This window comes from Spea bombifrons, chromosome 9 (assembly GCF_027358695.1).
Source record: "Spea bombifrons isolate aSpeBom1 chromosome 9, aSpeBom1.2.pri, whole genome shotgun sequence".
In the NCBI taxonomy this organism is placed as follows: Eukaryota; Metazoa; Chordata; class Amphibia; order Anura; family Pelobatidae; genus Spea; species Spea bombifrons.
The window spans coordinates 41,497,021-41,641,199 of record NC_071095.1 but is presented as its reverse complement, the minus strand read 5'-3'; the positions used below and the strand labels follow the sequence as shown (position 1 = coordinate 41,641,199).

The 144,179-nt window shown below is 41.1% G+C and overlaps 5 protein-coding genes and 1 pseudogene across 5 annotated transcripts; 4 read left to right on the top strand and 2 right to left on the bottom strand.

The window, feature by feature from the left end:
• The first annotated feature begins 5,489 nt into the window (after nucleotides 1-5,489).
• Nucleotides 5,490-14,583, top strand: LOC128504432 (prostaglandin D2 receptor-like). The gene is made up of 2 exons (XM_053474459.1): nucleotides 5,490-6,290; nucleotides 14,350-14,583. Exons 1-2 carry the CDS (start codon nucleotides 5,490-5,492, stop codon nucleotides 14,581-14,583), a joined length of 1,035 nt encoding a protein of 344 aa, XP_053330434.1.
• A 15,545-nt stretch (nucleotides 14,584-30,128) lies between these two features.
• Nucleotides 30,129-35,459, top strand: LOC128504431 (prostaglandin D2 receptor-like; annotated as a pseudogene).
• An 11,721-nt stretch (nucleotides 35,460-47,180) lies between these two features.
• PTGER2 (prostaglandin E receptor 2) lies at nucleotides 47,181-58,186 on the top strand. The gene is made up of 2 exons (XM_053474308.1): nucleotides 47,181-48,070; nucleotides 57,848-58,186. Exons 1-2 carry the CDS (start codon nucleotides 47,258-47,260, stop codon nucleotides 58,163-58,165), a joined length of 1,131 nt encoding a protein of 376 aa, XP_053330283.1. The 5' UTR covers nucleotides 47,181-47,257; the 3' UTR covers nucleotides 58,166-58,186.
• A 27,595-nt stretch (nucleotides 58,187-85,781) lies between these two features.
• TXNDC16 (thioredoxin domain containing 16) lies at nucleotides 85,782-113,925 on the bottom strand. The gene is made up of 20 exons (XM_053474307.1): nucleotides 113,718-113,925; nucleotides 113,029-113,226; nucleotides 112,076-112,158; nucleotides 111,345-111,406; nucleotides 110,796-110,870; nucleotides 107,638-107,759; nucleotides 104,958-105,048; nucleotides 103,222-103,378; nucleotides 102,801-102,967; nucleotides 101,949-102,009; nucleotides 101,128-101,245; nucleotides 99,864-100,010; nucleotides 99,006-99,065; nucleotides 97,274-97,442; nucleotides 95,723-95,859; nucleotides 94,488-94,572; nucleotides 92,140-92,278; nucleotides 90,140-90,300; nucleotides 88,671-88,861; nucleotides 85,782-86,097 (listed from the first exon to the last, which is right to left on the bottom strand). Exons 2-20 carry the CDS (start codon nucleotides 113,171-113,173, stop codon nucleotides 85,847-85,849), a joined length of 2,421 nt encoding a protein of 806 aa, XP_053330282.1. The 5' UTR covers nucleotides 113,174-113,226; nucleotides 113,718-113,925; the 3' UTR covers nucleotides 85,782-85,846.
• A 333-nt stretch (nucleotides 113,926-114,258) lies between these two features.
• Nucleotides 114,259-119,733, top strand: GPR137C (G protein-coupled receptor 137C). Its single transcript, XM_053475003.1, has 7 exons — nucleotides 114,259-114,813; nucleotides 116,658-116,701; nucleotides 116,911-117,133; nucleotides 117,591-117,740; nucleotides 118,162-118,287; nucleotides 118,361-118,485; nucleotides 119,385-119,733. Exons 1-7 carry the CDS (start codon nucleotides 114,496-114,498, stop codon nucleotides 119,524-119,526), a joined length of 1,128 nt encoding a protein of 375 aa, XP_053330978.1. The 5' UTR covers nucleotides 114,259-114,495; the 3' UTR covers nucleotides 119,527-119,733.
• A 6,022-nt stretch (nucleotides 119,734-125,755) lies between these two features.
• On the bottom strand, nucleotides 125,756-137,413 carry ERO1A (endoplasmic reticulum oxidoreductase 1 alpha). The gene is made up of 16 exons (XM_053475561.1): nucleotides 137,272-137,413; nucleotides 136,688-136,807; nucleotides 134,579-134,662; nucleotides 134,264-134,302; nucleotides 132,960-133,045; nucleotides 132,804-132,877; nucleotides 132,599-132,719; nucleotides 132,244-132,290; nucleotides 129,772-129,783; nucleotides 129,358-129,384; nucleotides 128,598-128,690; nucleotides 127,704-127,950; nucleotides 127,388-127,457; nucleotides 126,857-126,943; nucleotides 126,630-126,763; nucleotides 125,756-126,314 (listed from the first exon to the last, which is right to left on the bottom strand). Exons 1-16 carry the CDS (start codon nucleotides 137,368-137,370, stop codon nucleotides 126,257-126,259), a joined length of 1,398 nt encoding a protein of 465 aa, XP_053331536.1. The 5' UTR covers nucleotides 137,371-137,413; the 3' UTR covers nucleotides 125,756-126,256.
• Nucleotides 137,414-144,179: the final 6,766 nt, after the last annotated feature.

Here is a 144,179-nt window from a genome sequence, read left to right as displayed (position 1 = left end):
GGACGTATGCATAGTGCTACTACTCCATCTTGTGGTTATTTTGAGTCTGTGACAACCAAGAGAACAAGGGGGAGAGAGAGAGAGAGAGAGAGAGAAATAAAGTTCATAGTCTCTTGGATTACAAATGGCAACCTTAGCCCATCCTTTATGGATTTGTTTGGGGATATAAAGGCCTGAAGTGTTTGTTAGTCCTACTGATTTCACATTCTCTGGGGCCGTGATCGATTACAAGTGCCCTAGAAATCCCCCCTGCCTCACGTTAGTGTATTTTAATGGTCTAGGGGCTGTGGTAAGCAATATATGCTAGGACAATCAGTTTGTGTCCATTCTTTGGAAAATTATTAGTACTAAATAAATATGTTTGGCTCATGCTATACTGAATCAGTAAGTCCTCTCCAGCTGTCACATTTGAAGTTTGAATTTCACCATCTATAGCAGTCATATATACCATCAATAAATTGGTATACTTCACCAGGGCTATCATCGGTCTCAAGGCATGGGAGCAACATTTGATCATGCCCAGTCCCCACCCAGATCCCAAACACTCTTGTCTAACTTATTCCTACTTCATTCTCCTTTACAAGTTAGCTGGGGCTATCCTCATCTGCTTCTGATTGCCACATCCTCCAGAGAAAAACTATGCTATGGGCATCAAGATTGACTTGGAATAAAATCCAGCATTGAAAATAATTGAACATCAGCTCCAAATGTCACAGCCGTACCTTAGAACTCTCAGCATTTGACCCTACGTATTAGGGGTCCCAGAAGGAAGACTTGAATCTAGGTCACTAAGGATCAGAATTAGACCCATTTGGTTAATACATTTGGAGAGTCACTCCCAGATATACTCATAACGTCGTTGTGTGGCACTTATTTGTGGGAACCTAGCCCCATAGCCCTCACAATTACTCAAGTAGGTGAACCGCTATGAAGAGCTTTGAAAGTAAGAGTCAGGATTTTTAAATGAATCCTGACGCGCAGAGGCATCCAGCGAAGAGACTGACAGAGGGGAGAGACGTTAGTAAAGCAATTGGTGAGAAAGACAAGTCTCGCAGCAGCGCTCATGGATTGTGAAGGGGTGAGACAGGTAAGAGGGAGACTGGTTAAAACAGAGTTACAATAGTCAAGGAGGGACAAGAGCCTTAGTGTCATCTTGTGTTAGGAAGGGATGAATGTGGGCATTGTTATAAGATGAGACAGACTGAATATGGGGGATATGAGAAGTCTGGGTAAAGGGGGACACCAAATAAGCAAGTGTGAGGGGACAGGGTGATGATTGCACTATTGAAGAAAGCTGCTTAGTGAATGTTAGCATTGGAGGGAAGATGAAGTGTTTTGGAAAGAATGAGTTTTAGGAAACGTGAGACATCCAGACAGAGGCGAGGCAGTTAGTTACACGAAGACAGAGGGAGAGAAAGCAGGAGATAAAAGGTAGATCTGGATGTCATCAACATACAGCTGGTATTGAAAGCCAAAGGTTGAGATGAGTTTGCCAAGTGAGGTAATGTAAAGTGAGAACAGATGGATTCCTAGAACTGAGCCTTGGGGTACCCCAACTGAGAGGGGAAGTGTTTCAAGAGAGGGAGACACTGAAGGTACAATCATAAAGGTAGGATATGAACCAGAAGAAAGTAGTGTAAAAATGAAAACCAACAGCAAAGTAGGTAAATGGCAAGCTGACGGTGACTTGACCGGGTCTAGGCTTCACTGGTCACCTAATTACACAAATTTAAAAAACAAAAAAAAACCACGATTATCCATACATCCAGGAGCAGGCTTTAGGTCATTACACTTGTAGGTTATGTTACTCAGACACACAGAACAAGTTCTACAACTAATCACCTGTTTAAATAATAATTAGAGGAAGACAAAGAGTTCATAGAAATCCTATAACATTCATTCTATGTAACTATGCTCCATATTACCGTGGGGAGGAAATGAAAGTATACATAGATATCTTGAGATGTTTATTAATCTCGACCTTATGCAGGTGACCCTGGGCCTGCTGCAGTATATAACACTGAGTATACCAAATACCTTACTCGGTTACATACATAGCTATGAATAGGTTATAAAGTTGTTTAAGTGTCTTGGTAAAGCCCCATCCTTAATTAAACTGCTTAAAAAAGTCCCTCTTTTGCCGTTTGACACTTTGAGAGATAGACAGGGAAACCATGCTAGGCCATCAGGGATGCCATTCCTAACTTCCTACCCCTGACAGGATGTGTAAAACTATGATGGAGATGCTATGGATGTCCCTTTCTAAGGCCTTTGCTGCTTCAATATGCTCCTGTTTGCCTGAATGGGCCAAAAACAAACTGAAAAATGTGTCTGAATCGTTTTTGGCCCATTTACACATTCATTTTTGGACGCACGCATCTACACACTTACACGCTCTCTCACACTCTCTCAGATTCTCACTCTCTCATTTCCGTCTCTAATTTCTTCATCCGCATCTCCGCGGACATAACCTTCTCACAAACGTCAGCCAAAATCGATGTTATCTTAGGGCAGAATTGCAGCGCTTCTGGTGACGTCCTGTTGCTCAATCCTCCAATCATGGGGAAAGGATTTCACCAGAAGTTCAGCCATTTTCACCAAAGTTCACTCTGTCACTTTGGTGGAAGTTTGTTGGGAGGTCATGCCTGCGGGGATGCGGACTAAGAAAGAAGGGAGAAGAAAGAAGAGATATAAGAGAAGAAAAAGAAGATGAAGGGCAAGAAGATGCGAGATGGGGAAGTGGTCGGCATTGAAGGTAGGGAGACATTCAGAGAGTGAAAGAGCCCGCAGAGTTTGGATGTTTTTTGCTTTGTTTTCATCCGTTTCGTGGGGGTTTCATTTTCAGTGATTCGTATGAACTGACAAAATCGTCAAAGTATGTATCTAGTATGTATCTTTTCTTTTTTGTTGAGGGCTGCGTGAGAAGACATATATTTGTATTCTGTTGGCGGCCCATATGATCACAAACAAAACATCAGAAGGAAATAATGTTACCAGGTAGCTCAAGGTGCTGGGTGGATTGTAAATACACACCTTGCAAATAAATACTTCAGTTTATGACTGGTAACTCCTTAGAAAAAAACAACCTTCCAGGAAAAAATAGAACATTATACACGTATTAAGGAATCAAAATACAACTTTCATTAGAAATCAGGAATGGGGGAAATGTGTGTTTCAGATGTCTTCAACTTGAGTTCCATTTTATGAGAATAGAAATTATATCAGAAATAATATATTTCTAATGCTGTGTTTACTTTTATTTAAAGTGTTAAATTCAGAAGAAAAGCCCCCTATTTTAAAGTCTTTTATCTGTTATTTTCTGTACCCTTCGTGACAATGGCTGTTTTCTGTGCTGCTCGTGTTTAGCTGCTTTCTTCTCTCTGATTTAGTGATTTGATTACCTCCTAAGCCGCCATAATTGTATATAGTCTTTCAGTATGGTTAATACAGTTTAACTGGGCCCCTGCATTTTTTTTCGGTGTTGCTACAGGAACACCAGCTGAGTGAAGAAAGCAATCGTTGATTGCCATGACATGCCAGGCACATCAATTGTCGTCAGTGTAAATCAGCAGATAAAATAATCAGGGTTGGCCCAAGACATTGTGCTGCCTGGGTCCAAAGATTAAATGCTGCACCCCAAACCACACCAACCAAAACCACTTCCACATGCATTATGCTGAATGCTTAATAAATTCACTTTCTCCTGCTCTATCACACTCTCACTCACTCTCTCTCACGCTCTCTACCAATGTCTTCCTACCCTCTCCGCTGACCGCTTCCGTGTCCCTGTTTCGATTGCCGTAGCTCCCCTTCTTCTCTTGCCTCTTCTTGTTCTTTTGCCGTCTGTCTTATTCTGGCTTCTCTATGAACGTGGCCTCCTGGTACACAGTCTCCAGCGGTTGGCGGAACGGAGGAGAAGCTTTCCCTGTGGCTGCGCCATTTTGCGGATGTGCACAGAGATGCTAGAATAATGCTTATAGGTTTGCGAAGAAAAAGAGGTACAGAAAAGCTTCTCCTTCTCCACATTTGTATCCCAAAAGAACATCCCTTGGGGTGGCAAATTGCCACACCTGTCAAAGTGCCCACCAGTACTCCTGTAAGGGCCGGCTCTATAAATAAGTATAATACAAATTAATTGAATTTCTGTATTATCAATTGAAACTTTATGACAACTTGTGTAAGCTCAAAAAACATGAATTAATGGAGCGATCTAATTTTAAGCACCCATGCGTTCTAGCTTTGACAAATTCAGAAGTTAGTCAATAGACCCCTTTGTCTCCTACAGACAAGAAGGCACCATCAATAAAGATTTCAAAAGCTTAAGGCTCAACACTTACTATTTATTAGATATTCTGTTGAAAGTTGTCTAAATGTCAGCTATTCACAACAAAATGTAAAATAGAGCCAGGAGCAAAGAATGAAAAAATAGCATTTAGATGCAAGGGAGAAAAAAAAAGGTTATTGAAATATTAAGTTATTCCAAATTACAGTTTAGAAATAGAATTTAGGAATTCGAAGTGTCTGGGACACCTGGTTGAACTGGTGGGAACATATTGCCTTTATGGGAATAGGGGTGCACTTCATTGAGGTGTGATAGAAATTGGTTTTATGACACCTGTTATATGCTATACTGTTTATTACTGCATCTTATCGTTGTGTATTGTAATCAACGGCACATGGATGTATATGTATGGACATCTTGAACACTTTGGTAATCTCCTTCTTTATTTGTCGTACCAAATCTGCTAAAATAAAGACTTTTTTAAAAAAATGTTTATCACAACTTTTGATTTATAGTTTATACTGTGGACTACATTATCCAGAAAACGGTATACAGAGTGTTTTTAGTGCAAAATGCCATATATCTTCACACCATTTATCATGCATATGTGTTATTTTGTGAACTTCAATAAAATGAAATGTTAATAATGTGCTTGCCCTTCAAAGGGTTTAAAATCTACACATCTAGGACCAAAATGTATTGAAACCCTTCATTGTTCCTTAAGGTTACAGAACCAGCCTTATCAAATAATATACCACTTGATGGTTTTTTATTCCATATATATATATGTCACACAGACCACACAGAACAATGTTGCATTGTATATAGCACTCTGATCTCATTACACCCAAGAACATAAGACATTATGTCAGCATAAGACATCCTAAATGTAGCAGCTCAGTTTTTATAAAAGATGTGCCAAACTTGTCTGGTTAGATTTACAATGCTTCCTTTTTTGTAACGTACAAGTCCAGTTACTTGGCATTAATCCACGGTAATAACAGAGTAGGATACGCCTTATTAAAGCTTGTTTATTTTACGTATCAAATGCTGTTCTGCACCTTTACGAACCTGAGATCCGTGGGAGCTGAACTATTGTGACATAAAGACTCGGAGCAATGGAGTTCTTATGCTGCAGACATTTATTTTAACTCTTCCTCTTTGAAGAGGTTGTGGAGCCCCTTCTACCTTTCATTTCAGATTTCACATGGAGATTTATCCATGCACTAGAAGCAGTTTCATCCAAAGTAGCCACTCAGTGGTTCCTAGCAGTTTATTATTCAGTGCTGGTCTACTGGGTAATTTAATTGCTCTTCTCATCTTATGGCAACACAAGTTCCATGTCAAGAAAAAAAAGATTTCAGTTTTCTATATTCTTGTCACTGGGCTAACTATCACCAATCTGATGGGGAAGTGTCTGGTTAGTCCCATGGTATTGGCTGCTTATTCCAAAAATCAGACATTGGTGCAGATGGCTGATGACCAGTCTCTCTGCCATCTCTTTGGCTTCTTCATGACTTTTTTTGGTTTGGCTCCAATGCTTATTCTATTGGCCATGGCTCTCGACTGTTGGCTTGCTCTTGGATACCCGTTTTTCTACCGGGTGCACATCACCAAAAAAGTTGGTTTGTTGGTGCCAGTTGGAGTCTACATCTTTAGCACTGGTTTCTGTGCCATGCCCTTTTTGGGATTTGGTCAGTATGAACAATATTGTCCTGGAACATGGTGTTTTATACAAATGACCTCTGAGGATTCAAATGCCAGTGCCTTTGCTTATTCTATGTTGTATGGCACTGTCACAGGATTCCTTGTTCTAGCCATTATATCTTGCAATATTGCAGTCATGAAGCACCTTTACCGAATGTACCAAAGCCAACATCAAAAGGGCATTACATTTAGCAAAGTAACTATCAAGCAAGAGAAGCAAGCAGGGATGGAGGAACTGGACCACCTGATTCTCCTGGCAGTCATGACAATTTTATTTGCTATCTGTTCTTTACCCCTAACGGTAAGTATGTCTATGTCCTGAAAAAAATATCACACTATTACAATTGTTTTTGTTTTAACTGTAATAATGCATTTTTGTAAAAGGCATTATACACATACCATTTGTATGAACAGAAATACACTATTTACCAAGAACATATATGAGGAACTTCTGAGAACATATCTAATTGAAAATGGTCCTAAAAAATGGCAAATTGGTAAATATCTTTTCCAAACCACCATCTTCACAATAGAGTTTAAATGTGTTTTTTATTATTCTATGTTTTCACAATAATATAGGCACTGTCCCACCTATACAAAAATTAGTTGCATGTAAAGCAAACAAATATTTGAATACCTGTAATGATTCCGTTTAAGTTTTAAACACATGAGATACTTTTAAGAACTATGCTTCTGTGTCAAATGATCCAACATCCATGGCCAGCATGGCAAAATTCAACTTGGGAATTTAGTCATGGGATAGACAAAGTTATCATGAATCCAAGACAAGACAAAGATTAATACTTGACTTTTACATCAGGAAATACCAGCAGAACCAATGATTCCTATCTGCCGTTATATTTCTATATCGTTTCTATAGTTTCTACTTGCGTTGTGTTTGGCCACGGTACATTCATTCAAGTAAACGTTTATAGCCACTTAAGATGATTATTCCTACAGAAACATTAGAGATGCATCAGAAATTTATGGAAAATAAATTTAAAAAAAAAAAACAAGCAGATTTACTTTAATCATTTATGAATTTTTTTTACTGAAAATATCACCGATGAACGCAAACAATATTAAGTAATTTTTGTTTCAATAAGATGTGTGCCAATTTTCATATGAATGAAAAAACAAAGCCTTATTAATAACTGATTGGCTAGAACATTTTGCCTTTGCACGATCATAAAACAAATTATGAATTCGTTGTTTTAGCTTCTTTTTCTTCCCCAAAGTTATAGTTACTTATAGTTTGTCAGTCACCAACCAAACCTCCTTGCAAATTTGCAGGTTAGTGAATATACTCCAGAGAACCATGAACGGAGCTGAGAAAAAGGGTCTTTGACATCAGACAGCGAGATAATCAAAGATATTTCTTGCCTTCTGGTCACTCTGTGCTGGGGATGCAGGACTATAAACATGGTGGCTGCCATGCCCAGTGCAACCTCCTCCAGCTCCACCACTGAATTTACCCCAACTCATTTACCCCACACAGGAGATCAGGGATAATTAGTATTCCAGAGGCAACACAAAAGTTCAGTCAGGTTTCAATGTGCATAGTAGAGCACTTCAACAGCCACACACACCATGAAACGCTTGGCAGAAGTATAAGATGTTGACTAGTCTTTACATGCTATTTATTATCGTTTCTCTATTTCTTTACACACCTTGGTTATATATTAAATGTTATGATCTGGTTCATTAGGAGTCATGCATGTTTGGGCATAATGTGTATTATTCCAAGCTAAACTTTTGCCAGTCCTTTTCATAGGCAACTCTAAGACTAGAATTGTGTATTCAGATATGTACGAATTGTAAATTTACAGCATTTTGGTAAAATCGCATTTCGTACACAGCCCCAAAAATGAGGCCACACCCCTCAAGAATCGATCAAAAACTAAGCAAAAAGCTCAGAATTTTCATCCGAAATTCGTAGGTCCACATTCACTCCCACTCTTTCATTCTCGTTCAAGCGGCGCTTGCGGTGATGTCCTCTCCCAATCCTTCAATTGGGGAAAGGATGTTACTACCAGCGCAGCCATATTGCCCTCGCTTCACGTGAGGGTAAAATGACAGCGCTTGCGGGGACATCCTCCCCTCAGATTGGAGGGTCGGGGAGATGACATCACTGCAAGCACTGCCATATTGCCCTCAGTTCACAAATAATGCTGGCTCTGGAACACAGATCTCAGCTTCCATGACTAACACTAAGTATTCCCCAAACAATTACACTGATTGACACGTTTAGGGAGTTTTAATTGTAAGGACATCCATATGATAGGTAAGTGGCCCCCTTAAATGTTGGTGGTATACACCTTGCAAATGCATGGGACGATTCTGCATAATCCCCCAAATTTACTTTTCCCCTGCTCCCCCCGCTAGTGGCCATAACTGATGTAGTATCCCTAACAGCAGATTGAGTGTTACTGAGAGAGTCTAATGATATTAATTTCAATGGGAGCACTCAAGGAGGTGTCTGCTACAGCTCTGAAGCTGCAACTTTGACTGAAAGGTAAGTACCGTATTTGCTCGATTATAAGACTAGGTTTTTTTCAGAGCAAACGCTCTGAAAAATACCCCTCGTCTTGTAATCGGGGTCGTCTTCTAATCAGACCTCAAATGAGGTCTGACTATTAGACTAAGATCCAGATCGCTGCAGGGGACCTGGATCCTCCTGTATGGTAACCTCAGCTGCTGCCGGCGTCTATCACCAAGCGCCAGCGAAAGTGCCGTCAGCAGCCGAGGTTGCATATGTGCGTACCTTCCTGCTCCCGGGATAGCCCGCCCACTGCGGGGAAGCAGAGCCGGTTGGGGAGATTGCTCCAGAAGCAGGACTAGGACCCCGGCGGCACTGTGAAGTCCCAAAGCGGATCCGGTAGACCTCTTCAATTTTCTGGAGGAGGCGGGGCCTAGCGGGGTCACACAGCGTCATGCCGTAATCCTGTGGGAGCTGCAGCAAGCGCCTGCTGAGGCATTGCGGTGACGCCGGTGAGTGAAGTGCCTGAGTGGGTATATTAGTGTCTGGGTAGGTAAGTGTCTGGGTGGGTAGGTAAGTGTCTGGGTGGGAAGTGTCTCAGTGGGTAAGTAGGTGTCTGGGTGGGTATATTAGTGTCTGGGTATGTAAGTGTCCCCCTATATACTACTCTGTCCCATGATATGCCTTTTAACCCCCTATATGCCAGAGTGGCATATAGGGGGTTAAAAGGCATAACATGGGGCAGAGTGGCATATAGGAGGGTATAAGGCATGCCTGGGGGCAGATGAGCATAACTGGCGGCAGGTTGGTAAATAAAAGGAAATTAAAAACAAAAAAAATAGTTTACATGAATTATTATTTACTAGTAAAACTTTTTTCCTATAGGGTCATCTTATAATCAGGCTTTTTCTTTTTTTCCCCCTACATTAATATTCAGATTTTGGGGGGTCGTCTTATAATCGAGCAAATACGGTAATTACGTTTTTTTTCTTTTCATTTAATTTAATACAGTTTTAAGTCCAGTACATAGAACGTTCTTTAATATACACTCTTGCCCTGCAATAAATGCAGTTACCTCTAATAAATGTAGTTATTGTTTTTATGATGTCAGTGCCCCTTTAAATTTAAACAAGAACAGTATTAATGCATGAGATTTAATATATTAACATTCAAAGTAATAGATAGAACATATTGTAACATTTTTGTCAAGGATACAGTTACATCTCACAATTACCAGTTGTTGGGCAACGTAAAAGACAATTTATGCAATTTATGCAAATCTTGGAGGAAAAATGTATCCTCTCTGTCATGCCAAGGAAACAAAATAACTTGGGGATTTTTTAAATCCCTTTCCAGTTTCCACATTGCATAAACCTAACCATGGTAGCAGATCTTGAAAACACTGTTTGGGAATGTACTATGTGATCCGACTTTGGCAAGTGGATACAAACCACAAGGACTGCAATTCCGAATTGTATTTGCTACTAAAAGGAAAAACACTGACAGTAGTATAGTCTTTGTATTCATATGGATAAACGTAATGTGGTTGAAAAAGAAGTCTTGAAATTCAAACCTATGGAACCCAAATGGTTAATACACGGACAGACTAACAAAAACAGTTGCCTCATACAGACCTCCCCAATGATCTTAAAAAACACCCGTCACATATCACATAATCCTAATCTTAATTCTTGCACCTGCATTTAATATATATATATATATATATATATATATATATATACACACACGGGCTCTGCTGCCTTGTTGCTGCATCTCATGATTTAAATTGCTGGCTCAAATTCATATATTTGTATTAATAGCTTTACGGAGCACAAAAGAGACCTAGTTTACTAAAACAATGTAGAATCATGTTACACCTTTCTGTCTGGGCTGTCAGATGGATCAAGGGAAACATTGGGAAAGTAACACGGACTGCTCTGGCCATATCTTTGGTGGATGTTGGAAATGGAGAATAACACTATGGTTATAAATAATGTAATTACTGTCACATCTTAGCGTGTAATGCACACAATTTACGCCTCTTCAGATTTTGAAAAGGCGAAGGGTGTAATATATCTAATTAAAAATTGTGCAGCATTAACCCCACGAATCCCAGCTGCAATAGGCACCCACCTGAGTGTGGGGACCAACCCTGACCTCCCCTTGCTGCACAATCACTCCATGAGAATGATTGCTTCACTTCCGCAAACGTGGACGATGTGATTGTGGTATTAACGGGGTTACTGCTTTTGTCTTCAGTCCCCACGGGCTTGCGTTGACCACGTCACAATCAATCTTGTGCTCCTATGCAGCACCTGATTACTATTTTTACATTTTTGTCAATTAAGTGATCAGATCACTAATTAGTGGTAATTTAAGTCACTGATTATTGATCAGAATCACCAATGTCAGTGGCCTTAACTTGTCACTTACACTTGATGTGATAGTGATTACATATATATTTTTTTAACCAAATAAATTGCAATCTGATCGATGATTAATGACTCATTAAAAGCCAGTGACCTAATCTGGTGGAGGCGCACAAGTACTTCATTTCTCCTTCAAAAAGTGTAATTTGTTAACATAACACATGTGAAGGATGGCTTTCAGTGCAGGAGTACATTGCGGTCTTATCTTGGATGTGACTTTAATATAACATAATCCACCCTGTCTAATATATTCAATCACTTTCTCGTTTCATTTTCTTTGGAAAGGTTTGGCAATCTATTTTACTGGAAATGTTCACCTCCTTATCTAAATAAATAAATATGGGATGAACCATGAACCTCACTATGAATAGAATAGAAGAGAAAGGGCTAGTGAACCTTATATAAAGTGTTATGATGCCAAAATCAACAGCTCGTGTTAACTGTACAGCATAATTGTGTTTCTTATTAAGTCATTTAACAGAATTGCCTGTGAGGCACAAACTTTTTGGTGAGTTTCTTTTACTGGTAATCTTTCTTTTTTTCTCCTATTTAATAATAGCCTGCTGTTTGTGAAAGTTACCAGAGAGTCATCTTTGCTTTGGAACGAACCCCTCTCCGTTTACCGTTATTTGAAACACGTTAACAATAAATGAAATCCTTGGCACTCATATCGGATGAAATTCCGTGTAAATTTAGGCTATCATGATCAGTATTTCTCTTAACAAAAGGGACAATTGCAATAAGGAAAAGCACAGTCCCCCAGACTTCAGATGTGATAGACATTATGCTGTCTATTAGGCAAACACAGCCTGAACAACACAGTGGATGCTTATGATAAGGGGTTTATCCACTAAACAGAAAGTTGTCAGGAGAATTTGCAGGAGAGTTGTGTTTTAGATCCTTGCCGTCACTATATATATATAATCAAGGTCCGAACCCACTGAGCTTCTGCTACAGGAGAACCTTGACTGTCCCTGTATAAAATATAGTGAGAAGTCTTCACCCTTATTCCTTATCTAGTGCCATCGCCGCCCTTCTTGCCAATGTGGCCCCTTTATAATGAACTGCAAATGAGAGAATTCAAACCCTCATGACAACTCTCTCTTTAGTGAATACACCCCAAAGTGTGGTCATTGGGGAACATTGGGAACCCCTGTTATCTTTATAGATGTACACACCTTACTCTGAGAGGCTCTAAGACATAACCTTATGGAGACATAGATCTATGTATTGTACACTTATCTTGACTGAAAGAAATGTTGGTTCTTCTCCATTCAGTCCATTGGTTATGCTACTGAACATGATATTTATGCCGTGCCTTGTGCAAATGGTACATTACGCCTACAACACTATATATGTTATACATTTTAAATGTCACTTCTGTGCCAACTAAAAACTTCAAATAAAAACAAGAAAACAATTTAACCTGAGTGCATGTTTAGCAGCGGCTTTCTACACCTTTTATTAGCTATGTAATCATAGGATATGTCTGTGATGAAGGTATCATATTTATTAAGTATGATGTTTAAACAGCTGCCTAAGACTAGTCCACAACCAGCTCACCTGGGTCATCTAAGAACACAGTGTAACAAGGGCGTATTGTCTTGATTGAGATTGAAGATACCATATCAAAGTAAATATTATAAACATATAACCTATAATTAAGAATATATTATAAAATGTCAGTTTATTACTGGGAAGCGTAACATGTCAAGGATCTAACTGGTTTGCTTGGGGTTGAAAAGCCCAATGACCAATATAGATGAGACACTCCTGTCTGCCAGCAGGCATCACTATATTAAAGAGTGCCTCCTCCTATAACCATCCATATATGTAGACATATGGGGCATAATATCTTCAATTTAAACACATTTGTATTGCTCTGGAGCTCCGTGATATACTCTTACACTCCTCACATTATGAACACAGAAAGTGGAACACCAGAACAGTTAAGTGGGTCAAAAGCTTTTGACCATGAACATGTACTGACCTGCCAAATGCTAGGTTAGCCAGTTGTCATACATAATCACTGGGATATTAAAACAATGAGCATGTAAAGAGGGTAGGTAAGCAGGGTTAGAGCTCAAATCTAACCATGGAACTCATCAGTTCTTATTTGGCATTTTAAATCAAATGTATGACACGCAATCTGAGGCCTTCCATTCAAAAGTGACCCAATAACGAGTTTTTGTAGTTCATAATACAAACTTTTCTATGGACCCATTTAATAGCTATATTGTAATCACATTATAATGTTAGCATTGGGCCGATGCAAACCGAAGTGGAAATATCTATATTTTAAGATAAATTGTCATGTTTCCTTGGCCCCCAATGGGGTCAGCTATAGAGATTTCCTTATAACTGATGGACCCCACTTCCTATACAATGAGCAGCTCAATAACACCGTTCTGCATGGAAGTACCGTAGTGTAAATCTTTGTCCATTCCTAAAATAGTTGCTGTTTGTCTCATTAGAATAAATGACATGCATACACACAAAAACATCAAAACAATTACTCCAATGGCCAACTTGCAATCATATGGACTACCCTAAAATTTGCATGGACCGATAAGGCACGATTGAATATGTATTATTATCATTACATTGTATAGAGATAGACAAGAGATTGCAGCAATACATTCCATATATCGCTTAACACTTTTAGCAGTAAGAATTTTTTTATTTTTTTTTTAAAGAAAATACTTCCTAAATCATTTTAAAAACATCTGTGAACACAATGAGTAAAAATTTTGGAAACACGTTTGATTATTATGAATAAGCAGATAAGTACGGAGAATAATAATTTGCCTAACATGCTTCTGATGAGATTACCTTGGGGTTATTTGATCATTTCCTAGGAAACCTTTTATGCGGAGTTGTACACAAAATACATGCCATTCGTTGGAAATGATTTGTTACCAAAATAAACTTTCATTGCAGTTTTTGTGAAAAGAATCAACTTTTTAACTGAACTTGGAGTGCTCTCCATGTAATCATCATTTGTGTTATGTCTGATGACCTTTTTATGAATACATTTGTTTCCCTTAAAAACATTTCCCTTCGGAACCATTAGGGTCTATTCATTAAATGAAGTCAAACACATCTTCCAGCTCCCATGAATTTTTCGTTAGATTGGAAATGTTCACCCCTTCTTCAGGCAGCAGGGGTGACCCTCTTGGGCACTCCACTATCCATTATGAAGGGTCAACTGCAATATTCCTCTTAGAACTCCTACTTTACTGAGTAAACCGTATAGTTCTACGTTACAACTTGCTAAATTAGTCTAATAAAATAGACAACAGGACTAAAGGAATATTTGATGGAGATTTTGTATATTTTTGACCTCATGCATTAACTGTATGTAAAGTTTTCTCATCAAAGTTGTTTTCTCCCTATTAAATAATGCCCTTTAATATATTTGCTATACTGATTTTGTTCTGACATTCCCTCAGGTCAGAGTATACATCGGAGCATTTACAGATGAAAAAAACGAGTATGCTGACCTTATTGTACTGAGGTTTTTATCAATGAATTCCATTGTGGATCCGTGGATTTTCATCATTTGCAGGACATCCAAATTTCACACTCATATACATCGTCTCTGTAGAAGAATTCACTTCAAGGACAATATTCAGATGCAGCTTCTTCACAACAGTAATCCAGTAAGACTGGAGCAACAAAAATAATCATAATAAAAACACATTTCATCCAGATTTTTGGAGCAGCAGCGCATCAGTGACCAAGAACAGGCTGGGGGTTTAAATTGGCCCCAGCTTTTTAAGGCCAGTAACCAATAAATTACACGCATACAGCCACCTCTGTGAAATTGTATATTACATCACTATAAAGATTCACCTGAACCATATATTTAACTAAAATAAATTAATCTGCATTTTTAAATCTATAGCGGAATGCCACAATGCTTTCAAAAACATATTTGATTTTTGTTCAGATAAGTACATAAAATAACACTTAACGTAATGTACACATAACGTATGAAACATTATAATATAGTTTCGTTGTAAACTCACAAAACTAGGACTACTTAGCAATATAAGCTCATGAATGCTCAGTTCTGACAGAATATCATCTGGTCATAAATTCAAGAATTAAAGTCTGAACCATCCTGAGAACACAGCTGATACTATAATAAAACATGTAACCAGTCAAACATTGTTGACAGAATGGCTTACTGAGAATTTTGGCAATTATGTATTTGTCATAGAATTCTGTTGCTTTACTTAGCATTCATTCTTACACATTTTGAGTCATATTGTGCCAAACCAGCAATCGGCAAAAACAAAATTTTTACTTCTAAGACGTCCGGAAGATACACAAGATGCCAGTAATGTTACATTTTCTGTGTTGGTTGAAAATGAATGCTGAAACATTTTAGAGACAAGAACATTTCTGATTAAGTTTCTACTTCAACAAAGAAAGGAGATACCGGTATTTTAAGTCAGTGAAGTCAACGTATGTATAATAAGATGACGGCAGGTAAACGGGACACATTTTAGCAGAGGCATGATACTTTTCTAAGCTAAGTGGAACGTATGACTGGACTAACATTTATGGATGTTGTGTTGTATTAATAAAGTCATTAGTCACTTTGGATGGACAATGTGTTAACGTATGGAATTTCAGGGCACAATCGTCCCCTAGGCCCGGCAGTATTACTTAACGAGAGTCTGGCCCACTCTGGGAAGATGTTCAGTAAGGTTCAGGAAGCACAACTGCATGCCAAAGCAAACTGAAGACAATCACAAGTATCCTGGTAATGCGGGATTTTTTTTAATGTGTGTTTCATTTTGATATTTTAGTTGGGGGGTTGCAGGGGAGTGGCATTTTTTATGTACTTACACCAAGGAGTGGTGCATTTACCTTGAGTGCATCCAGTGCAGTGTCTCTAGCTGCCCCCTCCACAGGCGACATGCTAAATGAAGTCTTAACCCACCTTGTAGCATCTTAAATGATTAATAAATGAATGCAGTCTATGGAGGCAGTGGTGAGCCTGCAGAGCATAGATGGGCCCATTGAGCAGCAAGACATCAGAAAGCTTGATCGCCCAAGAGTTGGATCTGCTCCCTGGTTTTGGAGCAGGGGGGCTACATCACTGCCCCTAGGACAAAAGGGATCTATTCTGTAAATGAGTCAAAGTAATACACAAATGCCTTATTTGTGTGTATTTTCAGACTCATCAACCATGCAACTTCAACTAGGATACTTTTTGTTAACGATTAATAGAGGATCATTGGATACATATCTTTGAGAGGGTTCTGTAAGCAATATGTTAAATAATACAGTATTAGACACCAGTCTAACAGAACTTACAATTTCTGGGCAAATTCCCCCATTATTCAGACAAATTTAGAAATTGCCAATTAAACTTGTGACAGAATGACCTGTCATACAAGGCCCCAAGGTAGCCAGAGATGGCTCCAGTCTGGCTGCCAAACAAAGATTGCACTGGCAGGAACTCCATTCTTTAAATAATCCGATCAATAGGATTGTTGGCAGGGGGAGATTCAGTAGCTAAAGGGGATTAAAGGTTGGGTTGTCTACATGTACCTGTTTATCAATGTTAATTTATGTAAATTAAGTTCTGTGGCTATATCAGTCTATGTTTTACAATAATAAACTGTTCATTCCTGCTGTACTCAATTCAAGGTAGTTGTGTCTACTTATTGGGTACACATAGCAGGGTCCCAAGGTGCGCATGCTGGCCGGTGCTGGAAGTGATTCCGGGGACAACAGGAGGATACATGTGGGTGATCTCTGGGAGTTACTACAGCTCTCTTGGGGAACCCGTTACAAAACTTATCAATACAAACATTCATATAAGTGTATATGTCAAAGTGATGTCAGGGTTGAGCCTAGGGTTAGTGACGCCTGGTAGAAAAGTGGAGAGAGGAAGTGTGCGTAGGTGTAATTGTATGGTGTTAGAGTGAGTGTGTTAGTGTATGCTGTTAGTGAGTGAGTCTGCATATTATTATGTGTGTGTGTGTCAGTTGGGGTGGGGTGAAGAAAAAGAGCCACCCCACTTCACATCATTGCCTTTTGCCATATTGTGCTGGCCTAATTGCTAGCAGATGCATGCATCAACAATATTTTATTTACATTGCTCGACTGCGTCTCCATGTCTTTGTATAAAAGCTTAAAAGCTTTCTCTATGTGTATTTACACCCACAACACACCACTTTCAATACATTTCCCCAATTTGAATGCATTTGCAAGTACTCTTACTTCCATAATGAACAGATTTCACGTCGCACACCCACATAATTGTACTGAAATACAGCATAATACAGCTCTATAATTCTTAATTCCCCTTAGAAAACAGCGGACTGGGAGGTAATCCATAAACGTTTAGAATCTGTTACCTCAAGCAGGACATCTTGGCAGAAGATAAAAACCTCTGGATCTAGATAACAGGGACCAAGGTTCACTTGAGTTTCAGGGTTTTGAACAATCTCGAAATTAATTATACATCAGATCCAAGATGACAGCTGCTTTATCACTTCTACAATCTGTAGTTTGTTACTTCATGTGTCTGTGATTATTCTTTGGAATAAGACTCCATGTGTAAATAAAGTTCACTAGCTACAGCCAATTCCTTTTTCTATGGTGGTTAAAGTACATCCTAGACAACAACAAATAGTATTTTTCCTTATTAGGACACTTCGGGTGTGATGTATGTTATACACAGCTACTACGTAACATGTCATATACAGAGGGTTTTCCTGCCGCATTGGTTTTAAATTGAGCATGTATTCTACAAGTGCTCGCCACAGCTGAGTGTCCCTTCAGTTACACACACTCACACACACCCTCCCTCTCATACCTTTACCTTTCCTTAAAGCTTCTTACACACTATGCACTTTTACCACAAGGTCATGTAATGTTGCACTAAATTACCCGACACGGCCGGCCCATTTCGAAGATTTATGGACTAGCCCAGATATAATTGCCCCCCTGGGCCAGGCTGCCCCTGTTCCATTGTACCCGAGATTTTACTCTGGCAATATATAGGATGATGACAACCCTTAAACCCAAGACAGGTCAGCTGATCTAGCTTTCCTGGCACCATGCTAACATAGCAGGTATCAGATGACTGTTGGACAGTAGACGTGTAGGACCTGTATGTACCGATACATTCTATTTTTAGGTTATGCTGAGATAAGTAAGTGTCTGACATTCTGCCTTCATATTCACTTTAATGTATATAATAACTGAGTGGAACCTTCTATATATCTTTTTTTTTCATCAAAATGTATAGAGATTTAGCTGAACCCTCCCTACACATTTGGTGCTTTTCCTTATCCCCCAGTTCCTTCGCAGAAAGCATCTCCTACTTGAAGTCCACTGCCAGTCAGCCCCAGAGCTGGCTTGTATGAGCGTTCCAGGCAGTCTAATGAGACGAGGCATGGGATGGTCATTTGGCACACAGGGCAAATGGCTATTGGGCTGCTGGCCAACAGCGCCAAACACTCACCCGATCTGCTGCTGTAGTGCGCGGCAGTGGATATCCTGTGATCGGCTGACGTTACGCCATCAGGAAGCCCCATCATTGCCAATCCGACCCTGAATGAGACCCATTGGTTTTGTGGGAATTTTGGTGCTAATTATTAACAGCAGGGCTATTCAGGGCATTAGAATGACCATTTTACAATTAAAAATAGAATAGTATAGCAGATAGCATGTCTGTTGAGCTTATTCGTGGTTTGTATCTTTTAACTACAGACTCAGGGATTGTGTGCATAATCATAGGTGTTGTCATCATCATATATATTGCTAGAGTAAAATCTAGGGTACAATGGAACAGAGGTATAAGATTGAAAATACGCGCTCCCACGGCACCAATTAGGGTATTTTTTGATGAAACGCCAAATTGCCTTTGCCCCCAAATAGTTGAGAAAGCAGCTTGTTCTTTAGAAATGAAAAGCTGCCTTCTCATGATGATCAAGCAGTGATCCGGGTTGCTAACAGTCACTCTCCCACAGCGAGCAACACGATTTTCAGCCAAAACTGACAGCGGAAGCAACATTGTGATAAGACTGTTCTCAAAATTCCAGGGGGGAAATGAAAAATTAATCCATGCTTCTATCAGAGAAGCCAAAGTTACTTTTCTGTTTAACGACTCTTTAAGCAACTCAATAATATACCACCAGTTATTAAATAACTTATAATAATTTTCACATGAACTATCACAAACATAGGTTGTCCACTGTGATTACGTGTACATTAACTCATACCGGACAAGGCTAAGCTCTGTGTTAAAGAAAATCTAAATTTCCCGCTTGTGTTGATTTTGTGGCAGCTGTATTTTATTATTTGTATCTGATAGCAACATCCTGCCCTGTGAAAAAAAAACATTTGACATTTTTCTTATTTAACATCTCTAATGAAACGTGGAATGTATCTTGAATCTTGGGTATTTCCTCCAAGCCTGTTTATTTCAACAGAAAGTATCTGAGAAAATACATGGCATAGCTTTATATATATATAGATATATCTATCTATCTATATATATATATATAGATATATATATATATAGATATATATATATATATATACACACATACATACACACATACACACTATATGGACAAAAGTATTTGGACACTTGACCAAGAGGGACCTTTATGACATTACATTCTAAATACATAGACATTAATAAGTAGTTGGTCCCCCTGTCACAGCTATAATAGCTTCCATTCTTCCAGGAAGACTTTCCACAACATTTTTAAGTGTTTCTGTGAGAATTTTTGCCAGTTCATCCAGGAGAGCATTTGTGAGGTCATGCACTGCTGTTGGATGAGAAGGCCTGGTTCCAAATCTCTGTTCCAATTCATCTTAAGTGGACATGCAAAGACATTTTGGACAATGCCATGCTTCCACTTTGTGGGAGTAGTTTGGGGAAGACCTTTTTCTATTCCAGCATGAGTGTACCCAAAGCAACCTTGCACAAAGCAAGGTCCATAAAGACATGGTTGGGTGAGTTTGGTGTAGAAGAGCTTGGCTAGTTGGCAAAAGCATTTCTTATGTATTACTAACAACCTAAACAGTACAGAAGAAGAAGAAGGCTATGTTTTTGCAATCCTATGATTTGGAGATTGGGGGGTATATGCTATTGCTGAAAAGGACTGCTTGGGCAAGGATGACTTCATTGTAGTGAAGGTCACATATAGTCAGTGACCTTGAGATCTCAATGGTAGGGGGGATTGACAGTTTCCTTCCAGAATACAGGTTGTGGGTGACAAGAGAATAGGAGAATAGGTGGGTTTTTAGTGATCATTTAAACTTTGAATAAGTAGGGGGGAGTCTGAATGGAGGAGGTAGGGGATAGGTACAGCATAAGTCAAATTTCAGATTTATGAGTGGGAAGATGTAATAACAGCTAAGGGGAGAAGTAATAAATGGGGAGAAAGAGGGTGGTTAGGAGTGTATTCAAATATAATGGCAGATACAATGGGGGTGAAGTACTGTTAAAAGCGCTTTGAGTAAGCATCAGAGTTTCTGGAGGGTATAGGGGGTAGGTGGAACGACTGGCACAGTAGTGGGGATTCCTCATTAAAAAGTATTTTAAAAGAGTAGGAACAACATCAAACAGTGAGTTTAAACCTCTTTAACAGCATTGCTACAAATGAGAACTCTGTCACTGTAACACAGCATTTACATTAACATTCAGGAAACTAATACATGTAAAATCAGATTAGGATGTTAAGAAAGATACTTTGTAACAGATATACTGCAAACACATTCCAAATGGAGAATGATTTCTTGAATAAGTATACTAAATAATAATAATTCATAAATAGGCAATTTCTGAGAGGGCTGTGTAGGGCGACATTGTGCTTGGTTTTATATTTCTAAATGTATGTTAGTGCAGTTTCATCACTTTTTTACAGTACTAATGATCTTACGGTAATATCATTGGATGTTTTCAGACTCTCAAATATAAAAATGTACCCCTCCTGCACAGTATTTATGAATACAAACATCTCCATAACTTATGACGCATGAAATAGAAAAGCATACATTAATATACTGTAGGGGACAGCTCACGCATGGGGCGGCAATGACAGTTTCACACAGGTTTCCAACGTAAAAGCGCGTTTATTTAGATGTTGTAGTCACAGAGCACCTTGTAAACAAAACAAACTATAAGCCTGTCCGGCTCTAACTAAACAGCAGGATACCTCTCTAGCAGCCTAAGGTCTGTCACAAAGCAAAGTAACCAGTTTTGTATGGGGTAAAGCTTCATACCTGGTGGGCTGCAGCGCTGGCTGTAGCTGCTCCTTCATTCAGGTTCTCCCTCTCTCTGCAAACCTAACAGCCCTCTCTTTTAAGGCTTCCTCCCCAGTAACGAGCTTAGGAAGCCTCACCTGAGAGCACCTAGGTTTGCTACCATGCCTGGCTGAGGTAACCAGGTGAGATATATATCCCATCAACCACTCTCCCATACACTTTACCACATATCCCCCCCGTCGACTCCAGACCAGAGGTCTGGACAGCGTCAGCAACCATACAGTACACCCTGGACAACGCATCCGCATTCCCATGCAACTTCCCTGGTCTATGCTCCACTGTAAATCTAAAATTTTGCAAGGAGAGAAACCATCTGGTCACTCTTGCATTTCTCTCCTTATTCTGTTTCATCCATGCCAAAGGAGCATGGTCAGTCACCAACACGAATTCCCGGCCCAGCAGGTAATATCTCAGGGACTCCAACGCCCACTTGATGGCGAGACACTCCCTTTCCACTATGGCATAATTTGCCTCTGCTGGGGTCAGTTTCCTACTCAGGTACAGCACTGGGTGTTCTTCCCCATTAACCACTTGCGACAAAACTGCTCCCAAACCTGTAGCAGACGCGTCTGTCTGAACCAGAAATGGTTTCCTAAAATCTGGGGAAACGAGCACTGGCTGGTCACATAGGGCAGACTTCAGACTCTGAAAAGCCTTCTCTGCCTCGGGGTTCCACTTTACCATCACTGACTTATCACCCTTCGTTAAGTCTGTCAATGGTGTTGCCATTGAGGCAAAGTTGGGCACGAACCGACGGTAGTACCCGGTTATGCCAAGGAAAGCCCTCACTTGTTTCTTTGTTACTGGCCTAGGCCAGTTCTGTATCGCCTCAATCTTATTGATCTGGGGTTTAACCAGCCCCCTACCAATGATATAACCCAGGTATCTTGCTTCCTCCAGACCCACTGCACATTTTTCAGGGTTTATGGTTAGGCCTGCATCACTAATGGAGTCTAACACGCCCTGTACCTTACAGAGGTGACTTTTCCAGTCAGACGAAAAAATTACCACATCGTCCAGGTAAGCAGCAGCATAATCACGATGCGGTCTCAAAATCAGATCCATCAGCCTCTGGAAGGTAGCAGGGGCCCCATGTAACCCAAATGGCATTACAACATACTGGAACAGGCCCTCTGGAGTGGAAAAGGCAGTCTTCTCTTTAGCCTCCTCAGTCAACGGTATCTGCCAATAGCCCTTTGTAAGGTCAAGTGTTGTGATGTACCTTGCCTTCCCAAGCCTCTCAACCAGTTCATCCACTCGGGGCATGGGGTACGCATCAAACTTTGAGACCTCATTTAATCTCCTGAAGTCATTACAGAACCTCCACGTCCCATTGGGCTTTGGGATTAGCACAATGGGGCTTGACCATTCACTAGTGGATTCCTCAATCACACCTAATTCAAGCATGCGCCTGACCTCAGAGGATACTGCCTCCCTACGTGCTTCTGGTATCCTGTATGGCTTCAGGTTCACTTTACTGTGAGGCTCAGTTTTAATATGGTGTTTTATGAGGTGGGTACGCCCAGGTAGGTCCGAAAACTTGCGTCTGTTTTCCTGCAGGAACTCCCTCACCTCCTGCTTCTGGGGCACTGACAGTGCCTCTCCTATTGTTACTGGGGGAACGGGTTGCCCCACTTCTTTGACCCCTGCCTGGGTTGCCCCCAAAGACTCCCGATCTTTCCACGGCTTGATCAGGTTTACGTGGTAAACCTGGAAGGGTTTTCTCCTGCCTGGTTGATGGACCTTGTAGTTCACCTCACTCATCTTCTCTACAACCTCATAGGGACCCTGCCACTTGGCTAAAAACTTACTTTCAACGGTGGGCACTAAAACCAGGACCCTGTCCCCAGGATTAAAGGCCCTCAACCTGGCAGATCTGTTATAAATTCTGCTCTGGGCCTCCTGTGCTCTTTGCAGATGCGTTTTAACTATAGGCATCACTGTCGCTATTCGGTCCTGCATCTGAGCCACATGTTCAATAACACTTTTATATGGGGTGGCCTCGGTCTCCCAAGTTTCTTTGGCAATATCTAACAAACCCCTTGGATGTCGGCCATAGACTAACTCAAAGGGGGAAAACCCTGTAGACGCTTGGGGCACCTCCCGGATAGAGAACATGAGGTAGGGTAATAGACAGTCCCAATCCCGGCCATCCCTTTCTACCACCTTTTTTAGCATATGCTTGAGGGTTTTGTTAAACCTCTCAACTAACCCGTCTGTTTGAGGGTGGTACACTGAGGTACGGAGGTGAGTGATTTTAAACAACTTACACAGGTCTTTCATGACCCGTGACATAAAGGGCGTACCCTGGTCAGTAAGAATTTCTTTAGGGATCCCCATGCGAGAGAACATGTAAAACAACTCCCTAGCAATATTTTTGGAGGCCATGTTTCTTAAGGGTACCGCCTCTGGGTACCGGGTAGCATAATCCAATACAACCAAAATGTATTGGTGTCCCCTAGCAGATTTGACAATGGGCCCTACCAAATCCATGGCAACTCTCTCAAATGGTACTTCGATGATGGGAAGTGGCACCAAGGGGCTACGGAAGTGTGGTGTTGGGGCACTTTTCTGGCATGTGGGGCATGACTCACAATACCTTTTTACTTCTTCATACACCCCAGGCCAATAAAACCTTTGGAGGACCCTCTCTTGCGTTTTATTAGTCCCCAAGTGCCCCCCAAACACATGGTTATGAGCTATGTCCAGCACCAGGTGTCGGTATGGTTTCGGCACCAGAAGCTGTTCCACAATTTCCGTGTTAACTTTGGTGACCCTGTACACTAGATCCCCATTCATGGCAAAATGCGGAAATTTCTGGTCAGCTTCGGGTTCCTGTGGTACCCCATTTACTACGGTGACATTTGCCCGTGCAGTTCCCAGAGTGGGGTCTCTCACTTGCTCGGTCCCGAAGTTACCCCGAGACATTTCTAAATCTAAGACCTGTTGGCCGGGTAGGGAAGTTTCTTCTTCTTCCTCCCCAGCTAACACCTGCAAGGGGAAAGAATCTTCACTATACATTTCAGGTGGGCCTACATCCTTTTCATCATGCCCCTTACTGGTATCATTGTTTCCAATGGCCGTCTCACATGACCCATTATTTACAGGGAAGGGTACAGACTCTGCCGGAGTTTGTTCCCCCGCTGCAGAAACGTTCCCCCTTTTCCACAACTCCCAGAACAATGGGAAATCGCGGCCTAGTATAACCGGATGCATAAGTCTTTTTACAACTCCGACTTCGTAGGTCACAGTTCCAGATGGGGTCACCAACTTAATGGGGGCCACAGGGTAAGCGACAATATCCCCGTGGATGCATAGCACTCTTATGTGCTTGTTCGGCACGTAGTCCATAGCCACAAGGCCGGCCTGAACCAAAGTCACCAGGCTACCCGAGTCCAAAAGTGCCTTCACGGAGCAGTCATTTATTGTCACCATACAAAAATGCGGCTCAGTCTCTGACTCTGGAATGGCTGCACAAACAGGTTCTGCAAATAGGGACTGACGCCGACTAGCGTCACACACCATGGGCTCTGAGTTAAGAGGGCAATAGGCGGCTATGTGTCCCCACTCATGGCACCTCCAGCACTGGGGGGTCCCTGGCCTCCTTAGTAGGGAGCCCTTTCTAGGATTGTGGGGTCCCAGGGGTTCAGGATCAGTCTTTTGCCCTTGCCCAAACTCTAGAGCCCTGCTCTCTCTCACATTTTTCCATACACCTCCAGCTGGAACTCTCTTACCCAAAGATGTCGCGGGTCTGACAGTCTTGGAAGGTGTTGGTGCCGCAGGGACCTCACGGAGGAAGTCCTCGGTTGCTATGAACCTTTCCACCATGTTGACCAGCTGCTCAGCAGTTCTGGGGTCTCCATGCCCAACCCACCGTTGTAGCTCCGCCGGGAGGGCGCGGAGGTAGTGGTCCACTACCACCTTTTCCACAATCTGGGCTGGTGTAGTGGATTCTGGTTCCAGCCACTTGCGTACAAGATGAATCAGATCATACATCTGGGACCTGGCAGGCTTGTCCATGGTGTATTTCCAACAGTGGACTCTCTTGGCCCGAACAGCGGGCGTAACACCCAGGCGAGCAAGGATCTCCATTTTTAGTTTTGTAAAGTCCCGGACATCCTGCTCCCCGAGGTCATAGTAGGCCTTTTGCGGTTCACCAGTCAGGAAGGGTGCAATCACTTCTGCCCACTCTGCAACTGGTAGTCTCTCTCTCTCCGCCACTCTCTCAAATACGGTGAGGTAGGCCTCAACGTCGTCGTCAGGTGTCATCTTTTGTAAGCCCCGCTGAACGGCCCTCCTCACGTTAACAGTCTCAAGGGGGCTTGCCTCCACTTGTTGGGGCTGAGCCACAACAGTCTCTCTGAGCGCAGCAATCTGCTCCATTAACAGGCGATTCGTTTCCTGTTGTTGGGCCATAGTCTGCTGTTGTGCATGTTGCTGGGCGTGAAAAGCCTCTGCATGAAACTTCCGTTGCTGTTCCAAGGCCTGCTCATGTCTCAGGTTAGCCTGTATCAGCTGCTTTATCACTTCCTCCATTGTGCCGGATGGGCCTTAAAGTGCTGCAGCCTTCACTCAGGACATATGCTTCCGGCCCTTTAAATGTCCACAAAATTCAGATGCTGTGTTTTGTCCTGCCGTTGCTCCTAGCACAACTGTGCCCGCATTCTCCACCAATTGTAGGGGACAGCTCACGCATGGGGCGGCAATGACAGTTTCACACAGGTTTCCAACGTAAAAGCGCGTTTATTTAGATGTTGTAGTCACAGAGCACCTTGTAAACAAAACAAACTACAAGCCTGTCCGGCTCTAACTAAACAGCAGGATACCTCTCTAGCAGCCTAAGGTCTGTCACAAAGCAAAGTAACCAGTTTTGTATGGGGTAAAGCTTCATACCTGGTGGGCTGCAGCGCTGGCTGTAGCTGCTCCTTCATTCAGGTTCTCCCTCTCTCTGCAAACCTAACAGCCCTCTCTTTTAAGGCTTCCTCCCCAGTAACGAGCTTAGGAAGCCTCACCTGAGAGCACCTAGGTTTGCTACCATGCCTGGCTGAGGTAACCAGGTGAGATATATATCCCATCAACCACTCTCCCATACACTTTACCACAATACGTATCTACATCAAGCAAGGAAATGATTCAATTTAAAATAAATTGACTTCTTCGTCAATTCTAGATAAGTATCTAAAAAAAAATAATAGCATTGCTGTGTCTAACATATAAACTTATATATCTGAGAATATTACAGAAAATGTTACCAATTATTTAAAAATAATCTCTCCCTTCTCCTAAATCTAAATTATTCTACGTTATTTGTTTCCAAATTAAAATAAACAATATGTATTTAATAATAAGCCATCTAATATGTAGAGTATAGAGAGGTATCGTAACCTCCTGCTCTCATGTTCTACATGATTGGTCTTACTCATTAAGTTATCTCTCTCCTAATGTTATGTTGCTGATTGATTATGGTTGGTTCAGGAAGCCTTTTTAAAGGGGGTGGACGAGGAGATATTACATATTTATACTCATTGGGCAACATTTAGTCCAAACTATTTTTTTTTCAGAAGTATGGAAAAAATCTTCCCACTGACCACATTCTCTCCTGCATAAATCCAAAAACATTTGTTCTGGATTTGCTGGAAACAGATATTTATGTGAGCAGGATTTTCACACATAGCTACAGTATTTGTACAGGAATGATTAATTATGTGTGTTTCATGGATTCAAACTTAAAATACAAACAGTTGGGTCCGCTAAGGGCATCATGTGTACCATTTGATTTTTTAGGTTGATCTGACACTTTTACCAAATCCTGAATAGTAATTTTGTTTACAGATATAAACAATGCATATGTAATAAAGCCTCACAAGTGTACTTCATGGGAACCTCCAGTTTTCAAACTGGATATTGATCAGGCAGCTTTTTCTAAGGGTGAGTGAGGACAAGAGAGTCGGGCAGTGGCAAATTTACCTTTGGGGCTGCCCTGGGTCGGGCCTAGGGCAGCACCCCCAGCCGCCTCCATCTCTGTGGCCTAGGCCAGGATATATCAGGAGTTTGACTAAATACTGTTAAAGCCAAGGACATGTGCTTTACTTGAGTCCCCAGGTGTGAGTCAGGGCACATTTGCCTAAGCACAGCATAAACGTTGCCGGTAGATTCCAGGAAGTGGCTTGCAACTTCCTGCTTTGGCGAATAGGAAATTAAGGAATATATAACGGAAGTGCCTATGCCTTTCTGAGGTTTATGAAAATATAATTTGGATTCATTTTAAACTCAAAAACATATTAAAATAAAAAATAAAAACTAACAATACTAAATAACAAATATAGATGGTTTCATTATAGCAAGTATAACCTTTTACATACACCGATCAGCATACCTGGGAACTTCTCGCCTCCGGCTACCCGGGACGCAGCCAGCCAGTCCCGCTAACGTCGGGGGCGTTCCCGCTGACATCAGGAATTAAAGGAAAAATTGGGTGGGGGGTGGGACGTGTCAAGACCCCGCTCCCGCGACCCGGAGGATTCGGGTCTTGACCCGGAGAACCGGAGGAGCAGCTCTCACCCGGCAATCTCTGGGTCAAACCTGGAGAGTTCCCAGGTATGCCGATCAGCCATAACATTATGAGCACTGACAGGCAAAGTGAATAACACTGATAATATTGTTATCATGGCACCTGTCAGTGGGGGGGGGGTATATTAGGCAGCAAATTAACGTTTCATCCTCAAAGTTGATGTGTTAGAAGCACGAAAATTGTAAGGATCTGAGCAACTTTGACAAGGGCCAAATTGCGATGGCTGTACGACTGGGTCAGAGCATCTCCAAAACTGCAGCTCCTGTGGGGTGTTCCCAGTCTGCACGAGTCAGTATCTATCAAACTGGTCCAAGGAATGATGCACATGGAGGGGCAAAGGCTGGCCTAATGTTGTCAAATCCAACAGACAAGCTCCAATTGCCAATTGCTGAAAAAGTTCATGCTGGTACGAAAGATGTCAGAACAGTGTGCGTCGCAGTTTGTTGCGTATGGGGCTGCGTAGCCGCAGACCAGTCAGGGTGCCCATGCTGACCCCTGTCCACTGCAGAAATTGCCATGTGAGGATAAGAACTGGACCACTGAGCAATGGAAGAAGGATGTAGCGTGGTCTGATGAATGACGTTTTCTTTTACATCACGTGGATGGCCGAGTACATGCACGTCGCTTATCTGGAGAACATATGTCACCAGGATGCATCTATGGAGGTTCCATCTCACAACTTACAGGACTTAAAGGATCTGCTTTTAACGTCTTGGTGCTGGATACCACAGCACACCTTCAGAGGTCAAGGGGAGTCCATACCTCGATGGGTCAGGGCTGTTACATTGGCAATATAAGGCAGGTGGTCATAATGTTACAGCAGACCTGGTTATCCACACTTTTGTGGATGACACAACTGCTGATGCTTCAGGATAATGTATATGAGAAACCACTGCTGTTTAACATGACACATTTTTACAAGAATTCCTTAGAAGAAGAGTAGCTTTGGGAGATAATCGCTCTCACAAGATGTAAACAGACCCTCCCAAGTGTCCCTATTTAGTAGTGACAGCCACCATTCTGGGACCCAACAGAAATATGTTTATAAATTACATTGTGTAAATAGGATACATTCTTCTTCTTATAAATACCTTATGCAGTTACATAAAAAGCTATACATAGGTCACAATGACCCTCTGTGGTCATTTCAAATTTTGGGTTGTTTGTAGATCTTACATACAAATGCGTGCACTTGGCCCAATTAGAAAAGACAATTCTTCATCTAGACACAACAGTGAGGTAGTAGAGCATGCAGTAATCCATCTATCAATAATTTTCATCTACAAAGACAATGGTATAAAGATGTGGTCCCACTGAATATCGTGAAGTGAAACATCTGGGTATTACTAAAAAGCTACTGAATATTTATGACTTACAAGACCAAATTAACCAATGTATTAGTGACTACAGGTAACACAAGCTACTCCACTATTGGGGACAGCCGTCTCAACGGCACGGCCATAGACTGCATGATTTCCCGCGCTGATAATTTTTTCCTTTTCACAGTAGCTGATGGGCTCTGAAAGCCTTTCGGGGAAGAATTAAAAAGATTTATTAAGTTATACTTTATGGAAGCTTGCGAATGCAAACCTACATTTTAAATGGCATTAAACAAATTGCTCTGATTGAAAACCAAAATAGCATGACTTATATATTAGACACATAGCGCATGACTTCCTTAAAACTCTGTTGATGCATATTAGACTCAAGTGACATATATACACAGTGGTTGTGCGCTCTGAAGGCAATATCACTTCTTGTGCCCAATAAACTTTGGATCATGAGGATTCTTGACACAAGTCATGCTCTTCCGGCTAATAACCAAGACGTCTCCTTTTAGCACCCTAAGTCCAGTTTCCTATTTGTATCTCTAGTCATAGAATGCTCCTCAAATGTATTTAAAAATGTTATTATGCCTTAATTTGTGCAGAAAATGTGGAAACCATCTGCCATTTTGTATATTTTTGTTCCTTTCCTCATTTTATTTCCTATAAATCATTAGTTTGAGACATTAGCTCTGGGTTTTTGGAGTGTAGATCTTCTGACTAATAATTTTTGATGTTGCAATAACTTTGGCATGATTGTTATTCATGGTCTGCAAAGAAAACAAGTCACTTTAGTCTTCATTATAAACCACTTCCCTGGCATTTGTCCACAGTAATGGCAATAAGAGGATATGTCTTATTATGGTTTGTTCATTTTGAATATCAGTTTTGTTTCCCCACCTCTTCCAGTCTGTGCAATCTACAAATGACTGAATCATCTTAAGAGAGCGGAATAAATTCAGTTCTAAGCTGTTGGCTCTGTGTCCCCTATCGTCCGTGAAGCTGCCACACTATAACTTTAGGTCACATGGAGATTTATCCATGCACTAACAACCAATTTGTCCAAAGTGACCATTCAGTGGTGCCCAGCTCTTTGCTGTTCGGTGTTGGAATTCTGGGAAATATAATTGCACTTTTTATCTTATGGCAACACAAGCTTCGTGCCAAGGAGAAAAATACCTCTGTGTTCTATATTCTGGTAAGTGGACTGACCATCATGAATCTGTTGGGAAAATTCCTGGTCTGTCCTATGGTGCTGGCTGCTTATTCCAAAAATCAGACCTTGGTGGAGATGGCTGATGACCGTAAGCTATGCCACCTCTTTGGGTTTTTTATGTTATTTTTGGCTTGGCCCCTATACATCTGCTAGCCATGGCTATTGACTGTTGGATTGCTCTGGAATACCCCTCTGGAATAAAAAGGTTGGGTTTTGGGCACCTCTTATAATCAACATATTCAGCATTATTTTCTGTTCCATGCCCTTTCTGGGATTCGGTAAATATGAACAATATTGCCCTGGAACATGGTGTTTTATTCAACTTACACCGGATGCCTCCATTCCGGGTGCTCTGGCGTACTCTGTGACATATGGCACTTTCATGGGACTGCTCGTTTTCGCCATCATCTTCTTTAACATTTTAATCATGAAACACCTTTACCGGATGCACCAAGGTCAAAACCGAAGATGCAGAATGGATAGCAAAGTCACAAACAAACAAAAAGAAGATGGTAATCAAGTAGGCATGGAAGAGCTGGACCATCTCATCCTACTAGCAATCATCACAATTGCATTTGCTATTTGTTCAGTACCCCTAACTGTAAGTACATCTCAAGCCTGCCGACTAAACATTAATCAGCACTATGCTGAACAGTCAATAAATGATGTATAGTTCATCCTATGAATACCAGGAAAGATAAGTATGTCCTTTACCATTTGCAAAGCCTAATCTTCTAAAGATATCTATAACATGATCTACTTGTTTTACCTCTCACAGAGGTTCTGTGCCTATTTTCTTATTGTCTACCTGAGCCTGAGATTTATATGGTCTCCCCAAAAGAAGCAAAGCCATTTTTCTGGGAAATATGTCATGTGTCTTTCAAACATGACTGTTTTAATATGTTGGCTTTATGTTTCACGGTGCACAATTTGTCTGCTTTATAAAAGGCCTTAGCCCAATATTACCTATATATGCAATAAAATAGTGATTTCCATGTACTATATAAACCTTAAAACAAATAAAGCTAAAAAAAAAATGTAAATGAACGTACAGTACGTTTCTGAGTGTTTCTAAGCAAATACCTATAATAACTTAATATAATAACTATAATAAATCTGAACCATTTTAGACCCAACTATGCTTAGGACAAGCCAGGAATTTTATTCGTGGGAAAAACCAAAAGCCTCAATGTCGCGTGGGATCAGATGTTAAAAATTACTTTGTTCATCCTCACAGATGCCGCTCTACAGATCTAAATATTGACCCGTTTAAGTATAGCCCTGAACATATTATTTAAAGCTGGTTTTAAATGTCAGAGGTAAAAATGCCATAAACTCTAGTGTATCCCTATTCTAGCTGGAAAGATCAGATATAAAATGATCCTAAGCTGGTTAGGCATCATGGAAGTTGCTTTCCATAACAGCTACAGAGGCGGCCTGACATTAAATTACCAAAAGCAACACACGGATAACACTGACTTAAGCAGATATAATTATTCTCTCTTTTCAACACAAAGTTATATGGATTTTAATTTCGCCATCTGTAAAACATGATGGCAAATATTGTTTTAATTAGCTTTGTGTGCAAACAAGAATAGAACACACAGGAACCGATAGCACTTTGGACAAACCATGTCATCTCCTTGTGATCATCGGTGAGATGACATTATTCATTTATTGGCAGACGTCTCATACTTCTCTATTAATGATAACATACTTAACTAGTATGATTTTCTAGGACCAGGTCTTTAAACCATTCTGCTCAGAAAACAGTAACTTTTCAAAGACCCTGTAGGCAGAGATAAGGTATTTATGTAACTTGGCAGAAGTAATACCTATTTGCTCTTCATTGTGAGCTACCGAAATGTGCCTAGTCTGTCTTTAATATAAAAAAAATGAATGTAGTGGCAAACCACAATATCCATTACATTTTGCTTTGTCATAGTAACATGACTGTAAAAATGTATTTGACTCTTTATTAATCTGGGCTCATTTCACCACATCGGAAACGTAAGGAAGTTTTATTTTACCAAGACTGTGATCGATAAATGGAATAGCCTCCCATCAGAAGTGGTAAAGGCTATTGTAGTGTGGAAATTAAAAAATGCTTGGGATAGGCATAACGCTATCCTGAATCTAAGACAAGACTAAGGATTAAATACTGAGTCGTTACATGAGGAAAATGGGCAGACTAGAATGGCCGAATGGTTCTTATCTGCTGCCAAATTCTATGGTTCCATGTAAGAGAACAGAGGAGGGCTGGTACCTTCTGGCATGGGGGGCAGGTAAAGCCAAGTGGCCTTCCCCCCGGTAACTCACATATGCGCTGACACACATATTTACATACACATACACTCCCCCACACTTACACAAACTTAGACACACACTAGCACACACTCGAACACACAATCATGCTAACACACACTCCCACATACACATTTACACTCACACACAAACTCTTACACATACACTCTAGCTCCAACATATATACATACTCCCTCCCTTACTTTAACCAATGCATTTTTTCTGTGCAACAACCCAAAATTCATCACAAAGGGCCGGTCTGACTTGGACCAGCCGGGTCCAGGTCATACTGGCCCTTTGTGAAGACCTTTGGACCAATTGCCCCCCAGACCAGACTGCTTCTGAAGAAAAGATGGTTAGATATTGCAAGCAAGATGCAAACTGTTGGGAATTGCAGAAATGTATGACTAGGGTAGTGAGTCCTTCCTATGGTAGAAATGATCTCCTGGAAGAATCATGTAAACTTTGACCCAGGTCCTTCTAAACAGGAAGAGAGGCTAGATGATTCAGAAGTTGCCTTCTAAAGAAATACTATTTTTCCCATTATCGAGTCTTATAATCTAGTCTTCCAGTTACTTTGTCTGTCCCTGATTTTGCCTTTTCTTTGCCTAGCTTGCCCTTACTTTACAACGTAGGCAGGTCAGATTGTAAAGTTTCACAACAATACTGGCAGTAAAAATACCGTGTTGGCCCGAATATAGGCCGCACTTCCCCCCCCCCCACTTTAAGTCTTTAAAGTGGGGGTGCGGCCTATATTCGGGTTCTAGCGCCGGGCAGGCAGCGGGGTTAGGATACAGATCCCCCGCAGCGGTGCAGTGGACCTGTATCCTACTCTCTCTGATACGCTCAGACAGCCTCCCCTACCGGCACTTTCCACGGGGGGCATCGTGCGGACGTTCACCGGCAGCGGCGATGCGAGCGTAAACAACCTCCGCTACCGGAACGTCTGCACGATGTGCATTTAAAGCACATCTTGCAGATGTGCCGGCAGCGGAGGTTGTTTATACTTGCATCGCCGCTGCCGGTGAACGTCCGCGCGAACAATCTTCCTTGTTGGTACTTCCCGGAAGTGCCGGCACCGGAAGTTGAATACGTGTTATGCGTAGATGTCCCCCGCCGGCCCCGCAAGACCCCGTGGAGTCTGCACCGGTAAGTCTGGTGGGGGGGGCATCTTGGGGACAGAGTGGCAGCATATCTCGGGGGGGGTGTAGAGTGGCAGCATATCTCGGGGGGGTAGAGTGGCAGCATATCTCGGGGGGGGATAGAGTGGCAGCATATCTCGGGGATAGAGTGGCAGCATATCTCGGGGGGATAGAGTGGCAGCATATCTCGGGGGGATAGAGTGGCAGCATATCTCGGGGGGATAGAGTGGCAGCATATCTCGGGGGGGGGGCAGAAACTTTTTTCTTTAAAAAAGCACCTAACTTTTAGGGTGCGGCCTATATTCGGGTGCGGCCTATATCCGAGCCAATACGGTAAGTATTCATTAAAGTCATAAAATTCTACCTTCAGATGGTATCTGCTAGACATGAAAAAAGTGGAATAATCTTTGTATTTTTCTTAATATGTCACAACATTGCAATTACTAAATATATTAATTGACAAGCTAAACATTTTTTACTAATGGCTTTATTAATGTCCTAAAATTCTCTTCTCTAGGTGAGAGTATACATGGGAACATTTATGATTGAAAACAATTAATATTAAGACCTTATTGTTTTAAGACTGCTGTCAGTTAACTCAATGGTGGACCCTTGGATTTTCATCATCTGCAGGGCATCAAAGTTTCACATCGTTCTCCATGGACTTTACAAGAAGATTTACAGAAGGAGAGATGTTCAGCATCAGCTTCTTCAGCATCATCTAAAACCTTGCCTCAGACACACCATCGAGAAATGTTTTCCAAGTAACTACTCAAAACGAGCATGTTCTGAGAAATATATAACCTATTTTAAGTGATACTTCCTAATATAGTTCTCAGAAATGGAAATTATAGATTGGATTTAGTCTAGAATGAACAAGCTAACTAACTATTGAGGGCATAATATAACATTATTGTGTAATTCTGTGTATTCTGTCAAATCTATAGAAATGTTCTGTTTTGTCCTTAAAAGCTACATATGAAGATTTTTTTGTAGTGTTGGATGCAAATTGTACAAGATATGTGTTGGCTATTAAGAACTGGCTTGGGGATTGGGAGTGAAACAGGGCATTAAAATGTTCATGTTTACATATACCTGGGAACAGAGATGTAGCCACCTGTGCAGCCACCCTAAGCCCGAAATAGTCAGGGTACCAAGTGCAATAAAGGTTGATGTGTGCCTTTTAAAAATGTGACATATTTTATCCCGGCGCATCTTAAAGCTCCACAGTGCTTTTTAATGAAGTCTGAACTGGCACATCGTCCTTAACATAAATAGGCCAGTTGGGTAACCAGCCCATTGTGCAGCGGGACACCGGAAAGGGCTTTGTACCAGTGGGGCTGACACACAACGAGTGGGCCTAGGCAAGAATACATCATTGCCGGGAATTTGACCCGGGTCAGTCTCCTCTTTTTTGGGGGCAGTGGACTGGTGTTTAGGCTGTCAGGAGCTAGCCCTACCCCACGTGTGGATAGAAGGGGGAGAGATCCAGATAACTAGGAAGTTTATGTGTTTAAACAGAAAAGGCACAGAAGAGAGCTCCTTTGTATTCTCTTGTTATTCTGTATCAGGTAATCTTTTTTTGTGTGCTTGTCTGTCAGGAAAAAAAACACAAGTACTACGCAAGCAATTAGACTCAAGTACAGCAATCGTAAGAGATCCTCACCGAGAGTCCTTAGGAAAGGTTATGCATTAGGCTATTAAAGTATTTTGCTGACTTTCTTGTTGAATTCTTATGTTTCTTTATGAATTCAGCAAGCTATCAAGGCCAGCCGAGGGTTGGGGCATAAACTTCTGTGACCCTTGGTACAATACCAGTGTTTAATATAAATGTTAAACAAACTCACAGGTACAGGTTCAAATTCTTATACTTTCTTAGTAAATTAATCTGTTGAGAGTATGGAATATGATATTCTTAATTCTAAATCCATGGCACGTCACTTCTTATATTCTAATGTTTGCTGGAAGTTTTAGGGCATAGTTTACTAGGCAAAGTGTCTCCTTTCCTCTACTCCTTACCTCTCCTGAGCCTTCACGTAGTACTTGGAAAGTGGAAGAATAAATCAGTCCCTGGCTCGGGTAATTAAGCCAGGGACTGGCTTAAACTTAAATATCATAAAGGAGAGGAGAGGTTACTCTTAACACTGTTTTCGGCATGGCTCAAGTCAATAGCAGCTGCCTGACTAGGGTGGAAACTATTGTTTTATCTTTGTGGAAATATATTATGTGTGGAAAATAGAAAAAAAAGATAAATATACGTATAAAGCCTATAAGCCAGACTGCAATAATTCATAATGCTTGAGAATCTTTTGTGTTGAACAAGACGTCTTGGCAGAAGACAAACCCCGCTGGCTCCAGCATACAGTTTTACATAAAAAACCTGAAATGAATTATAGATCAGCTCCCACCTGCTTTATTTTGACTAAGCTCTGTATTTTGTTATGATACGGGTCTGTAAGTATTTTTAGAAATTTGACACATGGCAAAAAAAGGAAACTTATTAAATAGAATAATGATTCTCCAAATGTGCTTCCCATAATAACCTATTGTCAACAGAATGCCTTGAGGAGCATGAGAGTATTACATTCTGTTACAGAATATATAACCTTCCAATGAAATGCTTCATAACATCATACAAACCTACAGCTTTCACACGGCTAAAGATGAATTACAGTAGTAATACCAATACAAACAAGTTATTTAGAATGGAAGAGAACGCATATCAGGGTACATTATTCTAAACTTCTGGATTATGTTGCTAAAATGTGGGGGACATTGAACTTGAGTTGAACTTGACAGACGTAAATCAGTGGATTCTGTATTGGCAGACACACAATTGGGAGATTGTTGTAGAATTTGAAGACTGTTTCAATAGGTGTTTGGTTTTCAGCTTAACTTGGTAGGAACCCATAACTGCTGATCAGCTGAACTGTTCACTGGCAGTTCTAGAACTTTATTCCAGCAGGATCAACCTTACTGAGGGAAAGAAAAAAGATATTGGCAGTGTGAGGGGCCACAGTGTCATATATATATATATATATATATATATATATATATATATATATATATATATATATATATATATATATATATAAAAAAATAGGGATGAAAATCAGTGCACAAGGAGGCCCTTGACAGGTCTCCTCTCTAAAGTTAAGACAGGACAGAAGTGTGGTAAATTCTCCAATCTGTTTCGAATAACCTACCTCCCGAGTTCCTTAAAAAACTGCTACCTAGAACTGATGCTGATTTGAAGGCAAAATGTTGTCACACCAAATATTGTTTTGATTTTTTTTTTCATTTCACTCACTTTGCAGCTTGTTAAATGATAAAAAAAAGAACTATTCTATTTTTGAAAGCATTCTTACTTTATAGTATGTTTTACACCTGCCTTAAACTTTTACACAATACTGTATATATATATATATTATATAGAACATATTGTATATATCATATTAGTTGATGCTAGTTGACATATTTTTTTGGTGTCTTTTCTTATGACGTACTCATTGTGGGTATGAACCTCGGCCTGACCTAGGGCACCACAAGAAAAAATTAAGCAGTGCTTCATCATCACCCACTACCATTGTCAAAATGATGTCCTGTTTTGACTATAGGAAGGGGACTTCTCTGTGGTGGTCCAACAATAAGGACCTCCACTTGTACTGATTTCCACCACTTTTCCCTTGAGCAGCCGCGTTCTGAAAACCACTAGGATATGATGTTTTTTTATGAGTATGCACCAACACCACGTTTGGTATATGGCCTATATATTTTGAGGGTTTGCTGTAACTTTAAAACAACATCTGCTTCTATAAAAACAATTTTAGAGTTAATTAACTCAATAAAACTTAAAAGATCTTTTGTATTGTTTTATTTAAATATTTCTTGATGTTAGCAAGGGGCAAATAAAACTATTATAAAAAAAAAATCACACCAAATAGAAAGAGTCTGCCGTTTTCTAAATTAAATTTAACTTGCCAATGCTTTGTTTGGGAATTCTGTACAATGGCTGCTTTTATGGAATGTGAAAAACTGTTTGTGATCTGTAATCCTTATGTATTATATTGTTTTAACAGATTCAGCTTATAATCATTTCCAAACAGTCCACAGAAACCATGCAAAACTACGTTTTCCTTTAATTAGCGTATGTTCCAGTTCTTCCTTGATCATGTTGTTGCGGTACTTTCATTAGTTCACAAATCACTATCATCTGTGTTTAATTTAAAGTTACATTCTTTGGGTACGAAGCCGAGACAGTTCAGTAAATCTGAAAACGTCTCCTCTATTTTCTCATAAGATGTTTTTTTTATTATGGTTCACGAACATTATTAATTTCATCAGGCTTAACAGAATTTATTTTAGGCGTGTCTCTAATTCTTATTTTTTGGACTCATAACTAAGGCAACAAATATTTCAGCGAAAGGAGCCTTTTTGCTTTGCTCAGGGTTCACTGCCTTAATGGTTCCCGTGCATGCAAGCCCACCATTTTGCACACATGTCTATAATCAAAGTAGACCGCGATTCCGTTTGGGAATTCAGGGATGGAGCAGGGCTTCAATGTCAGCACGGATTAAATAGAGGGAGAGTGGCAGCCAAGTACGGTATATGTTTCCTGATGTTTTATTATTATTGTTAGAAATATTTATGTATATAGCACCATCATATCCAGCGGTGCTGTACAACAGGTAAGCGGGACAGTTATTCCCTTTTTATTTTATTACTACATCTACTTTTGACATTGTGCTGGTTTCTGAAAGTGATTGTTTTTATAAGCTTCAAGACAGAATGTCTAATTCAGGAACAATGCGTTGTTTGGCCAATATGGCCATCGTCTTGTAGGAGTTACAGTTATAGTTACAATGTTGGTCCTATTTGTAAAAAAAATGTATAAACAATTTTGAAAAGTGCTATTCAAGAAAAAAAAAGGAAATCCTTTGCCTGTTTTTCATATAACAGAGGCTTTTCTTTGTTTTTCTAATTGCCCTTGAACTTTATTGAAACAAAAAATATGTTCAAATATGGAGTGTTACGTGTTTTATGATCTGCAATTATCCTTAAAAAACAGTCTTCAGTACAAATCTTTATGAATGGTTCCTCTTAGCTTGCTCATTTAAAAATTGTAGTCTATCTTTCTACAGATGAGGGCTAGGTCTGGTGTGTGACTTCCATGCTCTATTTATACACATTCAACACATTTGTTGGTCCTTGATCTTTTATTTAAGTGGGTCACACAAGGCCAGCTGATGATTAAACACGTGAGACTACATTCCGAAAAAATTGAGACTGCGAATGAATGCCATGAAAACAATTACCAGGCTTCTGGGGCAGCCTTAGAGGCGGAGGTTGCCAAGTTCTGTCCATTCCCTGCCTTCACGTGCCCTACGCATTTGTACAAACCCCATGTATAAGTAAAACCATTACTGACGCATTAAAGTCCAGTTCAGTGGCTTGGTAGGATTTGGTCGAAGGCCTCTAATAACACATGACTCCACTTTTGGCTCGAATTGAGCACCACAACAGCTGGAATGTCGGAAGCTGTCTTTCCATGTCTATGAGTCACTATATTTAAGCATTTCCCAGTGTTGGTGAGTTTTATCCTCTCTTCTTAAAAGTCAGAGGAATAATTAAGCAATTCATTTCCTCGCTATGAATGCAGTGGGAAATAATTGCACGTGTACGTTATGAAACTAGTTATTACGGCTGGTGGCCTGTATTTGATCTGGAGATTTAGAGTACTTGTTCTGCCACAGACACAGTTCAGAGAGGATAACTTCAGCAAACAAATTACTAACTCTAAAGAGACAGTATCATTAACAAAAAGGAAGTTACAACACAAGCCTGTGTCATTTCACAAGTAGTTGGTAAATGGCCAAGCTATGGACTAATCATATTCCTTACATTTCATCTAAGATATTGAACTGACCTTATCCAAGTCAATAGATTTCAATCAATTCAAGTAACTCTTCCAACCGTACGCTTCATTTGCAGTAATTCTGTTTTATAGTAGCTGTACTTAGTGAATCATTTGCAAACTTTGAAATATTTACTGGGATAATAAACCGGTGATTGGTTTGTGATTATCTAAAGATAAAAAAGATGGCATTTTTATGCCAGTGCGATTAAAATATAATCCAGACGGATAAAAGACTACCATGTGTTCCAGGAAACTACTTTTGCAAGGCATCTGGTTAACAGTCTAAGTACCAGATACATTTGATGCTGCAACATAGCATTACAAGTACAATGCATTAATGGGGTTAATGAAGCCATCAGTATCATTTAGAGTGCAGGCTTGATTGAGGGCTGCTATATTGGATTGTCTCTATTTTTTTCCTTGAAAGGTACGTATTGTTTCTAATACTGTGGATTTTGTTATTGCTACATCAAAAGCTTCTTTTGTCCAAATTTGGAGGACTGTTGGGGTCTCAAGCTAGGAACAGGGGTGCAGAGACATACAATAATTAGCTACTAGCTAGTTGCTGTTGGTGATCATCTCTTCAAAATGTGAATCAGGAGAATCCAGTTTCATAGTCAGACAGAGGTACATAGGAGAAAGAACATTCCCAACAGTAGATCTCCATGAGTAGCAGATGTTGGAACTCAAGAACAAATGAGATCCATTCCCTTATCGTGCATCCTTATGCACCTCACGAAATATAGAATTTGACAGAACCATTCGGCCATCTCGCTTCTCAATTTTTCCTACTGTAGAAAATTCAAACCTTATTCCATCCTTGGTCTTGTCTTAGATGCAGTATAGGCTTATGCCTATATTCTGTACTATACTGTATTAAGTTCTACCACTTCTGCTGGGAGGCTGTTGCCTTATGTTACATCGCATCTAAGCTTCAAAAACTCTAGTTTCTGATAAGAGTAGGTTCTCACCCTATTGAGAATGTGCCTTGACGTGGCGGGTGAGCTTAATTATGCTTTGGCCAATTCATATAACCAAAACCTCTCATTTATATTATGTTTACATATTTGTTGCCAACTTTATTAGAGTAAGAAGCGCAGACAGTTTTTGTTTTTTGTATACATTGTACAGCCAACACACTGTTTCTTGCAGCATGCTTACACCTGTTTGGTAGGCCTCATATTACACATTTGCTTATTTGCATATTACACATTTTTTCTTTTCTCTGATAAGAGAAACCCAACCTGACCGGGCAAGGTGCGCACCAAGGATTGCCTTGGCCAGACACAAATAAGACACTTTATGTTTAATATGTTAAGTGTCTGGATTGACAAAAGACCTGGTGGATCAAATGTTTATATTTAAGTCTCTTTTCCAGTCCATCTGCCTATTTCGCTGCCACTCATCACACACACATGTTTATAAAGTGAATCCAAGCATCTCTAATAATAACATAAGAAATATTACAATCGTCAGATTTTTCCAAGTCAGGAAAATTTCCCACTAGACCACCTGACTGAGCTAAATTAATTCCTACTTACGTCAGGCTGTGACGGAAATTGCAGACAGGGTGGCCGGCCCTTCTGTACATATGCCATATGTTAAACCTATAACATAATTTGTGTCACCAAAAATTCTAAGTGGTGTGACGGGAATTTCCAATTTACAACTGCATGTTTCATTTATTAAAAATGGTGTTATAATAATGAACTGCATAAGAACAGAAAAAAATTCTTACAAAGAAAGTCCCTTTCGCGGCTTAAAGGGAAAATAAAACCAGATTTTTATCGATTCTGACCTACATTACCGATACAGCAGTGGGGTTTCAAAGAGAAACAAATGATAGGTGTTTAATTTAAGCATTTCTTACATATTCTAAACTATAAGTATACCCAGTTTAGGATTTATTTTCCCACCTCTCACCAACACAGATGTCCCAATGTGGACTCCTAGAATGATGGGGTTCCCTGAGCATCACAAAAGTTCTTCCAACCTGCCAGCTAAACCCTAAATAAAGCTAAAAGATTAATACTATTTCAAATTATTATAACTATATTTATGTTTCTTATTAAAATATCAACTACAGGTGCTCCAGAAAAGACAGCTGCAAAACATAGTCAGTGTAGATCTATCCACAGGGTTAAAGATCAAACACATTCAGAGGCATTAAATCAGGCAACAACATAAAAAGACAAATGAGTTAAAACACCTGGTTTATATGTTCCTCAAATTATTCAGACTGTCACAAAAGAATTTCAGGATTACGATTGTTTGGTTTTTTTAAAAAATAATTATTGTATATTCCTCTCATTATTTTTTAATGTATCATGTAAATGTTGAAAGACTAACAGGCCGCGCCATTTGCAAATTCCATCATATTCTGACATAGTTTGGTATGGTGCTGTTATGTGGGAAATTCGTCACCTTATTAAGAACTGTGTCTGGATTCATTTAAACAAATTAGTAACTAAGTGGACTTGAAAAAGTAGGTATCAATGTACATCATGGGGTTAGTCCTTCATGATATAATAATATTAATATATTAATAATAAAGTAAAAAAAAAAAAAAAATAAATGTCACCAATCCTGTGAATAAGCCCCCAAAACACAAAATATCTAAAATAAAATGTATTTTGTTTTATTTTATTTATTATATATATATATATATATATATATATATATATATATATATATATATATATATATATATATATATATATACACACACAATGGATATATATATACAATGGATTATAAAATAACATAAAAATACCCTAATACTAAAATGCTAAATCTCCCTAAAGTGAGATACACAAATAAATAAAGTGGGAAACCAGCCATACATAATGCTATTTTAAGACTAGCCTTGTCCTGTCTCGATTGCCAATTAAAATATTACTACATTTTTGGAACCACAAAAAAGTTCTGTTAATCACATTGGGAGTTCCAGTTTTTGTGTATTTTGTAAATGAATAAGTGCATCCCTGTGGGAAAAATGAGCATGGCAAGAATCATAAGTGGGTGTCTGAAAATGATTCTATTTCAAAATCCAGGAAAACTCCCATGTCCCTGTTAGCGGCGTGGTAAATGAATTATACTCTGCTATTTAAAGCCAATTTTTTTTAAAAAAACAAACGCTATCCAAACATGTTTAAATATCTCTTTGGTTTCATGGACTAGGTTAACGAGGAATAACATTGGAAACATAGAACCTGCCCATTTGGCCCATCCAGTCTTCTCGTTAAGTCCCTGGTCTTGTCTTATATTCAGGATAGACATATCCTATGCATGTTTAACTTGCCTCACTCTACTACCACTCACTCACTCACTCTACTACCACTCACTCTACCAATCACTTGGAGTCGGAGAGCTGTTTCACTTATCTACCACCCTCCTTGTATTGCATATAATCCTTGAATCCTCTAGTTTTAGACTAGGCACCTGTAGAGCCAAGTATAATTATTTGTACCCTTTGATGTCTACAAGGTAGGGGTTATAATTCCCATATGGCAGGGCAGCCCTAGTCAGCAATATGTTAAAATGATATGTGTCCTGGAAAACATGGCTGATGTGACCACACAATATATAAATACCGTATTGGCCCTATTTTAGGACGCACTTTTTTCCCGTAATTTAAATCTTTAAAGTGGGGGTGCGGCCTATAATCAAGGTTTAGCATTTTTACCTTTTCCAGGGTGTCTGGAAGACAGAAGACTGCAGAGCGCTTTGGGTAGTGCGGTCCGGCAAAAATGCAGTCCCCCGGCAACGCGCGCAGGAACTTTCGTTCCACCCTGATTCTTGATTCTCAACGTTGATGTAGATGAGGCAGACTGGTGCAGGAAGTGGAGGTCAGGTCTGCATCTACCATACATGTTTTTCTTTAACCCCTTAATGACAAAGCCTGTACATGTATGGGCTCAAAATGCATTGTTTTCAATGGGTTTTGGGACAGCCCATTGTCCTTAAGGGGTTAAAATAGCACCAAACTATAAGGGTGCGGAGTCAACCTGTGTGTGTAAAGAAAGGGTCACATGACCTCAGATTAAAGAAGCCCCAGTGCACCAGCACCATCAGGAAGACTAAGGAACTACATGTGTAATCATACATTTCAGGTACAGGTAGGAGGACACCTGTGTTGGGGTGTGGCAGGAGGTGGAGAGAGGAGGAGCCCATAACAGAAGTGGGTCAGAACATGGCCATCTTCTTACCTTCTCGGAAGAGCCAAGCTTCAGGGTATCACTTGGTGGCCACAGCACAGACTTCTATTGATTTCACTGCTCCCTGGGTCATTCCGCGGAGATAAGAGGCTCTCCCCCACTGGTCCCTGATCCCCACTGCCTGCGAAAATAGACCAGTGGGGCAGCTAACTGGGACAGTGCCCTAAAAATAGGGACTGTCCTGTGAAAACCAGGACTGTTGGGAGGTATGATATATCATATATTATTGTTTTCTATCCAAAGCTGAATCAAACATTTCTGATTCCTGACCCATCTTTAAAAATTAGTCTATTTAACTTCCTGCCAGTCCATTAGTGCCATTCACGCTGAGTATTTAAACTACTCCAGGAGACTGGCGCGGAGGGGAACGTCTGCCCCTAATGGATGCAATTAGTGACATATTTATTGCAATGCACAGCGTACTCTGACAAGTGTTAATGCACATATTTTATTCTGCAAACCAGGGCTCAAAAGTCTTTCCACGCATAGCCTCTTAATATAACATCTACACTCTAACTCTACTCTACAAGTGAATACAAGTCTAATATAATAACAAAGAAACGTACCGGTATGGTGGGGGGTATCACGTTTTTTACACAGCGCTAAAAGAAATCTTCATCAAGTAAAAACTTGTTTAGATGTGAAAACATTAACATAAAAACTGGATATAAGTAGAAGTGATGTAAGGAAGTCTTACTTTAATAAGGGTGTGGTAGATACGTGAAACAGCCTCCCAGCAGAAGTGGTTGAGGTTAATACAGTGAGGGAATGTAAACACTTATGGAACTGGCATATGACTTGAATCTAAGACAAGAAAAATGGGGGGGAATTGGTCTTATGAATTGTCAAATTCTATATTTTTTTATAGAGATTTCAAATAACACATTTCTAGGGTATGCACAAAGAATACAACCACCAACTATCAATAGTGACCAGAAAGTATTAGGCATCACTAGCTCTATGGGTGAGTAGGATTTCTGTTAGGAGTCCCCAACCCGCTACAAACTCCAGGTCCGTGAATTAGCCTGTCTCACTATAGGGAACAAATGGCCGGTATTCCAGCATTCAAGAAAAGAGGCACCTACAGGTTGTAGATGGTTGCAGAAAATAGAAAACACAGCACAAGTTGTCGAGTCTGTTCCTGAGTTCATGGCGCTGAAGCAGGGCAAAGAATTTAAATGTATTTTGTACAATCACTTGCAGAAAAGTATTATCACACCTGCCACCATTCAAGACTTCTCTGGTAATGTGGAAGTGATGTATGGGGTCAGCAGTGACGTCCTGGACCCCAACAGCACTGTGCATGCCTCCAACACGTTTCCCAAAATTACGAGAAGGGAAGTACGCCCTAAAAAGCATATACATTCAGATTTGCGGAGCTGCAGAATCAGGGGACACCCAGCAAACACCTAGCTAGGGCATAAATATTGGGGATTCCGTCACACTATATGGCCATATATCGCTTTGCCCACCACTGCGTCAAAGCACCCCAAGTTTGGCGAGTCCTATCTAACCCTAAACATGTTTCACTGGGAGCAGGGGGTTACCAGTCTGTAGGGATACTGGTTGGGAAAGCTGTCCTGTTATCAGGATTGCCCTGACTACATTGTGATGGTTGGCAAATTATGTTCCTACCCCCTTCTTACTGAGTTGAAAAGAAGAATTTTAAATCAGGAGTGAGAAAGCTTGGAATGGCTCACGATCCGAAGAATACGACATCATCTGTAAAACACGCTGGAAGCAGTGTGGTGGCGTGGGCATGCATGGCTTCTGGTGGCACTGGGTCACTAGTGTAGCCGGATAGTGTATAGGGATATATTATCTGCTCAGATTTAACCTAATTCAGCTAAATTGATTCCCAGGAGTTTTTTAAGGGAAAGAAGTGGAATAATCTGCAATGGCCGAGTCAATCACCTGATCTCCAGCTGATCGAGCATACGTTTCGCTTGCTGAAGATAAAACTTAAGGCAGAAAGACAATAACCGAAGACAGCTGCGGTAAAGGGCTGGCAAATCATCACAAAGGAGCAAACCCAGCATTTGGTGATGTCCGTGCGTTCCAGACTTCAAGCAGTCATTGTCTGCAAAGGATTCTCAACAAATGAACATTTTTGTTATGATTGTGTTGATTTGTCCAATTACATTTGAGACCCTGAATTAAGGGGACTATGTATGAAAATGGTTGCAATTCCTAAATGATATTTTATTCAACCCCTTGAATTAAAGCTAAACGTCTCCACTTCAATTCCCTCTCGGTTGTTTCATTTCACATCCAATGTGGTGGCAAACTGAGCCAAAATGATGAAAATTGCGTCGGTGTCCAAATATTTCCGGACATAACTGTAATAGTCAATGACCTGCAGCTGGGGAGGTTGCAAGGGGTGTATTCACTAAAATCTTGGCTTGGTTATACGGAGGGGACTTGGTTGCATTGGGCTCCTAAATATTTGGGGTAAAAGACCCCTCAAATTTCAGCGCAAAAACATTAAAGATTAGGACGGCTTTCTAGAGTCATGGGAGACGCGTCATCAAACTGGTTGCTGCAGATGTCACCCTGTATTAGAACTTTTCTCCACTGACACTAAAAAGGACTGAGGTCAGGAGAAGCCAAGATGATCTTAAATGATATTCCAACCAGTTTCTTCTCATAAAGATGCGCCTCATTTCCTTATAACACAGAGAAAAGATGAATAAAGTGCTGTGAACATCAGAATCACACCTGAGATTTATTTCTAGAATTTCTAGAGAATACGGCACATTAAGTACCAAAAATATACTCCATTTATTGTATTTCTTCTGATTTAACCCCAGGGCTGCAGAACATTGCATCTTTCTACCCCACCCACAGTGTCTTTTCTGCTGGCCACTACTCACCAATTCATTAAGTATCATAACACTGAAGCTAAGCAGACATTAGTGTCATTGATGAGCTCTGAGCTCTCATGGTGCCTCAGTGTCATAAGAGTGATCTCTCTAGGTGGTGAACGGTTTAGAGAGTGATCAGGCAAGCAGCACAGAAGTGGTTCTGCTCCCTGTTGGGAGTCGTACTGACTCATTAGGATGATGAGAGTGATGATCTGCAGAGTTCTGACAGTAGATCGTGAAGCGTGGAGGTTTAAGGAAATGTGGCAGGTCCGCAGATCCCATCCAGCAGGCAGCCCGTGCAGTCCCTCCCCGTGGGCTCTGGGTGGAGAGTAGTGAGCGTGACGTCAGAGGCATCCCCACGCCGTGCCTCTCAGCCACAATCTGCCCCGAGCTGCTGAACACACACAGGGTCCGGGGTCCCTGCCATGAGCTGTCGGGCTCCTCTGTGCTGATATTGGAAGGGGGCTTTCTCCACAGCTCTGCCTCCTCCGGGAGCATGAATGGGGCAGCAGGATCCAGCAACCGGACCACCAATGACTTCTGCGTTAACAAAACCCACCTGGACCCCAACGAGAGTCCGGCCATCAGCGCCGTGATGTTTGCAGCGGGGGTAGTGGGGAACCTGATTGCCCTGGTGCTGTTGGCAAGTCGCAAGAGGGGGCAAACCTCCCTATTCCTCATCCTGGTCACCGGACTGGTCATCACTGACCTACTGGGCACCTGCATGATCAGCCCAGTGGTTCTGGTCTCATACACCAAAAACCTCACTTTGTGTGCCATGGATGCCAGTGTCTGCCACTACTTTGCCTTCGCGATGACTTTTTTCAGCCTTGCCACCATGCTTGTCCTCTTTGCTATGGCTCTGGAGCGAGCCCTGGCCATAGGGCATCCCTACTTTTATGAGAAGTACATTAGGAAACGCTGTGGCCTCATCACCTTCCCTGTGATCTACCTCTTCTGCATCTTCTTCTGCCTCCTGCCATCCATGGGTGTAGGGGGGTATATACAGTATTGCCCCGGGACCTGGTGCTTTATAAATATGCGGGGGCATTATGTGAATGGACGGACCAGCAATGTGTACTCCACTTTGTACGCCACTCTCCTGCTCATCCTGATCATCGCTGTCATATCGTGCAATGTAGTTGTGATGGTCAGCCTGGTGAGGATGCACAGACGCCAGAAGACACGAAGATTTGGATCGCTGATGGTGAATAAGAGAGAAAGAGTGTCCATGTCAGAGGAGGTTGACCACCTCATCCTCCTGTCCATCATGACAATCATCTTCATCATCTGCTCTGTCCCTTTTACAGTAAGTGTCCATGCGGTTATTTAGCACTGCGAATCAATCATGTCTATATGTCTAGACAATCATGATTGTGATAATGACTGAAAGGGTTACAATTTGGGGTAAAATATTCAAAATAATAAAGTTAAAAAAAAATAATAATACAGTTTTAATTGATACGGTAGAGCTCAAAAATGCACTTCATGAAACAGTAGTGGATGCATGGTTAAGCTTCCCAGAAGAGGCTTTGGGTGCTAATGTCAAGCTGATTTAAATCTAAGGATACAACTAAGGATTTGTAGTATGTATGGAACTGGGCTGTGTACAATGTGGAAATAGTTTAGCCCGGCATCCTTTACTTTTCACACAGCATTATAGTGATCTGGTGTAAAATCCATGTCCATGTGTGTGATTGCCTTCCAGCAGAAGTGGTAATGATAAGTCCAGGAGGGGACTCAAACATGGCTAAACATAAGGCTATGCAGTATAGGAAAAGTTACAATGAAATTTATACAACAGAATGTCCAGTGCATGGCTTGCAAATGGTTAATTCTGCATTTGAAATAAGTCCGGGCATTTCTAGCTGCATTGGTGCAGACTGTGTGGGGAGACAAAGCTCTGCAGGAGAACAAAAAAGCATTTAATAAAGGTGCTGTCCCACTTATACATAAATAAACTGACCTGACATCTTATTCTTTCCTTGGGAGGTGTAATCACAAACTTTTAAGACGCTCCTTAACTTTCTATGGCAACAACCTATCAGTGTGTGCCTTTGGGTCACTTGACAATTAAGCGTTCCCAGCAAAAATGATGAATTTTTACACTTTTACACTTTGGGGAACACTTTTCTTCTTTCCTTATACCTAATGAAAAGTCAATTTAAAAGTATCTGCAAAAACCATGGAAGGGTTTTAGAATAATATCTTCCAGTACTACAGTCCTCATATCCACACAAAGGGATGACTCCCATTCATTCTGGTTCCTTGAGATAACCTTTTTCCACAATAAAACCCCCAAAGCAATTTTTCTTCTCTTATAATTACCTGACCTCATAAGTTAACTACCTCTTTAATTCCAGGGGACCTTGTGTGGTTGAAATGTCTTCTTGTGGGTGAGAAACTACAGCCGGAGGTTGATGTTTATCACAGTTCAGGGTAATATGAATAGACCATTAAAACAAATCACCCCATTAAACAAGCACATCACTTGTGATAGATAAACAGGATCTTAATGACTTCCTACAGACCTTTGGATTTCAGGGGGTCATGACCCACCATAAATTCTAAAATGCCCCAGATGTTCATTTTTTACATAAAATATTTAGTGTGTTTATTCACATGTCACACGCTTGACCTGACCTTTTAATGGGATTTAGACACGGGATTTCTTATGAATGCCTTTTTTTTGTGATGGATCCATTGGCAGGATGGGAAAACTATCTTTTAATGTGGGGGCCACATAGCAGTAAGTGTCATAAGGTTTGGGGTCTGTGATGTGTTTGATGCAATACATTACAAGATATATCACCTTGTGGTTGACTGGGGGGCATCTGTCCAACATACAGACAGTTGGTCATCTGTGGAGAAGAAAGAACTAAAGAGTGAAATGTAATTTTCTTTTCTTGGGAACTTAGTATTCAAGCTGATGAATCATCGGCCCCACAGAATGTTGCTGGAGTTTACTCTGGACTTTCCCCTAAGACTTTTCAGCTCTTAGCAAATTTAACCCTGAGTTTAATGCAATACTTCCCCTTTAATTTAACCCATTCAGTAAGAAAGAGCAGTACGCTCTGGTGCTCTGGTTCCTGTTAGGTTATATCTCTCATTTTGCTCAGGCTTTGGCTGATGATCACCACTCTATGGCAAGTGAGTCTCAAACTTCCAGACCTCTGTCTGCCAAGAGGGGGGCTTGGTTCTTCAGCATCACAAGTTAGGCCAAGTTTTGGCTCAGTTTGGCACAACTTATACCACACTTTACTAGCTCATTTACCTTCTATATATATATATAATAGCAGAAAGAACTGCTGGCTATCCGGCACATATTGAAATAAAAAGGGTCTTCTTCTTCATTCTAAAGTTACCAGGGAAAACCGAGCAAGTGAATTCCGGGTTTAAGGCAGAATGTATAATTTTTCTACATGTCCTTTGCATTTCTTAACCTTGGAGCCTCATGTATGACATGTGTCTTCCTGTGTGTCACAGAATACACATTACCCTATTTACTAATGTTGTGAAAGAGCCATCTGCCAGTAAATTCCCTTGCACTTTCTTCTGCTCTATGCAGTCTTTTGTTGATCTTTGAGATAACTGTATGTACTTGATTTAAAGGAAAACATCCCACAGTATACATATTCTTATAAGTACCTAGAAAAGGTACGTTTGCTTTTTTATATTATTTATTATATCATATATGGTATTTGCTTTGTAAATTTAAATAATGATACCTTACGAAATCTATTGAATCAAGCACACTGAGTTTTTATCTTATTAGTATCCCCAGCATTCCTATATTATATTAATTGTCCGTACCCTGGATATGATATAAAATCTCAAGTGGGCTTTTAAAGGTGTTTTGGCCTGGTTGGTGGTTTTCAATTGCCTTCATGGTATGATGAGTGCTTTTTAGTATATATATTATCTATCTATCTATCTATCTAATTTATTTTTCCTTTTGGAAAATATATATTTCTCTTTTTAGTTCATCTATGTATGTAGTGTTCTAGCATTATTATCTGATGAAGCAGACATGGTGCACAAAAAGGGGAAATCATCAAAATTATTTAGACAACAAAAGTGTTGCAAGTACCATTTTTGCAACATTTAAGCTGTTGTCTGACATTCCATGTTGGTTTAGTGCTTTGTTAATGTTATTATTTACCTTAAGAAATATTTTGGTTCCTTTTCTCTCTTCTGTATCTTAGAGTTATACACTCTTCCCGGTTCTATTTCCCCGCTGTGGTTTTGGGCAGTGCTGATTGGTATCAGTTGACCGAGGGATGAATGTCAGATATCTCTGTTAGCTCTTATGGATTACTGAAACTATCATGATTGATTGCAAGTAATTTGTCCAGTTTTTGCCTCTTTTAAAGATCACAAAGGCCACATTTGAAAGAGGATCTGTCGCTTTTCCATCATTCACTGGGGGCATTTTTCATCCATCCTCATCTTGTGGGGACTTATACTATGCTTGACCCGGAGTCTGGGGGGATTCTTCCAAAACAATCAGAATAAAACAGTTCCCTTCACATTCTATGTAATATTTTTCTCGCCGGAGGATCTTGGCTTCTCAAATAACTAGAACTAGTTTTCTAATAGATTAGATGGAATAATCATACCGTAGTTATCTCAAAGTTGTGACTTGAAACGAGGTTCCATGAAGATGTCTGTCTTAGCGCCTTAAATCATCATGGATAATGTATAAACTGTGTGATATAGAATGTTATGGAATAATATTTTTATAATATCTTGGGTTTAGAAATGTGCTCATTGCCCACACCTTAGACCGTCATGTTTATTATGTCTATGGAGATATACAGGGTTCAGGGAAGATGATACAGGACCTAATAAAATATATTGAAGAGATTGTAAGAGTGCATCCACTAGTGGGATAACCACCTGTGCAATAGTCAGCAAACACCATCAAAACATTCTAAAAGAAAATAAGTACACCAAGCACCAAGATATGTGGAACAGCGTCCAGCAGAAGTGGTAGAGGATAATACGATATGGGAAAATAAACATCCATGGGATAGGCATGTGACTACCCTGAATATAAAAGGACATTGAGTCTTTTAAGCAGGGATAATGGGCAGACTAGATGGGCTGAATGATTTGTATCCGCCTTGAAATGATGTGTTTCTACCAGAATCCTACTTCATAAATCTAAACCAGATGAAGTTGTGGCATAAGAAATATTTTTTTCCCAGTTCATAACCATTTTTTTTGGCAGAGTAGTATTAATGTGACGTTGTTAGAGTTACTGGGAAATCCAAGGTTAAGGATAACTCATAACAAGTGAAAATCACCCCCCAAGAGACCCCAGTCCCTATATATATATATATAAATATATGTATGGAATTTCTTGGGAAGATCTTACACTAGTCTTAGATGTAAAACATATATATTCCATCAGGAAAGTTGCCAAATGTCCCTTGCTGAATGATATCTCCGTGTAACTAATTTTCCTTGGGACCTTCATCATCGCTGTTCTTTCTTTTTGAAAGTCTTTAGCCTCAGTTCCCTTGGCCTCCAACCTTTTATCCGCATTTAGTAAGATATTTACAGAATTAGTGGGTATGAGAGTATCACAGTGTTCCACAGGCTTAAAAAAACCCAATAATATTTAAAAATGATATTGTGTTAGAAAAGAAAGTATATTTACAATTTACATGGCTTTAATGTAATGACACGGTCATGTTCAAGAAATATTATCATGGCTTGAAACCTTCGGGAAATTCACGGGCAGTCGGCAAAAACACTTAGACTTGTCGATTTAAATAAAATGTAGGGAGCCATGCATGCACTGACCGCCACAGATGTCCCAGAGTGGGTTATTGAAAATGCTGGTCAGTTATGTGATTTTAAATTGCAAGGTAAATCCCAACCTACTTAATAAAATATAAATATAAAAAGTTATAGTTGAATTAAAATTTTAATCACACAATTATTTTTTATGTCCATTTTGTATGAACTCCAATACATTTTATGGCATGCTTTCTCAATTCTTTGGTGAAAAAACTAGGCTATGAATCCTTCCCACAAAGAGGAATGAGTTGAGGGGTAGGCAGTTAGTGGCGTATTCTTGCCCAGGGTGGCAGGTCAGGGTGGGCAGCAGGCTGTCTGACAGCGAGCCGACACACTTTTAGGTGATCAGGCTCTCTGTAACGACACTGCTCAATGGGCTGGCTAAAAGGGAGACCACTGATCTCCCCAAATGGCCAACAATACTATGGAGGAGTGTGTCGCCATATCCTGGTGGGGAAGGGGTGGCCGGTGGTTCTGCATTGAGCTATCCCTATCACACGGATTCAGCCAACATAAGTGATTTTCTGCCTCTCCACTCACAACTTGAGTATTTGCGTTAAAAATGGGTTTTACTGTAGCTGAAGCAGGCAGGAGAACACAAAATTAATTTTCTAACGCCGATCAACATAGAAATTATACACCGATTACGCATATTAATTAATGTCATTAGTGTTAATTATTTAAAAGAGAATGGGCTACATACCCTTTGCAACACCATGGCTGGAGTGCTAAAAGCACGATATTACCGTATTTACATATACGGTAAATACGGTAATATCGTGTGAATCGCATGTCTTCTTCCCGGCACATTAAGGCGGCTGTGAATAGGTATAATACATGTATTTACAAAAAGGGAAACCACAGAAAAGGAAGGAAATGTTACCCAAGATATTAAAAAAGAAATCTTCCCAAACCCTGATTGCCAATGTGCCCGCTGCGCAGTGTATTTATACATAGAAAAGGTCAAAAATCAGGGCAAAAAAAAGTGATTACCACTTAACTGGTCCTTTATGGGTTAGTCCATTCTGTTTAAAGTAAAAGCTTTAAATAATTGCTTTTTTAGCATTTAGATTTATAGCGGTGTTACAAATGGCTATTTGTAGCTATTTGTTTTAAGTACCTTAAATGATATGTTTTATTTATACGCATTTTCCTTTACGGCTTCTGGTGCGATTTTGCCTTTATAATAGACAGACACAATTCTGCCTCTAAAATATGTCACAGAAACAGTCTATAGTCTTACGAGAATCCACCGATAGCTGTTCCACACCCAAAAATCAACACTAACCTGTTACTCTTATGGATTCCAGAAAGCGGTTTAAACATCTCCCAGAACAGCACGACATAAATCAATAAAGCACTTAAAACTATCTATATGTTCTGTCAACAATGCTACACATCATTTGGCAGCCTTTAAAGACTGATCTGCTACGTTTTACAGCTCGCTACACAAAGCGATCGTATGAAATGGTAATTAATTACTGCATTCCAGTGTTCTTGTTGTAAGACAGGGGGCACATAGGGAACTCAAGTTAAACAAAAAAGCTGCTAAAATGATTCCACATCACAAATTTAAAAATAATCCAAATGAATCCCTATTTTTAGATCATCTACCATTTTTTTGACGCAGTGTAGTCCTTCGGGTTATGATAATATATTGCATGAATGCAAACTAAAGGCGTTGGGTGAGTCATGAGGAAAAGAATTCTTTCTTACTTTCAATATGAACATCACAGATGTCTACAGCAAGTCCAAATGTCCATGTCTGTACACAACATAATCAAACTTACTAACAAAGTGTTACATTATGTGTCAAGCAGCAAACAAAGGTACAAGAGCCCAGGGATAACTCTAGGGTTATGGCGTCTGGGTGCTTATACACATACATTCTAACACCGGACACGTACACACACCTTCTCAAAACATACACCATAAGCTTTAGTATACATTCTTTGTTAATGGTGCATAGGGGCACTTATAGTAAAGTGTACATTGTTATAAACACAGCTAAATTTCCCATACCTGACCCACATTTTAAACACTCAGTATTACATATGGCAGCATTTGCTTAATTAGATAAATTTGTCCCGGCACCGTGCCTTGACATTTATACATTTCTTTTCCTGAGACTCCTCTGAAGCTCAGATTCAATGCGTAAACTATGTATCACTCCCTCCCTCCTCTCCAAAAACCCTATCACACACGCAACTGTTATTTCTAGAATTCCACATGAGCAGCGATGCAGAAATTGTGGATTATGTTTTCATCAAGAAATGGAATTTATGGGTGAAAAATACACGAAAGTGAGACTTAAACAACTGTAAACATATGCAGGGTTTTACCATATGCAGTTCTTACACGCAGCAGTTGTCATGACTTTCTTGTAGAGTTCATGGAGAGTAGTGGCACGTAAACTGGTAGAGCCAGCTTTGGAGCTTTGCTAGTATGGCATTTGGCATGCAATGGTCTAACAATCATAGCTCTAGTGCTCGGGTTACCCTAGCTGTAGTCAGTATATCAAAGGATGTTAAAGTCGATTGGCGGATGAAGCGTCTCACTTTTAAAAAAATATATATAGTATACCTGTTTATTATTCTATTATTGTTATTATTTTTATTTACATAGTGCCAGCAATTTTCGCAGTGCTTCTTACAATACATATATTGAAGGGGAATGATGAGACCAGAATACACAGACTAAGACAAACCGAGTCTTGTCTTGGAAGCTTACAGTCTAGAGAATAAAGAAAAGATACATTTTTTTAAAAGCAATGTAAACATGTTCCACTGTCTGGAATTGTTGTTGTTATGTATCTAAAAGTATTAGTTACAAAAAAGGGGGGGAAAAACCCAGAAAACCTTACATAATAAAGAGCGGAGGCATAATTCTCACTAGCAAAGAATGCATATTATTATACTTTTAATACGTATTCTCTACGTATGGGGAGGGGGTAAAGCATTTTATCATTGGGAGAAGCTGCAGCGTATTGTCTTATATGACAAAATGAATTTGTAGTGGAGTGCTTTTGTAACTTTTGACCAGACCATAAGCATACAGACTTTTAAAAAGGAATATTAGTATCTTAATGCTAGACTAACAGGCACCAGACTTGTGCATTTAGATTCAGGAAGCTGAATCTTGTTCTCCGCTCCTTCACCTTCTTCTTCTTCCAGTTCTCTTGTTGCTCCTCCGGTGATCCACTTCTCCCGGTAATCTGCTGAGGTACCCTGGCCTCCTGGAGCACTTCTGCAGAGTGGAGCCTTGGCACACCATAAGGACAACCTCTCCCTCTATTAAAAGCTTGTCCCCATGGGGCGCACTGAGACTCTGCCCAGATGCAGAGGTGCTCCAGGAGGCCAGAATAATACTGACTGATCCGCACAGAAAGAGAAGTGTAGAAACGCTTCTTTTTCTCCACGGATCTGTTTGCATTGTTCTGGCTATATGGAGCACATCCACAACAGGGCAAAGCCCCAACGAGAGGACTGTCTCTCCCCTATTCCTCTAATCTGGGGAAAGGTTGTCCGTGTGGTTTATGCCCTAATACAAAAGTGCTCCAGGAGGCCAGGGTACCTCAGCAGATCACCGGGAGAAGCAAATCACCAGAGAAGAAAGGAGAGTGAAGAAGTATAGAACATGAAGAAGGAGGAGAAGAAGTGAATCTGTGGAGACATGGAAGAGGTTGGAGGAGAATGTAGGGAGACATTGAGAGAAAATATGCGTGAGATAGAATGAGACAATGAGTGATGATGAGTGACAACGAATGGAAAAAGTCCTCTGAATTTCAAAATCCGTCGAAATTTTGTCTGAACCGAAACAGACACCACGTATATTTAGAAGTAGAAAATGTTTTCCGTGTTAAACTCCTTCTAACAGATTCTCATTAAAAGGAAAATAGCTTGTTTGTACATTTAAATCTCAAATACATACAAGCAATTACTGGGAATTACTTAATTTGAATGATGGAACCATTTGTATTGGTGTGTTGCCATGGCAATGTTTCCTCTTTGCATACGAAGTAATGGTCCTCTTTAACAATGTCGCAGGGTATTTAAATTAGCCAAGAATGACTATTTACCCGTCCTAATGATGTATAAACAAAAATGCTTTTAGGAACACTAATGTTCTATTGGGAATGGTGTAGCCTGAACGGATAAGTCTGTTAAAGCATTTATGGTTCAGCTACGTCCATGTCAGTCCGAAGCGGTTTATAATTTATATTGTTACAATTCAATATGAAGAAAACCTTTTTATTTGCTCTCCACAACTATTATTTTTTTTTTTACTCCGCTACAATGTTACACTAAAATGTAATATTCATTTAATATGGAACTAATTATGGAGGCAATGTAATCATTTTGAAAAAAAAAAATCATTACTAAAGATGCTATTGCTTGTTCTTTTGTGACGTGATCTTAAAATATGGGAAATGTTAATATAGTACATATGGTTTTATAGTAATTTGAATCCAAAGCTCAAAACAGTTGATCTTGCAACTTTCCAACCTGTTATGGTAGCCACAATCAAACTTTATAGCCAGATGCTATATGACGTATCCACATTATCCATGCCATTTTCGAGACAGAACCCTAAATGTGTTAGAGAAGCCATTTGTTCTCGTGCCATGGGTTTAGTGAATTTAGTGATTCAGTATACACGGCCAACTATATTCTGACCCATTAACTGGCCTCCCCCTTAAGTGGAACCCTTTTATTTTAGGAGATGTGGCTTCACTAAACTCTTTGCACACCTGTAGGGATCCTAGGGTGATTGTATCAGACACAGAGCAAGGGACCAAAAATGAATATCGTTTCTTTACGCAATTCCATATATATAACATTCCCTTCTATTTCTATTTACATTATTGCGACTTTTTGGTCTATAGAACACTCAAAAATTCTGAGCTCCTAGAAAAGAGGGACATCAGCGGAGGAAGGAGGGACCGAAGAATTTGAATCCTACAGAGGGAAACTTGGGAGATATATAGAAGTGAAATATAGCGGATATGTCACCGCACCCGTTTATGTATGGGCACTGATAACTAAGCAGCTTGCCAGTCACCTCTGTGCGTATGACGGTTAATGCTCCCACTTACGAGGGGTTTAATGTGCCTGTGCATGCACAGTGTTGAATATTTACCTATTCTTGATGATTTGAGGAAGTGGTATACAGAAGATTTAACCTGGAATAGAGCTTCAAAGTGTTCCATTCGCACATGAGCAATATGCAGTCACACTATAGATATGTATTCATTTAGAATTTTGTGTTTGTTTTGCAGGTCCGGGCATATATCAACAGATTTGAAAGCCTGCGTGATGACAAGCAAGACCTTCGGGCATTACGATTTCTTTCTGTCAATTCGATAATTGACCCCTGGGTGTTCACTATATTAAGACCCTCTGTTCTCAGATTAATTCGATCTCTGGTTTGCTGTCGGACTCCATTTAAGGCAACAAATTCTATAGCTAATCCCTCATTTAATACCCGACTATCAACGAATAAGCTCAACATTGTGGACACCAATTATGGAAGCTCTCAAAAGAACCATCTGGACAGTCATGGAAAAAATGACCAAGGGGAAAAATCAGATGTTTAAAAACATTAACATAAAAAGAAAGGCTATTTCTTGTTTACAGCAAAATTACTTGACTATATTAACCATCAGTTACAAAAATGATTGACCAGGAGCCACCAACCAGAGATCCTTCTGCTGATGTTTGACTACAACTTCCATTATTCCAGTAAAACCCCTGGAGATTTTTTTTTCCACACCTACAATTTTTGGGGTAATATATACACAGGAAATACTACATACAGTTTGAAAAACTACTTTCCCTTAGCATGTTGGTCATTACCATGAGACTACTATTATAATTGTATCAATCTACCTACTTGATATATCTTTTATCCCATAGGGTTTCGACTCCCAGAACTTTACTCCAATGGGAGGTGAAAGGGACTCAAGTTTATGGAATTATGGTAAATAAATATTTATTGTGTAATATAAAATGCAACCGATTATAAAATGTTTTCCCAAAAAAAATTCAAACTCCAGGTAAAAAATGAATATAGCACTTGCCTAATACTTTTACATTAGGTATGCAAGAATATTATCATCCGTCATCCCTCCCACAGAGCCAGTCACACATCAACTTATTAACGACACTAACCACACTCAGGGAATTTTTAGAAACCATTAAATACAGAGCTGAACACATTGTATAGACGAGAACTAAACATCTTTGCTTAGGCAGGGCCATTAACTGACAAGGACCTGTCCATCTATGGATATTTATAGAGTCAGGTATGGAACTTCATTAGAACCTGGCCTTAAAAATCCTCTCCTGTGAAGCTGAAGCTAAAAGTCTAATCGGGCATTACATGTTACGTATTTACCGTAATTCTTAATATATTCATCTGGTAGCATGTGTACATTTTATCTGTATTTGTGTATGTTATGTAGTTATATCTTGTTGCTGATGCTGAACTACCAGGGTTGCTTTTTCTTCATAGACAAGACAAAAAGGGTCATATACATACCAAGGCCAACCTTTCCATGATATCCCTAATTGCATAGATCAAGACAAAGGCAAAAAAACTTAAGCTTTTGCTCAGATGTGGGAATATTGTTGAATATTGTCCTCTCAAAGGCTTTTTACAGACCACAAATATATTCATACATGGTGGCGTGCTCACCCTTTGGTCCTAAATCCAGTTTAGTTAAATGTTTCTCATAGCTACAACCAGCCATTGTCCTTATTAATTCAGTGGCTCTTTTGTATATTTTCCAACTTTTAGCCAAGAGGAGCAACACTTTTACCGTAGGACAGACTCAGATGAGCCAGCCAGTGTTTCTCATGCCCCACTCATTTTGATCACATTGATTATACACTGCTTCTTCATCACTTGTACTTCCCTCAATTATCCATTACTTGTATTATTTATAGGGCATTGGGAAGTCTCTGTAGCGTTTGGGGTGTTGTGTTACATTGAGCTGGTAGTTGAATTATGTTGACTCACATATTTAGCAAGCTAAGTTGGCATGACTAGAGCACTTCATAAAGTATTTAAATTAAAAATACCCCATATACTGAAAACATTGATACAACTTGATGAATGACAACACAGAAATTGACATCATAGAAGCATATAATTTTATAGAGGAACATCGCCTTACTAGACTGAAGCAGCTTTTAGTAAGTAGATGAGTTGCTGTACAATGTCAATTCATTGAATTTTAAGGCACCTCTTCAACTCAAATTTAAACTTGTGCTTTAGTGAATAGACTTTACGATCATACATTCCCTTTCTACTGTCGAATTGCGTGATTGGCATACTCATTCATTTTAGAGAGTGATTATGAAAAGTTTCTACTACAATCTACAAACTTTCTAAAAAAAAAACTGTGTTAGTCAATGATCTTGTATAAAATGTCTTTAACAATTTATTAGAAATATTTAACTTAAAGAAATATCTGTTTCAGGTCTGCATTATCACCCATTCAAGATCACGGTTGCCACCGTCATTAAGACTGAAATTTTAACAAAGATACATTATTTCTAAATGTAATTTATTGATAGATTTCTTATTTATTTTGTGTGAAGTGTCCTTAAAAGCACTCTTGTTATATCTGCTAGTGATATATAGAACCCTGCTGTTCTTGACAATTGACTATCCCACTATGAAAAATTGATTCATTTGTCTATCTACTCTTTGTACCCCACACTAAATTGTAATTAAAAGGCTGAATGTAGGCTGATGGTCGTATATCTATTCCTGGAAGCTCTCTGAATTTTGCTGATTACTGGTCTTCTGGGATCAGCTGAACTCAGCCAGAGTATTAGCTACTCCCCTCCCAGGTCCATGAATCCCCTTTTATTATACCCATGAATTAAAAATTTCTGCATAACCACTTTGTTACGTAAACTATCTGACTTACAGGTCTTGTTATTACAAACAATCAAATATGCCATATTATGCCACTTATACTAAAACCACTAAATACTCTACGCTGCGAGGGCTTCAAATGTTTTATAGGTTGATTGTACAGCAAATGTTATTTAATGAACTCATTTCAGTGTTTATTTTCTAATAAAAAGTCATACGTAAAAAAAAGTTTGTTGTATTTTTTTTACCTACTTCCCATGATTTCTATAACACAAGTACTGGCCTATCCATGGTTCTTTGGAACTTCTCCTCGCAACTTAGAAGCCTTCTGGAACTCGAATAACTGAATCGATAATGTTGTATTCAATGTGGCGCATAATGTTATGATGTAAATATATACGGAGGCTGCAAACAGTGTTAGGTTCCACTTGCATAAAGCTGCGTACGTATATTGCCGAAATGTCTGCAAATCACGGCTTTATTTTAGCCATATGCCTCTTAATGCAAGGAGCATTTGACATTAATGGAGGATGTCACCTCCCCATTTGTTCCAAAGTTTTGCAAGTAGAGACAGTGCTGGAATGCACACGTCTAGTAAGCACACCTCATTTCTGTTCATACTTCTGTAGAAGTTTTTAAAGGGAGATCTTTCATCTCCCCAACCAACCCATTGAGGGTAATGGTGCACTACAGAGGCCCCAAGTGAAGATTCCAGGGTCACTTAAGTCACTGATTGCAATGAGAATAACGCAACCAATTAAATAGAGCACTTTACAAATATAAGTATTATTACATTGGGCATTAACCAGAGAGTGTATGGCACATCTTGACTGATAACCCTCTGCTTCGTAACATGGACCCCTGCAGCTCCCATGATGCAGGACTGTCACCAGGTCTTTGTGGGCTCCACAGCTCCTTGGATGAAGAAAGCAAACCTCTAATCTACTGTAATATTGGCCGCAATCTACTGTAATATTGTATTACGGAGCATATTATGACAAATATTCCATTTATTTGCTCCATAATGCGAGTGCACAAATGTTTGCACCAATTTCCCACATTCAGTAACATGGTCCAAGACACAGACTTTTCGATCCAAAACAGGATATGCACTTGGTCTGGGGCCACACGGGAGCTCAAAAAGATTTTGTGTTATCCACAAATGTCCACTGGATGTTTCCTGAATTAATGTGTATTGCTGAAGCCCCATTTGAAGAAAATGTCCAACTCCTTCCTCTACATTTCCAAAATGATAGATCTCACAAAAGAGGCCATAAGGTCCCGGTTCAAAAACATCAACTTCACCAAGCAACATGTCTCACAGTGCCAACTTTGCCCCCCTGAAACAGCTTGTGAGTGCCACCTTTGCCCCAAAGCAGCTTATCAGTGCCATTCTAACCCCCTTGGAAAGGCCTTTTTCTGAACAACTTTGAAGCGGTACAGAGGGAGACAGAAACAAGTGGTTGCAGGGGTCGCCCAGGCGCCTTAAAGTGGCAGGCCCCATCACAGTTGCAAATACTGCAACCCCTGTAGTTATGCCACTGTCCAAGACACAGCCATTTATATACAAAACAGGATGCATACATCAGGAAGGACTCCATGACAGAGCTCACATGGGGCTGGATTGTGTGCTTCAGTACTGTTCTGCTTACCAGCCCTGTCAAAATAGCCGCACATCCATGCATCAAGTAAGTTACCTGGCTCTCGGAAATGTTTACACGCACCCATTTCTTAAAGAAACATGCTTGTTCTTTTCCAGTATGTTTAGTGTTTCTGTAAGTATGTGTTTTGGTTAATCAACCATTTGGTTCCATACTGCTTATAAGGCATTGCTCAAGCCTATTAGCAGGAAGTAAGGGTGACGTAGGGTGTAGAAAAGTGTTAGTGGTTTGGAGTTCTCATAAGATACTAGTGCTGTGCAACACATTGAAAGAAAACAAGTAATGTTCAGAAACATAAATTACAGCTGGGTGGAATAAAAAAAGAAGGGTTGGGTACATCTTAATCAAATTGACATTGATACATGAATTAGTATTCAGAAAAAGCATTGGCAAACACAATTTGGCAATAGTTGACTTTTGCAACAAAAGTAACCTAATTGTTCAATACTAAAATGTGATAAAATTCACCTGACAGAGCGTCCCTCGCTGACTGACAGACAGAAAGCAGGTCTAGCAATAGGTGGAAACATCAAATGCTAAAATAGTATCCGTTATGAATGATCATCATTCCTCTGCCTTACATTAAAGCGGTATGGAATGCTATAGAAATCCTAGGATTTGGGATAAATTCCATTCCATTAAAACACTATTACATTTTTATGGATGGTTTCATTTATTTCTTCATTTATACCATATAAATCCAAACGACATACAACTGATTTTTTACTTTAAAGGAAAATGTGTTTTTTCCTGATATAAGACTCAGACATTAATCAGTTCTGGGGCATTTACAACAGAGGGTGTAAATGCCCCCAACCCTACTTTCCACCCCTCCCCTGTTTCTATCATATTGTTATGATGCTGGCTGATTCTTGTGAAAGCTGCCTTTATAGGAGTGGGTGAGAAGAAGGAAGATGACTTTGGAAAGTTCATTTTTGTAATGCTAGTTTTGCCACATTTTGCCACAGTTTTGCTGTAGCTACCTTTTACAACATTGAATTTGATCCCAGTCCTGGAAAGCATTTGCAAGATCCCCAAGGAAAGAAGTAATGTTGCGCATCCTTTTAACAATAATAAATAATCTCACATATGTTATGGTAATATAATATTATGGTTCAGTACGCTCAGGAGGAGTACAATTGTTTTTCTTACACTTATAATATACATTCGCATTTTCACATCAATCGTGTGCAAGTCTATTGCTCCTCTACCTCAAGGAATCTTGGTAATACAAGCTTCTGTGACCAAGTGTCTTAAACATGGGAATTAGATTGACAAGCTGTGAGTCTGAGAAAGCCATTTAGCTTCTGCCTGCTCCAGAAAACACTGCATATCGAGCTCATTGTAATCCGGAGCTGCCTTTGGTGGTAAACTCTTATTTACATCAATGAATCATTGCGTTTTTAAAGAATTCCCAGATGGTGGGAATTCTTTGGTTTTGTTTCTTCTTGCGCCAGGTTTTATGAACCATACTACTGTAGCTGAGACGGTCTGATTCCAGAAAAACTGAATCAAAGCTAAAGTAACATAGTTGTTTCTTACGTAAATACAGTTACAGTGTGGGATACAATTGATAGAATTGTCAGAGATCAACTAGGGCTGAATTTTTAAAATAAAAGTTACCAGGTGATCTGACTTTTGGGCCATCACACAGAGCTAGGTAGGCTTCCATCCTCATTGATGCCCCTTGTGCATTAAAGTCTCATACAGGAGCCTAACTCCAAGCCTTGGGAGCCAAAACCAGACCAGAAATTATTGATACCCCAGCATGAGCCCAATCAAAATGGTTGGAACTGATTAAATCACTTGTGTTTAAAGACAGAATTTATCTAAATCCTGGTTTGTTTTTGGCCTTGAAGGCCCAGAGTTTGACAGCCCTGTCAAATCATGCTGTGGAGCACAAAGTACTATGTATCTGGGTTTTAAGAAAACACACTAATATCCTGGAAAGACCCTGCTAAAGCCAACCTTGAACGTAAGTTATATGTTACGTGCCTATGGGTGCTGGGGATTGCTGAATTACCCTTTATCTTCCATCCCAAACAACTCATCTAAGACAAAACATAATTTTTTTGGACTCTTAGGAAATAAAATATGCATTCCATAGATTATTATAAAAAGTTGGTTAGAGGAGATGGTTGCCAAAAGCTCCACTACATTTCAGCTTAACTAAAATGGGTTGTGAATTCAGAGGTGAGTAGGTCTGTCCGTCTGTGAATCATGGCACTTTTACTTAAAACAATAAGCTTGGTTGTCTAAACGTAAACTGGAGAATATAAATTATTGGTGAGTAAACATGTGAGGTCCTCTTATTCCATTGAGTAATTTGGTCTTTGTGATCCAGAGCTGACTCAGCTGGTTGAGAAAAATGTTCTATGTTCTATGTTCTAGGATGCCATTACAACCAAGAAAGAAAGATCTATGTAGAATTCTGCTAAAACACAGAAAAAGCATGATACTCTGGTACGTTTAATTTAAAATTCAGTGTAAGAGAGGAAATAAATAAACAAGAAATTGTAAAAGGTACATCTAGTATAATGTAATTTTTTTATATGGGTTTACAGACAATTGCAGTAATATTCCAGCTAGGGTAACTTTACAGAGAAAAAAAATTAATTGACATCATATTAAAATGCATCACTTCAGAATTCATTTTCGCATGTGTTTCGTTCATGTAGACCAGAATATTAGTTTATCAAAAGGGCATCAATAATTTATATCTAGTTACCCATTAATAGTGGCTCACTGCCAGTTGACGTTTCTGTTTGTAAAGATTTATTCTTCAACGGTCCTTTCCATGGCTATAATAAGACTCCTTGGTTTAATAATTGTTCCACTTTCCATGATGTTCTCAAGCAACATTTTTCTACAGTTTAATTTTAAAGCATTCCATAAAAAAAGGGAAGGTGATATTTCAGCGGGTTTGGCTCCAGCTTTATCTATGTATCTTTATATACATACTACCATTCAAAAGCTTGGGGACACTGACCGGTTTCCATGGCAAATAAGGACATTTCTAGTTTTAACATAGTTACAAAAGGTGTTTCCAATTACAATAGTCATTTGCAACATTAACAATGTCTACACTGTGTTTCTGATCAATATCATGTTATTTTAAGAGACAAAATTTGCTTTTCCATCAAAAAACCAAGGACGTTTCGAAGTGACCCCATACTTTTGGATGGTAGAGTATAACTGCAGCCCTGATAATGACTACTATGTTTCAGCGGAATGACACAAAATCCAATAAAATATATTTCGGCTGAGTTAAAAAAAAATGTCTTCGGTTTCCTTTCTTTTGCACATTTATTTAGGGTTAAGCGCTATGAATGGGAATTGCTGACATTATTGCATTGATAAATATTTATATAGCAGTCGGGGTTAAGTAAATTGAGTGGGAAGGATGGTGATTATATCCCTGATGCAGTTCTGGCGAGTACCGAACCATCTCAGGACGAGAGGAAACTGAAGCCATAAAAATGAGAACAGGAAACTATCCCTCAGGACGCACATTATTCAAATACCGCCATACGTGTCTCTGAGGGGGTTTAAAACTTTATTGTTCTAACAACACAAATAATAAAACTTGTTTGTTTTGACTTATGCTGTAATTTTTTTGTTTTAGACTTTTTAGATGACTTGTCCTCTATAAGCCACATGCAGAACACAGTCGAAGGGTGATACTATATAATGGTATTATGCAGGGCCGGCCCTATAATGGAGCCGACTGGGGCAATTGCCCCAGGCGGCACTTTTTAAGGGGCGGCACTTTGCCGCCCCAAGCGCTTTTTTTTTAAGCGGAGGAGCGAGAGGGGCGCCGAGTGGTTTTCGCTTACCCGCTCGGCGCCCCTCTCTCTCTCTGCCACGGTGCCGGCTTGTAATGCTGAACGCCGGAAGTGACGTCAATTTACAGCGCTCAGCATTACAAGGCGGCACCGTGGCAGAGCAGGGAGACTCGCCGCATGACTGTTTAAAGGTAAGTCCCGGGGGGGGGGGTTTGGGTAGATAATGGCGTCGGCGAAGTTTAAAATGCCGCGTTGGCGGGGGGGGGCGGCATTTTAAACTTCGCCCCAGGCGGCATTAAGTCTTGGGCCGGCCCTGGTATTATGTAACAGCTGAGGGCTCCGGGGTTCCTATTTAAAACATAAGGCAAGAAACATAGAATGTGATGGTAAATAGGAAGCATGCGGCAACCAAAGCAAATTATTTTATAATAATGTTACATCACCAATGTAGTTATTGTATACAGGGCCCGTCTATAAACAAAGAACAAGCCTGCAAAGATGACATAGCTGGGTATACAGTAGACATGTTCAAATAGGCCAAAAACGATGTGCACAATGTTTTTTTTTTGGCCCATTCGTTTTCATGTAATTGATTTTGTTCCCTGCCCATTTAGTTTGGACTAAAAAATCAGAGGGCATTTTTAATTCGGGAACAAAATTCAGTGCCCAGCGCCCATGTTGACTCTCACTTACTCTCTCACAGTATCGTTCTCTCTCGCACGCTCTCTAAATGTTTCCCCAACTCTCTCTGACGACCACTTTCCCTTCCGCCGACCACTTCCACATCTTCTTATTCTTCATCTTCTATATTTTATCTTTCATATTGTCTCTTTCATCTTCTCTCTTTCATCTTCTAGAACAGGGGTGTCCAACCTGCGGCCCTCCAGCTGCTGCAGGACTTCATCTCCCATAATCCTCTTTCAGCTAAGGGGCTCGCTGAGGAGTATGGGAGATGTAGTCCTGCAGCAGCTGGAGGGCCGCAGGTTGGACACCCCTGTTCTAGAACCATAGAGTATTAGAACAGATACGAACCATTCAGCCCAACTGGTCGGCCCATTTTTCCTGAGGTAAACACTCAGACCTTAGTCAGTCGTTGGTTTTGTCTTAGATCCGGGATAGCTTCATGCCAACTCTCCTTGCAATTAACATGTCACAGACTCCAATAACGGTGAACCGGTGGGATGGGTGCCCGGGAGTGTGTCACATTAAGGCATTTTTTTTAATTCAAGTGGAAATTTCATGATCATTTCACTGGTTGCTATGGTGATAGTTTCATTTTTACACGTTGCTTTTTTTGTTTATTCATAAATTCCATTAAATGGATGTTAGCTAAATCAGAAGTAGAGGTTAGCAGAAACTAAAGGACTCCAGGACAGTGAAGCAATTAGTTATGGTGATCTTCCCACCAAATGCCAAAAAATAGCTTTACCAAAGTAAAATAATCCCTCACATTTGATAAAATGTCTCAAAATGATTACATTACAAAAAAACCGATAGGCAATTTGAATAAATGAACTATTCGGAAAACGGAGTATTTGATGGTACTTGGCAAATAGATTAAGGCTTTTCTAAAGGAAATTTCCTGTACTACACACGGCATCTGCTCTGTCTGTCGAATTCTGTTTTAAGAAGCAGATGACATCCCCGGCATCCTGACCACTGTGGGAGTTTTCATGGAAATTCTCCATTAACACTTTGTTGTTTTAAATGGTGCCAAAATGTTATAACTGCAGATAATTTTTATAGAGATAACGTAACTCCCTAGTGAATTTTATCAAACATTTCTTTTAGAGATGTGAACCGCCCTTCAGCATATAAATTATTTGATTTATTTTTTTAGAAAATGGAGAAATAGTACATTTACAGAGCTTGGCTGAGATTTGCTCTCATAACCTTGAGACTAGAGCTAGAGGTAAAAATACCTTGGAATTTTTTTACTTTTTTGAGGAAACTTTTCTACTTTTTGGGTAGAAAATGACATTTTCTGCCACTTTTAGAATGTGTGCTCATCTAGAGCTACTGTATAACTCAAAAGCAAATAAACCTGTTAGATAATGGGATTCACTGTTGGGATAAATGGGATACTTTTAGCTCATTCCCGGACAGTATTTTTACTGCCACCAATCTTAGCTACTCCTGTTCTAAAATCTAAATTTACGTACCTAAAAATGACATCTTCCAGACTTCTAACTTCCAGATGTTTACATCCAATCCGCCCAATGGATGAGCTACATAGACCCCAGACTATGTAAAATATTATATTGAGAACTATTATTATATGAGTGAGAACACAATGGTTTACATTACGGTCTCCCCTGTTCATATTACTACCATTATTTTTTACACATTATTATTAATACACTTTATTTTGATGGAGTTTTTTTGCTTTTCTGCAATGATATCAGTTCTTAATTATTTTTATTTTATTTTTCAACCTTCAGACATTATATCCTATCCTGTGTCGGTAGCATTCCTCACGCTTGCTGGCTTTGATGTTTAATGATTTTCCTCTGTAGCAGAGCTCAGTGTATCTGGGGATTCTATGCTGGGAACAAATGCTTTGATTGTGAAATTCTGTTCAGGATGAATTCTCTGTAATCTGCCCATACATGTTTGATAGACTACTTCCTGTACTTATTGCTAGATACAAAAGTTTGGCCTCTTCTCGTAACCAACGATGGGTAAATTCACCGAAGAAATTCGGTGCAGTTGGAAACTATGTCTAAAAAGATTTATTAAGTAAACTCGTTTGAGAAGTGTCCCTCTTACCTTTTGTTTCTGTAAGTTCAAATAGTTATATGATGCATTACTTGTTATGTCCTGTTTACCAGATGTAGGGTGATCAACGATCAATATTTGTCAAGTTTAAATCACAAAGAAAGAATTTCTCGGTTATGGTACTAATACCGGTATATCGATCCCCCAAAACAGGAGGGGAACAATAAAATATTGGCTAAATCCCCACAATCCTGACAAAACCCATCCACATTTACAGGGAGCGCATAGACATGACTAGACCCCCAAACGATTATACATCTACATACATTTTACCATAAAATGTGTTATACAAACAAAAATAGTTCCAAGGACACCTGTGCAGACAAGCCTGACGAGAGTAATTGGATTAGTCATTCTTCCTTAGAGAAATAGAACTAAATAGCAAATCCTGCGTCATCCCTGCAGAATGTATTCCAAATGCTTTACATTGTACGTCAAACCTCGGTCAGTTATTTAAGATAATCATTTCTATTTATCAGGCCTGGACTTATTGATGAGCATTGAGGACATAATATTTCAACAGATGAGGTTAATGTTGGCAAATTGTAAAATAAAAAATCCCTATATATATATATATATATATATATATATTACCGATATATTATTTATATAGTATTATAACGAGACCTGCGTCTAAATAGATGAATTGTTTTCACAGAATAACCAAAACATACATGTTTAAATCATTTCACTGTATTAAGCTCGGTCACGGTACCACAATTCTACTCGCTCTCCTCACTGATTGATTCATGGATTATATCCGGTTTACTGGAACCCTCCTGTCGGAGAGACTTCCCAATGTGGACCATTCGTAACGACCGGTCAATGGTAGAGTTGAAACCAAAATTCCCATGCCAGCTCTCTCTTTTATTGAATAAAGGTTATATGTATTGAATGCTTCTATCATATCCCCCTCTCTCTTCTTTTTCAGGCTATAAAGTTGATATTGTCTAGTCTCATAAATGTTGGGGAGCACACAATATTATAAATAAATACGACCACAACGTAATTGTGTGCCAAAATGTCAAATGTCAAAGTTTATCAGCACTTACAGATCTCATAAGCGCTGTCCACGTTTCTGCCATTATTTCTCAAATATCTAAGTGTTGCTTTTACTTTTACCCTAGTGCCTACCCCATTTCTGATTTTCTGATAACATGACATAATAAACTTCAATATTTTGGCATAAAATTATCTTGTGATAATATTTACTTGTAATATCAGTTGTACCTCCTATATTTATATTTGCTATTTTGGCTACTTGTTGGGCACAGGTTTGGAGTTTTAGCACCTTTTTTGTTTGAGACATTACTTTGCTATTCTCTGAGTGCCACCTCTCACACCTATATTGATATCGTCTAGTCTAAAATTAATGTTTTTGCTGTAAACTATTTGCTATTTTTCCAAACACTGGAAATGTTGGCAATGCGTATATAATCATCAAATGTATGTAAATATATACTGATGTTTTTATTCAATTTGTACTTTTTTAACACAATTTTAAATTTTCTGTAAAATATTTTTGTAAAAAAAAAAACATGTATTTTTTTTTTTGCCGCTTTGCAGCCAAATAATCCCAAAGTCTAGAATGTATCATCTGCTTGCGTGTTTTACTGAGTTTCTCCTCTTGTTTATTATTTATAAGTATATAGTCCCTTATCTCTAAATAATGGTACATGGAGGACAGCCAGGGAATTTAAGTAAGGGAAGTTGTTGAGTGACAAACAGCGTTTGCAGTAAAAGACAGAATATATCCCCAACATGACAATGTTGTTTGTTTAAGGAACAAATCATGCTGACATGTTGCTTAGCAAAAGCCTGACGTGACAACAAACTTCAGCCGCATCTGTGATACTAGCTCCGAGAATCAGACTCCAGGACTGCAGCTGATATGATTATATGATATGATTATATGATATGATTATATGATATGATTTCATATCATTTTCAGTTGGAGAATACAAAGTTTGTCTGAGGGTGGAGTTGGTTGTTTCAATTGCCCCGGGGCTGTTCTGGTATTAAACAGTTGGCACATGAGCATTCTTTCCCTTCCAGTTTCCCGTAATACTGAATCCTTTCTTTGTTGTGACAGGCAGGAACATGGGTTATTATTGTTATTATTATTATATAGCGCCATCATATTCTACAGCGCTGTACAATGGGTAAGCAGGACATAACAAGTTATATACAACATAATACTTTGGTTTATAGTAACAACAGGTGAGGAGGGCCATGTAAATTATCTGATTTTATCACCCTAACATTACACTTGGTGAGTGAGGGCTAGAACCTTATAACCCAGGGCAGGTAAAACCAAGTGGCCCTCATGGACCTCTTGCCCCTCCCTTTCCAGTAACTCATGTGCACTGGCACACAAATCTATAAACTCTCACGCTTACACACTAACGCTAAAACACATAAACAGTTACGCTTACACACACACATACTCACTAACACATACTCTAACACAGTTACTTTTACCGTAGGGTCATGTAACATTGTGTCAGGTGCTGTTGCGTCCCCACCTCCCCAGGCCGGTCTAAAATTAAATCTTAAATTTTGGACCGGCCCAAGAGACATTGTGTGCTTAACACACAGTCCTATAAAGCAGCCATCAAACATAGTTGGCAACTGTGCGTTACCGTAACGTAAAACAGACAAATTCATACAAATTCAGCACTAGCAATAGAATATTGCTGACAGATAAGATCCATTTAGACCATTTTTCCTGATGTAAAGACTTAAACCTTAATCTGTCCTTGATTTTGCCTAGATTCAGGAACTATATGCCTATGACGTGCATGTTTAGGTTCCTTCTACTGTTCCATTTATCTATCATCCAAACATTAAGAAGAGCTGCATGGCATGGACACATAGAATCCAATAGTAAAGCTCTTGTACAGCGGTTGTATTCCTATAAATGCTCAAGACCTACCTGTTAGCTACCCCTACGGAGCAGAAGAAATGAACCAATACATTCCCCTGGTCCTCAAATCCCCTCAAAAATGTAATTGATTAAATGTCTAGATTACGTTTTAGGGAAATGTAAATAATTCCCCATTGTTAAGTAAGGCAGCATAAGTAGACTTGGGGACTGTAACTTTTATAGTGTTGCTTGCTTTAACACGTGATGTTATTATATGGATGCAAAGCCCCCAACCTTTCTTTATCATTTTAATAAACTTTGTAATATTTGTAAGCTTAGAAGATGCGTCATAACACAATGTGTATGAAAGGTTATTTCCTTTTTGGCTTAACTGGCCTTACTTCGTGTTCTGCTTTTGAATCTTCTGGTTCTGTGTATTATAATTCCTCTAAATCTTATGTGATGCAGACAGTGAAAATCCCTTAAATATTATTTTATGTTGTTACAGTCGTAGTTTTGACTGTCTTGAGAAAAATAAACTTTCAGATACAATCTGATATAACATGTGCATACTTTCTTACATGTTCATGCAATGCCTCATTGGTATAGCTTCCCTAGTTGTGTAACATAGTCCCCCGCATTGCCCAGGGGCCCGAAGCCTCTATCTCAGTAGCATCTCTCTCTGTCTATGCATGTATTGTTGTTCTTTACGTGGTGGAGCTTATAGTTATTTCGCCAGCATATAGCATTGTTAATCCATAATAAACAATATGACTGCTTAAGCCTGCACTTGCCCCAGGAGCCAAAACCCATTCCCACATTAAGGAATAAAGTAAAAACAAGTAAGAAGATAAAGAATGGATATTGGGTACGGTATCGTCCACAGTTTTATTGATAATGTCAGCTAAGAACAACCAGCTGCTCAACCCAACTATATCCAGAGCGTTGGTTTCTTGGGGTACCATTAGCCTATCCCAGTTGGTGTGGACCCTTGAACCTGGACAGTAGATAAGCTGCACTGACCAAGGGGAAGGTATTAGATTTTATATTAAAAAGAGTTCTTGGTGTATGTGCTGAAATTTCCAACTGCACCGGCACTGGGGTGACCACAAAGGCCATCTTCTACTCTGACCCATGTATTTCACATGTTACTGCAGTGTGCATTACTGCAAAGTATGAACTCACAGAAGGGAATACGTTAGTTATAAATCCCAGATACTGCAGTAGAAGGAACATTGCAAGTGCTTGTAAACATATATATTCCCTTGGCGGCAGTATTGGTGCAATTCTGTTGTTTTATATAGAAGGCATGCACAAACACGGGGACACAAAATTGAATGTATTGTGGAAGGTGATATACAGGGCCGGACTGGCCCACCGTGATACCGGGAAATTTCCCGGTGGGCCGGCAGATTCGTAGGCTGGGCGGCTGCCCGAAATCTAATCTAAACGGCCGGCGCTATTTCAATTCTTTTTTTATTAAAGTATTAAAGCAGCGCCGGCCGGCGGCATCAGCACTCAGCGGCCGTGTGCAATGGCCGCCTACTGATGGGAGCAGCGTGAGGGGTGAAAGCCCCGCCCCCTCGCACGGACCTTTCACCCCTCATGTTGCTCCCATCACTATGCGGCCATCAGATTAAATTAAAGTAGCTCCGGCCGGCGGTGTCAGCACGCATCAGCCGTTTCGATTAAATTTCCATTAATCTGATGGCCGCATAGTGATGGGAGGAGCGTGAGGGGTGAAAGCTCTGCCCGCTCGCACTCAGACTGCTGGAGCACCGGATGTCCTGTCACTGACATCCTGTCAACATAGAAAACGGCGGCCTGCAGCTACCAGAGGACGGAGGCCAGGATGGAAGAAGTAGAAGGTAAATAAACAAATTTATTTTTTTTAACAAACTGTACAATATTTTTTATATAAAAGCCTTATGCCCCCCCCATATGCCACTCTGCCTCCCTGATATGCCTTATGCCCCTTATATGCCACTCTCCTTCCAGAAATGCCTTATACCCCTATATGCCACTCTGTTCCATGATATGCCTTTTAACCCCCTAAATGGCAGAGTGGCATATAGGGGGTATAAGGCATTTCTGGAGGCAGAGGGGCATATAGGGAGTTAAAAGGGGGCAGAGTGGCAAGCCTGGGGCAGATGTCTGGCACTCCACCAGAATTGATCTGTGTTTGTTTCCTGGATGTACCCTGCAATACGAAAAGACATCAGATTCTACTAACTTAATCAGGTTCTATTAACTTAAGTAATTGAAAGCTCCTTGACATGGGGCTCTGTGCAAAAGAAAATAAAAAGGGGGTAGAAGGGGCTGTTGGTAACCCTATTAGAGGAAGGGAAAGATTGCATCAGGTTCTGGGCAACAGCGACTCACGTGATATGCCTTTTAACCCCCTATATGGCAGAGTGGCATATAGGGGGTATAAGGCATTTCTGGAGGCAGAGGGGCATATAGGGGGTTAAAAGCAGGCAGAGTGGCAAGTCTGGGGCAGATGTGCATAACTGGGGGGGGCAGGTTGGCAAATAAAAGGAAATAAAAACAAAAAATGTCTCAATCTAAAAATGTTTGCAGTAGCAAATGTTTTGATTCCATTATGTGTAATGTATTTCATTTATTAGGGCCTTTTAACACTTTTGCTTTCTGGCATTTTAATACAAATAATATGATAAAAAGAATGTTTTATAGTTATTTGTACGGCAAATAGTGTGACTCGGGTGTGTATAAGGGGTGCGTGTGGGTATAAGAGCTCGACCGTGAGATAAACTATATGGGGCTGCTCTCCAAATGTTTCCAGGGCTGCTTTTCAGCCCCAGTCCGGCCCTGGTGATATAAGATGTACGTATTTACATGTAAATTATTAAACAGCTATGTAATAGCAGATGCGACTGAGTGCACATCTGTTTCATTGCTTTGTTTGTGATTCTGCTTGGGACAAATTGTGACTAATCATTCTGGCACATGTAGTACTGCCAGTTTGTGTTGGAATAAATTCATGGGATTACGGAAGTTTGCATTTGAGCGGAAATCAGTTCGATCCGGCAGACAGGATCTCCGAGTACTTTTCACGGAACTCTTTTACATGCATTGGGTTGTTTGACCCATCCAATGAAATCTTGAGACAAGGCAGAATTCCTTAAGCTGCTGCTACAGGTAACTTAACATATTGCTGCGTGCCGTGTTGGTTGTGTACTTTAAATGTGCATTTGGGTGTCAAGTTCCTAGGTGGCTCTGAAACAAAGAAGAGGCTCAAGGTCAAGTTGGGCACAATTTTAAGCAGCCAAGGTCATTGGCAAAACACACACTAAGATCACCCCAATGGCTCACAACATGAAGTATGGCCAACATCAGGCTCCTCACAAATGAGATGGAAAAGGCACCAAGTGACCTGAGACAGCCCTGGATCAGGCCTAGCGGGAATTTGCTACGAGGTGGATAACAAAGAAGCATCAAAGCGTGAGACCAAATCAGACATCGCCAACTATGAGATGAAGATAACCCAGCGCCAGTGAGGGTGAAAGGGAAGGAAACCAGATTACATACTGGCAGGAAAACCACATGGGCGTTTTGGAATTTCTTTCAGTTTGTCATGTGCGTTGTATTCTATCTAAAGTCTACCTCATGTAACAATGATTTTGCCAAAAAGTAAATCAAGCCAAAGCCATTTAAGAAACATTTGGCAAACCAGTTAGGACGTTGTGTGAGGTTTTTGTTATTTACACATAAAGGATCCAAATATAAATTGCCTGGGAAAACATATTCTGTTATTAACATTTGTTAGTTTACGGTAATCCCTCTGGATTTAAAATCATCTGTCCAACGTCTAGTAAAAATCCTTGAGAAATTGGTGTTTTTCTCTGTCATGTTTACATTGGGTTTCTGCTCCCATTGATTAAAAGTCTTGCCAGGGCATCTTAGGGAAGCAATATGTTTAGGCAAATGTAGCAAAAAGAAATTATTGTGATTCAAAAGTAACTATTCTAGCTATTATACCTTTATTAGAATAAAGGGGCTATATATCACCGGCTGGAGTACCCAATAAGAAACACCATCAAAAAGCTTTTAAAAAGTTCACTATGAGATTACATATTTAATACAAAAATGACATTTTGATGTCCTTCTTCTCCAATTACAAAACTATAATAAATTTAAAAAAAACAGATGAGAATCAAAAGTGTTGGCCAACTAAAGGATCATGAGAAGGCTCTTGACAACCACCAACAACTGCTAAGTATGAAGAGTGTTGGCCCCTGCTTTACCTACCAGAGAACGCTAAAAAAAATATCAGGATGATCATTCCATCGGCTGCTATGATTATTGCTCTGAATTTTGATCTTCACCCCCAAAAAATTCGATTTCATTTTTTTTTACGTTTGAAAAGGTTAAATACAAAAATTCCTTTGGTTGCCAATGAATTAAGGAATATGATACAGTAAAGCTGCTGACATACTGATTAATGCACATTTTATGCTTAAAAATGCTCTTACAATATACCGGTATTTTTGTTGGGTTTGTTATGACAACCATTTTTTTAATCTAATGAAGGTTTTTACTGTTAAACACTAACATATTTGTGGTTTTAAAGTATAATAAAAAAAAATGATTAGAAATTGGTTTGGCTGTTTATTTTGGACCAATTAGTATCAACCAAAATATGAGCTTAGAAACTGAAATAAATATAAAAAGCATCCTTATATAGACAGATTGCATGCTGTCTTCAACAGACAGAAGGAAATGTAAGATCGCAGAGGTCACGAATTTTCCCACTGCTTCCTAAAGCACATCCACTACTATTATTTATAAAAAAAAGATTAGCTTAGGCTATTTTTAGCTTGTGTTAGATATATTTTTGTCATATAAAAATACATTAAAAAGATGTCATATAATGTCCGTAAGGAGCAAAGGTTTTGCCAGATTTTATTACAGAAGGTAAATGTTATTATGCATAATAGTAGAAGACTAGAGCTTAAAGATTACTTATAGATTCAAATTAAAATCTATCACTGTCCTACTTCGCAGCGTGACATTTGTTTGATAATTGCAGGCTGTCGGGTAATGTTGATACAATAATACCCGGCAAACATTCTGAAATCCTAGAAAAGAGGGATAGCAGGGGCGGAAAAGAGAGAGTTGGATCCGTTCTTCCAAGAAGCGGACAATTTAAAGACATGCAATGGAGAATCAATTTGTGACTTGAAAGCCGAACTCTCCTTGTCTAAATGCCTGTTCTTTCGATGAGCCTTCAACTTCTTGGGAACTATGACGTTCTGCAAAACCAGCTAGGACAATGTTAAGCACGAATAAGCTCAAAATATATTTTGGAAGCTACTAGAACACTTCATTTCTATAGGCAGGTTGATGTTTGTGTTTTGATAATAATTTTTTACATGGGGGACTCAATATAATATTCAGAGTTCAATTCCTGATTAAAGATTGTTTGCTCTTTTTTCAGTCAAATAATTGAAGTATGTAATAAGCTTTGCATGTATAGTCGGCAGTGGTATGGGCCAGCTCAACACCCAAGGTCAAGAGTTGAAGATCTATTGAATTGATGAGGGTTCATCTGCCAACGATGACATGTCCTACTGCCCATCGTGCATGGAAGAGAAACATGAAAGCATAGTTTGCTAAAATATTTGAGAATTCCCAAAAAGAATGAGTATTAACATTTCCATTTTCCATTGGTCGCGTTCCTTTAAGAAAACAGAAGCTATTTCTCATTTTTCTCTCCATCTGTTTATTCTTTACAAATGATATCCTCCAGTTGTCTTTCTTAGTTCATGTTCAAGGATACCACATCCGTTCAGCTTGGTCAGTAGTGTTTTTAAAAGATAGGATATCAGAAGTGTCCACGGGGGCTGCAGGAAGTGGAATGCATTGTAACTCAGGAAAAATATGTAGCACACCTTGCCAACTGCAGATAAAGGGCATTTATTTTACAAAGCCAGAAATATGTGCAGTATTGTAAACTGTAGAAAATACCACCAATGTCTTATGTAAAACAAACACAATAAAAATGGTTTCCTTGTTAACAGGACAAAAAGATCGGTTAAAGAAAGATGACAGATGAGGGCTTGTTATAACAACTCACAATGGCTGCGCCTTCACTGCCTACAGGTGTCCTGACACAGGCACTCATGAATCACGGCTCACATCCAAAGACCAACGTGTACTAGATTTTCTGGGAGACTTGCTTTTTTTAAAAGGTAAAAATTGTCACATTTCTTTCTCTAAAAACATATGGCAATCGCATTTTATGTGCCATTTTTGGTTGTTGTTAGTGTTCAGCAGATAAAACCTTTATCTTGCACAATGCAGATCTGCAAAGTCACTGTCGATGACGAAAACTCCATCCAGATCCACTTACAGCTTCATTAAAGGTCGTATGTAACTCCGTGAGTCATCGAAATAACCATTTCTGCTAGAAATCTGCCTTCCACAAAATGCAATTATTTGATGTCAAGCCAACAAGACCACTCAAGGGTGAGGCTCAAGATGCCAGACATTTCTGTGATTGGTGTTCATGAATAAATATACAAATATATAACATGATAGACGGCAATAGAAACATGTATATAAACATTAAAAGCAGCCTCCTTGTATTTTCTGCTGTTGTGGGAAATTCTAAAACCCTCTGCAAAAAAATGACCTTTTCCTTCGAAAATCATCAAAGAACATCAGTGGTTTTGAAAAGTAAAGTAGTTAACTTTTTACAAGTAAACACAGACAGAAGAGAACATTTTAGGTGAGAGATGGGCGTTTGATAAAAGCGCAACATAACAGAACCCCTCGCATTGCGGAGATAAAGAGAACGTATCTTTACGGAAATCTGTGGATCCAGGAACAGGAAGTGAATTGCGTTGGTGGTTCATAAACATCGGAGAATCCATGACTAAAAGCTTTGTTAAGTAAACTCCTGAAAACTCTATTTAAAGATGTGTAACTCCCCCTATTTAACCCACTACATAGAAAGGATTTTGTCACGCACGCCGCGGTACCTACCTCTGACGCCAGGGCTGCCTCGCCTGGTCCCGACTCCTCCGGCGCTGCGGTCCCCGCTGTACGCACACGGCAGTGTCGCGGTCCCGCCTCCTCCACCTCGGCTGGGACCGCGTCTACCCGCCGTGAACGCACCGGTACGTCCCCCACGCGTATCGAGGGGGACGCGGTTATGACGCGGCGTAGGTCCGCATCGAGCGTACCGCTGCGTATACAGCGTACGCAGCGTACGCAATCTACACAGCGTACGCGGCGTACGCAATGTACGCAGCGTACGCAATCTATACAGCGTACGCGGCGTACGCAATCTATGCAGCGTACGCAATCTACGCAGAATACTCAGCCTATGCAGCGTACGCAGCGTACGCGGCGTACGCAACGTACGTAGCGTACGCTGCACAGCTGTTTGCAATCACTCACCTATTTAAACGCCACTTTTCTATCCTATCTTCACCCGTTCAAAGTGTAATACTTTTTGGGTGTGCTGATTGCGTTATATTATCTTGAATTCCTTGTGTACCGACCTTTGCCTGTTTTTGACCACGATTCTCGCTACCTGCCTACGACCTCGGATCTGTTTACCCGTTTTGCTCCTATTCTGCCTGCCTCGACCTCGGACACGTTTGACCTCGCTGCCTGCCTTTGCCCTTTTTGATTACGGACTTTATACTGGACTTCTCTACAGTGCTTATCTGCATAGTAGGATCCTTCCTCTCTCCCTGACCCCGTGACAGTTTTGAACGGGTCCCAACATGGATCCCGCGGATATGGCGCGGTTGCAAGCCCGCCAAGACCTACAGGACCAGCGTCTGGCGGCGCAAGCCACCCAGCTACAGTCCCTGGAACAGAAGGTGGATGCCATGACGGACTTGTTGCGTTCTTTGACGTCTCTCCCAACCGTAGGAACACCCCATCACAGAGACGCTCATCACGAGGACACAGGTGCTGTTGCCAGGCTCCCTCTGCCAGACAAATATTCTGGAGATCCGAAGGAATGCCGTGGCTTCCTTAATCAATGCATGCTCCACTTCCGAAATCACCCCCAGGCGTTCCAGACATCCTCCAAGAGGGTCTCGTTCATCATTTCGCTGCTCAAGGGTGATGCCTTACTGTGGGCTTCTCCCCTCGTGGAGCAGGATTCCTATCTCCTCGAGGACTGCCCCGCTTTCATGGAAGCCGTACAGACTGTTTTCGATGCGCCAGGTCGTAAAGAAACAGCGGAGTCTTCACTGCTTGACATCCAACAAGGCCGCAAAACCTTGGCTCAGTATACGGTGGAATTCCGTACCCTGGCCCATGAAACCAACTGGGAAGAGGGCGCTCTCAAAGCAGCCTTCCGACGAGGCCTCAATGAGAAGATCAAAGACGCCCTCGTCTTCCATGATACCCCTGCGGATCTTGAGGATCTCATAGCCCTTTGTCTCAGAGTGGATAAACGTATCCAAGAAAGGGCGAACGAACACTCCCGTGGGAAAAGACCAGTACCGCTCGCCTCCGGCTACACAAGGCCTTCGGCTGCCACATCTTCCTCCTTCGCGGTCGACGAACCCATGGAAATAGGGACAGTGCGCCACCTCACTGAGGCCGAAAAGAAAAACAGACGGACACAGGGGCTCTGTCTATACTGCGGCCGAGCTGATCACCTGTTATCCTCCTGTCCCAGCAGACCAGTAAAAGACAACGCTTAGGTTGCACCGGAGAAGGCAACCTAAGCACACGTCCTTTTTCTTCTCCTCCCACTACACGCCTGACGGTGCCCGTCTCCATCCGTTGGGAGGAACACGTTGTAGTCACCCGCGCATTCATAGATTCCGGGGCTGCGGGCATATTCATGGATCACCAGTGGGCGAAGGAGCAGCACATACCGCTTCGTACCAAGACAGCTCCCTCACTGGTCGCTTCCGTTGATGGCTCACTTCTGGGATCAGGACTCGTGACACAGGAAACCGTACCTCTGACCCTACTGGTAGGGGTAACCCACCAGGAACAGCTCACGTTTGAGATAATCAAGTCTCCTCATGCCCCTCTAATCTTGGGACATCCCTGGCTGCGACAGCACAACCCACACATCGATTGGGTAAAAGGAGACATACTAGCGTGGAGCAATTACTGTCAAGAGTCCTGTGTCATGCCTTGTCGACGACTCAATCTCGTCCTCGAGATCACACCCACAGATCCCAAAACCATAGTACCTAGACACTACTGGGATTATCTGGATGTATTCTCCAAAAAAGATGCGGAGAGGCTACCACCACACCGTTCATACGATTGTGCTATCGATCTGTTGCCTGGAACCGAACCGCCACGGGGACGTACTTATCCCCTCTCCGAACCGGAGAACAAAGCTCTGGAACGTTATATCCAAGAAAGCCTGGACAAAGGCTTCATCCGCCCATCCTCTTCTCCTGCTGGAGCTGGATTTTTCTTCGTGGCCAAGAAAGAGGGTTCCCTACGGCCATGCATCGATTATAGGGGGTTAAACCGTATCACAATAAAGAACCGGTACCCTCTTCCTCTCATCACAGAGATTTATGACCTCCTGAAAGGAGCCAAATACTTCACAAAGCTAGACCTCAGGGGTGCTTACAATCTGATCCGTATCAAGTCCGGGCATGAATGGAAAACGGCCTTCAACACCCGCTTCGGGCATTATGAATATAAAGTCATGCCCTTCGGGTTATGCAACGCCCCTGCAGTATTTCAGTCCTTCATAAATGACGTCTTCAGGGACATGCTCTTATCTCATGTCATCGTGTATTTGGACGATATTCTCGTTTATTCTCCAACACTCGAGAAACATCGACACCACCTACGAGCTGTTCTACAAAGGCTAAGGGAGAACGGGTTGTATGCCAAGGCTGAAAAATGCTTATTCGAGAAGACACGTCTACCCTTCCTTGGCTATATCGTCTCCTCCGAAGGACTTCACATGGATCCTGCCAAACTCGAGGCCATCACAGCCTGGCCCCTCCCTAGAACACTCAAAGCCGTCCAAAGGTTCCTGGGCTTTGCTAATTATTACAGGCGATTCATCAGAAACTACGCTACCATAGCAGCCCCTATTACCGCCTTGACGAAAAAAGGAGCCGATCCGTCTCAGTGGTCCACACACGCCCGACAGGCGTTCGAACGGCTAAAACAAGCTTTTGTCTCAGCTCCCCTGTTACGTCGGCCGGATCCTACCAAACAGTTTCTCCTGGAAGTAGATGCATCCGAAACCGGAGCAGGGGCTGTCCTATCGCAACGCTATGATCAAACCACAAAATATCATCCATGTGCCTTCTTTTCTAAGGGTTTCTCCGTAGCCGAACGGAATTACGACGTCGGTAACCGTGAACTCCTAGCCATCAAAATGGCACTTGAGGAGTGGCGCCATCTTCTAGAGGGTACAGAACAACCCGTGATCATCCTAACAGACCACAAGAACCTGCTGTATATCGAGAACGCCAAGAGATTAAGCCCTCGACAAGCACGGTGGTCGCTATTTTTCAACCGGTTCAATTACTATATCACCTACAGACCAGGCTCTAAAAACATCAAAGCTGATGCCCTCTCTAGACAACACGATAACCACAGGGATCAGCACATCAACGAACCGATCATTCCATCCACACGTCTTGTTGCCAGTCTGTCCATACGCACGATGAGCAGGATCCGTATGTCCCAAAGGGCCATCCCGCCTTCTGAACGTCCTCCTCCGGGACGCCTCTACGTTCCTCCCGGTCTTCGTACGGATGTTCTTCACTGGGGACATAAATCCTTCCTCGCTGGTCATTCTGGGTTCCGGAAGACAGAATACCGCATCCGCAGGTCATTCTGGTGGCCATCACTCACCAGAGACGTCCGAACATATCTGGCCGCCTGTCACACCTGTGCATGCCAGAAGACCTCTCGGAGTCGACCTCAAGGTCTCCTGCATCCTCTTCCCGTTCCCACGGCTCCCTGGACACACGTGTCGATGGACTTTATCGTGGATCTCCCCAAATCACAGGGTAACACGACTGTCTTGGTGGTCGTCGACCGTTTTTCCAAGCAAGCTCATTTCGTCGCCTTACCACGCCTGCCATCCTCTTCACAACTTGCCGATGTTTTTATCAATCACATCGTCCGTCTTCACGGTCTTCCGCTCCACATGGTGTCCGATCGCGGTACACAATTCATATCCCGCTATTGGAGACACCTCTGCCAGAGACTCGGAATACAACTCCACTTATCGACTGCTTATCATCCGCAGACCAATGGACAAACCGAAAAGACTAACCAAACACTCAAACAATACTTGCGAATGTTCAGCAACGATAGCCAGGACAATTGGTCGTCTCTCCTGCCGCTCGCAGAGATGACCTATAATGGCTCTCTGCATGAGTCCATTGGATGTACCCCGTTTTTTGCTGCCCTGGGCTATCACCCTGTCATACTGCCTCCTCCGTCTTCTCGTTCCTCGTCCATGGTACCCGCGGTAGACAAGCGTGTATCTGACATGGACGCTCACTGGAAGAAACTCCGGGAGGTTCTCCTGAAAGCCCAACTTCGCTATAAACGCTTTGCTGATGCCAAGAGGACTCCACCTCCGGACTATCAAGTGGGTGACCGTGTCTGGTTATCTACGCGACACATCCGTTTGCGACAACCTTCCCGGACCCTGGGGCCTCGTTTTATTGGACCTTTCCGCGTTCGTGCCAAGCTCAACGACGTGACGGTGTCCCTTGCCTTGCCACCTACCATGCGGATTCCGCGGTCCTTCCATGTCTCCCTGCTGAAACCCTATGTATCCAATCAGTTTACCGTTCCATTCAAGCCTCCAGCCCCGCTTGCTGTCCATGGTCATGAGGAATACGTCGTCGACAGAATCCTTGATTCACGTAGGGTTCGTAACGGCCTTCAGTATCTCGTGGCTTGGAAGGGGTACGGACCTGAGGAACGGACGTGGGTGCCTGCTCGCTTCGTTCATGCTCCCCTTCGTGTCGCTCGGTTTCACGCGCTCCACCCTCTTCGTCCGGCTCCGTCTCGCTCGGGACGCGCTCCTGGAGGGGGGGGTACTGTCACGCACGCCGCGGTACCTACCTCTGACGCCAGGGCTGCCTCGCCTGGTCCCGACTCCTCCGGCGCTGCGGTCCCCGCTGTACGCACACGGCAGTGTCGCGGTCCCGCCTCCTCCACCTCGGCTGGGACCGCGTCTACCCGCCGTGAACGCACCGGTACGTCCCCCACGCGTATCGAGGGGGACGCGGTTATGACGCGGCGTAGGTCCGCATCGAGCGTACCGCTGCGTATACAGCGTACGCAGCGTACGCAATCTACACAGCGTACGCGGCGTACGCAATGTACGCAGCGTACGCAATCTATACAGCGTACGCGGCGTACGCAATCTATGCAGCGTACGCAATCTACGCAGAATACTCAGCCTATGCAGCGTACGCAGCGTACGCGGCGTACGCAACGTACGTAGCGTACGCTGCACAGCTGTTTGCAATCACTCACCTATTTAAACGCCACTTTTCTATCCTATCTTCACCCGTTCAAAGTGTAATACTTTTTGGGTGTGCTGATTGCGTTATATTATCTTGAATTCCTTGTGTACCGACCTTTGCCTGTTTTTGACCACGATTCTCGCTACCTGCCTACGACCTCGGATCTGTTTACCCGTTTTGCTCCTATTCTGCCTGCCTCGACCTCGGACACGTTTGACCTCGCTGCCTGCCTTTGCCCTTTTTGATTACGGACTTTATACTGGACTTCTCTACAGTGCTTATCTGCATAGTAGGATCCTTCCTCTCTCCCTGACCCCGTGACAGATTTCATATTTAGTCTATGAGTCAGAAGTATTCACAGAACTTTGATACAAAAAAAAACTATTAAAAATGGTAGCGTTTATAAAAACGTCTTTGGCGGTATTTCAAGCGATGCTGAGATTCATTATTAATGTGTCTGAAACACATTGGGCTACAGTTGCCAGGTATATTTTATGTCTTCCATTTACTCTAAACAACTGAAATGAATTGCATTGTTTCCGCCACAAATCATTAGAAGTGAAGAGAAAAAGTAAACTTAGAATAAAATACTAATGTGAAATAAAATATATAAAAATCAAATATATGTATATAAAGTATATACATCTTAAATAAAAATGTGAAACATTTTGAAACACAAAAACATGGTTGTTTAATATTACAATTTAATTTAAAGTAAGATCATTTATGTAAACAAATTGTAATAAAAAATGTCATTGCGTTCAGATTTTACACATTTTCAAGCATTGTTTACAAAACTGATTGGCCTAAAATCTCTGTAAAGCAAAAAGCAAAGACATGAAATGACATTGGTGAATTTGGCTGCTCTTGTCCTCGGTAGGTCCCCCCAGCCATCTAGGTCCTACACCCAGTTGGGCGTCCTCTGTTCTGGGCCCTGGGAAATTATTTCATATCCTGGCCCCCTGAAGGGCACAAGGGCCTGGGGAACAGTGCTACAGAGGTTGGCCCAGCTGACAAGGTAATAAAAGATCTCTGATCACAGATATTTTAATACAGAAACACAATTAAAAGAAGCAAACAAAAATAATAATCTATCACTGTATGCATAAAAGCATGAATAGAGGTATTTCAGATAGAAATGGAAACATTTCCAAACATCACTGCATCATAAGGAATAGATAGGTTTAATATTTATTGGTTTGAACACTCCTGGGTTAAAATAAACATATGATCTATATTGCCTGCATCAAACTCAGTGACGGTGTTTGTAGTCAGTTAATTCAGACTTTTTCCCAAACCTTCTGCAAATACAACACCCGAGCTCTGTGCTCTTCCGAAATTATACGGTCCACATAATATCAGATTCATTACAATTAATTAATAAAGCAATTAATTAAATAAGGCTGGAGGCTTGGCAATGGACAGACCAAGGGTCTCCACTGAAAAAATAAAAGCACCGTACCGGGTATTAATGGGCTATGGATGACACATTGTACAGCACTGTGGAATATGATGGCGCCATATGTTACAGATAAAATTCCGGGAAACAAAAAGGCATGTTCTTGGATACCCAGAAAGAAACAAGTTCCTGATGTATTCTGTATAAGTGGATGTGCACATTAGTCTAATAAAATATCTAGATATGGATGAACAAATCATTGGAAGCTTCACGTCAGCAGTACCTGAACAAAAACACTGTTTGAATCATGGTGTGAAAAAGACAACACAAATATTAAGTAATAAAATATTAACTAAACTATTTTCTAGACGGTAAAAACATTTATTTCTCAAATTTCCAGGTCCACAGGATGACTGTCACTTGGACTACAGGTCTGAGTGAGTTTGATGGTTCTTTTCCTTTTGTAGAATCTTTGGAGCTGTTCCCCGTAAACTCGCCTTTGACAAATGTTCATCTTTTTCCGCTCGTGCCGACGGAACTTCTATTTTCTTTCTCTTGCCCGATTTCATGCGAATGCGGATTTTCTGAGCAGCAATGTGTGGATCGGCTGCATCCATCATGGCCAGGAAATCATAATCGGGAAAGCGGGGTTTCCATTCGTCTTTTGATAAAGTATCTAAAACAAAAATCAATGGGCGTCTACAGTGGAAGGCGTTGTATCGGACATTTAAATGGTGCTAAACCACTAATTACTAAAGAGGAAGTTTGCAGGAGAGTTGAACTCCCTGAAGACACAATACATTACCAGCTGCAAACCTCTAGTGAGCTTCTCTCGCACGAAGGGCCGAGCCGGCCCTGTGTATATGCCATTTATGTGGTTTTGACGTAGAATAAGAACTTTTTATTTATACTGGATGTCATTTCTATATATTATTTATGGTTTTATTTAGAGATTATATTAAAACTGTATTTTATATCACTTGTAATGACACTGGGATCGGCTTTTCCTTTGGCGATTATAGCAGCAGCTCACTTTTTCTATTTCTCTTCCTCCCAATCTTCTTTTCTATTATTTTCTATACCGAATCTTACATTTGCCATTTAGTTATAGGTAGCTTATGGAGAAAATGCAATAAATAAATATATTTTCATCCTAAAAAATTAGCATTCAAAACAAAAAAGTTGAGACATTGTGACTCAATAAGTAATTGGGGTAAGTATTATTTTAAGGTAAATCTGTTGAGAAGCGTGGTCACGTTCAATCACAAGTAAATATTTAAGATAAAGCTGCATTTTTCTGATTAAGAAGTGAAAATGATTTTAGGCTTTATAGTTACATAATTAATCAGGTTAAAAAAAGGACATGTAGTCCAAGTTCAACCATATTAGTTGATCCAAAAGAGGGCAAAAAAACGCTACTGAGACAGCAACGTCATCTCAAAAGGAAAAAAATCCTTCTTGACTCAAAGTCAGTCGGACTCACCCTGGATCAACATTACCTTATCTACTTTTACTCGTGATAACCCTGTATGCATTTCCTATCTAGAAAAACACAAAAGCTTGTTGGGAAGTGCGTGGTATTTAGGGTAAAGTGATTCAAACAGGGCAGACGAGATGGGCCAATAGGTTCCTTTCTGCCATCGCTATCTATACATCTATGGCTAGTTGCATTACTGTGATAAACGCCATGTGCGCATGCTTGTTATATACTTCAGACAACTTAACAGGTTAATGTGCCGGACTAATAACTATCACTCCCAGATAATTCAGAATTACTTCAAAAAGGGAAAATATTTAAAATTAAAAAAACATTTTCACTGGGATTAATTATCTTAAATATGCAGGGAAAGCACTAAAACGTGACCGCTCCAGACATCTCACATAATCCGAAACTCCAAATTTAAATTCTATCTCAATGTGTCTGTCTGGTTATTGAGTGATGTTAATCCTCATTTATTATGCACTTTACTGTTATGGAACAGTTAATGGAACCATTATGTGTCCGCAGCATCTCGCACTTTCACTAAGTGTTGGGATGGGGATAATCTTTGTTGTTTTTCCTTATGATTCCCTGAAGCCAGCTTTGTGTTCAGACACCAGTCAGCCGAGGACTTTTCACAAAGAGGAGATTTAAAGTATACACAGCGCTAAATAAAGTGGCCACAAGAAACAGGGATGGCTTCTCCTTACGCACAGATGGGGGAAATCAGTCCATTCTGATACAAACACTTCTATAGGGCACCCACAAACCAATCACAGGCATCCTTACAGACACCAGACTGACTAGCTGTAAAACACAATGTGATTGGATGCAGACACTGCACAGGTAGGCATGGTAGAGCGTACTATAGACTGGTGACAGACTGAATTCAGCGAGACACCAGCACAAGGCCACGGCAGGTCTGCGCACATCAGCAAACTCATCTCTGCTCCCCCTATAGGCCGGAGGCTGCATTACTTCAACCCAGCTGTAATTAGGGATACATATATAGTGTTACAGGGTCCTAGAACTATCACTATTGGAATGAATGCTGAGGGTAATGGCCGTACAACGTCTTTCATGTTCTTTTGTAGCCTTTGAAGTTTGTAATCCAAACACTTGCCCCGGAATAAGCCCCGGAATAGGTTCATTGACTACTCTTTACAGCAGACCTGAATGTCCCCACTGTAGGTAGTTTATGGTACTGCTATTGAAGTACTGCCACCCAGACGGACGGCTCCTGATATGCTTCGACCCTTTACAGACATCCACTAACCATATGGCCCTCTGGGTGATCAAGACTGATATACTGCATTGTTAACCTGAAAGCAATATGATAAGGAGTTACTGTGTTTGTCTAGTAGGTTGGGTTGATAACAAGAGCTACAACTCATACTGTCAGCAAATATTCATCTGTCAGTACACAGAATTACGTAATAAAACCGCCACTGTTAAGAAGCTGAATACGAGACAGTATATTAAAATCTATAAGGGATACTAGTAAAAAAAACTTTGGTGTAGACCCCTTCAGGAACAAACATGATATACCGGCGCCTAGTTTGCACAACCTTTTGTTCATATCTGAAGAAGAGATCTCTGTGGTGACTCTTTTTTCTATGCTGGCTGAAGTGCTTCCTTCCAGCTTCCAACCCCCCCCCCCGCAATATGTAATAATACAATTTAACAAGGCCCTTGAAATTTTAGACATGGCAACTCTAGAAAATGCAATGCAGATGTAAATGATAATGCGTTACATGTAATAAACTTACACACAGGCACCTCTTCTCCTGCTTTTACCATCTCCAGCCAGTACAAGATGCTGACTTCAGTGAGCTGTTGGTCGGAAGGAAAGGCAAACACATGCCCCGTGGCATCAAAGTGTATGATGGCAAGCAGCGGTAGGCTTGGTATGAAGCCAAAGTACCTCTTCAGCACCGCATTACCCGCTGGAGTACTCCTTCTGTATAAATCGGGAAAATATGTATTTTTAATACTTGCGTTCTGACAACTGCACAAATGCTCCAGGTTACGGGAGATATATATATATACACACACACACACACACACACACACACACACACACACACAGCAAAAAATAACAATAGAATATATATATTTTTTATTAATAGCATATGCCGCTACATAAGTTAAGAACAACTCTTAACTGGTTCCCACAGGCCTGCCTTACTGGACTCATCCTGAGGGCATTACTAAATATCGCTGAATTAAACCAATTACTGAATAAATCTAAAATTTCATGGTTCTGAAAAAAGACAGCTATTGAGGACATTCCAATTTACTAAAACTAAATATTTTATAACTGTGTTCATTTTTTTTAAATAATCATGGTGCATTTTCAAAAACAGGGTCAGCCTCTGCGAAACTGGAGGACGCTATAAGAATGGCCCGTGCTTTTATAATGCCCCGGTCCCCTCCTATCCCTTTGTCTCCAACGCCTTCATTTAATTACCAAACATCGTTAACTCCATCGGATAACCAATAAATAGGACGTAATATAATAAGACAAATGATATTTCCTTTTGCACATGAATAATGCTGTAAAGGAAAACCTGATGAAAGGATGATTCATCGAACATATTGCATTAGATTAATAACACGTTTGAAAGGTCTCTAACAAGTTCAAAAGCAAACACAATCAGGCAAATATAACGGATATGAAGAACGACCGGTTGCTTCCGTCCGATGTGATCAGTTTTTGCCGTTAATACTGTGAAGCTCATGATGGTAAAGTCAGGGAAGATTTTAACTCATTAAGTTTACTGTGGATTATTTTGGGGAACCTCAGTGAGCTTCTCTTGCAAGACGGACTAAGATGGCTTATCCGGCATTAACTATTCGTTATATGCCATATCATTGCCTGTAGCATTATCCTTGCATAATACGTTTGGTTCCAATGCTTCAAGAGCGCTTTGTATCAAGGGTCCAACAAGCGCTTCTCTGATTACTGGCCCCCTACAAACATACTAGTACAAAAGGGAGAGACAAACTGATCCTTAACGTAATAATCTAATAACTTTGTGCTTTAAACTCATTGTTTTGGGGGTATTTTTTCTTTGCATGACTGGTAGTATTGCTGATTCCTAAAATGCTTTCATTAGATCAACACCAAGAAGACTACATTATAATCGCTGTTTGAACACAAAGGAAATTAATACGAATTAACATTTAATTGGCATTAGATGTGAACACTTTTAATACAGATACAATTGTTACTTACATATTCAGCCAGCCGGTGAGATACGGCTCTAAATATTTTCCTTTCACCAGACGCAGAATGTGTTTCTCATCAGTCGGTTCTAGATTGCCATCTGAGAATAAAACAAGCAAAGGTTTTTGACGAGTGGAGAAGGAAGGAAAATTTTCCACCGTGATTTCTGGCTGCAATAAAAAAAAAAAAAAAAAAAGTGAAAAAATTGTTATTTTAATACTTTGGCATATATTGTATTGCCATGCCATCACATTAAATAATAAATAAATACCACCCATTTAAAGCTGACAGATAGACTAAATGGGCCGAATGCTTCTTATCTTATGTATAAAGGAGGACCATATACACATTGAGTTTCCCTTACAAAAGGACCATGCAGGTGCTGTATTACACACAGTATAGAATTTGAGAAGAACCATTTGGTCCATGGAGTCTGACCCTTTTTTGTTCCTTCTGTAAAAGCCCCAAGTCTTATTTGGTCTTTAGTCTTCTCTTATACCCAGGATAGCCTTATGTTTATCCCATGCCATAAGATTAAATTAAATACTTGCATAAATAGAATATATGCTATCAGGAAATCCCAGCAGGTTGGGATTATCATTCCATCACATGTCAAACCCTAAAACGGGGCTCACCATCAGGGCCAAAGAGCCTATAACCAAGCATGTATATAATTATAAAAAGATGGTGCACAGCAAATGCATTCCTATCTCGTGGGCAATTCTCCATCATACTTTATTACTGTGATTCGTATATATTTCCAAGAGCTTGCTAATTCCTGTTCTAAGAAGTGAACCAAATGTCTATTGATTGTAATCAGCTAATCAGTTTCCAGCCTCCGCTGGAAGAATGCACTTTGTAACGGTGATTGCAAGAGCCAGAGAGGAGGGAGACGGATTCCAGGCGGAGCATCTTTTTCATTTATGAAGAGAGAGCACTTTTAACACTCACGGGGTGTCAGACTCTATTAGAAGAACGGCGTAATACAGTAGGTTGTATTGGCTCGTGCAGCTGGCCGAGAGCCCGTCCAAGCGTCTCCAGCCAGGCGGCAGAGAAAACTCAACGTAGGGTCTTGGCAAACATCTGCAGGCTGCCTCCATCATCAGTACAATGATCAACTTATCATAAAAACGGCCGAATAAACTTTCAAAACTCTAAACTATCCTGGATTTTTTGACAAAAAAGAATCGTTTAATGATAAAGGGTTAGCATGTGAAGCAGATCCACAGGTTAAGAAAATGCTTTTGCAGTTTTATTACCCATATCTTCTGCATTGACCAATATACGTTACTGTCGTAAACTATACGTTTTATAAAGTTTGTAAAAGCTTGTAACTTACTTTATAAAAAGTCCTTGTGCAAGAGGAGAAGGGGTCGAGTTGTGCACTAAAATCTTAATGCATTTGGATATTGACGGCAAGTAGGTTTAAGTGGATAATTAAGATAACTTAAAACATAGAGACTATGTATGTAAAGGTTTTTTAGATAAGAAAACCAGTTTATAAATATAACCAGAAAAAACTTCTGTAACACAGGTTTATGCCTTAGGTTTTCGATATATTCATGGGGGTCCTGTTTCAGACCTGCTTTGATTATTTTTGTAGCCTGTAACTTTTTGATTTATATTAGGGGATTCCAGACTCCAGATTTACTGCTGAAAGTGCTTTTAGAGGCACACTTTGGGAACTTTGGTTTGAAAGTTCTGGATCTAACTCCTGAGCCGCCAGAAAGTCCATTATCTCGGGTAACATCTGGCTTCACGCTAGGGCAGAAGGTCCAAGGGGGGTGGGAGACCCCCCCACCGTAAAGTCCTCTTGGGAAATCGTGCCCAGGTGTGTTGCAGCTCAAGGGGCCGGTCAGAGCTCCCCAACTGACCCACTTACACCATTTACACCTCCATAAAATGCATTATAAGGCTCTGTGCACCTTTAAGTTACAGGTCTATTTAGTGAGGACGCTGGCTCGGGGGGGGGGGCAGCTGAGGGCATGTTTATTAAGGATAATACTTACAAACACGCCGAGTAATTCCCGTCTGATTAAGTGAATTATATCCTTAGCACCGTAGTTTTGCAGAGAGACGCCATAGACTTCGTTGTGATTGCTCCTGGAAAAAACGATGGCCGGGGGAGATACGCTATACCTGTCGGACCTAAAAATATAAAAAAATACCAATTTTGTAATTTCTGTGTTGGCAGCACCCTCATAAGGCTATTACATAAAATCACCTAGATCACTTGTCATGATATATTTAGTATTCAGGAGGTCAGCGGAATAAAGCACAGATATCATTCTACCTCTGAGAGGAGGTCTGCAATTGTTGAGGGTCTGGTAGTAAGGAGGAATAAGTGTCTGCCAGATGAAGAAAACCTCACTTCATCTCCATACATACCTTTCTGATAGGTAATATTCATGTTGGGCACCCCACCTTTGTGTCCCATTCCTCTACAGGGAGCAGAGACAGAGTTGTCCCATCAGGAGGTATATATCTCACGGCTCCCTTCCATTGCCACTGCAGAACGGGGTGGGAGGGGGTTGCAGGGTATATGAGACCTACTGCCCCCTCTATATTTTCCAAGGGTATATGATACCAACTGCAAGCCAAGTGTTCTTCAACTGGGGAATCCAGAAAGACATTCCCTCTCACACTGTTCTACTGCAGTCTACATGAGATGATTATTAGTAAGTGAACCCAGTTTAGTTGAACAAATTAAGTAATTATTGAGCCCCGTTCAAATGTCGCTGATCTCAGGCTATGAAATATGTCTTTTAAACCTTCAGAACACAAATATACTCTTTTTGGTTCATATTTTCCTGGTCACCATAACGAGTGTTATGTTGGAGGGGGGGGGCTGTTAATATAGAAGGTGATTTGGGCAGAAACGAGAAGGCCATATGATGTAAGTCTGCTGTGATATAAACTGAAATCAGGTCTAACATGGAGGTCCCATGAAAATGGAAAATGGGCACTGTCTCTATCAAAACCGTAATGGGAACAGGAGAGAGAGAATGTTATGATGGAGACACACAAGTACGGTTAATGTCCAGTAGCAGATAATGCTCATTTTCCGGGATAGGAGCCTAAAGAGGTTCAGATGATTGTAGGGACTTGATTTCCATGGTGAAAAGCTAGACATCCAAGATCAGCAGAGACTTGAGAACAAGCACTGGGGTACCGAGTTTAAGCACAATAACAACACCCTGGGGTCGGAGGGCTTCATTCCTGATAGGACACCTTGTGATTTTATGTAGAACAGCCGGTTTCTAAATACCATCCTGAAGAACTTTAAGCCAGCGATTTCATCCAGACGTTCTTTGCAAAAAGTCAAGATTTATCCATCCAAGCTAACCAACAAAGAATTATTACAAAAACACAGATAAATCTGGTCCTTGAGCCTGTGAAAAGCTAGTTTTCATTTCAGACTTCCCATAAGTTGAAAAATAAAAATGAACAAAGGAAAGGAAAGGTTTTATTTCCCATAACTCACAGTAGTCATGGAGGAGCCTGATAAAACATCTGGTAAGTGCACGGCAGTCCCTCAGACAATACGTGCATTTAGATTTAGATGCACTAAATGAATCGCAGATGCCATTAAGTTAGAACGACACAGAATGTGACCATATGATCTAATTTGCTTTTACTGTACTTTCAATTGACAGACTGCATGAGGTTAATTGTCCTGGTGTTACATCATCTCTTACACTACAATTATCAAGTATCTGAGGCTAAGTCAAGTACTCTTGTGCCCCCCGCTCCTTACTTCACCAACCTCCCCCACGGTAACCCTCCTTCACAAAAAAAAAAAAAAAAACACATGACCTCCCCCCCATCACTCACCAATCGGTTCATGGTTGGCACACCTGGCAACATTATCTTACATGCCTGTCGAGAGTCTGCCTTCCAAAGCGAGCCAGCCATGCTTGTTGAAAGCCACCCGGGCTAAGGGGGGACCCATGCCAGCCCCCACTGAGCTCAATACATTAAGAGACATTACATTTCAAAGCCAGATATCTATTAAGCACATAAAAAAATCTCTATCGTCATGAAACAGTCTTGCAGGATAAGGTTTTGTTTGGGGCTACAGCTGATACAGGAGCTCAGGATTGCCTCCTGCGTGGCTGGTGTCTGAAATGCCAGCAGCACAGCTCACCCTGCTCCCTGGGGTTGAAAGATTTGAAGGTTGAATATGGGTGTAAGAACAAAATTATGACATTAGGAGATATTATAATACATTCTCATACAAGAGTGGTTAAAGTTAAACTTTTACAAAGACGGAGTACCAGAAGCAGGAGAGTTCCGGGTTGCTCACCCTGGGAAGTTCCCAGGTATTTCTACAATAAATTAGAATCACTATACTTACAGGACAGAAGAATGGTCTCCGGAGTAAATTCCCACAGACGCAAAACCTCGAAGACTTTTTCCAGCATCCATAAAAGTAGCAATTTCTAAAATCAGAGAAAAAAAAAAAACCTTAATATTTTTGTTATAATTATTTAGTTATTTTATTAAATCAGTTGTCTTAGTTTTAATCTAAATTGATGTGTTTGCCCACTCCATCCAAATCATTGAGGGAATTCACCCAATTTGTTCAAGGGAAGAGTAAGATCACCAATTCATTCTGGTCTACATTATACAGAGCACAGGGAGGATTTCATAACCTAAGGGTATTACATGGTAAGGAGGTCTGCTAGGTTAAAGGGGAATTGCCCATATGTTTTTATTATTAGTATAAAATTAAAAGTACCGGTATGTTTTCAAAAATATTGTGTTCTTCTTTTAGTTCTAGTTTTTGCATAACATACTGTTTCAGGCCGCTGTATATCAGACATGTGTATGTGTTCTAGCTCTGTTATCACAAACACACTGAATCCTTCTCATACTGCCTGTCGTAAACAATAGAATGGCTCAGTCTTAATCTTCCAGTCAGACACTTTTACTAATTAACATCTAAGGCAGGATGGACTTCATTAGCATTGCCATAAAGAATCAGCTCAGTGTGGAAGTCACCAAAATATCAGAACTCACAGCAATGGCGGCCTCCAGCTCTACAGATAAAGGGAGTTTATCAGAACAAAAAGAGCTAAAACCAGGTTTTTGTCAATGCCGACGTTACTGTATATAGAGCACTTTTTCCCCATGGGATTTCCTCTTAGCACACTGTATGCAAGTGGTCCATGACTGGTGGACGGTTAGGACAGGAGGTCTCACGGGAGACCAGAATGGCTTCATATCCAATCTCTACACGCCAAAATGGTTTAAAGTGACACGTTCAAATATACGTTGGATGTGTGTGTTCAACATCCCCAGTGCTCATACATGTAATAGTTCCTACATGGCTTCTCCCTGAAGTCACTCCAGCTTTGCAGTATGTTTTTTTATGTTCAAAGATTTGGATCTAGAAAACCCAAAAATCTGCCACCAAAAGCCATGATGCAAGCTTTCAACCCATCGTGGATCGCGGAGCATGAGAGTGACGACGTTTGTGAAATGAAGGTGGTGGAAGTCTATCACATAATACTGGCCCGATACACAGACTGCCGAAGGGCATCTTCTGTGGCGAGTCTTTCCGCTCATTTTCTGGAAAAAAACATTTACCATTTTTCATACTGGGAGAAAAAATCCCTAATGCCGAGAGGTTCTGGTGGGGGTGCCGGCTCTTGTGTAGCTTTCCATTTAGATAATTCTCAACCTCTTCCATGGAGGATAAATTCAGTGGACAGTCCAGCTTGCTCCTGTAATAAAATCAGCTTTATTAAACATTTTCGGAGCATGGGTTACTGTTCCTGGAAGTCCAACAGACAGGAATACGCCAATAAAATATGAATATCATCTTATCAGGGTTAATTATCAGATTGGGGTAGTAACCCCACAACAGGTTTCATTATTATTAAAGCTAGGGTTGTGGATTTTAATGGCAAGCATATAATATTTCATAGTGAGTTAAAAATAAGCCTTGCTTTTCCCCCCAAAATGTAACATCCTTCAAATCAAATTATGTTATATATAATATATTCATATGTAAGGGTACAGCCTACATAAGGACAAGTTCAGTAAATCTGTTGGGTAATTCTGTTCAGTAAAGTAATTTAAGAATAACTAGTCCACATTACATCTAATCCGGTCCCTTATTCACCATAAATAACCAAAAAAATTGTTCCCGCTCCACTACCTACCTTTGGTGTGTATTATGAAGGGCCAAACCTAGTGAGCTTCTCCTGCAACAGGGCTCAGCTTACCCTGTATAATGCATGGTTAATTCAGTGAAGTGGCTTTGAAGAACATTACTACACATCATACATGGCCAGCACAGCTTCCAGCACATGGAGATATTCCGCTCTCACAGGTAAAAGACACCCAAAAAGGTAGTGAAAAGCCCAGGGAACGTGCCAGGGGGCCTTATTATCCTCTAATCACATTACCCAAATGTTTGATTTGCGATGTATTTAAGGGACGGTGACTTGTTCTGCTGTTCCACAGAGAAATTGACTCTGTGGCATGAAAACATCATTTTCGGGGCCATATGTTCATTTTTTTCTGTTGTGTTCCGCTTCCTTGTTACATATTTTCTTTATCGCATTACGGATTTATTCAATAATGTATTTCCTTCTCACATAATCTCAAAGGGACAGCAGCCACGGAAATCACCCCCAATTACATATTTAAGGAAGCCTGCATCCTCGGTGGGAAAAACATCACTTTTGCCATATGTTTTACATTATCTAATATTTCCATGTAGATAGTATTCAGAAGAGGGGATATATATGACCTCATTTATAAAAGGCAATAATGGTGCTAAATGTGATGCAGAGGGCACTTTCCAGAGTATGCAGAGGGCACTTTCCAGATATGGCGGGCTTATCACCATAGCAACAAAATGTTATCAGACTGGACCATTCCATTGGTGAGAAGATATGGGATAAAGTAGGAAAATACATCAATCAACTGGCCCAAGTTGAAAATTTCATAAACTGGTTAAGCATCTTAAAGAGGTTTAATAACACCAAACGGTTTTAGGCGCAGGTTTGCTCAGTTTGTATATCTTATTGTCATGGCAATCAGTGGCTTTCACAGCGGACACTCCTCATCCAGTAATTTCCCTGGGTCTGCTTTAAATACAGAGAAGCCGTGCGTTTCATCCATACTCACAGCGAGATGAATTTCGCCAGATCCTCGGAGCCCATCATTCCCGTGTAGAAATATGGCTCCTTCCCCATTTGGTAAATCTTTGCAACGGGAATACTAGTTACGTTTTCGTCGCTGCAGACGTAAGGCCAATCTGAACAGTCTACTCTGGCCAAATACACATCCAGCGTATCTAGAAAAAAAAGGCAGGAAAATAACGCTAGTGTATTTTATTATACTAATCTCTGCTGCTCGTGTGCGGAGCAGTACCACTATCAGATTCAGAAGAAAATGCAGTGGTGCCATCATATTCCGCAGCGCTGTACACTTTGATTAGATCAGGGGCTTTAGCATCCTTAGTTACCCATAAGCAACGTATGCCACCTAACCCTAAAACACCAGCGCATTTCACAGGTGCAGTCCTCGGTTACAATACACAACTATTTCAAACCTCTAGGACCAGACAATTAAACAAATTATACATTTAAATACATTTAAATAAATTAAAAATAAAAATATTAATTAGTAGTCAACGCCTAAAAGGTCACATGTTAAAGAGTACAGAGCTCCGTCACAATACAGAACTTCCGTAAGCGGGAGGTGAGCAGAAGACCTCCCGGTCCAGTCAGCATGACGCTTACTTGTCTAAGAACTCTATAAACTTAGAACTATATGTTGGCAGGCAAAGTATCTCTAAGACGTCTTATCGTCAAACACACGACCTGAATCTTTGTTTAGACACAGACCCCTAGTTAGTATTATTAATAAGCAAAGGACATAGAGCTTGATTTCGATGGAAAGACATGGAACGGAGCTATAGACAAAGACCTCTATTCGGTATTATGATCACTCCATGATCAGCTCTTTTTCATTATGATCGCATATTATTAACCTATTAGCAGGGTCAACAAGATTGCAAGCTCTCAAGAGCAGGGCTCTCTTTTCCTTTTGTACTAGCCAGTGTTAATGTGTGTGACCTTAAATTACTTTACAGCCTGTTATTGTAACAGCGCTACGGAATCTACCGGCGCTATACAAATAAACGTAATGTACATGGTATTTCATCAGTGACTCTTTATGTTTGGCTAATAAATACGGCTTCTAAGCTTTGGCTTTGTTCAAATTGTGTTTTTTTTTTATTATTTTAAACACGTAGAAAACCTGTTTTTACTTGACTGGAATAAAGAGGATCCTCCACAAATATGCGGGTTCACATCCGATTACGTAAACCTGTCACAATTACCCCTGATACGCAACAACGGGAAAGGCGGGTATCTGTAGGTGGCTTTTGGCCTAAAGGCAAAATAATGATGCAATAAAATCCTATTGCCGAGTTAATATATACATCTTAAGAACTCATTTCCACAGAATATACGGATTACATAATATTTTATAGCATGTCCTTTGGCTATTTTCATGGGATTTATTGTAATTTGCTGTGTGGTCGATATCCCCCTGGCTTTTAACTTTATTTAATCACATAAGGGCGACTGTAATATTTTACATAATTTATAATATTTTATATAATTATTACAAAAATATGGATATTAATATATTATCTATGGAAAGGAAAAGAATTGTCTCAATTCGCCCTTTGACAGTTATATAGTTTTATTGATAGTCTGCTGAATATTTTTTGATGTTCCCGTCATTCACACACTGTGTGTATCACTTGACGCTAAGATTGTAGAGGCTGTAGTGTCGCGCATGCAATATGTGCTTCGTAAAAGTAACAGTGAATTTCTATGTTACGTACTGTTGTATTTTTCTGCCATTTCAAGAAAAGACCGCAGGAACGTCATGGAAACCGCTTCCCCTATGGGAAAAACATATAGAAGTGAAGTAATTAAAAAATGTACATTCCTAGTAAGGCCTCTGTATATTATTAATATTATTAGCACCTATGTCTAATGCATTCTAAGCAAAGGCCTGGAAGAACCGCTGTATACAAAGAACACACTCGATAGCCCAGAATAACCACCATTAAACGCCATCATGTTTTAACTGTTTTAGTCTATTCACTAAATAGAGAGCTGTCGTTTCAGATCCTTGACTTCACTTTACATTAAGAAGGCCAAAACCCGGTGAGCTTCTGCTGCGGGAAGAGCTTGGTTGGCCCTGTATGATGCATAGGTAAAACAGTGAGGTTTAAGCAAGTCTGCTCACCTGTTGAATTATACATTATACAGGGCCAGCTCTCTTCATACTGGAGACACTTGCCAATGTTGGTCCTTCATATTGAATAGTCAAGAGTAAAAAGTGCAGCTTCTTAGTGAATAAAACCCATTGTGTTTAACGTATGCAACACAATGGGTTTTTCATTTTTTGGGTCAAACGCCAACAACTACTTTACAAAAACATCTGAATTATAATAGCATTGTTTCTGATTCATAACACGAGACTGTATAAAATGATAAAGAACAGAACGTACAGAAAATAGGGGAGAAATAAGTGCCAGGGTCATTACTGCAACCTGTGTATTAATGGAGCATAAGTGTACTTCATAGCATGTAATGCGAATAAGATTTATTAGATCTCTAATGTTTGAAAGCTAAACGCGTGGCCACACGGCAAAAGTATCTACTGATCGGAAAGAACGCGGCTCGGAACTTACAGCCGGCGTAGAAGAGAACCACCGAATGACGCTTGCTGTCCACAACCGCCTTGAATGTTTCATCTGTCAGCTCGGCTACTAAATGAACGGCCAAGACCCTCTTCCTATCTTCGTACACCGCTCCGGCTACCTCATCATCCTGAGTCTCTGCAGCGGAGAAAGTTATGCCCACTTTAAATATTTAAAACTCAATGTATACATTTAAAAACGACCTCTGAAGACATTTAAACGACAATCAACTGAGCCACAAAGAAAAAGTGCGCTTTAAGTGGTTTTCTGCCTAGTAGTAAATATGCTGCGACTTAAAGATTTAGTAGAACGTGTGAGCCAGACTTCTCTCTGAAACAAGCAAAACATTACTTATCATACGTACACAAAATATACATTCAATGTGACGACCTGCACTGACTCCACCAGATCTGGGAATAATGTGGAGTTATATCAGATATATATACATCTGACGCTTATTAGTTTTGTCCCATGCTGACATTGTTGGTCCCGTCTTATTTACCCAGCTCTCCAAGGTGATCACTTTTATTGACAAAGTTGTTATCTGGGGAAACGTCACGTAGGCTTCCTAACCTCGGAGCTAAAAACACGTTGAACCCCAAAAGAATCTAGCCGGTTCTCACCCCAATTTCCAACCATAGGCTCGAGAACTCACAAAAGCTTTATTCAAGACCTTCAGTTCAACTACAAGTCCTGGACCTGAAGCCTGGATTTAGTACATAAATGTAGAGATCACTCAAAGGTTAAGCGGGTGAGAAGATCCCCGCAGGAGCTCGTTAGGGGGTGGCTGGCAAGAAATGTGTGTGGGGGGGTGCCATATACCTGCCGTGCAGCTCTGATTCTGTATACATAAAAACTTTACAGGTATACGCTTTAGATGTTACTTCATATAAAAGATATGTATCTTAACAAGATACATATCTTACATGAATAAGATGGCAGATACAAATGCAGACCATCAAGTCAGCCCATTTTCTTCTGCTGTAAAAAATCTAAAATCTAAAATTGTGTCCAATGTTTAAGATAACTTTATGCCTCATCTTATGCAAGTTTATGAAGTGCTTCACTGTTTAAGCTCTTTCACTTCTGCTGGATGTAACACCAACCAAATGAAGCAAAGCTTCCATTCAATAAATGTAAGACCATGACCGAACATTTATCCTCCCCTGAAATATACTTTAAATATTCCAATCTTATCCTGTCTGCCTTTTCTCTTAACTCTCTTTGTTGAAAGTTAACATTTTTTTTAGGTTACCTTGATCCTCGTGGATAGATTTTTCCTCAGATTCCTCATTTTCTTGATTTTTGGAATTTTCAATAAGGTCTATAATGTCTTTGGTGTCCTCTAGCTTCATATATTGCACAGGCTCACTCTGGTAACACAAGGAAGGATAGAGCGGGTGATTACAAAGTCTCAGATTTCTCTATATTAAAACGATCCAAAAAACGAATGCACTCATGGGGCTTAAGATATAAAAGTCGGAAAACTTTATTCAAGGGTTGTCATAACAGATCAAAGTTTTGGGTCAAAGCGTGACCCTTTGTCCGAAACGTTGATGTGATATCATGCAATATGTGATGTTATACAGCTTCCCGTGGAAGCACCCGGGCATTTGGATTGTTTATGTAGGCTGAGTGCCCGGCTAGTGGATTTCTATATTTATACACCTGCATACATACAAACAACCGTACACGCATCCATAAACAGCATCCATATGCAGACAAGAATGCTTGTCTTCTCTTCTTATCTAATAGCCCAATGCAAACTCGTGCTAGTTTCTGCCTCAATGGAAAATAATTCACTTGCATATCAGTGCTCATCATGATGCTATATAAATAAAAGATAATAATACTAATAATAATAATAATGTCAGCAAACCTCAACACTGACACACTTGAAGACACTCTTCCCTTACTGTGTGCATGCAAACGCTCAAGAATAGTTGAAGTCATGTTTACGTGACGGATCTCCTTTAATCCTTTAAAGGCAGATGAGAGAGAGAGAGATGAACTCACTCCACAATGTCATGCAAGTGTTTATGGCACATGGTGAAATGGAGTCAATAAATCACGCACCTCGTCTGCTCTTTTCAGGGCTACGTTGGCATTTAGCGGAATGTGCACGTCAGACGCTTTCCTGAAATAAACAGAGCTTATTAACATTAATCATTTCTGTTATATACAACGTACATTCAAGCCCACCCTGTGCTGATCACATGAGCTCGAAGGGAACCAAAATCAAGCTAAAAACACGGGCACCTCAAGCATTTTAATGAAAACACCTTTTACTAGTATCAGGTTACAAATAAATTTCCAACAATTTTGTGCTCTTCTCTTTTTAAAGCAGTTGTAGTTTTTGTATAATATAATGTTTTCAGGCAGTCGCATATTAGCTATTTGTCCGTGTTCTTGCTCTGTTATCAAACACCCTGCGCCTCCTTATCATGCTGCCTGTGGTAAACAATAGAGTGGCTCAGTCTTAATCACCAAAGCAGACTAGTGTTCTGTTAAAGGGAACTGTAGGAGGGTGTACCACTTTCCTTTGGTCTACATTATACAAAAAGTACAGGGAGGATTTCCTTCCCTCAGCTGTTCAACAATAGGAGCTTCCTACATGGTTCAAGGAAAACTCCCACCACATTTGTATTATTAGTATCAGATTAAAATAACATTCTGCTACTTTCTTTTTTAAGGACTTATTTATGTATAATATGTTTCAGGTAGCTACATATAAGCAATTTCTCTGAGGAACGGTCCTTATCATATGGCCTTACGGTAAAACAATAGAATGGCTCAGTTTCAATCACCGAGCAGGACCACTCTGACTAATCAAGGTGTATGGAAGAACAGACTTCATTAGCATTGCCGTGAAGTATAAGCTCCGTTATCATATGTGCCTGACCCCATGTGATGACAAGTGACGACTACCTCTCTATTATGGCTAGGCCAGCCTTCCCGAGTAGCTGCCAGGCCAAATGTTCCGCTGTTGATCGATCCGCTTCCAAAGTCTCTTGCCGACTTATAATGAAAACCATCGGCAAACCAAGCTGGAGTTGAATACTTGAGAATTTATCAGGATCTCCAGAAGCTTCAGCCTAAAGAAACAAAAAAAAAAGGTCAAATTGGTCGCCCTGTTTTAGATCTGCTTAGCAAATGGGTAAGTCTGGTCTGGTCCTGCCTCATGCTTGAAAGTTTTGTGATAGGTTGTTCTTTTGTCTAAGGCGGCAATGCAATGCCACGGGCTGTATCCAACCTGCATATAAGCGGACAATTAAGCTGTAATCCATTCCATAGCAGATGGTAAAAGTGAACATGAAATGAACATGAAATGAAGAAGAGTGGAACATACCAAAAGTGGGGCATCCATTAGCTTCAGAAACCGATGGATACTGAGCGTAGTTACTGGCTCATCCAGTAAAGTCCTTTGACACTTCTGAGTCAGGGATTTTACTGCTTTACAGTGACCGTAAGCAAGCTTGGCAGGGACAAAACTGGATTCTCCCGGACTGCGGATCAACACAAATGGTTAAATACAAGCAGAACATATATAGGATTAATTCATTCATTACTTTTAACAATATGAATAATGTGCAGGTTGGTAAATAGTTGGATATGTACTGTCTACGGCTATCAAACATGGGAAATGATAACCAGTGGGGACCATGAAGACCTGATCAATGGCAGCAACCTCATGTTCCTTTAAAACAAAAAAACTAAAAAGCTCCCGATCCTCTGTGCCGGCTTCTCTTCCAGGGCCGTGGACCATAGCGGAAGCAGAGATCCGTAGGTTTTGATAAAGTGATAAAGGGCGTCTGTACGCCTATGAAGATATTCAATTAAAAATCAGCCATTTCCAGCTATGATTTACAATACCAACAACGTCTATACGGTACTTCTGATCCATTTCATGTTATTTTAATGTACAAAATGTGCTTTTCTTTCAAAAACAAGGACATTTCTAAGTGACCGCAAACTTTTGAGCAGTAGAATATATTAGGGTAAATAATCCAGACATTTACATTGTGCTGCCTTTATGTTTTGGAGCAGAAAAGCCTTCAAAATCTTAAACACTGTGCTGTTATAAGAAGGTACTGTATATATTGTTACACTGTATCAGGCAGTAATCCTCCTATTCATGTACAACTGTAAATTAATACAGAATGCACCGACACATCTATCATATTATTATTATTATTATTAGAAGATGGCACAGTAGAATACCCTTAAAATATTAAAATGCAAAGTATGCAAGGTATAGAAATAACACACATACATGCACCACATGAGAGATTGCGGTGGATTGCCTTCGTTCATTTGGAAGACGTTGCTGCTAATAAAGTGACATTTTTGTAAGACACTAACAGGATCTCATACAGTTTCATGAATGGGGAATATCTGAGCGTAAAAGACTACAAGGCTCACAATCTCAGGCAGTAATTGGACTATCACTGCCATCTAGTGGATACTATGGAGAACTACAATCTGCTTTCCCAGGATGCGTGAAACCCAATGACATTGCCAGAATCATAGAATTTACCATTTATGTGCATGGACTGTTCATAGATCCTCCCTATATCTTCGGGGTTTATTCAGGAGAGCTGTGGTTGTGTAAAGGGCCAACATTGTCAGGTACCTCCAGCAAGAAGGGCTGAGATGTCCCTGTGCATAATTCAATGGTTCAGGAGAATACGAAGTAATCGCAGAGTCCATTATACATTACACGGGGCCAGCTAAGCTTTTAGTGCAGTTGCTCACTGGTGTTGGTTGTTCATAATGTATAGTGAAGTCAATGAGATCAAACACAACTCTCCCTTTAGTCAATAAACTCTTTTAGGAGCAACCATGAGGTGCGGCTACAACCTCCTCTGCCACTTTCACGATACAATTATTATTCCACAAGAAAAATAAGAGGAACTATAACAGATTACCCCTAAAGCAGTGCAAATTGCTTTATTTTGTATCAGATCCCTACACTAAAGTTTTACACATTACAGGAGCTGCCTATGTCCATCAATAAGGATACATAAAAATATGTACGTTCTCTAACTTTCCAAAGTCCAAATAGTCGGAGAAAGCCATACATACCTTAAATCTTCCAGCAAAGCTGCTTCGGTGGTTAACACAAACTGGTACATTGACCCGTAAACGAACGCAGCTTCCATCACAGATCTGTGTTCTAGGAACATAAATAAGGTTAATGAGCTTATTTACTAAACTTGCTGTCTAACTTCTAATGTTTTAGTTTAATAGATTGTAGGCCCTCCTCATCTGTTGTCTCTGTTAGTCAATTTGTTATCTTACATGCTACTTGTTATGTCTTGTCTACCCATTGTAGGGCTGCAACAACTAATCGATAAAATCGATAATAATCGATAATGAAATTCGTTGGCAACGAATTTCATTATCGATTAGTTGAATCGATTATAAAATGAGGGTTTTTTCAGAGCAAACGCTCTGAAAAATCCCCCTCATTATATAATCCGTTTAGTCTGACTCACCGTCTCACAGCAGCAGCTCCTACTTACTCCCCCTCCCTGTAATCACTGTGACAACTGGCCCCGCCCCTTCCTTCTCCAGGCCAGAACCACATGGCTGTGACACTCATCTAACTGTAAGTATATGTATAACTGCCCCTAAATTAACCCTAAACACCCCACTAACCATAACTGCCCCTAAATTAACCCCCACCTCCCCTAATTTTCAGTAGCCCAAATATATATATATATATTACATACATACATATATATATATATATATATATATATATATATATATATATACACACATACACATTATATATATATATATATATATATATTTGGGCTACTGAAAGTTAGGGGAGGTGGGGGTTAATTTAGGGGCAGTTATGGTTAGTGGGGTGTTTAGGGTTAATTTAGGGGCAGTTATGGTTAATTGGGTGTTTAGGGTTAATTTAGGGGCAGTTATGTTAATAGGGTGTTTAGGGTTAATTTAGGAGCAGCTGTGGTTAATGGGGTGTTTGGGGTTAATTTGAGGCAGTTGTGGTTAATGGTGTGTTTAGGGTTAATTTAGGGGATGCTGTGGTTGATGGGGTCTTTAGGGTTAATTTAGGGGATGCTGTGGTTAAGGGGGTGTTAAGGGTTAATTTAGGGGCAGTTATGGTTAATGGGGAGTTTAGGGTTAATTTAGGGGAATCTAAATCCTGGGGGCAGTGAAGTGACATATCTGGGGGTATAAGGCATATACAGTATATAAGGCATATGTGGGGAGGGCAGTGTGGCATGTCTGGGGAGGACGGAGTGGTGTATCAGGGTGTATAAGGCATATCTGGGGGTAGAGTGGCATATCTGGGGGTAGAGAAGTGGCATGTCTGGGAGGCAGGGTGGCATGTCTGGGGAGGATGGAGTGGGGTATCAGGGGATATAAGGCGTATCAGGCACAGTGGCAGATGTGGGAGGCAGCGTGGAGTGGCAGATGTGGCAGGCAGCGTGGAGTGGCAGATGTGGCAGGCAGCGTGGCATATGTGGGAGGCATTGTGGAGTGGCAGATGTGGGAGGCAGCATGGCGTGGCATATGTGGGGAGGGCAGGGTGGCATGTCTGGGGAGGATGGAGTGGTGTTTCAGGGGGTATAAGGCGTATCAGGCACAGTGGCATGTGGGGGGTAGAGTAGAGTGGAGTGGCAGATGTGGGAGGTGGCGTGGCAGATGTGGGAGGCAGCGTGGAGTGGCATATGTGGGAGGCAGCGTGGAGTGGTATATGTGGGAGGCAGCGTGGCGTGGCAGATGTGGGAGGCAGCGTGGAGTGGCAGATGTGGGAGGCAGCATGGAGTGGCAGATGTGGGAGGCAGCGTGGAGTGGCATATGTGGGAGGCAGCGTGGAGTGGCAGATGTGGGAGGCAGCGTGGAGTGCTGTGGGAGGCAGCGTGGCATATGTGGGGGGGCAGCATGGCATGTCTGGGAGGCAGCGTAGCAAGCCTGGGCTCAAATGTGCATCAATTGGGGGGCTGGTTGGGAAATAAAGACAAGAAATGTATTATCAAAGTTTTTTTATTCTGCTGTTTGTATTTAACATCATTTGTTTAGTAAATTATTTTAAATAAATTAAAAATTTACATTCATTTTTTTTTATCCGATTAATCGATTAATCGAAAAAATAATCGGCCAACTAATCGATTATTAAAATAATCGTTAGTTGCAGCCCTAACCCATTGTACAGCGCTACGGAATTTGATGGCGCTATATAAAACAATAAATAATAATAATATCCCAAAAAGAATGGACCCGGCAATAGACTGGGCATCTCTTACGCTAAGATCAAACAGATACCACAATGTATAGTTTCCATATTCCGAAAGCATCTAGAAGTATTTGAAATCTCTTATTACCTTCATCTATAAAGTAATGGCTTCTTGGATCAAATAAAATACCAGAATTTTTTATGAAATAAAAATACAAATTTGAGATCCATTTCAGCCTAAAACGTATTAAACACCTTAACATTATTATTTTATTAAAATATCATTAAAACAATTTTCACTATTTTAGGCTGTAGAGAATGGCATCAGGAAATAGAATATTGACCTAAATCAATACAGTATAACAAGTCTACTTGTGTTAAAAGAAAAATTATCAGGTTACTCATTAGCTTTAAAAAAGGAATAATTGTTTTTGTTGCTACGCAAAATAAAAAAGTACAAAAAAAATGTTACCATAAAAGAATAAATTTACATGGAAATACATATACATACATAATATAAATAATAAAAAACCTAATTTATTACAATACCTGGTGTTCCTATCGCTCGCACATAGACAAAAACCACATTTCGTTTCCCCTTTGTATTATTTTCTATGTTGTGAAGCTCTGGGAGGGATGTTATATATTTAACTTCATTATAAAGTAGAACACTGAAAGAAATAAAACAGAAAGACTACAATTAAAAGATAACGATAACAACACATTACTGCTTATGCATTAGATAGATAATGAACAGTATTCCTTCATACGCTAAACATCAGAAAATAGAATACGATCTTTGGTCTTATATATTATTAGTTCTATGAATTTGTTGGCCCACAATTCCCCATTCAATATGAACAATACATCAAATCAATGCATTTAAATAATTGCACCAAAGACATAGGTATAAAGACATGTTATATAGGGCTGCAACTAACGATTATTTTAATAATCGATTAGTTGGCCGATTATTTTGTCGATTAATCGGATAAAAAAATATATTATTTTAAATTGAAGAAAAATTGCAATAAAAAACGTACAATTTACACTTTCATCTCTTTATTGCAATGGCCTCTCTCTATTCACCTTCTTATTTTACTGACATAATAATAAAAGCTACAAGAACCCAAACACTGTTTCTCAAACTAGGTTTTAATACAAAGTTATTAGTAAATATTAATTCATTTGTTAACTATTTTTCATATTTAATAAAAACTATGAGAAAAAAGCCTTGTTTAAATTTTTTTATTTACCAAACTGCCCCCAGTTATGCACATCTGACCCCCAGCTTGCCACTCTGCCCCCATATATGCCTTATACCTCTTATATGCCAGATTCCACTGTGCCCCCTGATATGCCACTGTGCCCCTGATATGCCTTATACTCCTTATATGCCAGTGATATGCAACTGAGCCCCCTGATATACCTTTTACCCCCAGATTTGTTTTATGCCCCCCTGATATGCCTTATACTCCTTATATGCCAGTGATATAAAACTGAGCCCCCTGATATACCTTTTACCCCAGATTTGTTTTATGCCCCCCTGATATGCCTAATATCGATGTCTTATACCCCCTATATGCCACTGAGCCCCCTGATATACCTTTTACCCCCAGATATGTTTATGCCCCCCTGATATGCCTAATATCCATATGCCTTATACCCCCTATATGCCCTAAAAATTCATAATACCCCCCATACACCACTATAACTCACCTATACACCACTCTGGCTCCTCCCCTCCCATACACCACTCTGGCTCCTCCCCCTCCCAAACACCACTCTGGCTCCTCCCCCTCCCAAACACCACTCTGGCTCCTCCCCCTCCCATACACCACTCTGGCTCCTCCCCCGCCCATACATCACTTTGGCTCCTCCCCTCCCATACATCACTTTGCCTCCCCCTCCTCCCATATACCACTCTGCCTCCTCCCCTCCCATACATCACTTTGGCTCCTCCCCCTCCCATACTCCACTCTGCCTCCTCCCATACACCACTCTGGCTCCTCCCCCTCCCATACACCACTCTGGCTCCTCCCCCTCCCATACTCCACTCTGGCTCCTCCCATACATCACGTTGGCTTCTCCCCCTCCCATACATCACTTTGCCTCCTCCCCCCTCCCATACATCACTTTGCCTCCTCCCCCCTCCCATACTCCACTCTGCCTCCGTTTCTGACAAGACACCAGGGAGCCGGGTAGAGAGGCAGAGTGGCGTATGAGAGGGGGAGGAGCCAGAGTGGTGTATTGGAGGGTGGCTCCCATACACCCCTCTGACTCCTCCCCCCTCCCACACACCGCTCTGCCTCACTACCCGGCTCCGTTACTGAAGGCACTTTCGTTGCAGCTTCATAGAAGCCACAGTGTAAGTGAAGGGCAGTAACGGAGTCTGTCTGTGCGATGCAGACCCTCACCGGAGGATGATTCTCTGTCAGCCGGTGGGGGTCTGCATCGCACAGACAGACTCCGTTACTCACCTTCACTTACACTGTGGCTTCTATGAAGCTGCAGGGAAAGTGCCTGTCAGTAACGGTGCCGGGTAGAGAGGCAGAGTGATGTATGGGAGGGGGGAGGAGGCAGATGGGAGGGGGAGAGAGACGGAAGTGAGAGACCGGCCGACAGTGAGGGGAATCCAGGTCTCCTGCAGCGTTGCGGGGGATCTGGATTCCGGTGTTATAATCCGATCTCTGTTTGAGGTCGGATTATATAAGGAGAGGAGTTTTTCAGAGCATTTGCTCTGAAAAAAACCTCTTTTTATAATCGATAAAAATCGATCCGATTAATCGATGATGAAATTCGTTGACAACGATTTTCATAATCGATTATTATCGATTTTATCGATTAGTTGTTTCAGCCCTAATGTTATATATTCACCGATCAGCCGTAACATGATGAGTACTGACAGGTGACGTGAATAACACTGATAATATTGTTATCATTGCGTCTGTCAGTGGGGGGGGTATATAAGGCGGAAAGTGAACATTTGATCCTCAAAGTTGATGTTAGAAGCTGGAAAAATTGTCAGCATAAGGATCTGAGCGACTCTGACAAGGGCTAAATTGTGATGGCGAGACGACAAAACTGCAGTTCTTGTGAGGTTCCCGGTCTGCAGTGGTCAGTAATCAAAAGTAGACCAAGGAAGGAAAAGCAGTGAACCGGCAACAGGGTGATGGGGGGGCCAAGGCTCATTGATGCTCATGGGGGGCGAAGGCTCCGTGTGGTCAAAGCCAACAGACGAGCTACTGGAGCTCCAATTGTTAAAAAAGTTAATGCTGGTTCTGATAGAAAGATGTCAGAACACACAGAGCGTCGCAGTTTGTTGCGGATGGGGCTGTGTAGGTGTTGACTTGGCCTCCAAAGGTGCTGGACAACCAAGTCCAGCCCATGGAGGCCGCACATCGCAACTTACAGGACTGAAAGGATCTGCTGCTAACGTCTCGGTGCCTGATACCACAGAACACCTTCAGAGGTCTAGTGGAGTCCAGGCCTCCACGGGTCAGGGGTGTTTTGGCGGCAAAAGCGGGGCCTACACACTATCAGGCAGGTGGTCGTAATGTTATGGCCACTATGTATATCACTAATTGCACATTTATTTGGTGGCAACTGTGTTTATGTTTGACTTAACTTTTACGCTTGATTTTAGCATGGATTTTCAAATAAAATTATCCAAAAAAGCAGTCAATAAGAAAATGTGATCTACTTACAATAAAACATTTGCGACAATGGCGTTTACACTAAAAAGTGCGTCTGTAGGGAACTCCCGTAATAATTTTGTGCCCCTAGAAAAAAAAGATTAATTAAAAAGTATTACATTTGTTATAAACCCCTCAACCTATATTTTAACTAATCAAAAATAAAAAGGAGAGAATTGCAAATAATTCAATTAGTAATAAACCCCCCAAAACCTCAATTTATTTACATTAATTTCTTTTGCACCAAGAACAGCTGTCCTTCTGGCTGATCCGACTAAAGCCTACAGCCTTTTCATGCAGTTCCACGTCTGGCCACTAGGTCTGTACGCAGCATTTTACGTCAGGGTGGATCCTTTCTTTGACCCATCACTATACATATTTATGTTTCGGGGCTTCTAATATGGTTTAGCCTGCTAAATTACTGCATCATCTGGCTGGTCTTGACCCACAGCTTAACGTTCCAGTCTTACTCTGCTATATGCTCAATACATATTTCAATAATTCACATTTTTACCAAATCCTGTTTCTTTACAATGTGAAGAGAAACCAGCGATCATCTACCTGAACAAATACGCGTTCTCCTCAACGCAGTACTTTGGTGCATCTTCATCCGCGCACTTTACCTAGTAATTAAATCAATGGTGTTTTTTTAGCATGAAATTATTCCTTCACAATACAGATTTCATTACTATTTTTGCATTGAATATGTTTAATGTTACATGGAGCCTGCAGCACACCTTTACGGTTCTGCTTCACCGACTCTGCTCGATTTAACACTTTTACAGCGAACTGCAAAATTCAAAACATCTTTCCCCGATATCGATAAATGCCAAACCCTTCCCAGAAAAGAAAAATCTTGTATTGACGTAAAAGCATATCAGAATATTTGCTGGGAACCCTTAATGGTCATGTGACACAAAAGCAGGGACTGATAGGCTGTTGCCAGATAAACTTAAAAAGCTTCTTAAAAACTTTTTAACAAAATAAAATGACAGGTCTGCTAAGATACATTTCTGGTTTACAGTGTAATTAAAGTGTGAAACAAGCTGTTTAGTCTCCAGGTTTAAAAAATATAAAAAATATATAATGGATATATAATCTGGATGGGGCCAATATGTAGCCACAGCCACCACTGGTATAATCATAAAGAAATGACACCCCAGTACACAGCGAAATCTGAAAAATGTCACGTTAAATGTAAACAGTGCCAATAAAGTTTTTGGTTCATCTAGAACCTGTGTAAACGTTACGGGTTTGGTTAACCAATATAATATAAAGAACAATTAACTCACCCTGGCTACAGAAATGCCATAATCCTGAAGAGCTGCAGCGGACTTCTGAAGTTCCTCAAGGAAAATACGATTTCCAGGAGAATCTAGAACGAGTCGGCATAATCACTCAATCCAATAATCTGCAGCACTGTAATACATTATATATATATATATATATATATATATATATGTTATACACACACAACGATCAGCCATAACATTATGACTACCTGCCTGATAGTGTGTAGGTCCCCCTTTTCCCGCCAAAACATCCCTGACCCGCCGAGGCCTGGACTCTACTAGATCTCTGAAGGTGTTCTGTGGTATCCGGCACCGAGACGTTAGCAGCCCCATCCTGAACAAACTGTGATGCTCTGTGTGTTCTGACATCTTTCTATCACAACCAGTATTAACTATTTCAGCAACTTCAGCTCCCGTAGCTCGTCTGTTGGATTTGACCACACGGATCAGCCTTCAACCCCCACGTGCATCAGTGAGCCTTGGCCCCCCCATGGCCGGTTCACCGCTTTTCCTTCCTTGGTCTAGTTTTGATAATTACTGACCGCTGCAGACTGAGAACCTCACAAGAGCTGCAGTTTGGGAGATGCTCTGACCCAGTCGTCTCGCCATCACAACTTGGCCCTTGTCAGAGTCGCTCAGATCTTCCCACTTGCCCATTTCTCCTGCTTCTAACATCAACTCTGAGGATGAAATGTTCACTTGCTGCCTAATATACCCCCCCACACACTGACGGACGCCATGATAACAAGATTATCACTGTTATTCACGTCACCTGTCAGTGCTCATCATGTTATGGCTGATCGGTGTATATAGGTATGTGTATATAGATATATATATATATATACGGTGCATACGGCTATCCCTTCATTGTTCTTTATAAAAGGAAAATAAAAGAATATTATATGTTATATGACGTGACGTTTTCTTGATGCTGTTCTAGAGTACACACTTACCATTCTTACTGAAATAGAGGAGTGATGTCTTTCCGGGCGATAAGGCGCTGAAATAGTTATCGGTACCCAATTCCTGCAGCCCGTGCTTTGCCAATGTCATTAGAAATCTATTTAGGCATACAAGCAAAATAATGAGCCCAGGCATCTTGGATCCGTAGATGTTCCAGAAGCAGCGATTTGGACCTGAATCAGCTTAATCTGAAAAACAGAATTGCAGAGAAGATGATTACCCTTTAACTCTATCGATGCAATCTAATTACTTTCTAATTTTCTACATACTAGTTTGGGGTAAATTCTGTACTTTTTCTTTAACCTCATTTGCAGAGTGCCCTTCCCAGGCTATTACTGTAATGTACAGTATATGGGACCACTGACAGGGGGAAGGAGTGAGGACATTAGAGCCCAATTGGTCCAGAGTGCCAACTAAGATATCGTTCTTTTCAAAACCCAGCAAACCATGACCGACGGGAGGCAGAAAGCAAGAGGATTCATTCCGGGCCAGACTGATGACTTCATATTTTGGAATAGCCACATACTTTAAAGGACCAGGAGAGGGTGCTTTTAAAACTAGAAAACATTGGCTAATTAGTGGGGGTGGAGCTAAGTATGGTCTGTCTCTAGAAATCTGGGACAGTTGGCAAGTACAGGAACCCTAAGCAGAGGTGGTATGACGTGACTCAGTGACTCACCATCTCTGGATCGTGCCCCCTTTCATCTCCTCATCATGATTCCCATCCAGTGTCTCCCCACTTCCTGCATGTCCCGGTGCTCACACCTCCAGGCTGCGTGCGCACACTATTTCTCACCCATTCCTCTTAATATCTTCAGCCGGCATCCCTGTGCTACTGACCTTTAACCCCTGACCTCTCACATCCCTGCCTCCTGCATCCCCATCATACTGCTGCTCAAAGTACCCCCTATCCACCCTAACACCGGCTACGGACCAATAACAGCAAAGAGCCAAATGAAGATGGGCGGGGCATCGCGGAAGACAAAGAATTGACAGGCATCGTGTCTACCCAATGGGCTGAGCACTCCCAGCGTTGCGGGACAAACCGTAGCCAATCGTCGCGTAAATCCATGCATGCGCGAATAGGGCGTGGCTGACGGCTCACCCTAGCAGATTGACAGCCGGAGAGTCCTATAGTGAGATCAGTAACCGGGTAGGCTGGTCTTCCAAGAGCCAATAGCACAGCTCCTTTATGACTCGAGTCCCTCAAATTGTCTGAGGCTCAGCTGATCTCTTGCAGCGGAGTTGTTTTGAACATACAGAACTGCTGCAGGAGGACAAGGGGCAGAGTGCTGGGAGGGGGTTGTCAGTACTGCTCCCCTTTGTGCTTTTAATGGGCTGAGAGACCGTTGCTTGGTCAGCTTTTAAAGTCTTTTTATGTATATTATTTTTTATCGTATTAATTGCAGTAGGAGACCCGGGAGCAGCTGCCCGTCCATGACCCCATCCCTGTAAGCATGCAGGCTGCCATCCCCAGGGCAGTAGAGCTGTGGCTGACAGTGCTGTGTACTGCGCTCTCTTCTGCCCTCTTCCTGATCATCTACCTGCAGCTCTGGCTGCTTTTGCATTATAAACAGAAGAGGCTCAGCTACCAGAGCCTGTTCCTCTTCCTGTGCCTCCTATGGGCAGGATTCAGGACCCTCCTGTACTCCTTTTACCTAACCAGTTGTGCCCAGGCCAATGCCCTGAGGCCCTTCCCTCACTGGCTCCCCTATTGCACTCCCGTTTGTTTGCAGTTCTTCACTTTGTGTCTCCTTAATCTTTATTTTTCCCAGGTAAGTTGCCTCTTTGCATTGCTTTGTGTTATGCCAGTGAGCTTGGTGACATCACTTTAACTCTTGGTTTCCTGAGCCTTTTCTTCTGGCTGAGCTTGCTAATTGATCATCTTGTATGGGGGGGGTGAATGGTTTGGACCTTTAATACCAGTAAATGCCCTCCATCCCCTGCCCAGTTACAGATGGTTGAGGCAAATGTCTTGTACAGTGTATTCTATGGATCAGTGAACCCCCCCCCCATGTAATGCCTAGGTCAGTGCTATTCCTCCCTTCCCAAGGGGTTCTGCAGTAGCTGTGGGATAATGACCATTGGTGTTGATCAGGTTAGCCCTGCTGTGTTATACATACTCCCCAGGAGCTTTCTTCTCTGTAACATGGAAGCCTACTTTACCTGGTGCTTAGATCTGCACTTTATAGCACAGTGAGTGAGTGCTGGCTGTGTCCCCTCCTCTGCGGGGCTTGGATATCCCCTCACTGTCAGATGGGTACATGCACTTAGTTATTAAATGGGGTGTAATAGAAAGTGCCCGGACAGGAGCGTGTTTGAACCTTTTTATTCTTTTATGTCTGGCTCATGAGCCCTGTAGATGATGTCATAGGCAGTGTCAGAGGAGCTGGACTCCTGCCAGCAGTTGCGTCACTCACTGGCTGCGCTCTTATTGTCAGCGGCAGTATAATCTCCCCATGTATATCACCTATCTCTTCCCGGCGGCAGATCATCCAAGCCTGATATCCATTTATTTCTCCCCCTATCTCAGGAATATACATATTCTATTGTTCTTTTACTTAACCTTTTACCTGCAGACTCGATCTGTGTTACGATCCTCCGTCTTATTTCAGTCTCTGCTGCATGTCACATCTTGATATAACATAGCATAAGATGTCTTGTTTGCTGGTCGTTACCTAGAAGTTATCCCGGCTGGAAGATGAAACTGTCCAGAAAAATTCAATTTTGCATTCTGTGGCCAATTTTTTTTGTGCTCCTTGATAATTAAAGCCAATGGCAAGATGTGCAAAGAGAAACCCCCTAATGCTTGTGGTTTCCCCCCAAACCTTCCTTGCTCATGGTTTAAAAAAAGAAAAAAGGAATATTTGTTTTAAAACTTAGTAAATCTGTTAATTTTACTGATTATTCCGATAAGGATTCAGGGGAAAGATATACACTTTACCTTGGCAGACAAATCTTTAACGCATAATATTCTGCCAGGGGTAGGCAGCAACACTCTTTGTGAAGAACATTTGCCTAAATGTAAGTCCCATAAGCAACAATGGCTTCCACAAGCCTTGTCATGGACACTGGGGTCCTGGGTATGGACAGTCTGCCTACCTCTGTCTTCTCCGCACAAGTAAAATGCAAATATTTGGGATTCCATCCAGTTCTTATGTTTTGCTCATAAAATACAGGGTGTCTAAATCTGAGAAATAAAGGAGTACCCCAACTACTCATGGGGTGAAACACCTGTGCAGCCATAGACAATGGTCACTGCCGTCCGCCTTCAGCGCTGAAAGGGATTAAATGTAACAAATCGGACATGGCTAAACAGCAAGTGTACAGTGACCCTACGTTTATTTCAATGGTTAAGAGCAGCAGTAACAACCAAATGTTTCGGAGAGTTTACCCCCTTTGTCAATGTCCCTGGCATAGCAGTCAGTAACGATGCCTAGTTCTCTGAACAAGTAAAATCACTCTATGATGTATTAGTAACATAAAAGCCTGAAGCATACAAGTTCCAAGTGAAACATACAAAAAAGAACGTGACTCGCGACACGCTTACAGCTGGTGTGCTAACTTCACATGTAATGTAGCAGTAAGAAGGTACAATTATTTACTCTTCTCCCCGCAGGTTGTTATTAAAGCCAGGTGCTCGCCTGAATTCAATAATTACAAGTAAGTTCCCGATTCTACTCGTTTCTCCGGTTCTTCTATTAGCTCGATATAAGTAGAGTCGACCTAACGGTGCAGACAATTTAATTTTTTTAGTTTATTGTATTTCTAGCTGACCTCCTAATGGGGAAATTAATATAAAATACTGTATATGTGTGTAATACAATGTTGCATTTTTATAATGTATATTCTATTTTTTATTTATTTTTTAGGATTCCTCTACGATTAGGATTTTTATTCATAAGTGTTGCGTTCCTAATTGTGAATTTGTCTTGCACTTTGATCGGGAACCAGCCTGGCAATCGCCATAGCTGGATCTCGTTAGCCAAAATGATAATTAGCGACTGTCTGTTTGCCATTTGTTCGATTTCATTGGCCAACTACGTCTGCCAGATTGCCAGCGCATCACCAGCATACGTTTACCTGGAGTCTAAGGTAAAATCATGATATGCTATAGTGATGAATATGTGCATAGCCCTTTTATAATATCACATATACAGGAAAAGGGGTTTCTGGGCACAGGAACACTGCGTTCGGTTCCTATCTTGTAAGAATGTTTCTATGCAGAAGGATTTTAGATAGACTGAAGCTCATCAATAATTCAAATGAGGTTCTGGATGTAGAACTCTTCAAAAATCTTTCAAGACCTTTTTAAGGTCAAATTGGCTATCTAGAATGGGGGAGGGTGGTCTTAAGCATAAATACATCAGAGCCACTCCATGGTTTTTAGTGATACATTATGAATAATTCAATGTAAAATCCTAGTGCTGGGAATGTTTAGCAGTCTTATGATCTCTTGACAATTAATTTTGTTTGTCTTTTTTTTTTTCTCCATCTTCTGGGTGAAATGTATGGTATATGTTGCCACTTAATGTTTTCTTTCCTTATCTAGGGCGCATCTGGTAATCAGGCGGTTTTAACATGCGCCGTAACTGGTACTGTGTATTTTCTGAGATCGTGCTACAATCTGGTGGTGGTCTTCACAACTCCAGTAAATGAGCAGAGTCCCTTTAGTTATGGTTGGAATGGTGTCACTGACCATGTGAGTACAAACTGAAAGTAGCTGATTTTTACTCTGGGCTTTATTTGTATTTTAGGTTTTGTTTGTGATAAGAGCACAGACTCGAGTGCCTGCTCAAATTCAATGGCCTCTACAACTACTATGAAACAGTACTCTGTTATAGCACACTCTCCAAAATGTGGCAAAGAGATCCTTGCTAAACAAATTCACTGAGCGACAGTCTTATACACTACATAGACAGAAGTATTGGACAACAGCCCATAACCCCAACGGGGACTTTGATGACATTGCATTCTGAATACATAGACATTAATAATGTAACCAACATGGCCACCAGGCTAAGTAGTCACTCCTCTATTTAGCTTTCTGATCGCTACTGTGCGAAAAATATCCCTTTTGTATGTGACCTATATTTATGGCTTTCTGTGCACCCTTTCTTTAGGCTGCTACAGAACAGATTGATGGTCTAGAGTACCTAATCTCTGGAATCCTCTTTATCTGCTGTGAAGTTCTGCCAATGAGTCTGATGATTTGTTTCTTCCGTGCAAAAAAGCCAAATCAGAACTTGGTAAGTCTTCGTTACGTTATTTATAGCATTCGTCTTCTCTCTAAAAGTCTAAATATTGTCTCCGTCTCTCTAGGAAGCAGGTGGAATGGTGAACAGCCACAGCTTTGGGTCAAGAGCTTACTTTTTTGACAATCCTAGACGGTACGACAGCGACGATGACTTACCAAGACTCGCAGGTGGAAAAGGCGAAAGAGAGAGGTGAGATCTTAAAGTTTCATACTTGTAATTAATAAACACAAGGTTTATTCCTTAAAGGTTAAACATGTAATGTCAGTCTACGAAGGTCGCTGCTGATCCTGTGTTTCATGAAGTTTATGTAAAGGGATGGTTTTGCTACAACCCCAATGAAGAATGCATCTTTAAGTACTCTAATGAGCATTCTTTACTTGTATGACAGAACTGCACACTTGCCACTTTTATTTTTTAAGCATCTGTAGACCCTTCTCTGTGCTCCTATTAGTGCCGGGATTTATTACTTGGAGGTCAATCATTGGCAAGAAGCTCACCTGTTGATAAGGAGTACTTGCTAAATCTCATGCAAACCACCTGCAATAATATTAGGCTGGTAAGCAGCAGATCTGTTCAAGTCAATAGGCAGTTGGTGTAGAACACCCCCGAATCTACCTTGACTGGGACACAAGACGTATGTAGACTTTGAGCGCTAATAGATTTGCTGTAGCAGTTTACAGTATAATAAAATCAGGCAGATTTTGCACCGAATCACATATACAGCTTACAACTTCACCCCATGGCGCCATTACCTGCTGCTGGGTGTCTCTTCTCGTGAAGGAGAAGGTGTCATGGCCAACCCCACATGCCTACCAATGTGGTTTGTCTTGCCTGTAGTTACTGGTTTAGTGAATAAAGCTAGTAGGCACTGAATGGCGCCCAGGCTCATATAAAGTGATGGCAGATAACCGTGACTTACAAATCTTGAGGATAAATAAATGCCAAGGAGCTGGTTTCTCACAGGCTCTGTCTGCTTAAGTGCACATGTGTCTGGCTGGTGGCCACTTATCCTGGATGGTGGTTCATGCATAGCACATATGGCGATCTGAACTTATAATGTTATACATATGTCTTTCTCTTCTGTTTAGCTTGCCATCCCCTCCAAAAACATCTTCGTGGTACGGAACGATATGTCCAAGTGGCAGCTGCGCCCTCTCCCCACCCCTGTTGGGTGATCCTTCGTCGGGGACTCCTGTGCTCTTCACATGTGGCACTCATACACTGTCATAACGGGACGATCTAAACGACTTTCTGCCGCAGTCCCGCTGAACGATGGTCAGCAGTGTTTTGTTTTTGTTTTTTTTTTTGGCTTGTTTACGTTTTAACTGAGTTTGCATACATTCCGCTTTCAGGGCAGTTGCAACCTAGCCTTGAATATTAACACATCCTTAATATTTATTACGGTACTATTAAAAGGGTTATTTTTGAGCATGAAAACTAAGTATATATTTTCGTTCTACTTTAGAAAAGGATGTATTGGTGCATTTTTTGCACTTATGTTTCCATTTACGAAACTGTAATTACACAAATGGGCTAGCGTTCTAATAGATGTGTGTAAAATGAATTGTCCATGCATTTCAAAGGGCTCGTCCCCTGTTTAAAGGGAAGCTGTACCTTATATTGAAGAGTTGCCTCTGGATCCCTGATCTGCTGTCACGGCAGCTGTTCTGGCTTTGATGGCTGATCAGAAAAGGCTCGTAGGAGAAGCCATTTCATAGATCCCACCAGAGGGTTTTAAGGCGTTTATATTAAATCTTAGCACTCTTATTTCGAAACAAAATTTAGTAAAATGGCTTGTTTAAAACTCACTGTCTGCATCTCCACGGGCCATCTTCTCAGATGTGAGTTTTAAGGTTTTTTTTTTGAAGTTCTTGCTGATGTGGCTGGGTTTTTAAAGTGGTGTCTTCTTCATTTATTTAAAGTTTATCAACTCCCTCCTAATTTAAATAAACATTGGTTTATCCGCTGAGACTTTTTTGTAATAGCCTTCTAAAGGAACGCTTTTGAATCTTTAATCCTCTGGCATGCTTCTAGTCTCCTGAAGACCATGCTCTATACAGATATGGAATTTACATTCAGGTTTATTCTTTGCTGAAAGTGTTTTAATGCAAGCTAGGACTTTGCTAAGGTTTTACTTAATGATCAAAATATATAGTGGAAGTACCAAAATCAGCAGTTATTTATGTTCTGTCAACAAAGAGGCTTGGCGTGATTTGCTGTACAATTTGGAACATGTCCCACTGCCTAGACAGAATAAATGTAGTGTTGAAGACTTGATGTGCAAAGCCTTAGTTGGAATACTACCACTCCTTTGCCCAAATGGTGTGGGGTAAAGGAGCACCCCTGGTCTTACTGCTAAGTACTGCTTGGCACCAGCTGAATGCAGAGACTCTATGAGAAGTCTGAGGGCTGGTTATATGTAGGGGTAATAATTTTGAGTGCAGCTATTCCCAACTTGTTCAAGCATGGAGATGGCCAAGGAATCACACTTGGCAACAAGAGATCCAGTGGAGCTAACGGCCAAGCATCGTTGAGGTAGCCTTAGTTTTGTAAAGCCAGTACTTTTTGGCAAAGTGTTAAGCCTTAGCATAGCAATAAATTAAAATCTTTCCAATTTAGGACCAAATAAGAAGCTCTTCAAGGGTCACAGACTGAGTTGTCGGATGATTGTCCTTTTTATCAGGCTACAATTCTGTCTGCCTAATCGGTGGCGAGTAGGTGTCAATTGGCTTATATAGCCAGGGACAGATTCCGGAGTACTATTGGATAACATCCACAATCTGGAGCGGTTGTGTATTAAAACCATGGGATGTCTGTAGTATAGGAAGGATAAAATTAAAAGGTGCACCTTAATTATGAAAGCAGATGTTGCACTTAAGTGTGTATTCAATAAATTGACTCTTACAATACATTTGACAAATGGTGATCAGCCAAAAATACTTTATATCACATTAACTGAACCATGTAATGCACAAGCCGGGTAGGCGATCAAATGATATTTGGCACAAGCTATTTTTGTTTCTCTGCTAGAATGTGACTACTTCCCATAAAGGTCTAAGTAACCCAGCCATTCTAAGTTTCTCTGCTGCGAGATAAAATGTGTTTTGTGAGACTTCTGTGTCATCCACCTATGGGCAGATTTTGAGCCGTGCCAAGTATTCCGCTTACCGTTTCATCCCATGGCACAATTTCTTGCTGCAGGGTGGCTTCGTTCTCAAAGGAGCAACTGTCTTGGCCTTAATGATCGTCATTGTAATGGCATATATTACCAAAATGCTATTTGAAGGAGAGAACTTTGTTTCTTTTGAATTTAATAACTTTGTGCTATATTCTCAAATACTAGGTATTCTACATGATTTTACATTATTTGGGAGATGGCGTTTCCTGTTATGGGTGTCACAAGTTCTTGTAGATGCCCATCTAACACTTTCTGAAGCAAATAACAGAACTGTGGCTTTACAAACTGATATTTAGGCTCTTGTCAAGTCTGTTGCACTCAACAGGGAATTTCACCCTGAAAGTTCTAGATTTTATTTTTATATTTTTATTATTATATAACCCCTGTATATTGTCGTCATTGATGGATACGAGCCCCACAAAGAACAATTACTTGCTTCTGGTTTTCTTTCTAAATCTTGCACCTGCTTTTTATAGCGTATATGTGCCTGACCTACGTAGTGGTGGGTTTTTGTCCTTTTATATTTTGTATAATTTATCTTGTAGGACTGCAGAGCTGATATTTGTACAATACGCAAGCAGTAATGTGGTACCACGGAGTAACAGAAGATGTTGGTTTGTAGGGATAATAGCGAGTGTGTCTAAGTGTAGATAATACATAATTAAAAGCATTGTAGTTGTAGACCATGTCTCTAGACCAAGGTGCGAGTGTTAGTCCCTACAGCTGCTAGCCGTCAGAACATAATCAGACCTATAATAGTTAATTCTCTTGTAGTTTAGGAATTGGCTGGCACCGGATAGCCCCTAAAAGCGCTGCAGCTGTTGTATACATCGCTGCATAGTATGAGTGGTCCAGCCAGGGTCTGAACTTCCACAGGGCACACTAGAGCCTCTCTGGTATTGTCCCCTTCCAAAAATGAATGTTGGCACTGAGTAGGGCATCTGACCCTGTCCTGGGAACTAATAGTTTACAGCTGTGATCCCCAGAACTGGACTGTGGATTATTCTTGTTCAGCCAAGGTGGTGGGAGCCATTTTAAGAGTTGGCCTACCCTTGGTGACGTTGAGTTTGCACTATAGGACTCATGTGAGCCCTGATATTGCGCCTCTCCTTAGTATAAATACATTGGGGTATTCTTACAGCTTCATGACACTAGTGTGTCCTGCAAGTTGCCTGTTGCAGACGAATTGGACTTTTCCTTTTTTCTTTCCAAGCACCTTGTGCACTTTAATGTGTAAGATGGCTGAGACTTGTGTTGCTTCTCTTACACCACAGCACCCCATCCAACTGTTCTTCCATTAAGATAAAGCTATGTTTCATCAGTCTACATAGCAGGACAGATCTTTCCATTTTCTACTCTAACAGGTCAGCAAATTTACTGAACTTGCGGGGTTTTTTTTTTTTTTTCTCTCTTCTCCCCTCTAATCTGTAGACCGGCTTTGCATTTTTCTTTTAATGCCTTTTGACCCAGAAGGGACTTCTTGTTACAGCTTTACTAGTCCCCCTGACCCCAGTGTGAACCATTTCTGTAGCTTCATAACTAACCAGCTTACTAATGGGTGTTATGATGAGTGGCCAATGAATGTACTGTGATTATTCACTGAACTGTAATAAACACTTCCATGATGAAATAAAAGTTTTATCTGCACTCGTACATTGCTTTGTGAGTTTTAATTGATAAATAAGGCTTTGTTCTGTCTGGAGCTTGCCGACATACCTGGGAACTTCTGAGCTCTGAATACCGGAGCCTTTCCTTTGCAGGATGCAGCCAGGACTGCCTCTTTTATGGAGCATCTTCCAATTAATATTGATGTTCATAAAAGTGTAATGAGACTAATAGATTTGGGGGGGGGCACAGAAACCAACAAAAATTGGGGTTCTCTGTCATGTCAGAATTAAAAATAAATACATAAATATAGACTGTTTAGCTAGCCTGAGGCTTCCTGGTCTCTATAACCTATAATAGGCCCAGTCAGGACCGGACTGAATGGGCCTATGCGGCCTCTACGGCTTTCCTTCACGCAGGGCAAAAGGGGCACCTGCCCCTTAAGCCCGCAGAAACTGCGGTCGCCACAACTGCGACCCAGCCTGCCACTCTAGAGGGGCCCAGCCAACCCCCACTAGCAATTCCGCACTATTCCAACTTCCTTGGTAGATGCGCAAGCAACATCTCTTCTACAGCCAGACGCACGCAAGAATCCAACATTGACCCTGCTGTGCATCTGCTTCCCCTGTGCAGTAGAACAGGTTGTTCGCACAGAGTGCGAGCAACCCAGAATGAAGCAGAAGGACCCTGCGGAAGTCTGAGTGGCACATACAGCTTCAGTTCAGGTAAGGGGGTGGGGGATGCTGTATGAAGGAGTATGTGAGATTGAGTGAATTAATGAGCATCTGTGAAGGAGTGAATGAATGGGGGGGGGGGGCAAAAATGGCAAATCCTATTTTTCCAATCTGGATCCTATGCAGGTCTAGGTGCCAGATCTGATTTGATACTAAAGGTGGGGTGGCTGGGGGCCATATGCAAGGGTGTGGGGGCATTAATTCACAAGCGGCTGCTGTCTGGTGGCATAAATACACGCTGGGGGGGGGGCTCTCTGGAGTGCACAAATACACTTGGGGGGCTGGCAGCATCAATACACAAGAGGCACAGCTCCGGCCATCACATAAATCAATACCAAAGGGAAACCGTACGGATGCGGGTGTCATTGGGGCATTGCCTGTCCTGTTTGGGTGTTGGTGGGGCAGGACCTGTCCGTGTGTGTGTGTGTGTGTGTATGTATGTATGTATGCGTGGCAGAGCCTGGCTTGGTGTATGTATTTAGTCATCTGATTTTTGGCACTTTCTGTACAAATAAATTTAACTATTTAATATTTTACTTATTCAGAGATAAAGTGCAGTCCTGAATTTGTAGTCACTTCAGAGGTCAAAATGGCATCTCAAGGACACCATGCAGAAGGTGCAACAGCATAAACCTCCATTGATTTTATAGTGTGTCCATTAGAGATCAGGCTAATTTGCCCATGACCCTCACAGCCTACAAAAGTGGGACAAATTGAGAGTCCTGCAAAACCCTGAACTGTTGTGAGGTATTCTTCACGTGGGAGTGTGGGGCTGAGAGAAATGCCTCCTCTGAAATCAGAGCACACGTGTTGATTGGCGTATTAATAATTTCCCTCTATGACAAAGCAGTGTTATCAGTTTACGTGGCAGAACAGATCTTTTCATTTTCTATTTTGACCGGCCAGTAAATTTACTAAACTCTTTTTTTTTTTTCTTCTCTCCCCTCTAAGCTGTAGAACTCCTTTGCATTTTTCTTTTAATGTCTTTTGACCCCAACAGGGACTTGTTACAGCTTTACTAGACCCCCTGACCCTGGTGTGAACAATTTCTGTAGTTTCATAACTAGCCAGCTTACTGTGTGTTAAGATGTTGAGTGGCCAACGAATGTACTGTGATCGCCGACACGTATGCCGTCGCCCCAGCTGTATCGTAGTGGGAATGTTAGAAAATACATGAGATCCCATAGGGGAAGTATGCCCATACCGCCTGCAGGATTGTGCAACTGGTGGTAGTAGGCCTGGCAGAGCTGCCTACCAGGAGAAAAGGCAGCAGCTACTGACACACCATCTTTATGAATGCAACATCAAGGGTGACAAGTACGGAGTTCCTCCTGCGCCAAGATGGAGCCTTTTCCGGCTGAAGATTCGTATAACGTTGCTGCATCCAAGATGAAATTATTCCACTGCCTGTAACTCACAAACCCTTTTATAGAGGTTCTTACAATTATGTGTAATGAGACTAAATAGAATTAAAGTAGACTACAAATATTTTGTTGAATGGCTACTGAAAAGTCATCTCATAAGCTACTCCCTTGGGTCTGAAGAGATGAATATACAAAAATTGACCGCTCTCCTTAGCATCTAAATAACTTGGAATTCCAACTTTAAGTCATATAGCCTGTCTTGTTGCAAGAGTGAAATTCATGGTAGTGTTTGTAGAGACATGGTAAAGTAGATGGAAGTAATGGTCATTAACCATCCTGTTCTGAAGAGTTTCTAATCAATAAGCATAAGTGAAGAACGGTAAAACTGCTCTTACACTGTAGGAGCTCCACTGTCTCTTTCTCCTTGATTTACAACATTGAGAAGGTTAGAGTTAAGACTACATTTTGTTAATGGGATAACTACCCAGGTGTATAACTAGCAAAGAAAAAAAAATAATAAAATCACATCCTTTACAGTGGCGACTACAACAGGCAAAAAACAAATTCTGACCCATTGATAAAGTTCAAAAATATACTTTAATGTACAAGATCTCCATCATTAGGAACACACATAATAAATGCTGAGGGTTCAAGGAATCTCCTCCTCCAGCAGTAGTAAAGGGTATATACCTTCCCTATGAGCAGGTGCGGCTGTACTAGTTAAAACAGATTTGGGTACTTTTATAATTCTGCCCACAGAGGTACTTGGTCAGATGGCACAGAAACCTGAAAATTTATACATGAAACAGCACTGGCCAAAAGGTGGAGTTGGCTATGAGAATTTCAGGAGGTGAAACACGAAGCAAGTTCTTTCTGACTGGCAGAATTAAAAATATACCGATTAACACAGCCAGGAAAAGCTTAAACATGTATTTTACATTATTAACAGCAAAGTCCTCCGATTGGGGACCACATTCACAGGGAACAGCCTTGATTACACCAGATTTTCACTGAAGTGGCTTCAATTCTGTGTAATCTTTGACTAGTGCAAAAAAACAGATCCTGTTCCGGTCACCTCTTCACATTTTCTGCATCAGATTTCGAAAGTTGAGCAGTTCTTTAACACTTGTAGATATCCTGGGGAGGGATCGCACAGAAAACCAACACAAATTAGGGTTCTCAGTCATGTCAGAGTTAATAATACATAAATATAGATTATGTTTAACTAACATGAGGCTCTCTGATGTCTTCACTACAACCCCTGGTCCCTACAACTACAGGCTAGGCCTACTTTCTTTTACCAAGGCAGTACGAGGTGGACACCTGAGAAATGGCCAACTCATTAAAGACCAGATACGGTTCACCCGGTATGAAGGGAAGGCCAAGTTACAGACCCAGTGGGTGGATTTTGCTTTTCCATGAAAACATCAAATTTACACAAAAATTACTAACCGTCCAAAAGCATTAAATAATGCTACAATTTCTTGACGTTTAAGATGAAATCCATGAGATGGCCCACTCTGAGGTATGCTTTCTATTTGTTTCTCTGAGAACAGTATTTTGAGGGCAGTACCCAATCCTTGAGTCTGTCAGAATAAACAAAACAATACATATAATAAAATTAAAAGACGGGGAGGGGGTAAAATTTCACATTATTGCCAGTTATGAGCACAACTAACCTGCAACTTCCCCCACAGGCGACATTTAAAGCAGCCAACACAGTCCATTATCCTCGAAATGTTTCTAAAGTGATCTCTAAATTCTGCCTATGGGAAAAAAGCATTAGAACCTGTTTAATCACAACAGTACACATAATAAACGTATTCTAAATATAATTATGGAATTGGTTGATGGATATAAAATGTCTATATATTGACCAGCCATGAAAATGATGGATCTACATCCAAAGAAAATCAGTAAATTTGACTTGAGCAGAACTTGTTATAGATTACCCAAGAGTTTAATTTCTTGGTCACGGTAGCACGGTAGGAAAGGCTCCATCTATCCCAGATGGAACCTACCAATTTTCCTGTAAATAACCATGTCGAAATTTATGTCAAAAGATTATTAATTTTTTTAGGCAGGGACAAAAATTCTTGCTACCGACAGTGACCAAGAAAAGAAGTTCTCGTTCTCAGGTATGAATTTACTCTTTCTAGCCCACGTCCGGCTGAACAAATTATAGCCCATGAAAAATAAAAAACCCTTACCTTTAACTGGTCAGCTTCTTCCTTACCACCGGCAAACAGGGAGTTTTCATCAAAGTGTAAAGGAAAAGACCTGTGGCGGGGAATAGCGGGGGAAAAAAAATAAGCAGTCAGTATGTTGGGGAAAAAGACACATAGTATAGTCCATTCACCAAACAGTTATAGAAAAAATGGGAAGCATTTCATCTAACCGAACTTCAATATGAATCAAAGCAGATTATAGGAATGTGTGAGATGATCTAATCTTGTTGGGAGAGGGATACTACTTTGTGGAAGAACAGATTACAGAATATTTAACCATATATTGCATGCTATTTACTTAGCATCACGCAGAATGTCTATCAGAAGTTCTTTGTTTTCCGCATCTTTGGTTTCATTTCCTGTATACAGCAAGAAACCGTCGCGTTCAAAATACGGGAGGACCTTGGAAACGGCCCGCAGCTCGATCAGATAAATAAAGTACAGGTTCTTCAGTCTCCTTGGCCCTTCTCCCTGTGTAAGGACGGCATCAAAGCGTTTCCGAAATTCAGACACATTGTGGCCCCAGATCTTATCTATCCAAGTGTCTGCAAAATAAAAATCAATGTGTTGTCTTAGGGGTTTTAATGATATCTGGCGCATTAGCAGCGGGGCATTCTTGCCTACAACGAGAGGGCAGCCTCGTAACCGGCTACCAGACTCCCCTATTGCATTACCCAGCATGCCACTAATCGTTGGGCTGTTTGGAGGAGAACAGAGCTCTCTTATAACCGACTCCAATACACTATGGAGTCCAGTGCCCTACCGGCACAAACTCCTACTTAATGTCCGACGCCTCCAACTCAAGAAATACATATTACTCTGCAAGCACGTTGTTTTATTATTTTGAATAATCCACAATAAACACCTAGACTAGAAATTGTACCCCTGTTGCTGCAACTGCCCTGCCTCTATGGTCAGATGATCCTTGCCACCAATTGTCTGTTTCAAGCAAACCTCCGGACTGAAATTAACAGAAGTGTTTGCTGAGCATGCATACAGGGTTCTGGATAGACCCTGCCTGCAGAGTTTGCCAAGCTAGTACTGGAGCTGACAGTATACCACCTGCAGATATCGTATATGAATTAAAATGCATATGATGATGATCGGAGCCCTGAGTATAACGTACAGGCTAATTAATAAAGAAGTTTAAGGCTATAAAAAGGTTAAGACTTACTACATCACATTTTCCTACCTTGTAAGAGATATCTTGCACTGAGGTGAATATTAATGCTCGTATGCAATCCAGAAATAAGTCTGTAGAACGCCCTTTTCTCAAAGCAAAGACCTAAACAATGGGGGAAAAAATATATACACACACACATATATATATATTATATATATATATATATATAGCTTTATTTGCATACTACATTATATACAACTGCATTTTAGTATTAAAAATACATATAGAAGAAAGGTAAAAACATTTTTCTCATTCATATGACAGTCTGCTGCATGATGCTGCAAGAAAATACCAAATGTTTGTTTAGAAACATCTCTGGGAGTACAGGGATAACACCCATGTTGGGATGTTTGCTAAAAGGCCAAGCTTGGGACATGTACATTTCAGATTTTCAATTTAGAATTTTGACATCTGGTCATCCTGCGCCTAAGTCTTAATTGAGACGACATCTCTGTAGCTGGCCAATTCAGTTTACCCCCATTGAACCATATATATTTTGAAAAGTAGACACCCCAAGGTATTTTCAAATGGTGATATTTTAACATTAATTCTACCACCTATACCAGGTATAAATTTTACAGCTCCTGGTTTACCTCATTGCAAAACATCGCTCAAATACATGCGCCAAAACATCTCCTGAGCACAGTGATACCACCCACGGTACACGTATAACTCATTATACAGCAAGCCAGGCACAGACGGTGGTATACCATAAATCACATTTTTGTTTTCATTTTGATAGGAAAGCATTATTTAAGGTCACACTTACCTTCAAGCCAGTTATTAAATAGATTTTCTGAAAAGAGTACAAACAGCATGAACTTTGGAGTTAAAACAATGTTTGCCTTATAATTACACAAAGCAAAACAGATATTCCCCAAAAGCTCAAGTTAAGCATCCATTCTACCTTAGAACTTTCCCATCAATCCAAAGACACAGTTTCAGTTGTCTCACGCTACATATCGCCCAAATCGGAAGGACTTTGCATAGCCATTAATACTAAAATATTTGTCAGTTCCACTTCAAATGACCAACATGCTGGCCCAGACTGGCCATCATGTCATTAGGCAAAAGCATACCATAACCACCCAGTCATTGCTAGTCTCGCACTGCCCACATGCATGAAATATAAACTGAATAAGAGACAACTTCAATCATAAATACAAATAAAATATTTGCTTACCTTCACCGTCTCCTAAGATTAAAGAAAAAAAAGTGTTTACATATTTAATATCAGACATATTATGGCAAATAAAATAATACTTTTTCTATTTTTAAAAAAAATAAAAAAAATCCCCATAGTCTTCTAGTGGCCATTAATAGCTCATAAGTCTCTGCATTTATAAAATGCTGTATTAAAGATTTTATAGACGGGTGACTCTTCTGCCATCATCTCCTCCATCCTAAAGAAACCTTCCCTTGATCCGGTTTCCGTCCACAGCACTGAACAGAGACTGCACTCACTAAGATTACTAATGACCTCCTCACAGCTAAAACTAAAAAACCTCCTCCTCCTACAAACCCTCCATGCTCATGGCATCCGTGACATGGCTCTTTCATGGCTTAAATCCTACCTTTCTAACCGTACTTTTAGTGTCTCATTTACTAGAACTTGTTCCTCTCCCCTACCGCTATCTATTGGTGTTCCTCAAGGCTCAGTTCTTGGGACTGTTATTGTCCATCTACACTTCTTCCCTCAGACAACTTATTTCTTCCTTTGGTTTACAGTACCATCTATATGCAGATAACACCTTAATCTATATTTCTGCTTCTGACCTTTCCCCCCTCTCTTCTAACTCGCCTCACTGACTGTCTATCAGGAATTGCATCATTGATGGCGTCCCGTTACCTTAAGCTCAACATCTCTAAGACCGAACTCATGGTAATCCCGCCATCTGCTATGTCCACTTTTCCTGACATCTCTATTATTGTTGATAACTCCACTATCCAACCAACAGACCAAGTTTGCTGCCTTGGTGTAACCCTTGACTCTGCTCTCTCCTTCATCCCTCAGAACCAGTCCCTCACCAAATCCTGCCGCCTCCACCTGAGAAACATCTCCCGAATCCGCCCTTTCCTTACACAAGATACCACCAAGTTTCTAATCCACTCCCTTGTGATATCCCGTCTGGATTATTGCAACTGCCTACTAACCAGTCTCCCCCTCTCCCCACTTTCACCGCTTCAATCCCTCCTCAACACTGCAGCTAGATTGTTTTTTCTCTGCCGCCGTTCCTCATCCGCTGCCCCACTATGCCAATCACTGCATTGGCTCCCCATACCCTCCAGAATCAAATGTAAACTTCGGACCTATAGAGCCCCCAACAACTCGGCACCACCTTACATCTCTATCCTCCTATCCAAATACACTCCTACCTGCCCTCTTCGCTCCTCTCACGGCCTGCGGCTATCTTCTACTGTTACCTCTTTCACCCACGCTGTACCCCTCCTGTGGAATTCCCTTCCCCGTTTCATCAGACTTTCTGCCTCGTACACAACTTTCCAAACCTCTCTGAAAACCCACCTGTTCAGGGAAGCGTACAACATTCCTTCCCATTACTCCCAGCCATCATCATAGTAAAGCAATCTGAACAATCAACAGCTTCAACACATCATAGCAACCAGATCAACCCATCCAAGCTGTCCTCTCCTATTGTCTCACTTCCCACATCCACCAATTAGATTGTAAACTCACAAGAGCAGGGCCCTCCTTTCCACCAGTTTGTTATTGTATGTGTTATTGTATGTGTTTATAAATTGTTCTACTGACTGTAAGAGTACTGCGGAATCTGCTGGCGCTTTATAAATAAATATAATGTAATGGTATAGGTTTAAAAGCTGTCCACATCAATTGTTCTGAGCTACTCAAACCAATAAGGGGATTTTTGTTGAATTTATGTTAAAATGAATATATACTGGAGCTAAAAGTATCCCCATAAGCAAGATGCATTTAACCTCTCTATAGGGGTTTATAAAAGCTGTGAATGTTATTAGGAATGTTTACACCATTTCTTAAAGTTTTGTTGCACAATGTCCCATCTAAATGGTAATGCAATATTTAAATTGTGAGCACAGTTCACAAAGTGCATCTCGAGTGGCATCTGTATAGCTCTTAGATACATTTTTGTGAATTTTGAACTAGTGCTTTTTCTAAGACATATGTATTTTTTTAATAGATATAGATTTTAATTAGCATATTTCATTAAACAGAAATGCATCACTTGCAAAACAAATTCATAAAGTAGTAATAACATAATTCTATATTCCACGTTCCAGTACATAGTATTCTCCATAAGCGTCAACATTGATGTTTATAGAACATCAACCATGTACTTGTGCCATGCAAGCCAGCAGGTCCACAATGTCCGGAGTACATATCTGGGCTCATATACCATCTTCTATAAACTTAAGTCAAAGTGATTTGTTTGTCACTGTTAATTAAACAGTCCCGGTTGGGGGAGGATTTCCAGTTTTCTGAAATCAATGCTCTAACATAGGGGTCGGGAACCTTTTTTTTTTCCCCGGCCAAGGGCCACTTGGATATTTATAACATAATTCGCTGGCCGTACAAAATTATCAGTTTAACGTATCAATGTATATTTATCCCACACAAACCCAAAAGCTTGGGTTAAAACGAAATAAAACAGAGCCTTACCTCTTCCCAGTGGCAGCGAACTCAGTGGAAGTTTAACTGCTTTTGGCCTAATGTATATAAAAACAAATATAAGAAATAGAGAATGTAATAAAGAAAAACAAAAAAAATATCAGCAATTTCCATGATATTAGGAGATCTGGAAACAGCAGTACTGCGTTCCAGTTTGTTTCATTACATTGTATATAATTATTATTATACACACACTAATATGAAAGAAACCTCAGACTTTGATAAAAAGTCCCCAACAGGGACTGAAATGTTGATGTTTTTGTCACGCCACCAAAAATAAATATAATAAATATTATACATTTATGCACAGTTAAATGGCAATTTGGCATGAAATCACAGTTCGTACTTGAAACAATTTTCTTCATATATACTATTCCAGATTTTGCAGGCATCAGATCCTTTGTAGCCAGTGAAACGCTCAGGATTAATAAGGAGGTCCACGTATTCTGCATCTGGAGACTCTTCATCTATGCTCAAATAAAATAAAAAAGTATATATAACTATCCCTAGGTTAGTGGGGGACCACAAACACAGATAAAAGGTTTACATACCATCCAAGTCACAGAAGTTGTCGGAAGAATCATCATGTTTGTTCCACTGTTGTAAAGCTTCCTGCGCGGCTTCACTGCATTCAGGGATAAACAGAGGCAGGTTATTGGGCTTTAACACCTACACGGCACGCGTAATGTTGGTAAAAAGAAACCTACCTTAAAGATACATCTACAGCTCCGAGCCTTTTTTCCTTCTCACATTCATCAAGGTCTTCAAATTCACGATTTGCATTCTCTGTGTACTGCAAGGAACGAAATTTGCCTATTTTATCAATTTGTACGAATGCCCTAAAAGGTGGAGTGACCCCAAAGAAATAAGCAAAAAATGTAGGCAGAGAGCTCCAGCTTCACATTTGCATTTCATTGTTTTTTCTGACACTCTCTTGCCTTCTCCCTGCTCACCATCATTTGCTCTCTATTTTCTCTCTACCTTCACCGCCGACCGCTTCTGTGTCCCTGTCTCCTTTCCTGCAGCAACACTTCTTCTGTCCGTCAGCCATAAACCAGGCTTTCCAGACCACTTTCGCAAAGGGGAGGAGCCTGCAGGGACACACCCCTCCTCTGATTGGAGGAATGGTGGAGAGGCTGTCCCCTGTGGCGCATCCCCTTTTGCAGAACTACTCAGAAAGGCCGGAATAATGCAGATTCATGGAGAAGGAAGGATGCAGAAAAATGCTTCTCTTTCTCATTGAATCTGATGAAGAAAGAAGACAGAAGAACAAGAAGAGGAAAGAGAAGAAGTGGAGCTGCAGGAAAGGAGACAAGGACACGAAAGCGGTCAACAGAGAAGGTATGGCGATAGAGAGTGAATGAAGCCGGTCTATTGCTTATGGACATTTGAGACAAATAGTTTGCACTCAGTGTTATGTGCGACGCAATGTGTGCCACATTCATCTCCAAGACGCTTTCAGGTTGTGAAAATTAACTTCACAAATAGCAGGGGGCAGGAGTAGGTGGGCACATGCATGAAATGCAGAAATAATTTGTAAAGTTATTTATGAGATTTCTTGGCAATACATATTACAATTAAAGTATTATGCATTTCCTTTTAGTTATGTTAAAAACTGTCCCAGGACAAAACATTATCAGGACATGCCACAGTTTGAGATCTTATACTACCTGCCAGGCTGGTCACTCTACCCCCAACATTTAAGTGGCCAAATCAGAAGACTTGTGTGGCATAAGGCAGTACAAAAGGGGGGCAGCCCTGGAAGTGGTTGGGGTTGGAGGCATGGCATCTCAAGGACACCATGCAGACCTCCATTGATTTTACAGTTCTCTGTGTCCATCATTAGAGATCAGACCAATTTGCCCATGACCTCCACTGCTGCAAGAGTGGGAGAAATTGTGACTTTCCTGCAAAGCGCTGATCTGTCAGGAGCTATGCTTCACCATTGAATCAATATTTTAGCAGTGATTTGCTGTTAAACACAGGTAACTGATGTAACAAGAACACAAACCTTATAACCAGGAGCTTTGATGCCGTACGGGACTTCCTCCTAAATTAAGAAGAAGAAAAAAAGTCTGGATATCAAGAGATGAGGAACTTAAACAAAGAGCTCTTATGCCTGTAGATAATAATGGGATCCATCTAGAAAGGCACGCACTATAAAATATTATTACCTGTTATTTATACAGCGGTAATTTACGCAGCGTTTCTTACAACACATATATTCAAGGGGTACGGCAGGACTATTAACGACAGCTACATCCATATGACATCATATTTCACGTATCATCATACACAGAAATAATTCAACATGTGTTAAGCTTACGGTTGGACAAGGCTGTACAGCACAATCTCGTAATCCACAGTGGCTGCTGTCATCCCAAAACGGGCAAGGTTTATTGAGATTCACCTAAAAACACACAAAAACCAGCAACATTATACTTCTGTATGTATATAACATCCAGAACATGTATAACATAACATCTGTCTTCAGAGTACCTACGGATGGACGTTCCGTTAAACAGCATAACTTAATGTATGAAGCCCCAAACACACAACAAAAGGGGGCGAAAGTGAAGGCCTGGGTAGGGATCAAATAGGTGGGAGCGGTTTATTAAAGCAGAAGTTTAAGCTTTATATTAAATGTAATCCATTATACCCCGCACAGGGAGATGGACCTTGGTGTCCAAATATATAGATTTTTTTTTTGTGGTCCCAAACCAAAAGGGAGAAATTTAATTTCATCAGGCTTAAAATCGGTCTTTAAAACACAATCATTGTATGTAACAGGTAAGTGGTAAATAAGTACACAGCAAAAGTGAAGAGGCAGGCAGAGTAATCTGTTCTGCTCTACATTGATGATCAGGAGCCACCAGCAGTATTTTATAGCGGCACAGAATGGATCAAGGTGCCAGCACTGCTATTTCTTTTCAGCTCTTCAGGGAAGAAGAAGAAAATAAAAATCTTCATGATTCCTTTTGGTTCGGGACAGGGTTCCATACCCTCATTTGGATCAAATAATAAAGTCAGTAAACGTTTGGGCATTAAGGAGGGCAGACAATTCCCAGCCGGGGGTAACAAGAATCAAGTGTGCCAGTAATATTGCACACACCACCCTCAGCCCCCTCCCAACACATTCTCCAGTGGGTACGAAAACATGGACTTGAAAACCAAACACACACAAAAAGCTAATGGTGGTTACATAGTTACATAGTACATAAGGTTGAAAAAATAGCTAAATCCTTCTAACCTTCCTATTCTTGATCCAAAAGATGGCAAAAAAAAAAACCCTAATTAAGCTAATTCGAATTCTGCCATCTTGACTCCAAAAGGCAATCTGATTTCTCCTTGGATCAAGACGCTCTAAAATAATACCGTATTGGCTCGGATATAGGCCGCCCCCGTATATAGGCCGCACCCTAAAAGTTTGGTGCTTTTTTAAAGAAAAAGTTTTTTTTCTTTAAAAAAGCACCAAAAAAAACATGCTGCCACTCTGTCCCCCCCCCCGAGATATGCTGCCACTGTCCTCCCTCCCCGAGATACGCTGCCGCTGTCCTCCCTCCCCGAGATACGCTGCCGCTGTCCTCCCTCCCCGCGATACGCTGGCGATGTCCTCCCTCCCCGCGATACGCTGCCGCTGTCCTCCCTCCCCGCGATACGCTGCCGCTGTCTTCCCTCCCCGCGATACGCTGCCGCTGTCCTCCTCTGCCCCCCCCTCCTCGACTTACCGGAGCAGACTCCCGGGTGTCTTGCGGGGCCGGCGAGGGACATCTACGCAATACGCGTATTGCGTAGATGTCTCCCGCCGGCCCCGCAAGACACCCGGGAGTCTGCTCCGGTAAGTCGGGGGTGGGCAGAGGTAAAACGCTTAGATAACCTCCCGTGCCGGCACCCCCCCCCCCCCGTGGGAAGTGCTGGCAGGGGAGGCTGTCTGAGCGTATCGGGGAGAAGGATGCAGGTCCCCTGCACCGCTGCGGGGGATCTGTATCTTAACCCCGCTGCCTGCCCGTCGGGCGCTAGACCCCGAATATAGGCCGCACCCCCACTTTAAAAACTTAAAGTGGGGGAAAAAAGTGCGGCCTATATTCGAGCCAATACGGTAATTCTATTTATAGCCCTTTATGTCATGCCTTTCTAAAAAACAAAACAAAAAAAAAAACAACAAAAAACCCCCAGACTCTTTATTAAAGCCACCCGTTCTCTAAACATCAGATCGGCTACAAAGTATTTAAATACAAAGTATGAACAGGTGGACCCCTTTTGAAGGCATCTAATGTATTTGATAACACCACCTCCCTTGGCAGTGAATTCCATACCTTTACTGTGCTCACTGTAGAATCCTCCAATGATTATGATGATGATGATAGCCCAAGTGGCATTTGTCTACTTCCCAGCCCACCCCATGGAACATAACAGGTTAAAGTGTGTTAATTACCTTGTAGTAGCGAAAGTAGTCACTTTCCAATAGTTTTTGTAGCTTAGGAAACAGCTTGTAATTATTAAAATTGTCAATTGTTTCCACATCACAGGTACAATCATCCAGGTGGCCGGTCACCTGCGGGAAATGAGATAACCATCTATTTTTCCATTTTAACCATCTGAAATCTACCTTAATCCAAAAAAAAAAAAAAAAACAAAACAAAAAAAAAACCCAGACTCTTTTTTAAAGCCACCCGTTCTCTAAACATCAGATCGGCTACAAAGTATTTAAATACAAAGTATGAACAGGTGGATTTGTGTTTGTACAAAGAACAAACAAAACAGGCTCCTAAACAGCAAATATTAGCTTTCAGGGAGAGTAGCAAATATATAAAAGTAAAATGTATATAATTTATATATATATCATATTAAAAAAGTAAATATATAAAAGATAAATCTGCACAGAAATAATGGCAACTCAGGATTAGAGGAACCCTTGGTAACGAGGTATATAATATCAAGAATAACAATCAGAAATACAAGCCTCTCTTATCTGGTAAGTAATGGGTTAAGCGTGCTCTTAGGGTATTCATGGCTGACCTGGCAGAAGCAGCCATGGGCAGCTGATCCGGGGTCCAGCAGGTGGGATCTCCAGGGCAGGAGGCAGCACAGTAAGAGGACAGCACTGAGGGATCGCATGTCTCTCCGCACTCCCAGCACCACCACTCACAGCTGTCCTGCACAGAACCCGGAAGTAAGTCCTGGAGAAGGGGGCGTGTCCCAGCGCTGAGTCACTGAGTGTTGTGGTTTGTACGTGTGTATAGACACATAGTGAGCAGCAGGGATAGGGAGGGGGGCGCCAGAAATAAGGGCAATCATTCGCAAAATGCTCTAAATGCTGGGGCCCTCTGTCAGTCTGGGATGGAGAATCACACTAAAGGGGGCATGACCATTCCATATTAAGCTTAATAGGATTTTCAGGGGTGGGGGTGGTAAGAGCTTCTTACCGTGGGCTTCTCTAATTGTAACATTCTGGGCCACTGTTTTGGTTAGTTGTATTGTTTAGATTCTAGAGTGAAAAGGTTTATTTATGGAGCATTTTTCTAGCACCTTTTTGAGTCCCCAATAAACAACGGTAGCGGCTAGTTCCCAACTTCCTACCCAGTCGAAGGACTCTGGTGATGTCAGCAGACCATGTGACTGTTTGGTCACATGGTACAAAGAGCTACAGGAAGAAGTAGAAGCAGCAGCGCGGGACGTGCAAATGCCTGCAAATGGCCTGTGCTGGGCTGCTGTTTCTTTTTCAATAACATGGGATGTGAGGATGAAGCTTTAACAGAACTCCTGCAAATACAGAATATTATGGAGGCAGAAGAAAACTTGAATCCGTGAAATAATTCTCTCTCTCTCATTGTGTGTGTGTCTCTCTGTGTCAGTGAGTGTGTGTCTCTCTGTGTCAGTGAGTGTGTGTCTCTCTGTGTCAGTGAGTGTGTCTCTCTCTGTCAGCGTGTCTCTCTCTCTCTTTGTCAGCGTGTGTCTCTCTCTCTGTGTCAGCGTGTCTCTCTCTCTCTGTGTCAGAGTGTGTGTGTGTCTCTCTCTCTCTGTCTCTCTCTCTGTGCCAGTGAGTGTCTCTCTCTCTCTGTGCCAGTGAGTGTCTCTCTCTCTCTGTGCCAGTGAGTGTCTCTCTCTCTCTCTGTGCCAGTGAGTGTCTCTCTCTCTCTCTGTGCCAGTGAGTGTCTATCTCTCTCTCTGTGCCAGTGAGTGTCTCTCTCTCTCTGTGCCAGTGACTGTCTCTCTCTCTCTGTGCCAGTGACTGTCTCTCTCTCTCTGTGCCAGTGACTGTCTCTCTCTCTCTGTGCCAGTGACTGTCTCTCTCTCTCTGTGCCAGTGACTGTCTCTCTCTGTGCCAGTGACTGTCTCTCTCTCTCTGTGCCAGTGAGTGTCTCTCTCTCTGTGCCAGTGAGTGTCTCAGACTCTCTCTCTCTGCACCAGTGAGTGTCTCAGACTCTCTCTCTCTGTGCCAGTGAGTGTCTCTCTCTCTGTGCCAGTGAGTGTCTCTCTCTCTCTGTGCCAGCGAGTGTCTCTCTCTCTCTCTCTGTGCCAGCGAGTGTCTCTCTCTCTCTCTCTCTGTGCCAGCGAGTGTCTCTCTCTCTCTCTGTGCCAGTGAGTGTCTCTCTCTCTCTGTGCCAGTGTCTCAGACTCTCTCTCTCTCTGTGCCAGTGAGTGTCTCTCTCTCTCTGTGCCAGTGAGTGTCTCTCTCTCTCTGTGCCAGTGAGTGTCTCTCTCTCTCTCTGTGCCAGTGAGTGTCTCTCTCTCTCTCTGTGCCAGTGAGTGTCTCTCTCTCTCTCTCTGTGCCAGTGAGTGTCTCAGACTCTCTCTGTGCCAGTGAGTGTCTCAGACTCTCTCTGTGCCAGTGAGTGTCTCAGACTCTCTCTGTGCCAGTATCTCTCTCTCTCTGTGCCAGTGAGTGTCTCTCTCTCTCTCTCTGTGCCAGTGAGTGTCTCTCTCTCTCTCTGTGCCAGTGAGTGTCTCTCTCTCTCTGTGTCAGTGAGTGTCTCAGACTCTCTCTGTGCCAGTGAGTGTCTCAGGCTCTCTCTCTCTGTGCCAGTGAGTGTCTCTCTCTGTGCCAGTGAGTGTCTCTCTCTCTCTCTGTGCCAGTGAGTGTCTCTCTCTCTCTGTGCCAGTGAGTGTCTCTCTCTCTCTGTGCCAGTGACTGTCTCTCTCTCTCTGTGCCAGTGACTGTCTCTCTCTCTCTGTGCCAGTGACTGTCTCTCTCTCTCTGTGCCAGTGACTGTCTCTCTCTCTCTGTGCCAGTGAGTGTCTCTCTCTCTGTGCCAGTGAGTGTCTCAGACTCTCTCTCTCTGTACCAGTGAGTGTCTCAGACTCTCTCTCTCTGTGCCAGTGAGTGTCTCTCTCTCTGTGCCAGTGAGTGTCTCTCTCTCTCTGTGCCAGCGAGTGTCTCTCTCTCTCTCTCTCTGTGCCAGCGAGTGTCTCTCTCTCTCTCTCTGTGCCAGTGAGTGTCTCTCTCTCTCTGTGCCAGTGTCTCAGACTCTCTCTATCTCTGTGCCAGTGAGTGTCTCTCTCTCTCTGTGCCAGTGAGTGTCTCTCTCTCTCTGTGCCAGTGAGTGTCTCTCTCTCTCTCTGTGCCAGTGAGTGTCTCTCTCTCTCTCTGTTCCAGTGAGTGTCTCTCTCTCTGTGCCAGTGAGTGTCTCTCTCTCTCTCTGTGCCAGTGAGTGTCTCTCTCTCTCTCTGTGCCAGTGAGTGTCTCTCTCTCTCTCTGTGCCAGTGAGTGTCTCAGACTCTCTCTGTGCCAGTATCTCTCTCTCTCTGTGCCAGTGAGTGTCTCTCTCTCTCTCTCTGTGCCAGTGAGTGTCTCTCTCTCTCTCTGTGCCAGTGAGTGTCTCTCTCTCTCTGTGTCAGTGAGTGTCTCAGACTCTCTCTGTGCCAGTGAGTGTCTCAGACTCTCTCTCTCTGTGCCAGTGAGTGTCTCTCTCTGTGCCAGTGAGTGTCTCTCTCTCTCTGTGCCAGTGAGTGTCTCTCTCTCTCTGTGCCAGTGAGTGTCTCTCTCTCTCTGTGCCAGTGAGTGTCTCAGACTCTCTCTGTGCCAGTGAGTGTCTCAGACTCTCTCTGTGCCAGTGAGTGTCTCAGACTCTCTCTCTCTCTCTGTGCCAGTGAGTGTCTCTCTCTCTCTGTGTCAGCGTGTCTCTCTCTCTCTCTCTCTGTGTCAGAGTGTGTGTGTGTCTCTCTCTCTCTCTCTCTCTCTCTGTGCCAGCGAGTGTCTCTCTCTCTCTCTCTGTGCCAGTGAGTGTCTCTCTCTCTCTGTGCCAGTGTCTCAGACTCTCTCTATCTCTGTGCCAGTGAGTGTCTCTCTCTCTCTGTGCCAGTGAGTGTCTCTCTCTCTCTGTGCCAGTGAGTGTCTCTCTCTCTCTCTGTGCCAGTGAGTGTCTCTCTCTCTCTCTGTTCCAGTGAGTGTCTCTCTCTCTGTGCCAGTGAGTGTCTCTCTCTCTCTCTGTGCCAGTGAGTGTCTCTCTCTCTCTCTGTGCCAGTGAGTGTCTCTCTCTCTCTCTGTGCCAGTGAGTGTCTCAGACTCTCTCTGTGCCAGTATCTCTCTCTCTCTGTGCCAGTGAGTGTCTCTCTCTCTCTCTCTGTGCCAGTGAGTGTCTCTCTCTCTCTCTGTGCCAGTGAGTGTCTCTCTCTCTCTGTGTCAGTGAGTGTCTCAGACTCTCTCTGTGCCAGTGAGTGTCTCAGACTCTCTCTCTCTGTGCCAGTGAGTGTCTCTCTCTGTGCCAGTGAGTGTCTCTCTCTCTCTGTGCCAGTGAGTGTCTCTCTCTCTCTGTGCCAGTGAGTGTCTCAGACTCTCTCTGTGCCAGTGAGTGTCTCAGACTCTCTCTGTGCCAGTGAGTGTCTCAGACTCTCTCTCTCTCTCTGTGCCAGTGAGTGTCTCTCTCTCTCTGTGTCAGCGTGTCTCTCTCTCTCTCTCTCTCTGTGTCAGAGTGTGTGTGTGTGTCTCTCTCTCTGTCTCTCTCTCTGTGCCAGTGAGTGTCTCTCTCTCTCTGTGCCAGTGAGTGTCTCAGACTCTCTCTCTCTCTCTGTGCCAGTGAGTGTCTCAGACTCTCTCTCTCTGTGGCAGTGAGTGTCTCAGACTCTCTCTCTCTCTCTGTGCCAGTGAGTGTCTCAGACTCTCTCTCTCTCTGTGCCAGTGAGTGTCTCAGACTCTCTCTCTCTGTGCCAGTGAGTGTCTCAGACTGTCTCTCTGTGCCAGTGAGTGTGTCTCGCTGTCTCTCTCTGTGCCAGTGAGTGTGTCTCGCTTTGTCTCTCTCTGTGCCAGCGAGTGTGTCTCGCTTTGTCTCTCTCTGTTCCAGTGAGTGCGTCTCTCGCGCCTCCACTCAACTCTCCTGCACATCATTTTTTAGTGAATAGACACATTTGTTATAGACTAAATGCCATGTCTGTAATTGAGACCTTCACAATGTATACGAGAATGTGATAAAATAAAGCAACAGCTGTATATGTTTCAAAATAATAGTAATAATAATAATAATATATGTTCACGAATAATTAAATGAACATAACGCATGTAATATATCTGGAATTGCAATTAAAAATCAGTTGTTTTTTTGTTTGTTTTTTTATCTTTAACTAGATGTTTATACTGTTTTCTTCTTCTACAGTCTATCTCAACCACTCACAAAACATTAACTTTTTAGTGACATGGGTAGATTAATAGATTAGGTCCTCATGGTGGCGGCTTTTTGGAATAGGAGCCAGGCATAAGGTGTTGCCCACCGATTATTGTGCAGCGGACAAGTGCAAAGGTAGTGGGAACAGCTCAGCTGTGTGCGTTGGACTGCCATACACAAGGGAGAATATCCAAGAAAAGCTCCATTGGTTGTGTCTTTCTCCTGCTCAGGTGATTAGGGACCACACAGGGTTAAGGTGTGAATCCAGGACAGATGGAAGACAATTGGAGTCATAAAAAGGACACGTCGGTACCCATTAACACAACAATTATTATTAGGAATATCTATGGGTATGTTATGAAACCGGGTTAGATTAAATAAAATCTAATAGACAATGTTTCTGCCTTTTTGTTTCTTGCCTTTTTGACCATGGAAACAAGATTTCTCACTATGAACTCCTGTAAGGGACCTGTGTGGATAGAAACTAGATTTTTCACCGTAAACCGTCTAGTTTCTATCCCTGTAAGGGACCTTTGCAGTATAAGAACTAGGGATTGTTATCCTTGGTATGAAAGTCCTTTAGCTGGATGGAAACTAGATTTCTCACTATGAACCGTCTAGTTCCTATCCCTGTAAGGGACCTGCGTGAGCTGGAGATATGAGTCCCTTTGCAGTATAGGAACTAGGGATTGTTATCCTTGTAAAGGACCATTGTCAGCTGAAGGGATAAAAGTCCTTTAGCTGGATGGAAACTAGATTTCTTACTATGAACCGTCTAGTTCCTATCCCTGTAAGGGACCTGTGTGAGCTGGAGAGATAAGGGTCCTTAAGATGGATGGTAACTAGATTTCTCACCATGAACCATCTACTTCCTATCCGTTAACTGGACCTGGCCAGGATGGAGCAAAAGGTCCTTTACAGGGATAGAAACTAGCTCTCTTTACATGAGTTGGATAGTTCCTATCACTGTACAGGACCTGACCACTAGGGGGCAAAAGGTAATTTAGCTGGATAGAAAATAGCTCACACACACTGAGCAATCTATTTCCTATCCCTGTAAAGGACATGGTCCTTCTACCGGAAAGGAACTAGTCGCAACCAATAAACAACCCCATTCTATTAATGTATGTTAGACAGGACGCAGGGTATAAATAAATAGAATAAATATATTATATTCTGCTGTGTTTATGGGCCATGATGTCCCCAAGCCATATGAAGACATCCTTCCACTGGATCTGCTAGAAAAAAATGTAACGGGGGATACTTTTTTGTCCTCAGTATATGGTATTCCCCACCTGACTAGACAAGCACAGCCACTGTTGGCCCGGAGAGATCTCGTTTAATTCTAATTGTCATGCGACATAACAGCAGACAGTGATAGGCTGTTGCCATAGAAACCTAAAAACTTCCATAATGTTTGTGTTTTAATGTGAGTAAACATTTTTGTTAAAATGGCAGACCTGCTGTTTATTTTCATTTAAAGTAGAACAATACCTTAAAAACTTAAAGGCATTATTGGGGAGAATAGTCTGGATCTCCCTTTGTGAAGTGTTACCATGTAACTGTAAGAGACGTGCCCGCCGCCACCCTCAATGATGATCACCTTGCTAATGTATTCCTCTTTAAATCATGTTTGTAATCATACATTTTTCATTCCTTGGTTTATTCACCATTACTCTTTTTATCACTTTTGTTATGTTGAATGTCACCGACAGCCTCTTATGAAGAATATTAAAACAGTCTGTCTCTTCAAAAATGGAACTAACAGGACTTACCTGAAATAGATGCTGCATTCCCTATAGCTGCTCTCCTCTGTGCTCCGATGATCCTTGCCACTGATTGGCTGCTTAAGGCCAATCAGCAGGAGTGCTACCTGCACATGCCGACCTGCATCCATCGCTGGAGCTGATTGGTCATCATGTTCAGCCAAACACACTTAATGCAAATTAATATTATGGGGCCCACAGAGCCATCATATGCATTAAAGCGCATAGACTGGCCGGAATGTCCCATACCCCAATGAAACCTTTTTATTTGGGGTCTCAAAAAGCTTTGATTCTGCCCTAAAGTAATGGGCAGATGACTAATAAACAACAGCACATCGTTGCAGGGTTGGGATTATGATGGCTACAATTGTAATCTCGAATGCAACAGCTAGTATGGAAACACAAACATGTAGGTGCTGACGAGCTCATATAAACTATTAGTTCTGTATTTTCGGTAGGGCTTAGTTTATTACATGCCCAGTGGAGCGCTTCCCGAGGCCGTTATAGAACGCAAATCATGTAAAACTACTTTTCCAGAGCCTGCGCAATAAGCTGAAATGAA

Excerpts from the sequence above, each read along its gene's own strand:
- LOC128504432 (XM_053474459.1), top strand. The coding sequence starts at position 5,490 with ATGGAGATTTATCCATGCACTAGAAGCAGTTTCATCCAAAGTAGCCAC. Across the intron at positions 6,291-14,349 it reads TCTGTTCTTTACCCCTAACG|GTCAGAGTATACATCGGAGC; the intron begins GTAAGTATGTCT and ends ACATTCCCTCAG.
- PTGER2 (XM_053474308.1), top strand. The coding sequence starts at position 47,258 with ATGAATGGGGCAGCAGGATCCAGCAACCGGACCACCAATGACTTCTGC. Across the intron at positions 48,071-57,847 it reads TCTGCTCTGTCCCTTTTACA|GTCCGGGCATATATCAACAG; the intron begins GTAAGTGTCCAT and ends TTTGTTTTGCAG.
- TXNDC16 (XM_053474307.1), bottom strand. The coding sequence starts at position 113,173 with ATGCCTGGGCTCATTATTTTGCTTGTATGCCTAAATAGATTTCTAATG. Across the intron at positions 112,159-113,028 it reads CCTCTATTTCAGTAAGAATG|ATTCTCCTGGAAATCGTATT; the intron begins GTAAGTGTGTAC and ends GACTCGTTCTAG. Across the intron at positions 102,010-102,800 it reads GGCCTAGCCATAATAGAGAG|GAAAGCGTCTGACGTGCACA; the intron begins GTAGTCGTCACT and ends TGTTTATTTCAG.
- GPR137C (XM_053475003.1), top strand. The coding sequence starts at position 114,496 with ATGCAGGCTGCCATCCCCAGGGCAGTAGAGCTGTGGCTGACAGTGCTG. Across the intron at positions 116,702-116,910 it reads CCTGAATTCAATAATTACAA|GATTCCTCTACGATTAGGAT; the intron begins GTAAGTTCCCGA and ends TTTATTTTTTAG. Across the intron at positions 118,486-119,384 it reads GGAAAAGGCGAAAGAGAGAG|CTTGCCATCCCCTCCAAAAA; the intron begins GTGAGATCTTAA and ends TCTTCTGTTTAG.
- ERO1A (XM_053475561.1), bottom strand. The coding sequence starts at position 137,370 with ATGCGATCCCTCAGTGCTGTCCTCTTACTGTGCTGCCTCCTGCCCTGG. Across the intron at positions 134,663-136,687 it reads ACTACTTTCGCTACTACAAG|GTGAATCTCAATAAACCTTG; the intron begins GTAATTAACACA and ends GTGTGTTTTTAG. Across the intron at positions 132,878-132,959 it reads GCTGTAGATGTATCTTTAAG|TGAAGCCGCGCAGGAAGCTT; the intron begins GTAGGTTTCTTT and ends CCCTGAATGCAG.